This window comes from Aquarana catesbeiana, linkage group LG02 (assembly GCF_042186555.1).
Source record: "Aquarana catesbeiana isolate 2022-GZ linkage group LG02, ASM4218655v1, whole genome shotgun sequence".
Lineage (NCBI taxonomy): Eukaryota > Metazoa > Chordata > Amphibia > Anura > Ranidae > Aquarana > Aquarana catesbeiana.
This window is the reverse complement of record NC_133325.1, coordinates 575,726,437-575,870,615: the sequence shown is the minus strand read 5'-3', so window position 1 is coordinate 575,870,615 and position 144,179 is coordinate 575,726,437. Positions and strand designations below refer to the sequence as shown.

General features: G+C 44.3%; 1 protein-coding gene across 1 annotated transcript; it reads left to right on the top strand.

Annotated features, from left to right (window-relative positions):
- Positions 1 to 42,688: 42,688 nt before the first annotated feature.
- On the top strand, positions 42,689 to 108,753 carry LOC141128688 (uromodulin-like). Its single transcript, XM_073616122.1, has 11 exons — positions 42,689 to 42,794; positions 56,846 to 56,872; positions 64,155 to 64,334; positions 64,430 to 64,522; positions 73,621 to 73,841; positions 76,647 to 76,801; positions 87,098 to 87,343; positions 88,496 to 88,652; positions 100,842 to 100,905; positions 103,330 to 103,368; positions 107,513 to 108,753. The coding sequence occupies exons 1-11, from the start codon at positions 42,746 to 42,748 to the stop codon at positions 107,572 to 107,574; spliced, it is 1,293 nt and encodes a 430-aa protein (XP_073472223.1). The 5' UTR covers positions 42,689 to 42,745; the 3' UTR covers positions 107,575 to 108,753.
- The last annotated feature ends 35,426 nt before the right edge of the window (positions 108,754 to 144,179 follow it).

The window sequence follows — 144,179 nt, the reverse complement described above, 5'->3', positions numbered from 1 at the left end:
GATGTGTATACATTCAGTATTCTAACCTGTATGCTGTATAATTTTGTTTCTTATGCAAAATAAAAACCTTTCTGATTTAAAAAAATATAGCACTGGGGGAAACAATGTTAGCAGCACTTAGTGAGCTGCATGGAGGGTAAGAATTTTCTGGTCAATGTTTCCTTGCTATGAAAAGGTTTAGATGTGAGTTTTGCCCTTCATGTTTTGAATATGATAGAGGACCTTGATATATTTTTTTCAAGAAAAAGCCTCTGAATTATTTTTTTTTTCTAAAAACATTTTTCTGTTATGATTATTGTTTTTTTTTCTTCTCTTCTCTTAATTTTATTTTTTTTTTATTAATTTTTTGTTTTTCATTTTTTTTTAATTTTTAAAAAATGTTTTTTTAATTTTTAATTTTTTTAAAGAATTTTTAAATTTTTTAAAGAATTTTTATTTTTGTTATTTGTTTATTCATTTATTTTATTTCTGTTTTGGTTCGGGTGGAAAAATTATTATGTTTAGTCCACCTGAAAGGGGGGTAATTGGCTATGCCCTCAATTAGCAGCTGACTAGATGGTCGAGGGATATGTCCTCCAGATGGATACATTTTGTTTAAGACAAGAGTTGGTAGGAAGCCATTCTAGCTGAGGGAGTTCGTTTTTTCTCTTTGTTTTTATTTTCATTCAGGTGGAAAGAGTTCCAAAAGGTTTACGCTTTGTCCACCTGAAAGGGGAGTTAGTGCATAGGTCTTAAGATACAGATAAATGCATTGTTTTTTTAGCATTTAAAAGTAGAACTTTTGAAAAGCAACATTGACATTCTTTTTTAAAATTTTTCATCATACCATGAGGATCCATTTTAGAGTGGGTTCAGCCTAAAGAAGTCATGGTTGTTTGATGAGTTGGTTAGAGTTGTAGAAGCCAGGAATACTAAGTTCCTGGGTTCCAAGGAAGGAACTATAAGTAAATGTAGCAAGTGAGCAGATATTATGGATAAGAATTTGATTCTGCTCTTGTTTTTCACTTCCAGAATCCTGGTGGTGCGAGATTGGAGAGGTCTCTGGAACATGGATGACAGATGTTCATCTGGTTGGCAGTTTGTCTGTTCCATACCACACCGCAAATTTGTTCTGATAAACATCAGGATAGAAGGGACAAAACAAAAAGATTCAGTTTAATACCTGTTTTTTCTTATGGACAATTTAGTGCTAATGCTGAATCTGAAACACTGTGCCTATCAACAAAACTCCTCATGAATGCAAACGTGCTATTAATACATGTGCAATGGGTTGGATGTTTGGGAAGTAATATAACATATCCAGTCCGTCAGAACATGAAATGTAAAAATGTGGTTTATTTTATGGAGGGAGGAATTGAAAGAAGAAAAGGTTCTTAATGTATGACATGTATTGACGTAACCAATTAATATGGTGCAGGTACCCAGGAGGCTGGCACTTATACATAATAAGGTGTCGGTTGGCCAGACTAGAGGGTGACAGGTGACACATCAACGGAGTGAAAACTTTCTTGTAGGGGTGGTGTCTCAATCTTAGCAGTCCTGTAGAGAAGCTCTCGGTTACTGGACATGTGGGACACCAGAACTGGACATGGGGGATATACTCCTGGTTGATGTCTCACCTGAGAGGTTGAAACCCTGCACAGGTAATGCCAGTGACTACACACAGGAGCATGCTCTGTTAAATAAAGGGAACAAACGCTGGCTACCAGGGTACAGTATGCCTTCACCACATGGCGCTTCAGCATCTCACAGTGGTTGTTAAAAACCCATTGCCCTATATGTGCTGAGTATACACTGAATCAAGTGCGGTCATTGTACCAGTGGCTTACTCCCAGAGATGTGCAGACACAGGATGAGGTTCATGCAGGACGCTTATGTCTGAGGAGTAACCGAAAGAGGAAGGATGTATTCAGCACTATATTGGGGGGAATAGGAGCTGGGATGGGTGTTGTTAATGGAGTGGACATCGGTATTCTGAGGAACAAACTCACAGCCATAGCATAAGCGGGTCTTTGTTACTCAGAGAGATTGGTGGCATCCTTAACAGCATTCAACAAAGTCACGTAAATACCCAGGTTAAAGTGGCTCCAGATTTTCTCAACCGTGTTGAGAGGCTGGTAGAGAGTGTGATGGTACAGGACAGAAATTTGTCATGGGCTCTGGCGTGCACGCAGTGGCAGGCAGAATTATCGACCAGCATTAAGCTGATTGTACAGTCTCTGTATGAGGGGCAGTGGCCTGATTTTAGCATCAACGCTCAGTAAGACTTTGCCAAAACACATCGCTTACACTAATCCAAGGGGTGGTCGAATGCCTGGATGGGCTGTACTAGTTTGGTTTGTGAAAGGTGTTATGCTGTATGATCCCATACACAGAAGGGCAGACTCGGTCTGTATATTTGGTGGCATCAATGGGCTTACCGACTGGGGATTCTATCTTGTTGCATTTGTGGCTAAGTTACCCACATGTGATCAGAGAGTACGGAAGCTGGGGGCAGGTTGATATTTCCCTCTGTTGGAAGCATGACCTAGATGTCCTTTGTGTGCCAGGTCAATACACGGTGGTGAACGAGAAATATTGGGAAAATATTTCACTCTGTGTTCTGGATGGAGAGATCATTGCTGGGAAGGAAGCACCTGAGTATTATTTGGGACATAGACAAGTTTTGTTTCTTTGTCCTAAAGGATACCGATGTAACGTTCGTCATGGAACTAGGGTGTTCCTTGAACCTAACAGTAGGTAGAGGTGCATGATATACCCTGGGCATGGTCACGGAAATCCAGGCACAGGGATGGAATTGAGTGGGTTTTGCCAATGTTTCAGGTTTATATGTGTTAGACTCGATATTTATATAGAAGGGTCTCCCATTTATCTATGCAAGTTGAGGGACAAATTGAAAGTCTTACCAGTTAGAGGCTTTGCTGCCAATTCAGAGCCCTGAAATACCGTTGACATGCCAAAAGTGCGGTAGGAAAGACCATTGTGAGCAAGCCTGTCTTATCCCGACCCGTATTTACAGTAAAGGGTTATAGGAGGTTGGGAGCAGGATGCATAATTGGATGGGTCACATATATATGTATATATTTTATGGTATAGTGTGACATATGTGTATTTTAGGTTAGTAATATGGGTGAGTAAGGCCCTCCTCGAGACTCCGTATCTGAAAGCTGGTTGATATGTTGCTCTGAATATGTGCTGGTGAATGGTGAGTGAATGGACACCCCTTGCCTGTACTGCACCCCATCCTGAAGATATCGGAAAGGAGAAGATACAGAAGACACAGAATGGTGACATGGAAGCTGTCACGGAAGAGTGATGTTGGTGTGTCACCCAGTAACAAAGCGGCATGTGTTGGGAAGCACAACACGGTAAGACCTATATGGACTGTTCCATAGGAGCTGTTTCTGAAGCACAGGTTGAAAAATGCAACACAGTAAAACAGTTATGGACTGTTCCATAGGAGCTGTTCCTGTTGAAAAAAACGCAACACAGTAATACAGTTAAGGACTGTTCCATAGGTACTGGTTCGGAAACACAAGTTGGGAAGCGACACACGTTAAGACATTTATGGACTGTTCAAAAGGAGCCGTGTCTGAAGAAGGGTGTCATGCGCCCTTTAGGCGCAAAGTGGGATATGTTGGAATGTTGGAACATGAGTTAGTATCATATTTCTGGAGGTTTACTTTCTGGTTGATAAAGCCAGTTGGCCTAAGTTGGAACCAGTTACACATTAAAGCTTTGTAGCATATCAGAATAACAATGGCTTGGCTCAAGCCCACCTGCTGTGATATGTGTGATTACAAGCTTCAAAGAGAGCCACTGCTGCCAAGATGTCTATGAAGATTTGACCCAGGTCAGACAGTGGCGATTCAGGGACAAGCGCTGCCTCTTGTGGACAATACAGCATGCTTCCTGGAGAATGGATAGATATTAGGAATACCTCTTGGCAATATCAATTGGACGGAAGGCAAATGGGGGTGGCTACAAGTAGGCGTGTATGTTTGAGTAAAAAGAGCACGCACAGGCTCCCTGCCCCTTTTCCCTTTGGATCATGGCTTGGGCCTAAGCCTCATGGCTCTGGCCCTCTCTTGGTCATCTGAGCATAGCTGGAAGAAACAAAGCCTCACGGAGGGCCTTGTGATAAGTATCCTTGATGTTCTCGTATTATATGTTCTGACTGTAAGATTTGTAATATTGTAATATCTTTTAATACTTTCATGTTAGCTTTCTTATTTCCTTGGGAAATAAATAAGACTTTATTACTTGTAAACCGTGTGTTTGGTTTCATAGCTAACCTTGTATTATTGTGATATCAACAGCAACGTGTGGTCAGAGTTTAATATAGACTAACTATAGGGATAAGACAAATTATTATATAGAGGTACAATAATATTTATTGTATCATTTTTACTTCACCATGTATGAATTATATCAGTGCTCCGGTTGTCAAGCACTTAGCACTAAAACCTGCCAACCATTTACCAGCGACACAATGCAATTCATGGTGTAACTTAAAGGCTATCCTTGTCTTTGACAACATCAGAGCACAGAGGGAGCATTTTCCGGGCATTTATAAAGCTTGTTCTTCTATATTTCCATTATTCTACTTCTAATTCACAAGGTGTAGACAGCAGGGGGGAGCTGAGTGATATTATGAGTTGCATGGTGTTCCTGTTAAATGGCTTGCAGGTTCCAGTGCTGATTGCCGGAAACCAGAGCACAGACAGAACTCAGGCATGGTGCTATGCATTTATCAAGCCATATGTGTTATTCTCTGCCTCCCATAAGCTGCAAGTGAACTAAGAGAGTGGTTTCCTACCCAACCATTACCAAGCATAACCTAGTTGTAACAAGTATAACTACTAACCTTGCCAGTAACTAAAGGTAGGATGATCAGTCAGTCATCAATGTCAAAGTTGAAATAGACAGTTTTCCTTTGTGTGAAGTACAGTACAGTGATAGCACTGGGCCAGTAAAAGTTCCCTCTACTGGCTAATTTACAGTTCTAAATTTAAAGTAGAATAATAGAAATATAGAAGAACAAGATTTGCAAATACCTGAGAGTCTCATCAAAAAATACTTTAAAGCTGCTCTCCGAGGGGAGTGTACGGATGTGAACAGCGGCGGACGTGTGGGAGAGGAGCTCCAGGCATCCTGACATCAATTCTCTGCCATCTTTGCATCTCCTGGTCCAGTGAGCCAAGAAAATCACCCAGTCTGTCCCATCACATCCCCTGCCTTGCCCCGAGCCAGATATTGTGTGGAATCTCGGGCCGCCTGCGGTGATATCCAGGCAGCCATAGATCACACGCCACCATCTTCCGGGCCTAAGTCTCAGTGCGCCCTGACCCTCCTCCATCCTGCTCCCATCCTGAGCCCCGGGACCAAGAGACTGCCGTTAAGGCTATCCCCCTCACCTCCGTGCCTCCCGGCCCCGGTATAGAGGCCTATTAGGCAGAGGACACTTGTGGATTTGGCTGCGACCTAGTGACGGCCGCCATCTTGCCAGCCTTAATCCCCAGATTCCTCCTCATCCTCCGACCCGGAACCAGGGGCAGCCAGCCTTTCTCATCCTCCCTCACCTCCTTGCATCCCGGACCTGGTGTGGTGGGCCTTTTGGGTCACAACAGAGGGTGAATCTAGCCACGGCCTAGTGAGGCCTAGTGGTGGCCGCCATCTTGCCCATATCTGCCGGAGCCTTCTTTGCCTGTCCCTCATCCTGGGCACTGATGCACAGACTGCACTGCAGCCTCCTCTTGCCACATCCCTGTAGTGAGATAGGGGGAAGGGGGTCACAGCTAAGTCTCCGCTGTGGCCGTGGTGTACTGGGGCCTAGTCACAGCCACCATATTGGTACTCCCAATCTCACCCCAGGGCATCCGCGGACGCAGGCTGCTCCCCTCCCTGGTGACCTCTTTCAGTGAAGTGCGCGGGGCAGATGTCCACAAAGAAAAACCTCCAAGGCCGCCAAGCCGCATATCTCTCATCAGTCACAACTGCTCCCTTCGCTGCGGCCAGACGCCATCTTGATCGGGAGACTACAGGCCCTGCTGGCTGATTTGGAAATGGATCCTGGGGAAGTCCTGGTAGCCTCAATGTCACCCCCCTTGCCTCAAGATAGCACAACTATGATACTGGCTGCAATCGAACAGAGTAGGACCTCACTGCTGATGCGTATAGATCATCTCGCCGAAGAGTGCAACCTTATACGTAACGATCTGGAGAAAATAAGAGGGAGAATGATAGAATCTGAATCCCGAATATCTGCAACAGAAGATCTTACAGCCACCCACGTTACCTCCATTGCTGAGCTGCAACGCACAGTACAGACCCTTGTCGCAAAATCGGATGATTCTGAAAACCGGCTACGACGGAATAGAGTCCTCGGTCTGCCTGAAGGGGGTGAGGGGGAACACCCAACAGAATTTGCAGAGGAATTTTTAAAAAACCTACTGGGATTCACCGATGTCCCCCCTACCTACATGGATGAAAGAGCCCATCGGGTGCCCACGAGCCGAGCCATTCCTGGGAACATCCCTAGGCCCTTTTTGATCCGTTTTCTCAATTATCGTGACAGGGATAGGATCCTTTCTGAAGCCCAAAAACACCCTACGCTCAAACATGGCAATGCCTCTATTCTCCTTTTGCGTGATTTCCCAGCCGAGCTACAGAGAAAGAGGAAAACTTTCAATGACGTCCGTAAACGGCTTAGAGATAAAAACATACAGTACAGCACAGCATGCTCTACCCCAGCCGACTCCAGATCCAACATGCCGGGACAGTCTTCGATACTCCGGCTGAAGCTGCAGACTGGCTGACTGCTTTGGGATAAAGTTCTCCCATTTCTTGTCTACATTTGATGCACAAGGTTCCCACATCCTAACTTGTTTTTATCCTCCCAATATTGCTACAAGCACCAGTGTTACCTCAGAAGTAACTCTACGTTGAATACACGCACCCCCCCCACTAAGGCTTGCCTCTACAGAAAGCAACGGAAGTGGCTACCCCACGAATTTAACCACTTGACCACTGGGCACTTAAACCCCCTTCCTAACCAGACCAATTTTCAGCTTTCACACTTTGAATGACAATTACTCAGTCATACAATACTGTACCCATATTAAATTTTTGTCCTTTTTTTCACACAAATAGAGCTTTCTTTTGGTGGTATTTAATCACCGTTGGGTTTTTTATTTTTTGCGCTATAAAAGAAAAAAGACTGAAAATTTGGTAAAAAAATGAATTTTTTTTTGTTTCTGTTATAAAATTTAGCAAATTAGTAATTTTTCTTCGTAAATTTTGGCCAAATTTTGGCCAAAATTTATACTGCTACATATCTTTGGTAAAAATAAGTACAACTTGGTGTATATTATTTGGTCTTTGTGAATGTTAGAGAGTCCAAATGCCATGGTGCCAATATCTGAAAATTGATCACACCTGAAGTACTGACGGCCTAATTTCTTGAGACCCTAACATGCCAGAAAAGTACAAATACCCCCCAAATGACCCCTATTTGGAAAGAAGACATTCCAAGGTATTTAGAAAGATGCATGGTGAGTTTTTTTGAAATTGTCATCTTTTCCCACAATTCTTTGCAAAATCAAGATTTTTTTTTTTTTCTTTTTTTTTTTTTCACAAAATTGTCATATTAGAAGGTTATTTCTCACACACAGCATATGCATACCACAAATTACACCCCAAAACACATTCTGCTATTATTCCCGAGTATGGTGATACCACATGTGTGAGACTTTTACACAGCGTGGCCACATACAGAGGCCCAACATGCACGGAGCACCTCCAGGCATTCTGGAGCACCCAGGCCAATTCTTATATTTCTCTCCTACATGTAAAAATAATAATTTATTTGCTAGAAAATTACATAGAACCCCAAAACATTATATATATATTTTTTTTAGCAAAGACCCTAGAGAATACAATGGCGGTTGTTGCAACTTTTTATCTCGCACGGTATTTGCGCAGCAATTTTTCAAACGCGTTTTTTTTGGAAAAAAAACAGTTTTGTGCTTTAAAAAAAAATAAAACAGTAAAGTTAGCCCAATGTTTTTGCATAATGTGAAAGATGAAGTTACGCCGAGTAAATAGATACCTAACATGTCACCCTTCAAAATTGCACACTCTCGTGGAATGGTGCCAAACGTCGCTACTTAAAAATCTCCATAGGTGACGCTTTAAAATTTTTTACTGGTTACATGTTTTGAGTTACAGAGGAGGTCTAGGGCCAAAATTATTGCTCTCGCTCCAACGTTCGCAGTGATACCTCACATGTGTGGTTTGAACACCGTTTTCATATGTGGGCGGGACTTACATATGTGTTCGCTTCTGCATGCGAGCACACGGACATGGGGGCTTTAAACATTTTTTTTTTTTTTATTGTTTATTTTACTTTATTTATTTTAGTTTGACACTTTTTCCCCCCCAAAAAAATTTTTGATCACTTTTATTTCTATTACAAGGAATGTAAACATCCTTGTAATAGGAATATGGCATGACAGGTCCTCTTTACAGTGACATATGGGGTCAATAAGACCTCACATCTCACCTCTAGGCTGGGAAGCCTGAAATAAAAAAAAAAAAAAAAAGATCTTGGCTTCGATCGTAGCAGTGAGTCGGTAGAAGCACCGGAGGGTGGCGGGAAGGGGGGGGGCATCCCCTCTCGCCTCCCGTAAGAACGATCAAGCAGTGTAACAGCCACTATGATCATTCTTATGGTGTAGGAAATCGCCGGCTGAAAAAGCTGATATCTGAATGATGCCTGTAGCTGCACCCATCATTCAGATATCCCCGCTCAAAGTCAAGGACGTCATATGACTGTGGGTGGGAACTGGTTAAAAATTGCGGGGTATTGCAGAGTATTGCGGAGTAGTGCTGGGCATATTGCAGAGTATTGTGGGGTATATTGCAGAGTAGTGCCGTGTATATTGCAGAGTAGTGCCGTGTATAATGCAGAGTAGTGCCGTGTATAATGCAGAGTATTGCGGGGTATAATGCAGAGTATTGCGGGGTATAATGCAGAGTATTGCGGGGTATAATGCAGAGTATTGCGGGGTATAATGCTGAGTATTGCAGGGTATAATGCAGAGTATTTTGGGGTATTATGCAGAGTATTTTGGGGTATTATGCAGAGTATTGCGGGGTATAATGCAGAGTATTGCGGGGTATAATGCAGAGTATTGCAGGGTATAATGCAGAGTATTGCCGGGTATAATGCAGAGTATTTTGGGGTATTATGCAGAGTATTTTGGGGTATTATGCAGAGTATTTTGGGGTATTATGCAGAGTATTGCGGGGTATTATGCATATTGCGGGGTATTATGCAGAGTATTGCAGGGTATTATGCAGAGTATTGCGAGGTATATTGCAGGGATGGCTGAGCATGGAGGGATGGATGGATGTGACTGCAATTGTCACTGAGCACCGCTGTGGGCACTACACATACAGCCCACAGCGGTGCTGCCATCCGATCCCTCCCCCTCTCCCCTCGCACTGTACCGATCGGTACAGAGAGGGGCGGGAGGAACTGGCGTCATGACATGACGCCGGTCTGTTGACATGTGATCGCTCCGTCATTTGACGGAGCGATCACATGGTAAACGGCCGCGATAAGTGGCCGTTTACCGTGATCCGTGATGCAGAGGACCCGGCGGTCACGGAAGTTCTCGGGTGGCGCGCGAGAGCAGTTTTCTGGGAGGACGTCCCACGGACGTCCACCCAGAACTAGCCGACCGCGCTGCAGCCGTCTTTCGGCTATGGCCCGGTCGGCAAGTGGTTAAGCCACAGGCTGAACAAGCCTGTAGACTCTGAAAGAGCGCTGTGACTGTACTCTAGGGTCGTAACTCACTCCGTTCTATGCCCCTTGGATACTATTAGTCACTGACATAGACTGATTGCTCCTGCTAACCATATTTTCAACAGGTGTACCAATGTCTGAAATTACGCTGCTCTCTTGGAATGTACGGGGGCTTAATAACATGCACAAACCTCATATATTGTCTCTCCAGGAGACGCATTTGACTGGCAGCAAAGTCCTCGCCTTGCGCAGGGCTTGGGTCAGGCAAGCTTTCCATGCTACTTACTCCGCATATGCCCAAGGGGTAGCGATAGAACATGGACTGTTTTTATCAGAACCAAAATACAAGTCTTTATATACAGTTAAAGAGGAGGTTCCTACCTCCTGCTCATATTATTCTAACAATACAACTGTAACCAGAAACCTAATTAACATGCTAGTTTACTAAATCATTTACCCAGACTAGGTGACTCAGAGACATGACCTTTAGGACAGACTTGCCGTATTTTAGCTCAGAAGACACAATCAACATGATCATAAATAGAAACACAGAAAACCTCACAATAGCAGAGTTAATTAACACAAACAACAATGGGTGAAAGACTCTTAGAGCCCACACTAGCCTTATTTACAATAAACACATTATAGCAGACATCAGACAGGTGGCTGGAGTTGATGACATCAGCATCTTCTATGACCCCCAACATTATGAATCAGTCACTATTTATCTGTCATTCTATTACTGGAAATACACACGGTGTTGTGGGCATTGGTAAATGTCTACTTACCCCCCCTGTAGACTTCTCCATATTATATACTCTATATGAAAATCTTGTACCCTTCCAATCTGCTCATGTTTTAATAGGAGGGGACTTTAACTCTATTCTAGATGCCGTTCTTGACTCCTTTAACACACAACGGAAGGGGAACCCAGAATTCAGGCACTGGGCCGACACTTTCACCCTAACGGAACTTTGGAGATGGAGGCACGCCTCTGCCAAAGCCTTTTCACACCTGTCTTCAACTCATAAATCGAGCTCAAGGATTGACCTGGCATTTGGCATTCTGTCCTCTCAAAGCTATCCAAGAACTCCTATCGCCTGACAGGGCTCTCAGATCATTCCCCTTTGGAGATACGTCTCAATGTGGGCAAAAAGAGTGATCCTGGCACCTGGAAACTGGCTCCGCGGTGGATCAAAAATGAAAAAGTTGCAGAAAATGTTACTCCACTATTAGGCTCTTACTGGCCTGCCAATGACGATATGGCCTCAGTAGAAATGGTATGGGAAGCTTTTAAAGCGCCCACGTGGGGCTATAACATTTCAGCCATCAAAGCGGCAAGGGCTGACTATAAATTCTTGACTTCACAACTTGAAGACCGTGCATCTGAAGCGACTGACTGCTTTGCACGGAGTCCCTCAGCCAGAGGCCTATCTGCTATTGGCACAGGCGAGAAGAGAGGTAAACCTCCACTATACCACTTTAAAAGACAATGACTAAAATTTATTAGCTGGTAGAATTTTCGACAATAACGGCAGATTATTAGCTAATCAAGTTGCAGCCCCACGTTACCAGACGGTGGTATCTAAACTGCATACACCGGACGGGGAGATAATTGTGGGCATGGAAGCCATACTTCAGGAATTTGGGAACTTCTTCAGGGAATAGTATAGCCAAACTCCGCCTGTCTCTACTGAACTCATGGCAGAGGAAATTTGGAATCTCTCCCTTTCCTCTTTGGAGCAGGAGGATGTAGAGGCTCTGGATGCCCAGATCTCCACTCTAGAGATTGAGAAAGCGATTTCATCGCTTCCCCCCACTAAGACACCCGGACCAGACGTTCCACCGGGAGACTGATATAAGATGTACATGAAAAAGTTGGCCCGCAGACTACAAGCTCTCTACACACAATGTCTGGAGAAAGGGTCTCTCCCGCCTACCTTGTACCAGGCTCACGTAGTTCTCATCCCCAAACCTGGGAAGGACATTACCCTTTGTGCCTCATATAGGCCTATCTCACTTCTAAATTGTGACTTAAAAATCCTGGCCAAGATACTCGCTGCTAGATTGGTTAAAGTATTACCCTCCCTTGTCAACATAGACCAGACTAGGTTTATGCTTGGAAAATCCACAGACATAAATTTGAGACAAGTGTTGACACATTTGCAACTTCCCACAACCTCCTCCCAGACTAGGGTCTTGATAGGCTTGGATGTGGAGAAGGCTGTTGACACCGCCATTTGGGATTACATGCTTATAGTACTACAAGCCTTCGGATTCGGCCCCACCTTTTGTAAATGGATCACCATTTTGTATAAATCCCCAACGGCACAAATTAAACTAGGGGGCATGCTCTCAGAACAGTACGAGATACAACAGGGAACTAGGCAGGGATGCCCACTTTTCCCTTTTTTGTTAGCCCTGTTGATGGAGCCCCTAGCCACTGCCTTCCATCACTCTAATGCTGTGGTAGGCATACGAGTGGGCTCCATCATTGAAAAATTGGCTTTAGTGCTTTTCCTTAACGACCCTGGGCCCTCCCTCCAAGAGGCTCATAATATTTTTTCCCGTTTCACAATTCTATCTGGTCTGAAAGTCAACTGGGAAAAATCCCAACTCTTACCTATCGACTTAGCAGCTGACCAGACGGCAGACCCCTCACTGCCCCTGTCCTGGGCCACGACAATCCGTTACCTGGAGATCAATATCACCCCCAATGTGACGGACTTTATTGCCTTGAATCTCACTCCCCTATTATCAACTCTTAAATCCACACTAAGAGCTTGGGATAATCTGCCTCTATCTCTCATAGGCAGAATAAACCTATTCAAAATGAAGTGCCTTCCAATTTTTCTATATGTCATAAGACACACTCCAGTATGGATACCCAAATTTTTTTTACACAATTAGATGCCATCATCTCTTCATTCCTATGGAAGTCTAAAAACCCCAAGGTTTAGCAAATCGATTCTCCGTAGACGCTGGACGGAAGGGGGTCTGGCCTGTCCTGACCTACAAAAATATTTCTTCACAGCCCTACTTGTCCACGCACATAATTGGGTGATCTCTGATGATACAAATGCCTCGGTGGCCTCCGGGAACCTGTGACTCTCATACACTCTATGAAATCAATGATAAAACTGTGGCAGTTAGACTCCAATGTTAAACCCGAATTTCTCTGGGTAAGCCAAACCGGTTCTCGCCGGTTTTGCGGTCCTAGGGGAGCCATCTTTGGGGGACCGGTACGGGCCAACCGTAGGGTCTAGGAACACCAAACTTGGCCCACATGTAGTGCATCGTCTCCCCTACAAGTGTACCAAGTGGTACTAACCTCAATTGCCGAGGAATCATCAGGCCCCAAAGTTGACCGATTTTCCCATAGACTCCAATGTTAAACCCAAATTTTTCTGGGTAGCAAAACCGGTTTTACCGCCCTAGGGGTGCCGTCTTTGGGGGACCAAGTTTCCCATAGACTCCAATGTTATACGTGCGGTTTCTACCGGTTGACCTTTTGGGGTGCCACCGTCCCGCCATACGTTCCCTGGACCCCAAATTTGGCCAGTGAATACCTGAAGAGCATCCCCACAGCCTCCCGGTGTCGGTGCATTTTTAGAACCCATAGCATCGGAGAGCGCTGCGCACGTCTTTGCCGGTGTTCTGTGAAGCGGCTACCGGTCCGCGAAAGTTGAGGGGGGTCTCATTCGGTAGAAAAGGCCTGAAATATTCTAATGAGACCTCCCATAGCTTTCTTTTTTTCAGGCAAAAAAAGTGGGGACTTAATCTTTTTTTGAAGAAGAGTCCACCGGCATTAGCAGGGGGACTTGGTCGACTTTTGGGTCCGAACTACCACCGAAGGGTTATGGGTCCAGTGACCCTAGTTGAGTCCCCTCTTTTCTGGGGTGGTATTTTGGGCTCAATCGGAGAGAAACTTCCACACGGTTGCTCGCAGGAGGGTCAGTCTACTCGGATCTTGTGTCTAAAATCAACCGGTACTGACCTGCCAAATTTGGGGTCTCTAGCCCAAAGTATGGGGGAGATATGGACCTCCAAAGGTGACTGACCCATGGTGCCCACCAAGGCCGAGGGGGCAGCGAGTGACCGCTAGATCGGAAACGGTCCCTTGGTGCCCCATGGTCGGTATGAACTTTTCGCTTTACCGGCCCATATCTCCAGAACCATAGGTCACAGGAACACCAAATTTGGACCACATGTAGTGGAGAGTCTCCCATACAAGTGTGCCAAGTTCAAGTTTGGTTTTCCTAGTCCCAACGACCCGGGAGATATTCAGCCCACCAGAGAACCGAGACCCCCATAGACTCCAATGTTAAGGCCAAATTTAAGCCAAACCGGTTCTAGCCGGTTTTGTGGTCCTAGGGGTGCCGTCTTTGGGGGACTGGTATGGACCAACCCTAGGGTCTAGGAACACCAAACTTGAAACAAATGTAGTGCATCGTCTCCCCTATAAGTGTGCCATGTTTGATGGTCCTAACTCCAATAGCCGAGGAAATATTAGGCCCCAAAGTTGACCGAGTTTCCCATAGACTCCAATGTTAAATGTGCGGTTTCTCCCCGTTTAACTTTTTGGGGCGCCACCGGCCTGCCATACGTTCCCTGGACCCCAAATGTCGAGGGGGGTCTCATTCGGTATGAAAGGCCTGAAATATTTTAATGAGACCCCCATAGCTTTCTCTGGTGAACCGTGTCCGAGCTACACCGTTTCAAAGTGCCATTTTACCGGAAGGTTCCGGTTGGGTTACTGGACCCCAAGTCGGTGTGGAGGTACCCATAGGGTGTCTCTACAGCACCCCCAAGTTTGGTATTTTTGTGACCAATGGCCCGGGAGCACTGGTACTGTGAGGACGGTCAACATTGTGGCCCCGGTAACTCCCCAGTAAAAGGTCCCTGAACCTCCAAATTTGTATGAGGTATACCTGCACTATCTGGGAAGAAGGGGTGCAAGTTTGGTGTTGCTAGCACATTTGGTCGTTGAATGGTTGAGCGATAAGTGAGACTCCCCCTTTTTGGACCTGATTTCCCCATAGACTCCAATGTTAAATTTTTGGTCCTAGGGGTGCCATCTTTGGGGGACCGGTACTGGCCAACCGTTGGGTCTAGGAACACCAAATGTGGCCCACATGTAGTGCCCTATCCCCCCTACAAGTGTGCCAAGTTTGGTGGTCCTACCCCCCTATATTTGAATCCTCAGTATTCTAGCCCTAGTACCAAAGTTCCCTCTTGGGAAACTACACCTCTATCGAAGAAGAGTAGCACACTATCCTTTCATAATTCTCCAAATGGAGTGACTGAGCAGCGGTATTTTATTGTTTGCATCGTTGTGTTTTTTTTTTCTGTCGCTAATAGTATTGTTTAGGTAGATAACCTGTTAGGTACCGGTTTACGTGGTACTTTTTCGAGCCGGGGAATGCCCCAAGGCTCTGTTTTTTGTAACTCTGCTACCCCTTTTGAAAAACCAATAAAGAGGATTAAAAAAAAAAAAAAAAGCTGCTCTCCAGCCTTACCTTCATTTATGCACAGTTGTACAGGATCCTTTCCTCTACTGAAATAGCTTACTCTGATTTTACTGCACACTTTGAACTTTGAACTCCTAGTGTGCATTAAAAGCTGTAGCAAGTCAAAGAGAGCCCACCTAATTTCATGGCTGGGGGACATTCAGGATCATCTAGCCCTGACCTGCCCCTTTTATTTTTTAGATTTATTTTTTTTTCAATCATGGAGACTCAGCATCACACGTGGACACTGAATAGGGCAGTCTGAATGTCACATGCCTAGGAATGTCCACTCCTCTAGACTGACACATGCCCATGAAAGCATTTTGATATTTGTATAAGACAGCCCACTGCTTGTTTCAGGGCTAAGGGCCAGGGCTCTTGAAAGCAGGTACTAGAGACAGGGTGCTGTGAGGTTTTCAAGAACCTATGCACCTAAAAAAGTATGTAATGAAAATGGTAAAAGTTTGCAGAGGCAAAAACCGGGGAATGTAAAATTTAAAGCAGAATACAATTTAGCTTAAAGTGGATGTAAACATACTGTAGAGTATAAGATTTCCTATCATTTGAGCCCAGTCTTGCCACACAGAGTTAATCCATCTCTGAGCAATCCTCTTTTATTGTTCAGTGAGATAAAACTTGACAAACTGGCAAAAACTTTGTCAAATACTCCCCCTTGCTGTGAGTGACAGCCTAAGACACAGGCATGGTTTTTTAATTCCCACCCCCACTCCTTTCTTCAGCAGCTCTGCAAGGATTGGCTGTTCCACACCTCAGCATGATTTGGCATGCTGAAGTCATGTGGTTACTTTCCTGTCTTTTCACTGGATGTTAGAGATCATAGCAGAAGTTCAGTTAGAAATACACAGGAGAAAATGCATATTGACAAGGTGAGTGTAGAGGTGGGCGGGGAGTCTACTGACATCACGACTCCACCCACCGAGCTCCAGACAACAGACCCACCCACAGAATCTGCAGTTTTTCGGGTCTAATAACAGACAGAGGGGAGACATTTGACAGGTAAAGATACATGCAGGAGGCATGTATATCCTTATAGATAACCCCTATGGTAGTAGTTTAGAAAGGATGACATTGGGTTTACATCCACTTTAAGGGTAAAAATGGCAATGATGCTCAAAAAAAAAAAAAAATGTACACTCTACAGAATCTATTCATTCTTGTATCCCTCTTGACAAAAATGTGACATTGTTCCTGTAGGAATATTATGGAAGGTTTGTGAACTTTTCAATTTTTATATATTTTTTGTTTCCTCAGCACAATCACCATTCCTTCTGAAAATGGAATCAGCAGTTATACTTTAACATTGGCAGCTTACAGTGATAAAACATGCACTTTGCCATTACAGGGAAGTGATACCTTGATTGTTGGATCAATTTTATACCTAGGCATATTTTTCCCAGATTTAAATGGAGATGCATTTATATTAAGTGCAGAGAAATGTTTTGCCACTCCTACAAATGACTCTAACTCCAACCTCAATGTAATACTAGTAGATGGAGGATGAGTATAATTTATAATATGGAAGATGCAATGTATAGGTTTTTTTGTTTGTTTTTTTAATGTCACAGATGCCAATCCAACAATAAGGATAATAATTAGTGTACAATGTTGATTGGTTTCAGCACCTATGCTCACAAGTACCACAAATTCATCACCCAATCAACTATTCTGCCTGTCTGATTTATGGTACGACCTTAATTTAGCAGCTTCTGAACAGGACTAAGGTTCAGATTTGATACTACTGTGGGTTCAGATCAAACCCTTTTACCACACTCAGAGCAAAGTCTAGCAGACGGACCCAGTGATGACAAGAGGTATTGTTTGAAAACAAAACAATTTGCTTAATTTAAATTGAATCTTGATTGGGCGAAGTGTAGAGCAAAGGAAGGTATTTTATGTGTACATTAAACTTCAGATTTAATTTCACCTAACCAAGTGGTGCATTATACATCAATGAGTTTGAATCCTAATTTTTATCATTTGGCACATTTTACTACTGGCTTACTTTAGCCCTTTGTTTTTCTTTTTTAGTCTATTCTCTTTTTTAACCATAGTTTTATAATTTTCGTCTGTTTAAATATATGAAAAAGTTCAAGGAATATATGAGAAAGTTCCTAAATAGTTTTAAAGCTTTTTAAAAAGCAGATTCTTATCGTTAAAGTGAGTTATCATTTGGATTTTCCACATGAAAATACACCAAATATGCTTTTCACCACTTCAGCCCCGGAAGAATTTACTTAGACTTGATAAATACAATAGGAGATTCAAATGATGAAATGTAAAACAAAATATATAAAAGAAATGCCATTTTATTTTAGATCAAATCATTTTTTTATTTCTTTTATATACAAACATCATAAACAACGATAACAAAATTCAACCCAGCACGTATAGAGGGGGAATAACAAAAGAAAGAAAAAAAAAAAAAGGGGGGAAAAAAAAGAGAAAAAAAAACCCCTCACCCCTGGCCCCCATCCCTCTCTCCCCATCGCTCCCACATTTATCCCGACACCTCTCATCATACATCCAGAATATCAAACCATCTTCTCCATGTTTTTTCAAATTTCCCTAGATTGCCTCTATGTAAAAAGGTATATTTTTCCTTAATTATGGTTTACCTTACTTGCATTTTCCATTCTGCTACTGTAGGTAGATATGGTGACAACCATTTTTGTGCTATAAGCTTACGAGCCTGAAATAAACTTCTATTTATTGATACCAAGTATTCCCCCGGAGTTCTTAGTTCGTCCATGATACCCAGGAGACATCCCTGGTTCTATAGACATCTCAATCTCAAATACATTATTAATCATAGATACCACCCTGTACCAACAGCGCTGGAGTTTAGGGCATCTCCATATCATGTGTATTAAGTTGGCTGCCCTCCCTTTACATCTAGAGCATTGGTCTGTATCCCTCTGTTTCCATTTAAATAATTTCTCTGGTGTATAATGTACCCCATGTAGAATGAATAGTTGTGTTAAATTTTGTGTTGGAGATAGAGTGGCCAGAGGTATTGCAGACAGTGCCAATGCCCATTGTTCATCAGAAATTGGCCCTATATCGCCAACCCAAGCTGATCTTGCAGGTATATCCACAGCACCTTTTAGTTTTCTCATATAATATAGTATATAATTGTGATCTCAAACCCTTTTTTCTTTCCATCTTAATGAGCAAGGTTATTACCACTGATTTATTAAATTTCAATTCATGCGATCGACCCTGTGCTTTTAGTGCCTGCCTGAGCTGTAAAACTTGAAAAAAAATCTTTGGTTTGGGATATTATATTCATTTCTTAATTCACTAAAGTTTTTCATCTCATCTTCCTGAAATAGCTGTATCATGTACCTTAGTCCCTTCTGCCTCCAAATTTCAAACCCTTCCAGTTTCAACAATTCCGTATAGCTACTATTGTTCCATATTGGAGTATATGACATATATACCTTTATTCCAGTAATTCTCCTAATTTCCTGCCATACCTTATCAAATAAGATTCCCATAAAAAATCCTTTATCTGCCCATTGATTTCTCAACTCTAGTAGGGAAATTAATGGGTAGTCTTCATAAACTGATAGTAACAGCCTCTGTGTAGGATCAGAGTCTGATACTATTGTCCAACCATAAAAATGTAGTAATTGAGAGGCTAGAAAATAATTTTTGGGATGGGGGATCGCCAGTCCACCTTCTTCTTTGGTTAGCATCAATGTTGTTAACTTTATACGTGGTTGTTTTTTCCTCCAAATCAGCTTTCTAAATAGAGAGTCTATTTTACTAAACCAAGGTACTGTAATCCATATAGGTGAATTATTAAACACATAAAGTAGTTGCGGGGTCCAAATCATTTTAATAAGATTTGCTCTACCCATCACTGTCAGGGGTAACTTACACCAGCTATGGCTTTTATCCTTAAATTTTTTTAATAGAGGTTTCAAGTTCAAGTTAATATAGTCTTTTACATCCCAAGAGATCTCTATCCCCAGATATTTCACTGTGTCCTCAACTTGAATTTTGGAGGCTTGATTTAATAGGGGGGTTTTTAACTCATCTAGGGGTAGTAATATAGATTTATCCCAATTAATCTGGAAACCTGAAAATAGCCCAAATATGTAGACAAGGCTCATAAGTTCTGTTAATGAGTTTGAGGTGTCCCCCAGGAAAATAAGAGCATCATCTGCATAAAGGGCTATTTTATCCTCTCTTCCTGGCCCACGGAATCCTATTATATCTGTTGATTGTCTAATGGCAAGGGCAAGAGGCTCCACTGCTATAGCGAACAATAATGGGGACAGGGGGCAGCCCTGCCTTGTCCCTCTTGATAGGGTAAATGGACTGGATAGTGTATTATTAATTCTTACCCTTGCTTTAGTGTCCCTATATAATATTTTGACCCATTTTAGAAATCCCGGGCCTATACCAAATGCTTCCAATACAGCCCATAGGTATTCCCACTCCACCATATCAAAGCCTTTTTGGGCATCTAAACACAATATTGCTCTAGATTCCATATTTTCCATAGGTAAATTGCAAGTTCAAGAATAACCTGCGAATGATTGTTGATGCAGCTCTCTTTGTAATAAAACCCGTTTGATCCTCATGTATGAAACTGTTAATGTAATTTGATAACCTGTTTGCAAGAACCCTAGCCAGAATCTTGACTTTTGAGGTGAGGAGAGATATAGGGCGATAAGACTCTAGTAACATTGGGTCCTTTCCCTGTTTAGGAATCACTATTATTATCGTTTCCTGCATTGATTCTGGAAGTTTTTGTTTTTCAATGGAGTCGTTTAGTACCTCTAAAAGTTCTGGTAGCAGAATCTTACCAAATTTTTTATATATCTCTGTCGATAGTCCATTCATCCCTGGTGCTTTATTATTATGGGTTTGTGTAACTGCAAGTCTTAACCTTTCCAGGGATATAGGACTATCAAGAGATTCTCTATCCTCCATTTTAAGTTTTGGGAGAACCAATTTATTCAAAAATTGGTTGGCTTGGTTCATTGACTTCAACACCTTTTACTCATAAGGTGAGGTGTAGAAGTCAACAAACATCTTCTGGATGCTACCCGTATCATGCATCACCACTCCTTCCAGGTCTTTGACCGTTGCGACAGTTATCGGGCCCTCTGGTGCCCGAGCTATCAACGCCAACATACAACCCACCTGTTCCCCCATCTCATAATGTTTTTGCGTTTGAAAAAATCTGCTATTTTCTGCTTTAGTTAAGGCTAAAGTTTTATAAATTTCCTGGGCCTCCTGCAATGCTGACCGCTTTTCTTCTATCGAATCTGTAATGTAATCCTGCTCTGTTTGAGTTACCTTTTGCATTACTTCCTCCTCTCGCCTCCTAGATGAACTCTTAATTTTATGAATTTGTTTAATCATTATTCCCTGCATAAATGCCTTCATAGTATCCCAAACGACTAATAAAGATGTCGAGTTTTTATTTTTTTTTTTAATTCAATCAGCTGTAAATCTATCTTGTGTTCCTCCGTCATTAATAATAGCCATTGTGGATTCATTTTCCAAGGAAGAGAGAGTGTCTGTCCCTCAAACTGTATATTCATTATAAGTGGGGAATGATCTGAAAGCCCCCTAGGACCGTATTGAATTGCCTCTACCCAAGGGAGAAAGTTATCATTTCCCAGAGCCAGATCTATTCTTGACAAAGGGCCAAATGTGCTTGAGCAACATGAGTATTCTCTTCCTAATGGGTATCTAATTCTCCACAAATCTATTAACCACATCTCCTTCAGTTGTCCAGTAAGGATAAGCCGAACACCCCCCTGTTCGGTTCGCACCAGAACATGCGAACAGGAAAAAAGTTCGTTCGAACGCGCGAACACTGTTAAAGTCTATGGGACACGAACATGAATAATCAAAAGTGCTAATTTTAAAGGCTTATATGCAAGTTATTGTCATAAAAAGTGTTTGGGGACCTGGGTCCTGCCCCAGGGAACATGGATCAATGCAAAAAAAAGTTTTAAAAATGGCCGTTTTTTCAGGAGCAGTGATTTTAATAATGCTTAAAGTCAAACAATAAAAGTGTAATATCCCTTTAAATTTCGTAGCTGGGGGGTGTCTATAGTATGCCTGTAAAGGGGCGCATGTTTCCCGTGTTTAGGACAGTCTGACAGCAAAATGACGTCGAAGGAAAAAACCCATTTAAAACTACTCGCGGCTATTGCATTGCCGACAATACACATCGAAGTTCATTGATAAAAACGGCATGGGAATTCCCCACATGGGAACCCCGAACCAAAATTAAAAAAAAAAAAATGACGTGGGGGTCCCCCTAAATTCCATACCAGGCCCTTTAGGTCTGGTATGGATATTAAGGGGAACCCCGGCCAAAATTTTTTAAAAAAATGACGTGGGGTTCCCCCTAAATTCCATACCAGACCCTTCGGTCTGGTATGGATTTTAAGGGGAACCCCGCGCCAAAAAAAAAAAAAAAACGGCGTGGGGTCCCCCCAAAAATCCATACCAGACCCTTATCCGAGCACGCAACCTGGCAGGCCGCAGGAAAAGAGGGGGGGACGAGAGTGCTCCCCCCCCTCCTGAACCGTACCAGGCCACATGCCCTCAACATTGGGAGGGTGCTTTGGGGTAGCCCCCCAAAACACCTTGTCCCCATGTTGATGAGGACAAGGGCCTCATCCCCACAACCCTGGCCGGTGGTTGTGGGGGTCTGCGGGCGGGGGGCTTATCGGAATCTGGAAGCCCCCTTTAACAAGGGGACCCCCAGATCCCGGCCCCCCCTGTGTGAAATGGTAAGGGGGTACTTACCCCTACCTTTTCACTAAAAAACTGTCAAAAATGTTAAAAATGACAAGAGACAGTTTTTGACAATTCCTTTATTTAAATGCTTCTTCTTTCTTCTATCTTCCTTCATCTTCTTCTTCTGGTTCTTCTGGCTCTTCTGGTTCTTCCTCCAGCGTTCTCGTCCAGCATCTCCTCCGCGGCGTCTTCTATCCTCTTCTCCTCGGGCCGGGGGGAGGCTCCCGCTCTTCTCTTCGTTTTCTTCTCTTCTTCCTTCTTCTCTTCTTCTCTTCTCCTCTTCTTCATTTTCTTCTCCGGGCCGCTCCGCATCCATGCTGGCATGGAGGGAGGCTCCCACTGTGTGACAGCGTCTCCTATTCTGACGGTTCTTAAATAAGGTTTGTGGGGATGAGGCCCTTGTCCTCATCAACATGGGGACAAGGTGTTTTGGGGGGCTACCCCAAAGCACCCTCCCAATGTTGAGGGCATGTGGCCTGGTACAGTTCAGGAGGGGGGGCCGCACTCTCGTCCCCCCCTCTTTTCCTGCGGCCTGCCAGGTTGCGTGCTCGGATAAGGGTCTGTTATGGATTTTTAGGGGGACCCCACACTGTTTTTTTCTTTTTGGCGCGGGCTTCCCCTTAAAATCCATACCAGACCTGAAGGGCCTGGTATGGAATTTAGGGGGACCCCCCCACGTCATTTTTTTTTTTAAATTTTGGTTTGGGTTTCCCCTGTGGGAATCAATGAACTTCTATGTGTATTGTCGGCAATGCAATAGCCGCGAGTAGTTTAACCGCCTCCCGACCGCCGGCCGTCAATTGACGGCCAGGCGGCGCGGCTCTCGTTGCGGGAGGGCGTCATATGATGTCCTCCCATTTAAACAGGGAACGCGCGCGATCGTGCGCGCGCATCCCTGTTCCTTCGGTGGCGGCGTGTCACGGAGACACCGCTCGCCACCGTGGGGGGTGAACAGCCATTGGACATGGCTGTTTACCACGTGATCGGCCGTGATGAAGTCACGGCCGATCACAGATAGGTCCACCCCATTGTGCACGGCGCACGCGCGCGATCGCGAGCGCGCTGCGCGTGCACGTCGGTGACGGAGTGTTCCCGGGAACACTACTCATCACCGACGCCGGTAAACAACCATTGGCTGGCTGTTTACCCACGTGATCGGCTGTGATCCATTCACAGCCGATCATAAATGTAAACACAGAGCGGTAACTAGCTGTTACCAGCTCTTCTCTCCTCACACACCGTTTGCAGTGTGAGGAGAGAAGAGCCAGAAGCAGTGAGTTACCGATCTGTGTTCTGTAGTGTCTGCACCAACACCACACCTGTCCCATCGCCCCCCCCAATTGTCATCTGTCACCCAACAGTCACCAGTGTCACCCAATAAAGTGCACCTGTCACATAAGGGACTGCCATCAGTGACCGTCAGCGGTGCTCCTGTCACCCGTCACAAATCAGTGACCATCAGCGGTGCACCTGTCACTCGTCAGCCATCACCCGTCACCCATCAGTGACCGCCAGCCGTCACCCGTCACCCATCAGTGACCGCCAGCCGTCACCCATCAGTGACCGCCAGCCGTCACCCGTCACCCATCAGTGACCGCCAGCGGTGCTCCTGTCACCCGTCACAAATCCGTGACCATCAGCGGTGCACCTGTCACCCGTCAGCCATCACCCGTCACCCATCAGTGACCGCCACCCGTCACCCGTCACCCATCAGTGACCGCCAGCCATCACCCATCAGTGACCACCAGCCGTCACCCATCAGTGACCGCCAGCCGTCACCCATCACCCATCAGTGACCGCCAGCGGTGCTCCTGTCACCCGTCACAAATCAGTGACCATCAGCGGTGCACCTGTCACCCGCCAGCCATCACCCGTCACCCATCAGTGACCGCCAGCCGTCACCCGTCACCCATCAGTGACCGCCAGCCGTCACCCGTCACCCATCAGTGACCGCCAGCCGTCACCCATCAGTGACCGCCAGCCATTACCCGTCACCCATCAGTGACCGCCAGCGGTGCTCCTGTCACCCGTCAGCCATCACCCGTCACCCATCAGTGACCGCCAGCCATCACCCATCAGTGACCACCAGCCATCACCCGTTACCCATCACCTGTCACCCATCAGTGACCGTCAGCCATCACCGATCACCTGTCACCTTTTAGTGACCGTCACCCATCACCAGAAAGTGTCCGTGGCCTGTCACCCATCAGTGACCATCGCCTGTCACACCGTCATCACCGATCAGTGAACGTCAGCTGCCACCTATCGCACAGCCCATCAGTGACCGTCACCTGCCACCTGTCACACCGCGTCATGTCCAAAACAGTATACAGCAGTGAGGAGGCGTTCCAGATCCTCTCCATGACCGATGAGAGCAACGGGGAGTTCTCATCAGATTCCAATTTGGATTCTGATTCAAGTTCAGCATTTGAACCAAATAGTGAATCGACAAATGATTCGGAGGAAGAATGGGTCCCTCCCAAAAGGGCACTCTGGAAAACAGGATTATATTCCCAGGCCCAGTACCAGCGCTGCCACCACCAATAGGCCCCAGGAACAAATTCCCAGGCCCAGTACCAGCGCTGCCGCCAGCGTTAGGCCCCGGGAACAAATGCCCAGTACCAGCGCTGCCACCACCAATAGGCCCCAGGAACAAATTCCCAGGCCCAGTACCAGCACTGCCGCCAGCGTTAGGCCCCGGGAACAAATGCCCAGTACCAGCGCTGCCACCACCAATAGGCCCCAGGAACAAATTCCCAGGCCCAGTACCAGCGCTGCCACCAGCGTTAGGCCCTGGGAACAATTGCCCAGTACCAGCGCTGCCGCCGGCGATAGGCCCCAGGAACAAATGCCCAGACCCAGTACCAGTCCTGCCACATCACGCCTGAATACCAGCACAGGAAATTCCAATCCAACTACTGGAGTGTCACACCCCCCAAGAGCCAGGGCCTCTACATACATGCCAGATGGTCTTGCCAACCCAATATGGCTGCCTTCCAACTCGGCATCGCCAATTATTCCCCTGTTCACAGCACTGCCAGGTGTGCAGACCAACACCCAAAATTTCTCAGAGATTGATTTCTTTCATATGTTTTTGCCTGACACTATGCTGCAATTTATTGTGGACCAGACAAATTTGTATGCCCAGCAATATATTGCCAACAACCCCCAATCATCCTATGCCCGTCCTTTTGAGTGGAGAGATCTGAATTTGGAGGAGTTCAAAATGCTTATGGGCCTCACCCTAAACATGGGGATTACAAAAAAAAATGAAGGACATGCCTATTGGTCCACCCACCCCATCCACAATATGCCCATTTATTCTGCCCTAATGTCCAGGTCCCGATACAAGATGATAATGCGCTTCCTTCACTTCAGCGACAACACCCAGTGCCCTCCCCACAATCATCCAAATTACGACAAGTTATACAAGATTCGCCCACTGATAAATTTCTTTTCTCAACAATTTGCAGAACTCTATGTCCCCGATCAGAAAATTTGCGTCGATGAGTCCCTGGTACCCTTTTCAGGCCGGCTAGGAACAAAGCAGTATATTCCTAGCAAAAGGGCCAGATACGGAGTAAAGTTATACAAGCTATGTGAGAGAGCCACAGGATATTTGTATGCATTCCGCATATATGAAGGAAAAGATTCCCAGCTCCAGCCCCCTGAGTGCCCGGCCTACATGGGCACAACTGGAAAGATTGTATGGGACCTGGCATACCCACTTCTAAACAAAGGATATCACATTTACGTTGACAACTTTTACACCAGCCTGCCCCTTTTCAAACACTTATACATCGCAAAAACCCTGGCCTGTGGAACCTCCAGAAAAAATAGAAAGGGCTTCCCACAATCTTTAGTGAACAAAAAGCTGCGAAGGGGGGAAAGAGCATCATTGAGATGCAACGAAGTGCTGGCCTTGAGGTGGAAGGATAAGAGGGACGTGCACATGATGTCCACCATCCATGAAGACACTGCAATTGTGGTACAAAGAAGACAAGGTCCCATTGAAAAGCCAACATGTGTCCAAGATTATAATCTCTACATGGGGGGGGGGTAGATTTTAACGATCAAATGATTCAGCCCTATTTGTCAATCAGGAGGTCCCGATTCTGGTATAAGAAGGTAGCAATTTATCTCATCCATTTGGCCATTTACAATTCCTACGTAGTCTACACCAAATCCATTGAAAGCCCCGCCCCCTTCCTAAAATTCATAGAAGAAGTTGTCACGCCCCTCATCTATCACCAAAGACCCCCCCAAGAAGACCTTCGCTCTGAGGCTGTTTGCCGACTCCATGAGCGCCACTTCCTCTTCAGCATTCCACCATCTGAAGCAGGCCGAAGACGGCAAAAAAAATGTCGCGTGTGCACCAAAAGAGGATTTAGAAGAGATACCAGCTACCATTGTCCCCAGTGTCCCTCCCAACCTGGCCTTTGCATTGGTGAATGCTTCCAAATTTATCACACATCCATAAACTATTAGCCCATATTTTTAACCATTTCCCCATTTTCATCATCTGTGCTGACCATTTTCCATTCTTTCCCAAATAACCATGCCACTGCCTTCCATGTGAACTGACCCTGGCCTGTTTTTTGACTATGCCTCTGCCTACCGTTTGGACTGCTTTCATGTGAACTGACCCTGGCCTGTTTTGTGACTATGCCTCTGCCTACCGTTTGGACTGCCTCCACGTGAACTGACCCTGGCCTGTTTTATCAACTACTCTACTGCCTACCGCTTGGACTGCTTACATGTGAACCGACCCTGGCCTGTTTTATGGACTATGCTTTTGCCTACCGCTTGGACTGATCTGTTGCCCTGCTACTGTAGTACACAGGGGTCTCACATATGTGAGGGGCTCCAGAATTGTTTTTCCGGTTGGAGAAAACAATTATTTTTGTTTTCTCCGGGTTTCGGAATTAGGGTCTGGAGTCCGGAGGCTTCATAGAGATTTGGGTGGGTCGAAGCCTCTACCCCTGTGCCCCTGTGCACAGGTCTTACCTGATTGTGGCCCTCAGCCTGCTGCTGACTTACTGCCATCATGCCCATGCCTGTCGCGGTACAATAATGAGTGTCTGCAGTTAACAGTGTACCAGGACCAATATTATGGCTGTGCTGGCTGTCTCTGCCTGGACAATTTCTGTGGACTGTGCTGTGCCGACTATAGACAATATTCCTGCCTGCTGCCTGGATAGTTAATATTGCTGTCGCTAAGCACCTCCCTGCCTGCTGCCTGGACCAGTGCTCTCCTCTGTGGATACTACTAAAAGCACAGGTAATGCTTTTTTTTACCCTTTCTGCAATAGAATTTATTTTGGATTGTAATTCTTGGTATGTGCATGCTATGTGTTAGAAATATGAAGGGTTTTCAAAAATGATAGGTTGCCAGGAAATTATATATGTCATTTATGCTCCTAGAACGCCTGATGGTGCTACTTTGATGTTGGGCCTCTGTATGTGGCCAGGCTGTGTAAAAGGTGTGGTATCGCCATACTCAGGAGGAGTAGCAGAATGTATTTTGGGGTGTCATATTTGCTACGTACATGCTATGTGTTGGAAATATCTGATAAATAGACAACTTTGTGTAAAAAAAAAATGCGTTTTCATTTTTTTCCACATTTTCCAAAAACTTTTGGAAAAAAATGAACCGTTCAAAAGACTCATTATGCCTCATAGATTATACGTTGGGGTGTTTGCTTTCCAAAATGGGGTCATTTTGGGTGCAATTCCATTGTCCTGATGCTCCAGGGCCTTCAAAAATGCAATAGGTGGTTGAGAAATGAGATGTGTCATTTATGCTCGTAGATCACCTGATGGTGCTACTTCAATGTTGGGCCTTTGTATGTGGCCATGCTGTGTAAAAGTCTCACACATGTGGTATCGCTATACTCAGAAGGAGTAGCAGAATGTATTTTGGGGTGTCATCTTTGCTACGTACATGCTATGTGTTGGAAATATCTGATAAATGGACAACTTTGTGTAAAAAAAAAATGCGTTTTCATTTTTTCCCACATTTTCCAAAAACTTCTGGAAAAAAATGAACCGTTCAAAAGACTCAGTATGCCTCATAGATTATACGTTGGGGTGTTTGCTTTCCAAAATGGGGTCATTTTGGGGGCAATTCCATTGTCCTGGTGCTCCAGGGCCTTCAAAAATGCAATAGGTGGTTGAGAAATGAGATGTGTCATTTATGCTCGTAGATCGCCTGATGGTGCTACTTCAATGTTGGGCCTTTGTATGTGGCCACGCTGTGTAAAAGTCTCACACATGTGGTATCGCTATACTCAGGAGGAGTAGCAGAATGTATTTTGGGGTGTCATCTTTGCTACGTACATGCTATGTGTTGGAAATATCTGATAAATGGACAACTTTGTGTAAAAAAAAAATGCATTTTCATTTTTTTCCACATTTTCCAAAAACTTCTGGAAAAAAATGAACCGTTCAAAAGACTCATTATGCCTCATAGATTATACGTTGGGGTGTTTGCTTTCCAAAATGGGGTCATTTTGGGGGCAATTCCATTGTCCTGGTGCTCCAGGGCCTTCAAAAGTGTAATAGGTGGTTGAGAACTGAGATGTGTCATTTATGCTCGTAGAACGCATGGAGATGCTACTTCAATGTTGGGCCTTTGTATGTGGCCAGGCTGTGTAAAAGTCTCACACATGTGGTATCGCCATACTCAGGAGGAGTAGCAGAATGTATTTTGGGGTGTCATCTTTGCTACGTACATGCTATGTGTTGGAAATATCTGATAAATGGACAACTTTGTGTAAAAAAAAATGCGTTTTCATTTTTTTCCACATTTTCCAAAAACTTCTGGAAAAAAATGAACCGTTCAAAAGACTCATTATGCCTCATAGATTATACGTTGGGGTGTTTGCTTTCCAAAATGGGGTCAGTTTGGGGGCAATTCTATTGTCCTGGTGCTCCAGGGCCTTCAAAAGTGTAAATGGTGGTTGAGAAATGAGATGTGTCATTTAGGCTCGTAGAACGCATGAAGATGCTACTTCAATATTCGGCCTTTGTATGTGGCCAGGCTGTGTAAAAGTCTCACACATGTGGTATCGCCATACTCAGGAAGAGTAGCAGAATGTATTTTGGGGTGTAATTTGTTGTATGCATATGCTCTGAGAGAGAAATAACCTGTTAATATGACAATTTTGTAAAAAAAAAAAAAAAAAATCTTCATTTTGCAAAGAATTGTGGGAAAAAATTACAACTTAAAAAAAATCACCATGCTACTTACTTAATACCTTGGAATGTCTACTTTCTAAAAAGGGGTCATTTAGGGGGTATTTGTACTTTTCTGACTTGTTAGTGTACCAAGAAATGAGATAGACCATCACTACATCTGTGTGATCAGATGTGATCAATTTTCAGTGATTGGCACCATAGTTTGTAGACTCTATAACTTTCACAAAGATCAAATAATTTACACTAATTTGGGTTATTTTTACCAAAGCTATGTAGCAGTATAAATTTTGGCCAAAATTTATGAAGAAAAATTACTAATTTGCAAAATTTTATGACAGAAACAAAGAAAAAGGCATTTTTTTCACAAAATTTACGGTCTTTTTTATTTATAGCACAAAAAATAAAAAACCCACTAGTGATTAAATACCACCAAAAGAAAGCTCTATTTGTGTGAAAAAAAGGACGCAAATTTCATATGGGTACAGTGTTGCACGACTGAGTAATTGTCATTCAAAGTGTGAGAGCGCATTCACCAATAGACTGAGATGACGTGGGGGAGGAGGAGCTGACACCCAAGATGGCTGCTCGGTGAAATAGAGTGGCTGACACGCTGACATGCTGAATATAGCAGACGCTGAACACAGGTATCTTTGGGAGATTGTCTCAAGACACAACCAAAAGTTTACCATATCTCTGTATTACAACTTATCTGCCTGGATAACGGAGGGGTGACAGTAAAAACGAAGCGCAATCCTACCTGTGGAGTGCCGGCGAAGAAGCGAAGGCGGACCTGAGCGAGAGCGCGTGGCCGGACGGGTGCTTGGCGGGTCTGTACACACAGTCGGCAGATTCGACAGAGACGGCTCACTGGCAGAGACGCGCGCGCATGGTCGAAAGGCTCAACCCGGCAGGGATCAGGAGAAAGCAAAAGGACCGAGGGGTGCCCCCTCAACACGGCTTAGCGGTAAAACCTCCAGGTCAGAAAGCGGTTATCAGGAACCGGTAAGACAAAAAATACCTGTCTACAAACAAATGATATGTATGGACTTGCAAGAAATATGCAATAGGGGTATATAAAAAGAAGAAAATTTAGTCTCCCATATATATCTGGGAATAACGCAGACACGCATGTTATCTCATTGCATCTGACATACTAGAAGATACATAGACTTTTGAATCTGACAGGCTGGATTAGAGCATAGTGCTCAGAGGAATAGAAATACAAACATATAAATATAAAAGACACTAAAGGCAGAGATATTGAGCGGACCACCTATTTTTTTTTTTTTTGCTTTTTGCTTTCCCAAGAAAACATCACTGTATTGGGGATAGCTTTGGTAAAGAGAAACCATAAGGTGCAAAATATTGTTATAACGCATAACAGAGTATATATGGGTTGGTAACTTTTGGGCCATATAAAATATCCCGTAAAGAAAGAGGAAAAGAAAGGACAAGATAAAGCACAAAAGGGTATAAAAATAAAAACAGTATCTCCTTCAGTATGGCGCCCAAAAAAGGTAATAAAACGCCACAACCCCAGAAAAACAAAAAGGATAAAGAGGAAAATAAAAGTAAAAACCCCACTGGGACACAAACCACACAGACATCAGATATTAAGGAGATATTTCAACAACTTCAGCTGCAAGCTCCTCGAGCTCCACAAGGGATTAATACACCACAAGATATCTCAAATATAGCGGAAACATCAGGTATATCTAGTTCATCAGGGGAACTGCAACTGCAACACCCTAGAAACAGCTCACTACTAGATACAACAGGCTCAGCCAGTGATCCAAAGGACATGGAAAAAGAAAAATGGGATATGAGAAAATATATCCAATCCCTCCCAACCAGAGAGGATATGGATCAATACGTGCACAGATTGGAAAATTCATACAAAACGGAAATACAAGAGCTCAAAGAATCCATTAAAACCACACAGGAAAAAACCTCTAGACTAGACACAAAAATCTTAAAAGTAGAACAAGAATCAAAGAAGCTAAAGGAAAATGTGCATAAACAAGGAATACAGATAAATCAACTAATAGGCAATCTCGACGAGCAAGAGAACAGAAGCAGGAGATCCAATATTAGAATCAGAGGATTAAAAGAAGAGGTGGGCGGTAAAGAGTTAATATCTACACTACAAAAGATCTTTCAAGATCTGACTCAGGAGATAGAAATGAAAGATTTATTAATAGACCGGGCCCATAGAACAGCAGTAAATAGAAGAGTGGATCCCACTAGGCCGAGAGACATTATCTGTAAGATGCATTATGCCCATATAAAGGACAAGATCATGCAAGCTGCCTGACAAAATAACGGTATTCAGTATGAAGGGGCCCCATTGCAATTTTTCCAAGACTTATCCAAATATACACTGGACCGCAGAAGAGCATTAAAACCCCTAGTGGAACAACTGAGGAAAAATAATCTACAGTATAGATGGAAGTTTCCATTTCAACTACAGACACAAAAAGAGGGACTTAATATAGTTTTCAGGGACATGGAAGATTTACCACAGTTCGTATCAACTCTTAATCTACCGGAAATAGAACTACCGAATTGGCCCGTTTCATATATGCAGTTGTTCAGATAACTCTAAGAGAATATACATAATAAATGGGAGTGGAGAATGGGGGGGCTCTGGGTATGACGGGGAGGAGGGAGGGGATGGTGGCCCCCCCCTTTTTTTTTTTTCGTGACAATATGTGCACACTTAATAGATGATGAGATATAGAGGGGAGGAGGGATGTAATGGGGAACTGATGATAGTGGTATATGTAAACACATTGAAAAACAGATGGTAAACAGATACACTTTAAAACACATAATTATAACATAGAGTTAGATAGGGGGCGGAGTTCTCCCCCCCCCCCCCCTTTTTTTTTTTTTTTTTTTTTTTTTTTTTCTTTTTCCCTCACTATAAAGAGATTTGCAAACACAAATATACTAGATGTAAATAGGACATTGGTTCAAGATAATACACTTCTTTCTTGTATTGCGGACACTAAAGAAGAATTTTTTTTTTTTTTTTCTTCTGTAGTATTTTTTGCATTATGGCAGATTATGAGTATATAGAAATGTATTGATGGGTTATGCACTTCCAGTTTTGTGCACAGTGATGGGGTTGCGGAGGGGTTGGGGGGGAGGGTGGGATATAGATGTAAATTATGGCAATAGTTTGTATATTTATCAGCACTGTATTTAGGATCTCATGCACTTATTTTAATATAAGGATAGGCAAGGTTGCTTTTTTTTTTTTTTTTTCCCTCACTATAAATAGATTTGCAAACACAAATATACTAGATGTAAATAGGACATTGGTTCAAGATAATACACTTTTTTTTTTTTCTCACTAGAGCAGGTTTTGAGCACAAAATTTACAACCACTGTGTACACTCTCATTACACCAATTATTGTATATGAGATACTCTTCCTCTCCCAGATCCCCCATGGATCTGGGGTTTGGTGGGGGGAGGAGGTTTGGGTCCAAAAAGGAAGGGAAAAGGGAAGGAAATGTTTTTTTTTTTTTCCCCCCTCTATTAAAGGTACTTCACTATACACTGGACACGAAATGGAACCTTAGTTGGATGTTTTAATAATATTTCTTGTATTGTGGACACTAAAGAAGAAATTTTTTTTTTTTTTTTTTTTTTTTCTTCTGTAGTATTTTTTGCATTATGGCAGATTATGAGTATATAGAAATGTATTGTTGGGTTATGCACTCCCAGTTTTGTGCACAGTGATGGGGTTGCGGGGGGGTTGGGGGGGAGAGTGGGATATAGATGTAAATTATGGCAATAGTTTGTATATTTATCAGCAATGTATTTAGGATCTCATGCACTTATTTTGAGATAAGGATAGGCAAGGTTGCTTTTTTCCTCCTATTTTTTTTTTTTTTTGATATAGAGTCTTTTATAGACCATGAAGCTAATATCATTACCATGGTAGGGTATACCACGTATTTTATGGATAACGAAGGATGAGAGGAGGTTGGGATGGGGGGACAAGAAATTCCTTTTTTCTTTGTTTTTTTTTTTTTTTTTCCCTTTTTTTTTTTTTTTTGTCCAAATTTGTAAAAAAAGGAGGAATTTTTTTTTTTTTTTGTTTCTTGTCCCCCACTCCCTCCCATGCCTCGGGGTCTCCTTTCTTCCCCTCTCCTTCCCCCTCCCTCTTCCCTGCCGGTGGGTCAGGGGGGGGGCTGGGAGACAGAAGCATCCTTAAGTGGAATGATCCCCCCCAGACTCCAACACTCAGAGAGAAGATGCATAATATAAAGCATATATAAGAGTGTAATTTAAAAGGTCAGCGTGTCGCCACCGACCGAGTGGCAGTAACTGGACGTTAGGCTCCAATCTCCCTAAGTTGAGGGAGCTTACATAAAGTAAGATAGACTGTTTTTTTAGTCATTAGAGTACGAATCGGGGTGTGTGTGTGTGAGTAGATTACATCGATTTTTTTTTTTTTTTCTCGTCTTTTCCCCTTTTCTTTTTTCCTCCCTCTTTTTTCCTTTTCCTTTTTTTTTTTTTTTTTGTGTTCTCTCTTTTTGTTCGTTCATCTTGGAAATATAATGAATATATGCTCATATAATATTAGGGGCCTTAACTCGGCATCGAAAAGATCCCAGGTTCTATATTCTCTCCACAAACAAAAGGTTGGAATAGCCCTCTCTCAAGAGACGCATTTCCGGACAGATCACATACCTAACCTGCGTAACAAATATTATACTACATGGTTCCATGATTCCTATGGATATTCAAAGGCGAGAGGAGTATCTATTGCAATCCATAGAACAATCCCTTATCAAATACTGGAAGAATGGCGAAACAGGGACGGCAGAGCAATTCTACTGAAGCTCAACATATATGGTAAAAAGTATACGCTTATAAATCTATATTTACCCAATCAAAACCAGATTAAAATAGGACTACAACTGATTAGCCAACTGATGGAAAAAGCGGAAGGTATTATCATAATCGGGGGGGACTTCAATTTTGTTATGGATAAAAATATAGATACTACAGCGCCAAAGACAATACAGGTTAGTAAGGATAAGAAGAAATTTAAAGAAATGATGCAGAAATGCCAACTGGTGGATATATGGCGTCTTTTACATCCATCAGAGAAAAATTTTACCTTCTATTCTAAGGTTCATGGTTCATATCATCGACTAGACTATTTTTTAATAAATCAGAGAGGGGTAAACGCTATATTGACCGCAGAGATCGGTAGTACAATATGGTCCGACCATATGCCCGTTTTTGTGAAAATAGATACATATATAAGCGAGAATAGTAGGGGAAATTGGAGACTTAACGATAATTTATTATATGATGAGACATGTGTAAAGGAAATAAGAAAAGCAATAACGGACTTTGTAAATGATCATACGGGAGACAATACATCCCCGCCAATACAGTGGGAGGCACTGAAGTGTGTGATTCGAGGCCTATTTATAAAACACGGGGCTAGGCTGAAAAAAATGAAAAATAATAGAATAACTCAATTATTCAAAGAAATATCCCTAGGGGAAGACCAACATAAGCAAAACCTTACACGAGAAACACTAATAGAGGTAACAAAATTAAAAGCAGAATTACAAACATTATTAAATGAAAAAACACTTAATATTAGGGATAACAATCGTTCCCTATATTACCAACAAGGGAACAAGCCAGGCAAATTGTTAGCCAGAACCCTTAAAAATAGAGGTAAAACAACACCTATCATAAAGATAAAAACAGAGTCGGGAGAGACGAAATATGACCCAAAAGGGATTTTAAATGAGTTCCAGAGATTCTACACGAAATTATATAATATACCTAATCATTGGGCGGATAGAAACCCCAATAAATTTCAACAAGAGATACGGCAATATATAAAGGAAACGGCAATACCGGCTATAAACTCTTTTGAGGCAACACAGTTAGAGCAAGACTTCTCTATAATAGAAATACAAAGAGTGATTGATTCGCTAATACTCGGAAAAAGTCCAGGCCCAGACGGGTATACCCCACGTTTTTACAAAACATTTAAAACAGAGCTTATGCCTATAATGAAACGAACCTTTAATGCAGTATCTACAACAACACCTTTCGGATCACAAAGTATGCAGGCTTACATCACGTTAGTACCTAAACCAGACAAGGATCATACCTTGTGTGGAAACTACAGGCCAATATCGTTAACAAATATCGATCTCAGAATATACTCAAAAGTTATTGCCAATAGGCTCACCCCTATAATACCTGACCATATACACCTGGATCAGGTGGGCTTTGTAAAGGGTAGAGAGGCTAGGGACAATACCCTGAAAACTCTTACATTAATGGAATATGCACAGGGGGGCTCCATCCCATCCTGCCTACTCTCAATAGATGCTGAAAAAGCATTTGACAGGGTGGGATGGAGCTTCCTTAAAGAGACACTTATACAATGGGGAATAGGACCTATATTGTTAAATAAAATAATGGCACTATACCAGCACCCCACGGCAAAGATTCGGGCGAATAGTGGAATGTCGGAAGAAATACATATAGCAAATGGTACTAGACAAGGTTGCCCACTATCCCCAATACTATACATACTGGTCATGGAGCATTTATTAAATGCGATTCGGGCGAGTAAAGATATACAAGGGGTAAAAGTAGGAGATATGGAATACAAGATGTCTGTATACGCAGATGATATTTTGCTTTATGTTACAAACCCACTAATAACATTACCAAACCTGATAGCTGCATTTGACCGATTTGGGATCTTAAGTAACTTCAAGGTAAATTTTAATAAATCCGAGGCACTAAACATCAATATGTCAAGAACTATGATAGAATTGCTCAAAAAGGATTTTTCCTTTAGATGGCAAGAAAACTCTATCAAATACCTTGGTACATATATCCCCACAGATTTGAAAAAACTGGAGGTATATAATTATGTACCGATGGTACAAAAAATAACGAAAACACTCCAGCAATATGAAAAGGGCACTTTCTCCTGGATAGGCAGGATAAATATCGTAAAAATGGATATATTGCCCAAAGTATTATATATCCTACAAGCGATCCCCATATATCCTGCTACGGGCATTATGAAAAAACTGACCAGAGCGATTGGACAATTTGTTTGGGCGGGCAAAACACCTAGACTAAATAGAAAGCTACTAAATAAGTCTAAAAAAAATGGTGGTCTTGCCCTCCCGGACATAGCAAGTTATTTAAGGGCAATAATGATCACCAGAATCGTAGACTGGTTCCAAAATAGGAATAATAAACAGTGGGTAAAATTGGAAGAGGAGATCACAGGAATAAAATTGAAATCCCTACCATGGATTCAAAGAGAACAAAGATCGGTAGAGGGCGATATACCCTCCTTAGTAGTTTCAACAATGAAAACTTGGGATAATATGATTAAAAAGGGAGTAGGTTCTACGTTTAAAGGGCCTATGACCCCATTGTTTGATAACCCCGAATTTCCATTGGCACTAAAAGTAAAAACCTTTCTCAAATGGAAAAGACATGAAGATACAAGAATAATAGAAACCATGGTGGGGAACAATGTGCTCCCGTTGGGGATGATGGGAGAGGACCACAAAAATGAATGGATGGAACATGGTCTACTCCAAAGATATGTATCATCCCTGGTAAAAGAAACAGCAATGGATAGGCCCTTAACAGCCCTGGAAAAAATTTTTACTCAAGAAGAGAGACCCGTACATGTACTATCTAAGGTATATAAAATCTTGAATGACGAAAGCCAAGACCAGGTGATATCATATATTAAGAAATGGGAGGAGGAATTGGGGATAGAGATCCATAGGAAAAAATGGGAAAAAGCCATTGCAGTAACCCATAAATTATCCATATCCAGTAAGCATCAGGAAAGAAATTATAAAATTTTAGCTAGATGGTATAAGTGCCCGAAAGATTTACATAGGATGAACCCAACAAATGAAGAAGAATGCTGGAGATGTCAAGCTTCATCAGGGACTATGTCCCATATATGGTATTACTGTCCCAAAATCCTGCCATTCTGGCAAAAGATTTTTGAAATCTATAGGGCTATGACAGGAAATGAAATATATCCAGATATACTGATAACAGTATTATCTATGATACCTGGTTCAATAAAAAATATAAAAAGAGACTCATTAAAATATTTCTTAACTGCTGCACGTACTTGCATAGCGAGAAAATGGAAAAGTAGTATTACGCCCTCCATGATGGAATGGGAGTGTGAGATGGCGGAAATGCGGGCTCTAGAGGAGAGAAAAGTGCTAGAAGAGGGCTCAAATAAACAGATAAAACAGATACAAGCCATATGGGCTAGATGGGTAGACTATGGTGCCTCCTCACAACTGTTATGTGATGGATAGAAATATGTAGACCCCCGGGGACAGGAGACATTGTATTTCCAGATGACTCTTCCCCCCCCCCCCCTTTTTTTTTTTTTTCTCTCTTCTCTCTCTTTTCCTCTTTCTTCTTTTCCCCCTCCCCTTCACATGAATGGATGGGCAGGATGAACGGGTGGATGGTGGGATGATATAGGAGTTTTAATGTGGTTAATCCAAATAGTTAGTCAGTATGAGAATGGATGTAGATTTGAAGCGTATTGAAGATAAATACTTTTGATATGATTGTGTTTGTATGTTATGGTATAAAATGTAAAATGTTTTGGACAAATAAAGATATTAAAAAAAAAAAAAAAAGTGTGAGAGCGCTGAAAGCTGAAAATTGGTCTGGGCAGGAAGGGGGTGTAAGTGCACTGTATTGAGGTGGTTAAATGGGTTTTTTCCTTCGAAATGTCATTTTGCTGTCAGACTGTTCTAAACACGGGAAACATGCGCCCCTTTACAGGCATACTATAGACACCCCCCAGCTACGAAATTTAAAGGAATATTACACTTTTATTGTTTGACTTTAAGCATTATTAAAATCACTGCTCCTGAAAAAACGGCCGTTTTTAAAACTTTTTTTTGCATTGATCCATGTCCCCTGGGGCAGGACCCGGGTCCCCAAACACTTTTTATGACAATAACTTGCATATAAGCCTTTAAAATTAGCACTTTTGATTTCTCCCATAGACTTTTAAAGGGTGTTCCGCGGCATTCGAATTTGCCGCGAACACCCCAAATTGTTCGCTGTTCGGCGAACTCGCGAACAGCCAATGTTCGAGTCGAACATGAGTTCGAAGCTCATCCCTATTGTCCAGCAAACCTTGTTCTCTTCATTTTTTGTTTACATTTTTTTGGTGCTATACCTATCTTCCTCCTCATTCATTATGTTATTAAAATCTCCCATTACTAGGGTTGGCAAGTTTGGCCATTGTGCCATTTTCCCAAAAACATATTTCAACACTTCATCATTATAAGGGGTGGAATACAGGTATTCACAAACAAAAGGTTTTTGTCATTTAATAAGCACCTTAGCAAAATGTAACGACCTTCTGGGTCTAGAAAACTCTCTTTCCATGAGAACCGTACCGAGCGAGAGATCAGGATACTAACACCTCATGAATAAGTAGTATATACAGCATGGAATTGATACGGAAATCTTGAAATTTCAAAAAGCATTGTGTCCTCTTGCTCAAGGTGGGTCTTCTGCAAAAATATTATTTTGGGTTTGTAGAACTCAATTGACTCAAAAACTGCCTGTCTTTTCCTCCTGTCTCCCAACCCCCTCACATTCCATGACAACACTGTTATTTTCCTATTCATTATTTCAGTTCACCCAAAGGTATTGAACTAGAACTCCAGCAGACCAAACAAGATATCCATTCCCGACAGAATACTAGGAGTTAAAAAGAGGAGAGAGAAAGAGAGAGAGAGAGAGAGAGAGAGAGAGAGAGAGAGAGAGAGCGCTAGAGCACGGGGCCAAAAATAAATGAATAAACACAAAAACAAAAAGGAAAAAAAAGAGAAAAAAAAGGGAAGAAATGCCATTTTATACACACAGTTCAATATCAATTCCATGCATTTTTAGTTTCAGTCATTATATAAGCACCACATCTAAACCACAAAGAGAAAAATATGAAGCATTTCACTGTAATAGAAGGATAATTAATATTATAGAATTTCTTTCTGCAAGTAGAAAGTGGTGGCTTTCTTTGGCCTTAGGGTTCACAGAGCGAGGACTGAGGTCTGCTGAATCGGGGCCGAATGGGACGAATGTCAGTTTTTTTTACATCCCTGTTTGCTCAGTTTGTGCCCGGCGGACACAGGTGGATCCTTTTTTTTTTTTTTTTGACCTGGACAGACTCAGAGGTAGGTGGATGTAAACAGACACACGTCTGCTTACATGCACCTGTCCATAGAACTTCATGGATCTTCAAATCAGGTCCTCCTAAAAAACTGATAGGCGAACCTGATCAGAAAGCCCATGTGAAAGGGTCCTCATTGTACCACAATGGTGATTGGGTGCAGCTAGCACTTGCTGGTAATGAAAAGTTTAACAGTCTTATAGGAATGAAAACCAACTGAATGGATATTTATACACTGAGACTGATTTACAGAAGGAGTTGAGAATCTTCACACAATAAATTTTACTTCAGTTAACCAATTAGTGAAAATCTGATTCCTGATTACTTATTTGTACATGAACATCTGCACATGATTAGTTAATTGAAGTGAGTGAATACTAACACAAATTATTGTGTGAAAGTTCACAACTTCTTTAGTAAATCAGCCATTGTTGTTGGTGAAACTGATATATATATATATATATATATTATGTAATATATATATTAGATAAAATTATATATTTCAAAGTCAATGGTGTTGACTTTGTAACTGGGTAATGAATTTTCACAGGATCACAAAACAGTTTGTAGCACTGCCCCCGTAGGGGTTGCTGTGTATAGACTTTCCTGGGCTTTTCCCCTTCTTATCTTGCAGCCAGTTGCTAAGGGTTTTCACACAACCCCCCATACTCTCACTGGAACTAATTACAATTGAGGACAACTCTCATTTGGCCTCACAGGTTAGCTGTGGTAACAGACTTGCTGGTATACCATACAACACTTGTATGGGAAGAATAAGTCCTTTGCTTGCTCTGGCAGCAGGCTTGATGAAACGGTTTCTCTTCAGGACATTCAGAAGGATCCCCTTTCACTGACACCCGTCCTCTGACTCTAATAGCTGAAGGGATGGCCCTCACAGAACAGGCCCCAAGACACAGATCTGTACTCACTGTAGGCCAAAGCAGATCCTTTCTAGCATGTCTCCCTTCCAGTCAGCTCTGCAGGACATCTGGGTTGCAGCTATTCTCAGATTCAGGCCCCCAGGACAGACAACCAAGGCAGCATGGCAGCTTCTGCAGAGGAGGGGCAGCCACCCCCTCCATCTGGGACCCCGCTCTCTAGCCGAAGACCCAGAGCACATGTGCCCTTGGCATTTAAACAGTCACCCAGCATGCACCAAAGCACTTTCCTTTGCCAATAGCCAGGGCTGTAATAATGCCTGTGCCCTCATTTGTCAGGTTATCTTCCACTGTCCAATATGCCCCCTATTAGACCAATGTGAAACATTCAACATGAGCGGCACCTGAACACCATGAGCAGACCCTATCAATAGATTCTTGCTCCCTGGTAGGAAGACAGCATCTAAATTTACCTGACAATCTTCCTGATAAGTAGAAAGACCCAAAAACTATACTCTCTTACCTAGGACGGTGCTACATCTTATTAAAGGGTTAGTTTACCAAAAACTGCCTGTGCAGCTTTGACTAAAGTTGGATAATGCCCTTGCTATAGAGGAAGGCCATTTAAATAGTTCCTAAAGCCTGGCATCATCCCATTCTGCCTTTATGCTAGGACAATGCCAGAAGTTACTGCTCACCCCCACTATCACAGGAGTGAGTTCTTTAATACCCACACCCGTGGTCCACTATCTCCTAGATGTGTTAAGAGCTACTGCCATAGAGGAGATAGAGCGCATGTGAGGGGGTTTGAATTGGCTGGGAGTGTCTTAGCAATGCCCTAGCAACAAGGCAGGACAGGACGATGCTATTTCTGGGAGTTTTTCGAACGGTCTTCTGGAGGTATGTAAACAACCTACACCTATAGCAAGGGCATTATTTAAATTTGGTCATAGCTGCACAGTTTGTTTTTATTGGGCACCCTTTACAGTACCTGCATAGGCAGTTTTTGGTAAAGGTGAACTAACCCTTTAATTGAATGTAAAAAACATGTAAATACCCACCAAAATGGAAAACTACTTCTGTACAATAGTTATACACAAAGCTTACTAGCTCTTCAAGACCCCACAATTCAACAAACTGAGACACAGCAGCTTGGAGTGTTTATCACTCATCAGTGTAGGGAAGACTGTATATACTGTAGATTGCACACGTTGTTCTGTTCAATAATTATAGTTTAATTGTCTAACAAGAAAAAAACAATCCTTTTTGATGTACACAAGTATTAATCCATATTTAGCAATAGTAGGTAAAAAATTAATTATATTTAAATGAAGTATCTAAACATAATGTGTTTTTATGTGTTGCAAAATACCAGTCCTCAGATGAGATAGCTGTAATTGGTTTCATTTTTTTCAGGCTTGTTCCACCTAGTAACCCGCAAATAACAGGCTTCCTGTCCATTTGTTGTTATAATAGTTTCTCCATAGTATCTATGATAGTGGTTGTCACTCAGGCTGGACTTCAAACATCCACCTTTGTTCATTTCCAGCACATAGGGGATTGATGAGAGTAGTAGTTTACGCAAGGAATATAAGGATGTTTGTGTTGTGTTTTCAGCTCACAGAAAGCTACAATGGCACTTTGAGATCAACAAGTATCTTCTGTACCTGCTGAAAATGTTCTTAGAAAAAAAGGAATGCAGCCAGCACCACTAAGAACTGGTAAGCTGCAATATAATTTTTTGGTGTAGATATAATTTAACTGCTCACACTCAGGTTATTGCAGTCAGAATAATAGGACAATGTGTTATGATTGTTTGGTAATGTAGCTTATTGCATTCTGCAATGCTTTGTCATACACAGCTAAATATTATTAAAATTAGTTAATATACGCACATTGTTTTACATTTTGCAGGTTATGCTAGAAGTGTGACCTGGGGGTAAGGTAGTTCTGTCTTTGACGTGTGAACAGGGACACTTGATCTGATCAGTCACATTCCTTGTTAAAAATTGCATGCTGTGTACATTCTCATGAACTGTTGTGAAATGAACACCTGACTGTCATGAAGTGGGCACTAAACAAGTTAAAAAGGTAAGTCAGCCTTGGCCAATTAGGACAGCCCTAGGGTATTTGCATCAGATTACCTTTTGCAATCTCCGATTATTTGGCCTACTTTATCATTTGTTCCCACCCCCTTATCTATAAAGTCAGCTGTAAGTGAAGATTTCTACATTTTTGGTTTTTGGTCTGATAGGGTATTCAGCTCATATTCAGGACCAGATATACCAGCACAAATGAAGCTACTCTATTTTATTGCATTGGCTGTTCTTGTCGATTATGCAGGTAAGTTTCTGCAGATTGCAATAAATAAGTTAATACTAAATAATATCTACACTAGTACTGTATTTTTGAATATTACCAGCTTAACCCTCGGTATTTGTACAGATAATTTAGTTGCAGTATATCCCTCACTCATACAGAATCATTTTAATATTTAATATAAATTTGTCAGCTTTGCTGAAAGGATGTATTGAATTTCACCCTATTAAAGCACCACTAAAGCTATAGAATCTAGAGCTAACTGTCACTCTTCCTGTGCCTATGATTCAATTCAGTAGTTACAGCAGTGGGTCTCTTCTATATGTAAATTGGGTGCAAGAACTGGATGCAATAGGCACATTAGGCCAGTACTATAGGTGGAAAAGTTAAGAGGGGCCTGTCCCTGTATAATTATCAAGCAAAATTTGTCTATTTTTGTTTGTCTATTTTAAGAGGAAAATGCAGTCTTTTAAATAAAGCTAATTTTACATGAATTCATACTATTACACATTGTAACAATATTCTAAGACAGGTTAGGATCAATTATTTACAAAAAATATTCTGTGTAAAAAAGATCCTAGCAGAGGGATGTTGCTTTGGACACCTAAGGTTGTGTGCCTACAGACTCCAATATAATGGTTATGTGGTGATGTAAAGGACCAGTGATACTCCCACTCATTATTTACATTCCAAACATTTGCTCAATACCTCGATGGCTGTAAAATCCAGTCAATGGACCTGTTTTATTAAAAGAGAACCCAGCAAAGTAGATGTTCCCTTAGCTTAGTGAATAAATGGAAACTGCATTTACTCCAGCCATCCTACTATGGGGTTGATTTACTAAAGGCAAATAGTCTGTGCACTGCAAAAGATCTGAGAGGAACATGCAAGGAAAATAATATGTGAATAATATGATATGTGAAAAAAATGCATTTTTGCAGAGCAACTGCACTTGAAGTGGACAGTATATTTGCCTTTAGTAAATCAACCTCCCTGTGTAAGGAAAACCCTGTATTTTACTCCCTTTACCCATGATAGGGTATTCAAAGTGTGCTTTATTCACTAAGCTAAATGGACATCACTTCTTTAAATAGACATTCTCTATACCTTAGTAAATGACCACAAAAGAGCTATTTTTGGTATAAGGGAGGAATAGTCCTCCAGTGGGAAAACACTAGTCTGGATCTTTCAGGTTTCTTAAGGTTTTCTTCTTATATTGTTAATTTTTGCCTTTCAGTACAAGCCTGGCACTAAAACATTAAAAATGTGTAATCTCTACCACTTAACACATGAGAAAACACTTACAATGCCTTGAAGTATTCATACCCCTTGAAATTTCCCACATTTTGTCAGGTTACAACCAAAAACATGTATTTTATTGGGATTTTATGTGATAGACCAACACAAAGTGGCACATAATTGTGAAGTTAGAAGGAAAATGATAAAATGTTTTTTAAACATTTTTAAAAATAAATATGTGAAACGCGTGGCATCCATTTGTATTCAGCCCCCCTGAGTCAATACTTTGTAGAACCACCTTTTGCTGTAATTACAGCTGCAAGTCTTTTTGGGGATGTCTCTACCAGCTTTGCACATCTAGAGGGTGACATTTTTGCCCATTCTTCTTTGCAAAATAGCTCAAGCTCTGTCAGATTGGATGGAGAGTGTCTGTGAACAGCAATTTTCAAGGCTTGCCACAGATTCTCAATTTGATTTAGGTCTGGATTTTGACTGGGCCATTCTATACATGAATATACTTGATCTAAACCATTCCATTGTAACTCTGGCTGTATGTTTATGGTTGTTGTCCTGCTGAAAGGCAAACCTATGCCCCAGTCTCAAGTCTTTTGCAGACTAACAGGTTTTCATACCAAGATTGCCCTGTGTTTGGCTCCATCCATCTCCCCATGAACTCTGACCAGCTTCCCTGTCTCTGCTGAAGAAAAGCATCCCCACAACATGATGCTGTCACCACCATGTTTAACAGTGGGGATGGCGTGTTCAGGGTGATGTGCAGTGTTAGTTTTCTTCCACATGTAGCTTTCTGCTTTTAGGCCAAAAAGTTAAATTTTGGTCTCATCTGACCAGAACACCTTCTTACACATGTTTGCTGTGTCCCCCACATAAAGGGCCGGCCCTACCATGGGACCCGATGGTACCATTGTCCCAGGCGACACTTTTAGGGGGGCGGCAAATTGCCACCCACCAGCCAGCCCGTTCTGCCCATTTTGGATCCCACTGTGAGGGGCCCGGCACCGATGTGAAAGGAGCGTATGGGCAGAACAGGGGAACAGTCAGCGGGTGGGACAGTCGGCAGGTGAGCGGGCTTGCTTGCCAATCAGCGGGCCGGTGTCTTGTCGATAAATGCTCCTATCGAATAATGCCCACCTGGTACTGCGCATGTGCAGTGCTTGCGCAATAGCGAGCCGCCGAAAGCCTCCAAACATCCGAATTGATGATCAGCTGTAGACAGCTCCTGCGCACTATAGCCGACATAGTGCCAAATGCTCCTGATGCTCGTGCAAGTCTGCAAGGGGCAGACTTGTTCATGATGGGAGTGTGTGAAGGGTGGATGGCAACACAATAGGGCTATTTAGTAATGATGGGCAGTGCTGTTAAAATGGGGGCGGAATTTGTCATGACACTCAAACACATCTCCTAAACAAATATATCTCTGCTATTCTTCCTACATATGTTGCCCTTAACTCGTGTAGGAAGAATAGCAGAGATACATTTACTTAGGAGATGTGTTTCAGCTTTGTGACATATTCCGCCCCCATCTTAGCAACACTGCCCATCATTACATAATACGCCCCCTTCTGTTGCCATCCACCCCTCACACGCTCCCATCATGAACAAGAGCGCCCCTTGCAGACTTCCATGCGCATTGGGAGCTTTTTCCAATGTTCGGCGGCTTTTGGCTGGTCTGTACTGCGCAAGCGCAGTACAGGGCGGGCATTATTCAACAGGGGGCCTTTCTCCTCAGAACACTGGCGGGCGGGGGAGCAGAGAGATGACATCATCTCTCACCGCCTGCCCTGCATCACTGCAGTTCCGCCCTCACTGTGCACTGTGGTTAAATGTGTTCCCTGGGAGGTGTTTCTAACTGGGGGGGATGGGACTGACTGAAGGAGGAGAGAGATCTCTGTTCTTAATCACTAGGAACAGCAGCTCTGTCTCTCCTCCCCTGTCAGAATGGGGATCTGTCTGTTTACATTGACAGATCCCCGTTCTGGCTCTCTGTGGATCGATCACGGGTGGCCCACTGACATCGCGGCTGCCGCCACGCACAGGTCCTTTTATACTCCTATATACATGTATAGAGCCATGACAGGTCCTCTTTATACTCCTACATATATGTATAGAGCGATGATAGGTCCTTTTTATACTCCTATGCATGTATAGAGCCTAGACAGGTTCTCTTTCTACCCCTATATGCATGTATAGAGCCATGATCGGTCCTCTTTATACTCCTTTATACATGTATAGAGCCATGACAGGTCCTCTTTATTCTCCTATATACATGTATAGAGCCATGACAGGTCCTCTTTATACTCCGATACATGTATACAACCATGACGGGTCATCTTTATATTCCTACATACATGTATTGAGCCATGACACGTTCTTTTATACTCCTATATACACATGTATACAGCCCTGACAGGTCTTTTTATACTCCTACATACATGTATAGAGCTATGACAGGTCCTCTTTATACTCCTACATACATGTATAGAGCCATGACAGGTCCTCTTTATATTCCTACATACAGGTATTGAGCCATGACACGTCCTTTTACACTCCTATACACATGTATAGAGCCCTGACAGGTCATTGTTTACTCCTATATACAAGTATAGAGCCATAACCGGTCCTCTTTATACTTCTATATACATGTATAATGCCATGACCGGTCCTCTTTATACTCCTATACATGAATAGAGCCATAACAGGTCCTTTTTATATTCCTACATACATGTATTGAGCCATGACACGTCCTTTTACACTCCTATACACATGTATAGAGCCAAGACAAGTCCTCTTTATACTCCTACATACATGTATAGAGCGATGACAGACGGGTCCTCTTTATACTCCTATATATATAAACAACCATGAGAGGTCATCTTTATACTCCTTTACATGTATAGTGCCATGACAGGTCCTCTTTATACTTATATATACATGTATAGTGCCATGACAGGTCCTCTTTATACTCCTATACATGTAAACAACCATGACAGGTCCTCTTTATATTTATATATACATGTATAGAGCCATGACAGGTCCTCTTTATACTCCTATACATATAAACAACCATGACAGGTCCTCTTTATACTCCTTTACATGTATAGAGCCATGACAGGTCCTCTTTATACTTATATATACATGTATAGTGCCATGACAGGTCCTCTTTATACTCCTTTACATGTATAGAGCCACGGCAGGTCCTCTCTATACTTGTATATACACGTATAGTGCCATGACAGGTCCTCTTTATACTCCTTTACATGTATAGAGCCACGACAGATCCTCTCTATACTTAAATATACACATATAATGCCATGACAGGTCCTCTTTATACTCCTCTATACATGAATAGAGCCATAACAGGTCCTTTTTATACTCCTATACATGTAAACAACCATAACAGGTCCTCTTTATACTCCTATAGACATGTATAGAGCCATGACAGGTCCTCTTTATACTCCTATAGACATGTATAGAGCCATGACAGGTCCACTTTATACTCCTATAGACATGTATAGAGCCATGACAGGTCCACTTTAGTTATCCTGATATAAAATAATGGATGTGGGGGCATTTTGGTGGGCGTGTTTTTTTTTTTTTTTTTTGGGGGTGGGGGCAGCATTTAATTATTGGTACCAGGCAGCACAATGTCTTGGGCCGACCCTGCCCACATGGCTTCTTACAAACTGCAAACTGAACTTCTTATGGCTTTCTTTCAACAATGGCTTTCTTCTTGCCACTCTTCGATAAAGGGCAGATTTGTGGAGTGCACGACTTAATAGTTGTCCTGTGGACAGATTCTCCCACCTGAGCTGTGGATCTCTGCAGCTCCTCCAGAGTTACCATGGGCCTCTTGGTTGCTTCTCTAATTAATGCTCTCCTTGCCTGGCCTGTCAGTTTAGGTGGACGGCCATGTCTTGGTAGGTTTGCAGTTGTGCCATACTCTTTCCATTTTTGGATGATGGATTGAACAGTGCTCCATGAGATGTTCAAAGCTTGGGATATTTTTTATAATCTAACCCTGCTTTAAACTTCTCCACAACTTTCTCCCTGACCTGTCTGGTGTGTTCCTTGACCTTCATGATGCTGTTTGTTCACTAAGGTTCTCTAACAAACCTCTGAAGGCTTTGCAAAACAGCTGTATTCATACTGAGATTAAATTACACAGTGGTGGACTCTATTTACTAATTAGGTAACTTCTGAAGGCAATTGGTTCCACTAGATTTTAGTTAGGGGTATCAGAGTAAAGGGGGCTGAATACAAATGCACGCCACACTTTCCACATATTTATTTGTAAAAAAAAATGAAAACCATTTAGCATTTTCCTTTCACTTCACAATTATGTGCCACTTTGTGTTGGTCTATCACATAAAATCCCAATAAAATACATTTACGTTTTTGGCTGCAACATGACAAAATGTGGAAAATGTCAAGGGGTATGAATACTTTTTCAAAGCACCGTGAAAGTGGAAGTTCAGTCAAATACTAACTATATTTAAATCTACTCCCATCCCTATTCTAAGCCTATTCTATCTAAAGGAAAGATGTGCATACTTACCTATTCTAAGGGCACTCCAGTGCAGTCACATGATCAGGTGCCAGCGCCGCCTTCAGTGTAGAGGAGGGACAGCGGACTACGGATGCCCCATAGTAAGCCTATGGGTGACGTCATTGCCCAGGCTCTGCAGCCGTTGTGGGCGATCTCTCTTCTTCACTGAAGTCGGCACTGGGACCCAATCATATGACAGGCTCAGAGCACCCTCAGCATAGGTAAGTATACAGATCTATCATTTACAGGATACACAGAATAGGCTTAGAATGAGGGTGGAAGACGAATCAAGTATAGTTAGTGTTAGACTTCGCTTCCACTTTAAGCTGTCCATACACTGATTTCAGCTGGTTCCCGATAAAGCGGCAAAATTCAATCAGTGGTTGGCCCTGTCAGCCGCCTTCTACATGACATCCCTCAGAAGCTGGTTGGAAAACTGTCAGCAGAACAGCAATTGCATCCAAACAGATGTAGATGCTGTCCAGATATTTTGACAGCTGGTGGAACTGGCTGTGAAAATACTATGGCAGCCGCTGGAGCTTCATTCATGTGTGGATGGAGAAATCTGTTATGCCTCGTTTCCACTGAGCGGATCGGTTCGGGTCGGTACAGTTTGGAAGGCCTAGAATGGTCCGGCCTATTCAGGTGATCGTTTCCACTGCAAGCCGGACCAACAGGGGCCATACCTGGGTTTAGAAAAAATGCCTAGCATGGCATCACACGTCTGCCAATCAGTGGAATGTATTGTAGCTCCGCCCTAACCGAACCGTACCATTTTCTATGGCCCCACATCTGAAGCAGGACCCTGAATGGTGCGGTTCGGTTCGGTTGTATGGGCCGCTTTCATAATGGAAACACTCAAAATAGCGTACCGTACCAAACCGATCCACTCAGTGGAAACGAGGCATAATGTTTTTTCTTCAGCCTGCAGGTCGGCTTTAGAGTATAGAAGAAAATGTGGGAGATATTTTATTGAATTATGTACATGCAAAGGACCTGAAAGGCAGATTGTACACAGATTACATACCAATTCTAAATGAACTGTGATTGACTATATGTAGATCACAGGAAAACAAAAAAAACAATGCCAGATGTTATTTATTCAGATATTTTACAGTTCACATATACAGCTACAAATATACGAAATGTGTGTGTGTGTGTGTTAGTGCATATACTATATATATATTAGGGATGAGCCGAACACCCCCCGGTTCGGTTCGCACCAGAACCCGCGAACGGACCGAAAGTTCGCACGAACGTTAGAACCCCATTGACGTCTATGGGACTCGAACGTTCGAAATCAAAAGTGCTCATTTTAAAGGCTAATTTGCATGGTATTGTCCTAAAAAGGGTTTGGGGACCCGGGTCCTACCCCAGGGGACATGTATCAATGCAAAAAAAACTTTTAAAAACGGCCGTTTTTTCGGGAGCAGTGATTTTAATGATGCTTAAAGTAAAAAAAAAAAAGTGAAATATTCCTTTAAATATCGTACCTGGGGGGTGTCTATAGTATGCCTGTAAAGTGACGCGTGTTTCCCATGTTTAGAACAGTCCCTGCACCAAATGTCATTTTTAAAGGAAAAAATCTCATTTAAAACTGCTTGCGGGTTTAATGTCATGTCGGGTCATGGCAATATGGATGAAAATCAGTGAGACAAACGGCATGGGTACCCCCCAGTCCATTACCAGTCCCTTTGGGTCTTGTATGGATATTAAGGGGAACCCCGCACCCAAATTAAAATAAGGAAAGGTGTGGGGCCACCAGGCCCTATATACTCTGAACAGCAGTATACAGGCGGTGCAAACAAGACAGGGACTGTAGGTTTGTTGTTAAGTAGAATCTGTTTGTAATTTTGAACATTTTTAACGTGTTTAGCTCCAGCCAAAAAATCTTTTCTAAGCTTTTTGGAAAACATAGGGAAGGGTTATCACCCCTGTGACATTTGTTTTGCTGTCTTTCCTCCTCTTCAGAAGATTTCACCTCACTTTTTTGTCCCAATGAAAAATGTTTTTTGAAAATTTGGGTTTTTTTGTGGAACAAGGATTGGAAAGCATCAGTGGAAAGGAGAACTTGTTTTCCCATATTAACTCTTACAGGAGAGAATTTCCCTTCCTAGGGGTAGATTTCATCTCACTTCCTGTTGTCTCCTTCCGTTTACAAGTAGGAGTCGTTTGTAAGTTAGATGTTTGAAAGTAGGGTCCTGCCCTATATACTCAGCAGAAATTTGGGCCTTAGGTGTTGCTGTGGCCACAACACTGTAAGCCCTCACAGGGCCCTGCTGTGAAATATTAGATCAAGAATTGTAATTACATGCCCCTGTTGAACAGGAGCTGAAAAATTAGGCCTTAGGCACTGGTGCTGGTGCCACAACACTGCAACCCCTCACAGACACTCTAGTTGGAACGCAGGAACGAGCCCTGCTGCAAATTATTGCTTCAAAAATTGTAATTACACGCCCCTGTTAGACAGGGGCAGAAAAATTGGGCCTTAGGCACTGGTGCTGGTGCCACAACACTGCAACCCCTCACAGACACTCTAGTTGGAACGCAGGAACGAGCCCTGCTGCAAAGTATTGCATCAAAAATTGTAATTACACGCCCCTGTTAAACAGGGGCTGAAAAATTGTGCCTTAGGCACTGGTGGTGGCGCCCAGAACCAAAAATGTTCTTACAAGCTATCAGCGTGATGATTGAGGAGGAAGAGGATAATTACTCAGGGATAGTCACTCAGCATCAGCATAGGCAGTCTTTGAAGGGATCTGAGATTTCAAAAAAAATTATTCGGTTACATCAGCATCAGGTGCTTGGTAGCTGGTGGTGATCCAAGACTCATTCATTTTTATGAAGGTCAGCCGATCGACCGAGTCGGTGGACAGACGCACCCTGTGATCGGTTACCACGCCTCCAGCAGCACTGAATGTGCGTTCCGAAAGAACGCTGGATGCAGGACAGGCCAGTAGCTCAATTGCATACTGTGCAAGCTCTGGCCAGTGATCCATCCTCAAGACCCAGTAACCCAGAGGATTTTCGGTGGGAAAGGTGTCCAAGTCTGATCTTGCCCCTAGGTATTCCTGCACCATGTAAAACAGACGCTGGCGATGGTTGCTGGAACCGATCATACCTTGGGGCTGCGGACCAAAAAATTGTCTGAACGCATCGGTCAGACGGCCACCTTCTCCACCGCTCCTTCTTTGACTGACCGAAGCCTCAGCAACACGTTGTCCAGAAACAGGAGTTTGTAACCTCCCAGTCTCTGGGAACGCGTTGCACAGACCTTTCTGCAAGGCCTCCCGAAGATGTTTCATCCTCTGCTCCCTCTGCGATGGCAAGATAAGGTCCGCAACCTTACCCTTGTAACGTGGATCAAGGAGGGTTGCCAGCCAGTATTGGTCCTTCTCCTTGATACCACGAATACGAGGATCCTTACGCAGGCTTTGCAGGATCAGGGAGGCCATGCAGCGTAGGTTTGCTGAGGCATTCGGTCCGGAGTCCTCTGGGTCACTAAGAACGACATGGTCCGCAGCCACCTCCTCCCAGCCACGTACAAGTCCATGTGTTTCTTGGGACTGATCCCTTAAAGACTGCTGCTGATGCTGAGTGCCAGGCTCCACCTCCATACTGACACAATCTTCCTCCTCCTCCTCTTCCTCCTCGTCCTCTTCCTGTGTGATCGGCGGGCACGCAGGAACACTGTCTGGATAAAGGGGGCCTTGAGAGCTAAGGAAGTCCTCCTCTTCCTGCCTCTGTTCTGCCTCAAGTGCCCTGTCCATTATTCCACGCAGCGTGTGCTCCAACAGGTGGACAAGGGGGACAGTGTCACTGATGCATGCACTGTCACTGCTCACCATCCTCGTGGCCTCCTCGAATGGTGACAGGACAGTGCATGCATCCCTGATCATGGCCCACTGGCGTGGGGAAAAAAAACCAAGCTCCCCTGACCCTGTCCTGGTGCCATAGTCGCACAGGTACTCATTGATGGCCCTCTGCTGCGTGTGCAGCCGCTGCAGCATGGCCAACGTTGAGTTCCACCTGGTGGGCATGTCACAGATTAGGCGGTTCTTGGGCAGGTTAAACTCCTTTTGGAGGTCCGTCAGCCGAGCACTGGCATTATATGACCGGCGGAAATGCACACAGACTTTCCTGGCCTGCCTCAGGACATCCTGTAAGCCCGGGTACCTGCCCAAGAACCGCTGCACCACCAAGTTAAGGACGTGAGCCAAACAGGGCACATGGGTCATTTGTCCCTGTCGGAGGGCAGAGAGGAGGTTGGTGCCATTGTCGCAAACCACCATTCCTGCCTTAAGTTGGCGTGGCGTCAACCACCTCTGAACCTGCCCCTGCAGAGCTGACAGAACCTCTGCCCCAGTGTGGCTCCTGTCCCCCAAGCACACCAGCTCAAGCACCGCATGGCATCTTTTGGCCTGCGTACTTGCGTAGCCCCTTGAACGCCTACGGAGCACCGCTGGTTCCGAGGAAGAGGCCATGGAGGAAGAAGAAGAGGAGGGGGTGGAGGAGAGAGGTGTGTCACAATCAGCATTTTGGAGGCGTGGTGGCGGAACAACCTCCAACACTACTGCACCTTGTCCTGCATCCTTCCCAGCTGCCAGCAGAGTCACCCAATGCGCCGTGAAACTTAGGTAACGTCCCTGTCCATGCCTGCTGGACCATGAGTCAGCGGTAATATGCACCTTACCGCTGACCGCCCTGTCCAGTGAGGCATGGACATTGCCTTCCACATGCCGGTAGAGAGCCGGAATCGCCTTCCGTGAGAAAAAGTGGCGTTTGGGTACCTGCCACTGAGGAACCGCACATTCCACAAACTCACGGAAGGGGGCAGAGTCTACCAACTGAAAAGGCAGCAGTTGAAGTGCTAGCAATTTTGCCAAGCTAGCATTCAACCGCTGGGCATGTGGATGGCTGGGAGCAAACTTCTTTCGGCGGTGCAGCAGCTGGGGCAGGGAAATTTGCCTGGTACAATCTGACGTCGGTGTACCAAAAGCAGATTGCCCACAAGTACTTGGTTGTGACACACCTAATTCTACACCTTCATTCCTCTCACTGCAGGTCTCAGAGAGGACTGAAGGTCTAGTGGGGTTGGAAATCTCAGCTGATGAGGAGCAAGGAGAGATCCTCTTTGTTCTTTGGTGTGGGTCTTTTAGATACGCTTGCCAACGAACTGCATGGCAGGTCAACATATGTCTGGTCAAGCATGTGGTACCCAAGCGGGAGATATTTTGGCCACGCGAGATACGCTTGAGACATATGTTGCAAATAGCAGCGGTGCGATCTGATGCACTCGTCTCAAAAAAGGCCCACACCAAAGAACTTTTTGAATAACGCGCAGAGACTGCAGCGCCCTGCACATGTGGAGCTTTGGGGTGTGATGCAGTCAATGTGCTGCCCTTAGGCTGGCCCCTGGAGGGCATCCTGCCTCGTTGGTGATGTGCTGCCGCCTCCTCCTCCTCCTCCTCCTCCTCCTCTCTCCTATCAGGCACCCACGTTGAGTCAGTGACCTCATCATCCCCTCCCTCCTCATCACTGGAGCAAACCTGGCAGTATGCTGCAGCAGGGGGAGCATGACTGCCAGATTGCTGTCCTTCTTGGGCACCCCCTCTGTCCGCGCTCATGTTACTGCCTTCATCGAGCTCAGTATCGTCATCAGAGCCTTCCAAACGCTGGGCATCCTCCTGGAGCATGTACCCAACACTGTGGTCAAACAGTTCGAGGGAATCCTCATGAGGACATGGTGGAGCTAGGGAAGGAGTCACTGATGACATTGAGCTGAGGGAAGAGGCCGCTGCTTTGCCAGACAAAGCACCCTGGGCATGGGTGAGAGAGGATGAGGAGGATGAGGACGGCTTGGTCATCCACTCGACCAAGTCTTCCGCATGTTGCGGCTCAACATGGCCAGCTGCCGAAAAAAAGGCCAAGCGTGTCCCATGGCCACGTGCTGATGAGGATGCACCGTCTCCACGACCAGCACTAGACACAGAGCCTGCTTGCCCTCTCTTATTGGCTTGTGACTGTCTGCCTCTCCTTCTTGGCCTTCCAGACATACTAATGGCCTGTAGCTGCACTAAGCTGGGATAGAACACCTGTAATTTTCTTCAAGTAGCTTTATATACTGTAACCAGACAAGCCTGCCTGTCGGTAGGAAGATAACAGGAACGAATCTAGCTGTACACTGTGAGCAGGACGCACTGTACTAAATGTAAATAGTCTAGCTGCCTGACCGTGGTACTAATAGGATCAAATAGAACACCTGTAATTTTCTTCAGGTAGCTTTATATACTGTAACCAGACAAGCCTGCCTGTCAGTAGGAAGATAACAGGAACGGATCTAGCTGTACACTGTGAGCAGGACGCACTGTACTAAATGTAAATAGTCTAGCTGCCTGACCGTGGTACTAATAGGATCAAATAGAACACCTGTAATTTTCTTCAGGTAGCTTTATATACTGTAACCAGACAAGCCTGCCTGTCAGTAGGAAGATAACAGGAACGGATCTAGCTGAACACTGTGAGCAGGACGCACTGTACTAAATGTAAATAGTCTAGCTGCCTGACCGTGGTACTAATAGGATCAAATAGAACACCTGTAATTTTCTTCAGGTAGCTTTATATACTGTAACCAGACAAGCCTGCCGGTCAGTAGGAATTTAACAGGAACGGATCTAGCTGAACACTGTGAGCAGGACGCACTGCACTAAATGTAAATAGCAGGAACGGATCTAGCTGAACACTGTGAGCAGGACGCACTGCACTAAATGTAAATAGTCTAGAAGATAACAGGAACGGATCTAGCTGAACACTGTGAGCAGGACGCACTGCACTAAATGTAAATAGTCTAGAAGATAACAGGAACGGATCTAGCTGAACACTGTGAGCAGGACGCACTGGACTAAATGTAAATAGCAGGAACGGCTCTAGCTGAACACTGTGCGCAGGACGCACTGCACTAAATGTAAATAGCAGGAACGGATCTAGCTGAACACTGTGAGCAGGACGCACTGCACTAAATGTAAATAGCAGGAACGGATCTAGCTGAACACTGTGAGCAGGACGCACTGCACTAAATGTAAATAGCAGGAACGGATCTAGCTGAACACTGTGAGCAGGACGCACTGCACTAAATGTAAATAGCAGGAACGGATCTAGCTGAACACTGTGAGCAGGACGCACTGCACTAAATGTAAATTGCAGGAACGGATCTAGCTGAACACTGTGAGCAGGACGCACTGCACTAAATGTAAATAGTCTAGAAGATAACAGGAACGGATCTAGCTGAACACTGTGAGCAGGACGCACTGCACTAAATGTAAATAGCAGGAACGGATCTAGCTGAACACTGTGAGCAGGACGCACTGCACTAAATGTAAATTGCAGGAACGGATCTAGCTGAACACTGTGAGCAGGACGCACTGCACTAAATGTAAATAGTCTAGAAGATAACAGGAACGGATCTAGCTGAACACTGTGAGCAGGACGCACTGCACTAAATGTAAATAGCAGGAACGGATCTAGCTGAACACTGTGAGCAGGACGCACTGCATTAAATGTAAATAGTCTAGATAGAAGATAACAGGAACGGATCTAGCTAAACTGAATACAGTGTATATATATATATATATGCAACACCTGGGATGCATATATATACACAATACACTGTAAGTGCAGCTAACTGACTGACTGTTCTGCCTAATCTATCTAACTCAAATCAAATGACACTGTCTCTCTCTCTCTCTATCTCTCAGCACACCGGAACACACACTACACAGGGCCGCCGTGCAGGCGGCCTTATATAGTGTGGGGTGTGTACTAAATCCCCTGAGCCATAATTGGCCAAAGCCACCCTGGCTTTGGCCAATTACAGCTCTCTCTACTGACAGCGCTGTGATTGGCCAAGCATGCGGGTCATAGTGCATGCTTGGCCAATCATCAGCCAGCAATGCACTGCGATGCCGCAGTGAATTATGGGCCGTGACGCGCCACACGAATTTAGCGCGAACGGCCCATAACGTTCGCAATTCGGCGAACGATCGAACAGCCGATGTTCGAGTCGAACATGGGTTCGACTCGAACACGAAGCTCATCCCTAATATATATATATATATATATATATATATATATATATATATATATATATATATATATATATATATATATATATATATACACAAGCACACACACACACTTATTTATATATAGTTTATTGTATATATCACTTTAGAATACAGCCTTTGACTCTTCCTTCTTTTTTGCCAATTTCTAGGTGCTCAGTGCATAGATCCTACAAACTGTAAGTACACTCCATGTTTTAAAAATACAGGAAACTGCATGATAAGTCTTAACATTAAATGATTAAATATTACAAATTAGACACAGATTTTTAGATGATGATGTTTGACTGTTCATAGCCAGACTGTTAATAATAATCAGCATCAGCACTTATTCATCAACTCAATCACTTAGACAGGCTATAGATGGTGCAAATTTATTTTCTGCAACCACAGTCGATTCCCCATCAACACAATCAGTGTTTTGCTGGCGGAGGGGGAACAGACCCTGCAGGGAGAACACAGTGATGATTATAGTGGCTGGCAATAATCGCATTCTGAGAATCTGACATGCTGGTTATGCCCAAGTCGATCGATGGATGGATGGGTACATTCAGCCTGCCCATAAATAGTTTGAAACTCGGCCGGTTCAGCGGAGAACATTGAACCATCTATGGGCGGCTTAAAGCATTAAAGTACAAAATACTCAACACAAAAACAGAATTGCTTCACTAAAAAAGCGCAGCTCCTCCACTCTGGGAATCGCTAGATAGCTACATCTTCTCCCCAAATGTCTCAAATATGCATACAAAAAAAAACACTTTTACATCAGCGATTACCCCTATTCTCACCTGGCAATCATTATTTATCACTATTTCAATTTTGATTCCAACAATTCATGGCCGTCAAGGTCTTAGACAGCCAAATCAAGCAATCTCATATCCTAGAAAATGAACAACCAGAAATCAATACTCAATCTATAAAAGGATTGTAAAGTCTCATGGTTTTTCATTCTGTGCATTAAAGTGGAAGTCCAGGCAAAAATTAAAATGTTTCTATTAATTATATGTAAAATATCTTTATCTTTGACATTATTCATTTTCTGTATAGCTGATTAGAAAGTCTAATCAAAGCCAAACAATAAGCTTCTTCCTGTTCTTCAGGGACAACCTTCTTTCCTTATATGTGAATTCTGCATGGGGGGCCTCCGATTTCCTGAAAACGTTGTCCTTCTCTTCTACACAGCCATGCCTACTGTTCATTCTAACTGCCCCCATCCCTTCTCTCCTTCACAGATCTCCTCCTGTCTTCATAGCCTCTTTTTGGATAGCAGTTTTTCCTGAGAAAGAAGGGGGGGGGGGGGCAGGCAGGCTCTGGAAGTATGTTCTGTTTGTTAGAAACTGTAATATAGATTACAATGCAACATGCTGCAGATTTTCTACAATGTGCAACCACGTGGTTTCATGGCACTGTGATGGGCACCGTGTGCATGGTGTGGCACTGTGATGGGCACTGTGTGCATGGTGTGGCACTGTGATGGGCACTATGTGCATGGTGTGGGTGCCTGTACTATGATCATTGTAGATTGTGAGATGAGACCCGGGGGGTAGGGCTGAGGCCGGCATTCGTGTCTACCAGCGCCGCCGGGGGACCCCAGAAGTGGAGGATCGGGGTTACTCTTTGCAAAACGTACTGCACAGTGGAGGTAAATATATTATGTTTGTTATTTAAAAAAATAAAAAACGAAGCCTTACAATTAATTTAAGGACCGAGCTTCTTTCTGAGATTTGTTGTTTAAAAACAGTTTTTTTTTTGCTAGAAAATTGCTTAGAAAAAAATATATAATGTTTGGGGGTTCTAACACCCTAGAGAATAAAATGGCGGTCGTTGCAATACTTTCTTTCACACCGTATTTGCGCAGCAGTCTTACAGGCGCACTTTTTTTTAGAAAAAATACACTTTTTTGAATAAAAAAATAAGACAACAATAAAGTTAGTCCAATTTTTTTTTTATATTGTGAAAAATAATGTTACGCCGAGTAAATTGATACCCAACATGTCACGCTTCAAAATTACGCCCGCTCGTGAAATGGCAAACTTTTACCCTTAAAAATCTCCATAGGCGACGTTTAAAAAATTCTGCAGGTTGCATGTTTTGAGTTACAGAGGAGGTCTAGGGCTAGAATTATTGCTCTCGCTCTACCGATCGCGGCAATGCCTCACATGGGTGGTTTTAACATCATTTTTGTATGTGGGCGCTACTCACTCTCAGTAGCGCCCACATCTCGGTGGGACGGGGCACGTTTAAACTTTTTTTTCCTTACCTTTTATTTTTATGCTGTTCTTTAAAAAAAAATTGTGTCACTTTTATTCCTATTACAAGGGATGTAAACATCCCTTGTAATAGAAAAAAAGCATGACAGGACCTCTTAAATATGAGACCTGGGGTCAAAAAGACCTCAGATTTCATATTTACACTAAAATGCAAAAAGAATACAAATAAAAAAATTGTCATTTGAAAAAAAAAAAAAAGTCCCTTTAAAAGCTACATTTTGGCGTTGCTTCTCCCCTGCAATGATATGGAGACGGGTGGAGACCCATCTTCCCCTCACTCGTCTCCATAGCAAGCCAGCAAGATGATGCGATTGCCTCCGCCGCTACCGATGGCTCCGATAAGCGGCGGAGGGCACCGGAGCGCGGCGAGAGGGGGCCCCTCTCCCGCTGCCGATAAAAGTGATCTCGTGGTGAATCCGCCACAGAGACCACTTTTATGAAGAAGAGGATACCTGGGTTATGACGATATTCCTCTTCAAACTAGTGACGTAAGATGACGACGGGCGGTCCGTAAGTGGTTAATTGAACAAGCTGAAGTTTGAAGCTGATTGGCTACCATGCACTACTGCACCCAATTTTGCACTATCTAGCTTTAGTAAATCAATCCATTAGGCTCCATACACATCTCCGCGTATGGGGGCAACAATCGTTGTAAAAACACGCAAATAGTCTCCCAAAAGAAGCTCCTGTATTTCTTTTGGAAAACGGCATCCCGCGATTCTGTTCGCACGTTTTTACCACGTCTGTCGCCCGGGAAAATCATGCTGCATTTGAGGTGTTTTTAAAATTAACTGGCAACGCAATTCGGAACGTAGAGATGTGAACGGAGCCTTAAAGTTGTTGTAAACCCTTTTGACTACACGTAAGGCTATAATAAGCGCCGGTTCACATTAGAAGCGGCACGACTTGCAGGTCGCCTCACCGAGGCGACCTGCACAGGACTGCCGCGGCGACTTGCAAGACGACTTCTGTATAGAAGTCTATGCAAGTCGCCCCCAAAGTAGTACAGGAACCTTTCTTCTAAGTCGGAGTGACTTGCGTCGCTCCGATTAGAACGGTTCCATTGTACAGAACGGGAGGCGACTTGTCAGGCGGCTAGGTCACCTGACAAGTCGCCCCCGTGTGAACCGGCTCTCAGGCTTACCTGTAGCTACCGTGGATACCTCCTAAACCTGCAGCGTTTAGGAGATATCCACTGTATCAGTATGTGCCTACGTCATCGGCACACGCGCACTGAAGAAACGGACCGAGCGCGACGTTTCTTCAGCTGTTGTGCCGTTACCAGCTGTGTGCCGTAATCACGGCTCACGACATGTCCCCAGCCAGAGCAGTGTGGCGGGACCACTATGGGGGCTTCGATCTAAGGTAAGTATTTCATAATGAGCTGGTATGCTATGCATACCAGCTCATTATGCCTTTGTCCTGAGGGTTTTGTTTTTTTTCGTGGGTTTACAACCACTTTAATGTCTCCTTTGAAAGTGCAGATAAATCTCAGGTTCTTTTGTTTCTTTTTACCAAAGTGATACAATATATCATTTCTTTACCATATGCACCAATCCTCCATGTCACAAGTGCAGTGTCTGTAAGAGTACATTCAGACAGTTGAAAAGCAGTAGCCAGGGGCAGCTGCCAGCAAGAATCAGTAGATTCTTGCCTGTGGTTATAAATGCTTCCTTCCATCTGCAACTGTCGAATGTTTAGGCTTCATGCACACGAGACACCGGTGCAAACTCTGCTGAACACATGTTTTTAAAAGTTGAAACTGGCGTTTAGAAACGCCTGTTTTGCCGCGTTTTACCGCGTTTGTGTCTAGAAGCGCCTGTAGAGCAGAGAATGACATTTTGCGATCCAACTTTGGGGCCCGTATCTCAGGGCCACTTAGTGCTAGGAACCCAAAATTTGGTGTACTAACACAGTGGAACTAACTCTACATATCCAAAGCTGGGGTTCCTAGCACCAAGTGGCCCCGAGATACGGGGCCCCAAAGTCGGGTTGCAAAATGTCATTCTCTGCTGCAGAAAAGTGCTTGACATTTTGTGACCCGACTTTGGAGCCCTAAATTTGGATATGTTGTAGTGCTGGTTTCACTGTGTTTGCACACCAAATTTGGGGTTCTTAGCACCAAGTGGGCTCGAGATATGGGGCCTCAAAGTCGGGTCACAAAATGTCATTCTCTGCTGCAGTTTACCATCATATTTCTCTGTTTTCTGGTCCAAAAAATAGGGTTCCTTTAAAAACACTTATAAATGCAAAAGCGGCTAAACGCGTTACCGGCGTTTGGCGTCTGAAACGTGGAAAATTTTCGCGTCTGAACCCATTTTTTTTGCTTCTTGAAAAACGAGGTTAAACACAACTACCTAAAAACGCCAAAAAACAAGACTGTGTACATGGACACATAGGATAACACTGAGTTCAGGAGCAGTTGAAAAAAGTGTCCAACTGCCTCTGAATGCGCGTTTAACAGCGTCTGGTGTGCATGAGGCCTTACTCTGTACAAATCAATGGCTGGTGCCTCCACTGTTCACATGTAACCGCTCATCTGAGGGGGCAGGAAGGGGTAGTACAAATAATATTAGGATCAGTGGTCAGGGACCTAAAGTGACCCTGTCAGAACAGGGTCACTGCCAAAACATTTCATACCTGTAATTAAAGAGGCAGCCCATTTTTTGGGGAAAGTCAAAGGTGAGGGATAGGCTTAGTGTGAATCTGATAAGTGATAGGGGATTTCCCTGCGGGAGATGGACGGGAAGGTGTCGATCAGAGACCTCCTAACCTTAGGAGGGACAAGGCCGTTGCTTCTCCATCCGGCCGAACAGGAAGTGGGTCCAGAGACATGATTGGCCTGGAGTCCTAAGACTCCTTGGCCAATCGGGTCCCAGGACCTGCTTCCTGATTGGCCAGGAGGAGAATCAGGAAGACAATAGCAAATATTAATTTGCTATTGTCACACAACTGGGTGGGCTCAGGGAGCCCCGGCCTACCCTTTTCTGAAGCCAATTAGAGCCTCAGGCTCTAATCATGTGCTTTAATTAAAAAATATTGGAATCCATGCATCCAGATTAGGGGGGCAGCGCCCCTGCGCCCCTTGTGGATGGGCCGCCACTGGAAGTATGGGGAAAACAAATAAGCAGTACATTCTACCCTAATGCTTTCATGTCTTTTCATTTGTTAGGTACAGGCATTTGAACTATCGGGAAGTCGTCTGTGACAGTTCTTTCTCTGTTTAAAAGTTTAAAGGGGGTGGAAACATCTCCAGCAATACATTCCCTCTTTCAGTGCTTCCCTCTCTTGGACATGTGGCCATGCTTGGTGATCAGATACACACCCAGCTGCCAGCTAGAGCAAGCGCACTTTTCACGCGCCTCCATCTCCTGCAGTCTACTCACCTCCGGTAACTCTGCTGGTCTTGTGTTCTTGGCTGCGCTTTCCCTCCAGTTTGTATATTCTCCCCTCTGCAGCTTTCCTCTCCCTCTCCCATGGGCTTTGATCTCCAACTATCTCAGTCCATCCCCTGGGAATGTCAGCCAACATATGTCAAGCTCAGCGATCCTCTGACCCAATACGGGAAATGTTTCCTAAACATCCCACTGCGTTCATTTATAAGGAAAGACATGTAAATATCAGCCCCTGTTTGCTGTGACATTCTGTTTTGTGAATGAACACAATGTGATAGACGTGTGCAATACATTGCCTTGAGAATTTGTTTTTCGACAAAATTCGACAAATTCGTTAATGTTCGAATTAACGAAAACCTGTTTAACAAATTTTTCCGAAAACAAAAATTTCGGAAATTCAGAAGTCCAAAAGAAAATCAGAAAATTCAAAAGCCTGAAAATTCATAAATCATAAATAATAATTAAACTAAATAACAATAACTATTGCTAACTAATAAATTATAGGTATTGGAATTTCCTTTCAAATTTGGCTGTTAGTGAACGTAACGAATACAAATGTATCCAAAGTTACGAATTATCCAAAATAACAAATGCCGCATCTAAACAAATAGAACATAACAAATGAATAATAATAAATAATAAAAACTTTATTATTATTATTATTATTCATTATTATTAATTTGTTATGTTCCATTTGTTTAGATGCAGCATTCGTTATTTCAGATAATTCTTAACTTCAGATAAATTCGTATTTGTTACGTTCACTAACAGCCAAATTCTAAAGGAAATTACAATACCTATAATTTATTAGTTAGTTGTTATTAGTTAGTTAGTTATTATTTTGGATTTTTGGAGTTTTCGGATTTTCAAATTTTCGGATTTTTGAATTTTCGCATTTTCATCCTTATTTTAGAATTTTCGAGTGTTTGGACTTCCGAATTTTCGGATTTTCTCATGTTCGAATTTTTGAATTTTGGGATTTATTTGAAATAACGAATTTCGATCATAACGAATGACCTGAAAAACGAAAATGAACACATTTTTCAGCAGTGCACATGTGTACAATGTAATATATAGAGAGCATATCTTTTCAGTACATACCGGTAGCAGTGCTGTAGGGGAGAGGAAGGCTGAGAACTCCCTGCCCTCTAAATCTAAAGTGAGATATCTAATAAAAGCCAGTGTTGCATTTTACTTTGAAATGTATGCCTTGAATTGTAACTTTACCAGGAATGTAGAATGTAATATAAAGAGCGATGACTTCTACAGTCACTAAAGTCTGCTGCTACTATCAGAGGTTTGTGGTGTGAGCTGAGATCGGTCTGCCTACAACAGGGAGGAGGGAGGGAGGGGAGCAGCTCTGTGTGTTGTGTGAAGTCTCTGGAATGAGCAGAAAGCCGACATCATCAGAGAGAAGAGAAAGGAGGGGGGCGGATCCAGACTCTTATTGTCGGGATGACACTCCAGGAAAGTCTGTACCCCTCCTACAGGTAATAAACTCTATTTTAACAGAAAGGGTGCGCTTTTCAGAGGGCAGGAAAGATTTGTAGATACAAACAGCTCATAAGGATTAGGATTAAGCAAAATAAAAGGAAACTCATACTTCTCTTTTAATACTCCTGTTGAGAAAGAAGTTTTTTTTTCAACTGTTTGCAAAAGTTTATGGCCAGTTTTACAAATACTTTTTGCAGTTCTAAAGATATTGCAGATGTTTTTTAGTCATGTGACTTGATCTGAAAACTGACTAACTACAAAAGTTCCTGGTTTCTGACATCTTCTTTTTCTTCTCTTCCCAGCTACGTACAGGGATCTGACATTTTGTACCTCATGTTCTGGGAGCTGTACTCCTGACAATGGATGTTCATGTAGTGATCCCCTTCTGAACTGTGTCCCAACTCCAGGTATTGATTGCCCTAACCCTGTGTTATGCTGTCCAGATGGCCTATTCTACAATAAAAATCAGTCCTGTTGCTCAAGTAAGTATTTTCATATCAGTTCGGAGTGAACTTTCTGAGTCTGACCATTTAGGATTTGTCATTTATAAGATATTTTTCTGCTTTGTCTTCTGCAGCTTTTCCTTTCTGTGAGACAAAATGTGCTACAGATGAATATTGCAACTCATTAGGAGATTGTGAATGTAATACCACCTTGTACAGAAATCTGAGTAAGACTTTGTTTATTTTCTTTCCTTTGCAATGCCAATTTGGTCATTAGAGATAATGTACAGTATGTGCTTGGTGGGCATATATTATGGGTTTTTGTCAGTGTATGCTTTGCTCTGTCATGTTTTTGTTATTATATGTAGATAAATGTGTAGATTTGTCATTAGATGGCGCTCTTAGTGGATCAGTAGTTTTATTTGCTGATTAAAGTACACCAGACATGAGAATATTATGGGGACTGACACCGGTGATCATTTTCAAAGTGCTGGTTTCTGAATCTCTGACCTGGAACAAGCATGCAGGAAATTATAACTGGAGAAAAGTCAGAGATCCTGATATCTATATCTGTTCCTAGTTGCTGACTGAAGCCAAATCATCAACATGACAGCCAGGAAACCGGCATTTTAATCAGGCTAGTTCAGCAATGGCAGCCCATAGAACCCTTAACTGTGGATTAGGATATCAGCCACACAGGGAGAGCATTGTTTTCAACAAGTCATGGACTTATAATGTGAGAAGGACCAGGAAAGCACAACTATTTTGTGGCACTGCAAATAATAAAGTAGAATCAGTTTATGTCATGAGAAAATATGGCTGGGCATACATTAAAACACTATTATATACTGGTAGGATTATTTATAGCAAACTGCTCTTTTACAAAAAATTTGTAGATCCCTTTACAGTCAATGGCATTATCCCTAACAATGAAATTTAGTTTGTTAAAGTGGGAATAAACTTCCATCTCTGACCTGTACCTATAAGTAAGCCTATAATATGACTTACCTATAGGTACTGTAAATATCTCCTAAATGTGCATCGTTTAGGAGATATTTACTGTATATGCAACCGATGATGTCTTTGGTGCATGCTTTCTGAAGGAACGGCCCGGGTGGCTCCTGTGCCATAAACAGTGGCTCCTCCGCGCATGTGCTGGAGTGATATCATCCGGGCTCTGGCCAATCACACAGCTAGAGTCCGCAGATCCGGATAGAAGACGGGTGAAGATGGAAGCGGCCTCCAGCGGTTTCAGTGCATCTCTGGAATGCTTTGTTTTCAGGTACATTTCACATAATGTGCTAGTATGTGATGCATACTAGCACATTATGCCTTAAACTTTCAGGTAAAAAAAAAAAAAAACTTTTACCCAGCGGTTTACTACCGCTTTAAAGCACAGTGGGGTTGATTTACTAAGACTGGAGAGTGTAAATTCTGGTGTAGTTGTGCATAGAAACCAATCAGCTTCCAGATTATATTGTCAAAGCCTAATTGAACAAGCTAAAGTTAGAAGCTGATTGGCTACCCTGCACAGCTACACCAGATTTTGCACACTCCAGTTTTGGTAAATCAACCCCAGTGCATCCTTAATAATTGGCATTTACCTTTTTTCATTCTTGTTCCATCTCAGTGATGCTGATCTTCTGCAGCCTCTTTGCAGACACTTTATTTCTATATGCATGTACTCCAATGACCACTGCATTTCACAGGGTGGCTTTCCTTATGGTGACAACAGTGGTCTGTGCCTTCATAATGCGTGTTGATGTGTAATTTCTATCAGTAGCCCATGTGACAGGGTGACAATGCAGTATCACTACTGTTGTCACTCTATGACCAGCAGTGCCTGAACCAGGACTTTTATGGCAGGAGCACCAGGTGTTATTTAAATAAAAGCTGTAGATATGAGAATATTAAAAATGGCTTTTGAAATTACATGAAATTTGAATAATTGGGTTTGTATCCACTTTAAAACCAAAATCCATGCAGATGTAAAAGACACACATTACCAAGCCAGTAATGTTTAATAACAACTTCAGGACCGGCATATTGTACCCCATTCATTACCAGGCAAGTTTTCAGGATTGTGATACGGACAATTACTCACTTATGCAACACTGTACCCAAATGAATTTTATATCATATTTTTGAGACAGATAATGGAGGATTCAAAATAGGTCTAATGACACATTTCTGGCAGTATTTTCCTTAAGCATTTGTGTCGGTGTCGGTAACATTACAGATTTCTGCTGCAAATTCAGGTAGTTCCCACTATCGCTATGTTAAGAACCTGCCGCTGTGGCAGTGACCAATTGCCAGAGAATGACCGCCAGTTCTAAAATGAGGAAACTGGCGGTAATTAGCACCAGCTCTATAGAGGCACACGAGTACCATAGTGGGGCCTGTGCTATGAAACAGTCATGTATGTGACAACTTCCTGCACAGAGTTGTATCCCCAGTCTTGTTTAGCTCAAAGCTAAATGTAAACGGTAATATAGATGATGTCATTACTGAAATATTTGGGAAATGAATTGTCACTGGGTGGGCAGAACCTGAGGAAGTAGCTTTTCAGTTCCCCATCAGGCTCCACCCACCTCTACTACAAAAATCCTCAGCCATGCGCCTGTCAGTGTGATCGGGGAAGGAGGGAAGGGAAGGGAAGGGAAGGGAAGAAGGAAGGAAGGAAGGAAGGAAGGAAGGAAGGAAGGAGGGAAGGAAGGAAGGAAGGAAGGAAGGAAGGAAGGAAGGAAGGAAGGAAGGAAGGAAGGAAGGAAGGAAGGAAGGAATGAAGGAGGGAAGGAAGGAGGGAGGGAAGGAGGGAATGAAGGAAGGAATGAAGGAGGGAGGGAAGGAGGGAATGAAGGAGGGAGAGAAGGAGGGAATGAAGGAGGGAGAGAAGGAGGGAATGAAGGAGGGAATGAAGGAGGGAATGAAGGAGGGAATGAAGGAGGGAATGAAGGAGGGAATGAAGGAGGGAATGAAGGAGGGAATGAAGGAGGGAATGAAGGAGGGAATGAAGGAGGGAGGGAAGGAGGGAGGGAAGGAGGGAGGGAAGGAGGGAATGAAGGAGGGAGCGAAGGAGGGAATGAAGGAGGGAGCGAAGGAGGGAAGGAGGGAGGGAAGGAGGGAATGAAGGAGGGAAGGAAGGAGGGAATGAAGGAAGGAAGGAAGGAAGGAAGGAAGGAGGGAGGGAAGGAAGGAAGGAAGGAAGGAGGGAGGGAAGGAGGGAATGAAGGAGGGAGCGAAGGAGGGAAGGAGGGAGGGAAGGAGGGAATGAAGGAGGGAAGGAAGGAGGGAATGAAGGAAGGAAGGAGGGAGGGAAGGAAGGAAGGAAGGAGGGAGAGAAGGAGGGAGAGAAGGAGGGAATGAAGGAGGGAATGAAGGAAGGAATGAAGGAGGGAGCGAAGGAGGGAATGAAGGAGGGAAGGAAGGAGGGAGGGAAGGAGGGAATGAAGGAAGGAAGGAAGGAGGGAATGAAGGAGGGAGAGAAGGAGGGAATGAAGGAGGGAGCGAAGGAGGGAAGGAGGGAGGGAAGGAGGGAATGAAGGAGGGAAGGAAGGAGGGAATGAAGGAAGGAAGGAAGGAAGGAAGGAAGGAGGGAGGGAAGGAGGGAATGAAGGAGGGAAGGAAGGAGGGAATGAAGGAAGGAAGGAAGGAAGGAAGGAAGGAAGGAAGGAAGGAGGGAATGAAGGAGGGAGAGAAGGAGGGAATGAAGGAGGGAGGGAAGGAGGGAATGAAGGAGGGAATGAAGGAGGGAGAGAAGGAGGGAATGAAGGAGGGAGCGAAGGAGGGAATGAAGGAGGGAAGGAAGGAGGGAATGAAGGAAGGAAGGAAGGAAGGAAGGAGGGAAGAAAGGAGGGAGGGAAGGAGGGAATTAAGGAGGGAGAGAAGGAGGGAATGAAGGAGGGAGCGAAGGAGGGAAGGAGGGAGGGAAGGAAGGAAGGAAGGAGGGAAGGAAGGAAGGAAGGAAGGAAGGAAGGAAGGAAGGAAGGAAGGAAGGAGGGAGGGAAGGAGGGAATGAAGGAGGGAAGGAAGGAGGGAATGAAGGAAGGAAGGAAGGAAGGAAGGAAGGAAGGAAGGAAGGAGGGAATGAAGGAGGGAGAGAAGGAGGGAATGAAGGAGGGAGGGAAGGAGGGAATGAAGGAGGGAATGAAGGAGGGAGAGAAGGAGGGAATGAAGGAGGGAATGAAGGAGGGAGCGAAGGAGGGAATGAAGGAGGGAAGGAAGGAGGGAATGAAGGAAGGAAGGAAGGAAGGAAGGAGGGAAGAAAGGAGGGAGGGAAGGAGGGAGGGAAGGAGGGAATTAAGGAGGGAGAGAAGGAGGGAATGAAGGAGGGAGGGAATGAAGGAGGGAGAGAAGGAGGGAATGAAGGAGGGAAGGAAGGAGGGAGGGAAGGAGGGAAGGAAGGAGGGAATCAAGGAGGGAAGGGGGGAATGAAGGAGGGAATGAAGGAAGGAAGGAAGGAAGGAGGGAATGAAGGAGGGAATGAAGGAGGGAGAGAAGGAGGAAATGAAGGAGGGCGCGAAGGAGGGAATGAAGGAGGGAGCGAAGGAGGGAATGAAGGAGGGAGGGAAGGAGGGAATGAAGGAGGGAGGGAAGGAGGGAGGGAAGGAAGGAATGAAGGAGGGAAGGAGGGAGGGAAGGAGGGAATGAAGGAAGGAGAGAAGGAGGGAATGAAGGAGGGAGGGAAGGAGGGAGGAGAGGAGGGAATGAAGGAGGGAATGAAGTAAGGAAGGAGGGAGGGAAGGAGGGAATGAAGGAGGGAGAGAAGGAGGGAATGAAGGAGGGAATGAAGGAGGGAGGGAAGGAGGGAGGGAAGGAGGGAGGGAAGGAGGGAATGAAGGAAGGAGAGAAGGAGGGAATGAAGGAGGGAATGAAGGAGGGAGGGAAGGAGGGAGGAGAGGAGGGAATGAAGGAGGGAATGAAGTAAGGAAGGAGGGAGGGAAGGAGGGATGAAGGAGGGAGAGAAGGAGGGAATGAAGGAGGGAGGGAAGGAGGGAGGGAAGGAGGGAGGGAAGGAGGGAATGAAGGAGGGAGAGAAGGAGGGAGAGAAGGAGGGAGAGAAGGAGGGAATGAGGAGGGAGAGAAGGAGGGAGAAGGAGGGAATGAAGGAGGGAGCGAAGGAGGGAATGAAGGAGGGAGCGAAGGAGGGAATGAAGGAGGGAAGGAAGGAGGGAAGGAAGGAGGGAAGGAAGGAGGGAAGGAAGGAAGGAAGGAAGGAGGGAGGGAAGGAGGGAAGGAAGGAGGGAAGGAAGGAGGGAGGGAAGGAGGGAGAGAAGGAGGGAATGAAGGAGGGAGAGAAGGAGGGAATGAAGGAGGGAGGGAAGGAGGAAATGAAGGAGGGAGAGAAGGAGGGAATGAAGGAGGGAAGGAAGGAGGGAGGGAAGGAGGGAATGAAGGAGGGAATCAAGGAGGGAAGGAATGAGGGAGGGAAGGAGGGAATGGGGGAAGGAAGGAAGGAGGGAGGGAAGGAGGGAATGAAGGTGGAATGAAGGAGGGAGAGAAGGAGGGAATGAAGGAGGGAATGAAGGAGGGAATGAAGGAGGGAGAGAAGGAGGGAATGAAGGAGGGAAGGAATGAGGGAGGGAAGGAGGAAATGAAGGAGGGAATGGGGGAAGGAAGGAAGGAGGGGGAGGGATGAGGAGGGAATGAAGGAGGGAGAGAAGGAGGGAATGAAGGAGGGAATGAAGGAGGGAATGAAGGAGGGAGGAAGGAGGGAATGAAGGAGGTTGGAAGGGGGAGGGAGGGAAGGAGGGAATGAAGGAGGGAGAGAAGGAGGGAATGAAGGAGGGAGGGAAGGAGGGAAGGAAGAAGGGAGGGAAGGAGGGAATGAAGGAGGGAATCAAGGAGGGAAGGAAGGAGGGAGGGAAGGAGGGAATGAAGGAAGGAAGGAGGGAGGGAAGAGGAGGGAATGAAGGAGGGAGGGAAGGAGGGAATGAAGGAGGGAGAGAAGGAGGGAATGAAGGAGGGAGCGAAGGAGGGAATGAAAGAGGGAGCGAAGGAGGGAATGAAAGAGGGAGCGAAGGAGGGAAGGAAGGAGGGAAGGAAGGAGGGAATGAAGGAGGGAATGAAGGAAGGAAGGAAGGAAGGAAGGGAGGGAAGGAGGGAATTAAGGAGGGAGAGAAGGAGGGAATGAAGGAGGGAGGGAAGGAGGGAATGAAGGAGGGAGAGAAGGAGGGAATGAAGGAGGGAGAGAAGGAGGGAATGAAGGAGGGAAGGAAGGAGGGAGGGAATGAAGGAGGGAATCAAGGAGGGAAGGAAGGAGGGAAGGAAGGGGGGAATGAAGGAGGGAATGAAGGAAGGAAGGAAGGAAGGAGGGAGGGAAGGAGGGAATGAAGGAGGGAGGGAAGGAGGGAATGAAGGAGGGAGGGAAGGAGGGAATGAAGGAGGGAGAGAAGGAGGGAATGAAGGAGGGAGGGAAGGAGGGAGAGAAGGAGGGAATGAAGGAGGGCGCGAAGGAGGGAATGAAGGAGGGCGCGAAGGAGGGAATGAAGGAGGGAATGAAGGAGGGAGGGAAGGAGGGAGGGAAGGAGGGAATGAAGGAGGGAAGGAAGGAGGGAGGGAATGAAGGAGGGAATCAAGGAGGGAAGGAAGGAGGGAAGGAAGGGGGGAATGAAGGAGGGAATGAAGGAAGGAAGGAAGGAAGGAAGGAAGGAGGGAGGGAAGGAGGGAGGGAAGGAAGGAGGGAGGGAGGGAGGGAAGGAGGGAATGAAGGAGGGAGGGAAGGAGGGAGGGAGGGAAGGAAGGAGGGAAGGAGGGAGGGAAGGAAGGAGGGAGGGAAGGAGGGAGGGAAGGAAGGAAGGAGGGAGGGAAGGAGGGAGGGAAGGAAGGAATGAAGGAGGGAGGGAAGGAGTGAGCGAAGGAAGGAGGGAGGGAAGGAAGGAGGGAGGGAGGGAAGGAGGGAATGAAGGAGGGAGGGAAGGAGGGAGGGAGGGAAGGAAGGAGGGAAGGAGGGAGGGAAGGAAGGAGGGAGGGAAGGAGGGAGGGAAGGAAGGAAGGAGGGAGGGAAGGAAGGAAGGAGGGAGGGAAGGAAGGAAGGAGGGAGGGAAGGAAGGAAGGAGGGAGGGAAGGAAGGAAGGAGGGAGGGAAGGAGGGAGGGAAGGAAGGAATGAAGGAGGGAGGGAAGGAGTGAGCGAAGGAAGGAGGGAGGGAGGGAAGGAGGGAAGGAGTGAGGGAAGGAGTGAGGGAAGGAGGGAGGGAGGGAAGGAGGGAAGAAGGGAGGGAGGGACGGAAGTTGGGCACACACTGAGGAAGGAATGTCCAGTGTGAACGCTCCTTCCTCAGTGCAGACACTGACAGATCCTGTCATATACATGAATTGAGCACAAACACCAACACTATTAGTGCTACATCCCAACAGAATTCTATTGGATGTCTACGACACCTCTTATGAATTCCCTCATAAGCGTTTTCTTTTAGGTGAAAAGAGCAAAAACAATGAAAAAAAAATAAGTTAACCTGTCTTTTTTTTTTAAAGCATAGCAAATGTAAAATGGACACCCCGAAATTACCCCATTTTGGAAAGTAGACACCCCAAGGTGATCTGATTTTTTGCTAAATTTTTTGGGAGCTGAAGAAACATGCCAGTATTAAAGGGGTTAAAATATGGCACTTGGTATTGTACTAGGTACATTAAGTATACAGGTAATACAGACGGGGGTTAGGAGGTGAAGGGGTTAATGTGCAGGACAAGGGAGGTGAAGGGTTAACAAACAGGTCAGATCAGAGACAGGATGGGGCTGACATATACTGTAGAGGTTAATGAAATGTGTATATTTATTATTGCTAATTATTATTACTGTGTGATGATGTAACCCTTACATGTATTATTTACATGCAAGCAATATAAGAACATGAATATGACTTAGTATCGGCCTCCTTTTATTCCCTGTATAGGAGAGGTCAGATAGGAGAGGGAAATGCAGCACAAGAGTCAATCAGTTGTGTTGCAGGGAAAGGAACATGTTTAGCCTAGGTTTCCACTATTGCTACCTGAAAGTCGCACGATTTTGATGCGACTTGAAGAAATGTCTGTGTATTCTTGAGGTCTATGGACCTCAAGTCGCATCAAAGTCGGACCAAAGTAGTGCAGAGACTACTTTGAAGTCGCACAGATATAAACAGTACTCTTTGGAAATCATGGGGAACAACTTGTCATGTGACTTTGCAGTCCCAAGTCGCAGGACAAGTTGCACAAGTGGAAACGGAGCCTAAATGGAGTAGAGAGCAGAGTGACAGAGAGATGATCCCATGAGTCTGCTTTTTCTTTCATTGTCCAATCACAGATTGATGGAGTGACAGGACCTGTAAGTGAACTACTGTAGAGAAAAAATGAGTTTCCTGCTCTGCCAGACGGGTCTGTACTGTGTGACAGAGCTGTGAAAATCTCAAAACTGGATGGACAGTAGGGATGAGCTTGCCTTTATTCGAAATTGGATTCAAATAAAAATGGGTTGAATATTTTACCAGTGTTGAATAGAAAGTTGGCGTTGAGTGCAATTGAACTCTCGCTATTTATTACTATAATGTTGTCAGTCTGCATATACCTTACAGTAATAAACATGGGGCTCATTTACTTTTTTCCACAACTAAGTGCTGGTTAAAATACCTGTGCTGTGTGCCCATAGGAGAGTTGGAACGCGGCTCTCTCACACAAAGCATTGTTCTGTCTCTCCAGTGGTCTGACATCTCTTCTCCCAGAACACGGTTTATATAAACAATGCTACTCGGGGAGACAGAATGCAGTTGATTGGAGCAGTGTGGGGGAGGGGACACTGGAGAGCCGTGTATTGTGTGAGAGAACTGAGGTCTGACTCTCCTAGGTGCGGCCAGTACAAGATATTTACCTCTCGCTGTAACAATTTGAAAGAAAAAAGGAGCCCCGTCTGATCGGATCGCTCATCATATTTGAGGCAGCTGGGGTTATATAGTAAATACTTCTACATGACTATTTGCTGTACTCATATCTGTACTTTCCATTTACACCATATGTCAAGATGTGTACTCTGGTACCATTGAAATTATTATATGTTTTCATACACGGATAATACATTGCTTGTTTAATAAAAAATGTATTGAAATATAAATAAAGGAAAGCGATCCCCATATCTATTATTGTATATACAGCCTGGCTGCATCACAGTAACAGATTACAAGGGTTCAGTTGGGCTTATTTCTGTTTATTAGGGCACTGGGCCATATGGCTGAAAGTGTCTGTAAGTAGTAGTGACTAGTAAGATGAGGATCAATGTAGATCTATAAAAGAACAGTTTTTGTATACATTGCCCACTGATTGATTTATATTTCTTCTTTTACTGAACTTTCTCAGAACTTTCTGATTTCAACACTACAGTCACCTGTGAAAACAGAGCAATGACAGTCACAGTCAGTAAATGTAAGCTAGAAGCACTTGGTCTCGACTCTTCCACAATGCATCTGAGGGACTCATCAATAGATTGCAATACCCCATATTCAGACTCCATCAATGGGCTGAAAGGGACTTCTCTCCAGACCAAAGCAGAATCCAATTGGTGTGGAAACACAGTGACGGTAGAACACTATTGATTTATTTATTCATTCATTTTAACAACTCCTGTGTTAGATTTGTATGTACCTTACTTTTCTGGAAAAATTGACACTCAGCAATCTGTTTTCACTTTTTTTAAAGAGATATGCTAAAGCCCAACTCCAGACGAATATTTTTCATTTCATATAGGATAGACCACAGAAGAGATAGGGGACTCTGTCAACTTTTTTTTTTGAGAGAGAGATTTTTTTCTTCCCTCACTCCCTGTCATCAATTAAAACAGAAATCCGGACTGGTGACAATATGGAACTTCTGAAAAATGTTTTATCAATGTGTTTACCTTCCTGTCGATAGACAGTGAGAGAAGACCTTCTCATTGGGTCACTGTGGTTATTCTTGAAATGCAAGTCTGCTCTCCCCGAGAAAGCCCCCTAAGGTTTCCACTTACCAATCTATGATTCATGGAGATTTTATGTTTGGGGTCACTGGGTGCTACACAGATCTTTACAAAACTCTCCCGGCCAGGCCATACATGCGCAGTAGACTTCCTATTTAGCCTAGGTTCACTCCAGTGCAGCTGCAGCATGATGAGTCTTTCAGTGCAACATTGCGTGTTTTTGATGCATTTTTTCACGCTGATGCATTTTTAAATTTTTTTTGTAGGAAGAGGAGGTTGGATTTTATACACAAAACTCTGCCAAAAACGCACTAAGGCTAGGTTCAAATCTATGCATGTAAGGTTGATGCTTTTTTAAGTGTTTTTGTGGTGCATTTTTGATGCATTTTTTGGTAGGGGGAGAAGATTGGTTGTTAAACACAAAACCCTACCGAAAGCGATTTAAAAACACATATATGTTTTTGATGCAGTTCCATTAAAATCTATGGAACCAAAAATGCAACCTTCTGCATGTAAGAAAAGTTCCTGCATCTTTCCAAAAAAGAAAAACTGCAAAAATGTCAATGGGACTCATAGGAAAAAATGTTGAATGAATTGTGGTGTGTTTGTGTAGATCTGCAAATGTACTAAAACCCGCATAGATATGAACCTAGCCTAATAATGCCTGCACATGCAGTTTACATGCGCTCCCATTAAAGTCTATGGGGCAAAAAACTGCATAAAAGAAGTGCACCAGGCACTGACTGGGCAGCATAGAGAATGTAATTTACCTTATTGTGCAGTGCGGCATGACAATAAACACAGGAAAAACTTTATTTGAACGGGGGGGGGGGGGGGGATGTATTAAGGGAGCATTCACATTTGCAAATGCACCCACACTGCGATTAGATGCGAGAACCCCAGCGGGGGTTCCCAGGATTAGCTGTAAGTGGCAGCCCCATTGAAATCAATGGGAGGTTGCCGCCTCTCGCAGTTAATCACAGCCACTGACATGTAAGTGATCGGCTCTGGACGCAGGCTGCATCCTTATAGCTATGGGAAGCCTGTTCTTTGTTAAGCCTCGTACACACGCTTTGATTTTCGGACAAACGAACGTCTATTTTTTGTGGTATGCTAGTCTCATGTCGAAAGTAAAGAGGTTACCCACAATACCAATATTTTCATACAACTGAATACAACGTCAGAAGTGACGTAATGTGTTAAATAGTTTTATATGTATTCTTTAGTTTCTGAGCATGCATAGTCTTGCTCTTACGATTTTTTTTCGTACAAAAAGCATACTAATGAAACGAAAATTGGACGTTGAGTTCACATCCGACAAAAATGTTATAGGTGTCCGTTTATGAAGCAGTGATCAGCGGTGATCCCGAGGATTGCCGCTGATCACAGTCCATAAACAGTTTATGAAACAGAGATAATCGGGAGAGAACATGTTTGAACTTGTTCTCCCGCCGATTATCTCTACACACGGAGAATCCTCATTGAATGACACAGTAACGGCCAGTTTATGAAGCGGTGATCTCATCACTTCACTGGCGATCTGTGTCAGAATTCACACTCCTAGGTTCACCAGCTCAGAGGTGGTGAATCGGGGAGTGAAGAGGAAATCTGGGGGGATCTAAGGGGGAAGGAGGAAGATTATTAACTTCCTTATGCCTCGTTCAGACCCCCCAACACTGTAAGCATGTCCCCCTGTCATATTTATGTGTATACATATATATACATATAATGTGTATATATATATATATATATATATATATATATATATATATATATATATATATATATATATATATATATATATATATATAATATGTGTGTGTATATACATGTATATATAATGTGTGTGTGTGTATACATATGTATATAATGTAGGGGGACTCAATATTTTATTAACAGTAATCCACGCCGTCTGTCCGTGTATTGAGCGGTGATAATTTATCACTGCTTAATAAACGGACATCTCTGTATTTCTGGTGCTGTAATCTCGTAAAGTCTCACAAGATTCCAGTATCAGGGAACGTTCTCCACTGTTGGAAGCATTTGTAGATCTCTTCACTCCTCAGAAGGTGAAGCGATCTACAAAGCTTCATAAACTGGCACACAGAGGAGAAAGATCTTCACTGTGAATGCTGGAGAACGAAGCAGTGAATAGATTTCACTGCTTCATAAACGGACACCATAGTCTGCACATCCAGCTTTTGTCTGGGGAAAAAGCAAAATTGGCTGTCAAAAGCACAGTACTAACGATCTGAAAATCACCAGACAGCTCATCGTGCTAATTTTTCCATCCGATTTTCGTATCGTGTGTATGGGCCTTTAGACTCAACGATTGACAGATTTCATTTCCACTAGATAGTGAGTTTTGAAAGTAACCTGTCTCTATGATGAAGCTCTTTTTCCACTGCTAATTACTGGACTCTATCCACAGGGTGATGCCTCCAATATCAATATTTCCAACACCATTTACATTGGAATCCTGGATAAACCCATCATCACAAGAAATAATATCAGCTTTAACTTTACCTGTGTGTATAATCGGAATATGCAAACAAGTCTGAAACTGCCTGGAAATATTACACAACAGTAAGAAAAAATATAAGACATAGAGATTTTCTTGTGTAATATACAATCATATTTGTTCCTTCTCTTTCACTAACCTCTCATTTCCATTAACTATGATGTTTGTAGTAATTAAACATAAATGTTATGTACGCAGCACTGAATTTTGTGAATCTAAGGTGTTTTCCATATCCATATTTTGTATCTAATGGTGGTAAAGCAAACCTTAGCTTTTTTTTAGTCATGTTCAAGTGAATGCCAAGTAATCAGTAAGTGTAATTTATCAATGGATCCACCACAGGGATCACAGTTTTCTCCAAGACAATGCTTTAATCTGCTTTTCTCTCCAGAATGCCGGCACACCTCTGTTCAGGCATCACCCAGGGTCAGCACTTGCACTTTTGCACTGAGATGCTAGCTCTGGGATCAATCAACTTTCTTGAAAAACTATAATTGTGTCATAATCAGCAGAAGACTGCTACTTGGGGTTAGGGGGCTTTGCAGGATCAACAGAAAATAAAGACATGATCATAATTGAAAGCTAAAGGATAATCAAAAGCAGAAGTTCAGACACATTAAGCTGGCCAAACAATGACCAAAATTTGTTCGCTTCAGCAGGGACCAGCTCAGTTTTGATCAGTGTGTGACAATCCCTGTTCAACAGAAGTTGATGTGTAAGTTCATGTTTACAGAAAAAATAAAGAAAGTGAACTAACACCCTATACCCTCCCCACTGCCTGCATCCCCTCTGCACTCACCTCCATGGGGGATACAGTTTCCCCGACCACACAGCCTGGTGCAGCAGTCCTGGGGTTTGAAAAATGCTCTGTTCTTCCCTTTCAACACTGACCAATCAGAACCGCTCTGATCTGTCCCAGATTCCTTAGGGAAAGAAGAGGAAGAACAGAGCATTTTTCAAACCTCAGGATTGCTGTACTGGGCTGTGTGGACAGTGAAACTATATCACCCACGGAGGTAAGTGTAGCAGGGACAGGGGGGTGGGGAGTGTGTAGGGTGTTAGTTCACTTTTATGTTCTGTAAAGGTAAACTTACATTTTAAGTCCACTGTCAAAGTTTTTATTGCTGTCTGTGAACCCCAATGGTGAGATTTCCCTATACGTCCTGTGCTGGTGACAGGGTGTCATAAGAACAAAAAGTCATGGGAAAACTCCTCAATAGAAACAGACAGGAACAAAAATATTCTAGGGAAGGTTAGATCCTCTGACAGGCTTTATTGCTGTATGTATCTCTCTGTCCCACTGACACCTCTTTCTTTAGTTCCTGTCTAATGCCCCGTACACACGATCTGAATTTCCATCAGAAAAACCTTGGATGGTTTTTCCGACAGAATTCCGCTCAAGCTTGCCTTGCATACACACAGTCACACAAAAGTTCTCTGAACTTTCGACCGTCAAGAACGCGGTGACGTACAACATTACGACGAGCCGAGAAAATGAAGTTCAATGCTTCTGAGCATGCGCCGAATTGTTTCCGAGCATGCGTAGGAATTTTGCACGTCGGAATTTCTACAGACGATCGGAATTTCTGATAGGAACTTTTTCTGTCGGAAAAATAGAGAACATGCTCTCAATCTTTTACTGGCGGAAATTCCACCAGCAAAAGTCCGATGGAGCATACACATGGTCGGAATTTCCAACCAAAAGCTCACATCGGACTTTTGCTGGCAGAATTGCCGATCGTGTGTACGGGGCATAAGTATAATGCCCTGTACACACGATAGGATTTTCCAATGGAAAATGTGTGATAGGACCTTGTTGTCGGAAATTCCGACCATGTGTAGGTTCCATCACACATTTTCCATAGGAACTTCCAACACACAAAGTTTGAGAGCAGGCTATAAAATTTTCCGACAACAAAATCCAATCGGTTAAATTCCGATCGTGTGTATACAAATCTGACGCACAAAGTGCCACGCATGCTCAGAATAAATTAAGAGACGAAAGCTATTGGCTACTGCCGCGTTTACAGTCCTGACGTACGTGTTTTACGTCACTGTGCTCAGAACGATCGGATTTTCCGACAACTCTGTGTGACCGTGTGTATGCAAGACAAGTTTGAGCCAACATCCGTCGGAAAAAATCCATGGATTTTGTTGTCGGAATGTCCGACCGTGTGTACAGGGCATAAGAGTGACAGAAATCGAGGGGAAATATTACAATCATTTTGGAGTTTTTCTCGCAATTTTGGTGTCTTTTTTTTTTTTTTTTTTTTTACGGGGACATGCCCGGTTATGTGCATAGATAACTGTTTCAACCTCTTAAACTTTATATTGTATATTATACTGTGCTATATATATTATATATATATATTTAAAAATGTGCAGCACTGATCAAGTAAAAAAAAAATATATGTACAAGAACCCCAAGGGGTACAACTAAAATTATAGTGGGTATTCAATTCATGTGTATTTATAAAATAGTTTTTTGTAAAAGATCCGTATGTCAGTGTTACAAACACACAATGTTAAAGGGATATAACATTCATATGTACCATAATGATGAATGATTCAACTTTCTTGTATACAAATACAATTAAAAAAAACATTGAGCGTTTAGTCTATTATTATTATATTATTATACAGGATTTATATAGCGCCGACAGTTTACGCAGCACTTTACAACATGAGGGCAGACAGTACAAGTACAATACAATTCAATACAGGAGGAATCAGAGGGCCCTGCTCTTTAGAGCTTACAATCTAGGAGGGAGAGTCAAGTTATACAAGAGGGTAACCGCTGTGGGGGATGAGCTAATGGAGAAAATAGTGCAGTTGTTAGATGGAGGCAGGATAGGCTTCTCTGAAGAGGAAAGTTTTCAGGGATCGCCAAAAGGTGGATACATTTGGAGACAGTCTGACAGATTGGGGTAGGGAATTCCAGAGGATGGGCGAGGCTCGGGAGAAGTTCTGGAGGCAGATATGGGAGGAGGTGATGAGCGAGCTAGAGAGCAGGAGGTCTTGGGAGGAACGGAGACAGCGATTAGGTGGTATTATAAGACTAGGCTAGTGATGTAGCTGGGGGCAGAGTTGTGGATGGCTTCATAACTTATTGTTAGTATTCTGAATTTAATTCGTTGGGCGAGTGGTAGCCAATGGAGGGATTGGCAGAGGGGGGTAGCAGACACTGAGCGGTTTGTAAGGTGGATGAGTCTGGCAGCAGCATTCATGATGGACTGAAGGGGGGATAGCCTATTTAAAGGTAAGCCAATGAGGAGGGAGTTGCAGTAGTCGAGGCGAGAGATAACCAGGGAGTGAATCAGGAGCTTTGTGGTTTCATTGGTTAGAAAGTCTAAACAAACATTATCTGGGATGATATCTAACATTCATCATTATGGTACATATGAATGTTATAACCCTTTAACATTGTGTGTTTCTAACAATGACATACTGATCTTTTCCAAAAAAGTTATTTATATCTACACATGGATCGAAAAATACCCACTATAATTTTAGTAGTTCCCTTTAGTTAGGGTCCTAGTACATATACATTTTTTCACTTAAACAGCGCTGCACATTTTTTACACTGTTCTTTAGCACATAATTGCCTTTTGTGGTGCTAGCTGTTTTTGGTTTTATTGGGACACAAGCGCAGTATATATATATATATATATATATATATATATATATATATATATATATATATATATATATATATACACACATATATAGGAAGGCCGGTTTACCGGCCTGAAATTATGGGAGGAGCCCGGAGGGTATATAGCCAGACCATCCACAATGGTCTGTGTCAGTTCCAGTGCGCGGTAGCTCACATCACAGGGCTGACTCTTCCCAGCTCACCTCATGTTCGGCAGTCTGTGCATTCAATCGCAGGTGCACTCCGGCTTTTCATTCGTGGTCTTCGTCGGCGGTTCCCACTCACGGTCGCAGGTAGTATCCAAACTTTCGTGTCATGTGCAAAATCTTGCGGTTTATTATGCTTCTTATCCTGCACCCATTTCATGAAAAAACCTGCCCCGGAGTTGTTGTCGCTCATGTCCCGACATCATTCGGCACAGGCATAGTACATTCGTAAAGTTCCTTCTGACAAATATACGATTCATTCGTAGACCCAAGCCTCCAGTCACTGTCGGTCGTTCTCAATATCACTCGCAATAGGCTTCACTGGTCAAAAAATTCATGCTCCATGGGGTTGCCATCTCATTCATTAGGAGATCAGCATATATCGTTTGTATAGGTTTCTGTGGCTGATTGAGGTGTGGTTGAGCCCACCTGGTGCCTTCTCTGCACTTGATTAGCCTGGGGGGATGGGTGGTTGATAGGTGTTCAGTTTCACAGTAAGGGATGGCATACACTCTACAACCAATTTGTATCAGATACTCCTTACTACCGATTTATATCGGATTAATTTAATGTTTTACAAACTGATTCATATCAGATGCATTGCAGAGGCCGACTCTACCAACTCACTGCATGTCCTTCGAGATTGGTCGTAGGTTTTTATCAATTGTCCCACACTCACTGTCGCAGGTAGTGCTTTCCTGCTACCGAACCGTTACTTTATGTTCCCCTTCGTAAACCACCTACAACTTCGTAGGTCTTACTCGATTATGCGCACACATCCGTACTTACTGCCTTTCTCCGTTCCTCATTTGAGCCCCTTACGTCCACAACCAATCTGAATCTAGTCGCATAATCAGCGCAAAGATTCGGATCCTCTGCAAAACGAACTCCACCAACCGATCCGAGTCCAGTCGCAGCACCGGCTTAAAGATTCGGATCCTTGGCAATACAAACATCACCAACCGATCCAAGTCCAGTCGCAACACCGGCTCAATGATTCGGATCCTCAGCATACAAGCACTCACCAACAGTGTGCTTCTTTCATCCCACCGATCCGAGTCCAGTCGCAAACAGCGGCTCTGCGATTCGGATCTTCAGCATACAAGCACTCACCAGCAGTGTGCTTCTTTCATCCGACCGATCTGAGTCCAGTCGCAAAAGCGACTCAATGCTTCAAATCTTTAGCATACACAAGCACTCACCAGCAGTGTGCTTCTTTCATCCCACCGATCCAAGTCCAGTCGCAAACAGCGGCTCTGCGATTCGGATCCTCAGCATACAAGCACTCACCAACAGTGTGCTTCTTTCATCCCACCGATCCGAGTCCAGTCGCAAACAGCGGCTCTGCGATTCGGATCTTCAGCATACAAACACTCACCAGCAGTGTGCTTCTTTCATCCGACCGATCTGAGTCCAGTCGCAAAAGCGACTCAATGCTTCAAATCTTTAGCATACACAAGCACTCACCAGCAGTGTGCTTCTTTCATCCCACCGATTCGAGTCCAGTCGCAAACAGCGGCTCTGCGATTCGGATCTTCAGCATACAAGCACTCACCAACAGCATGCTTCTTTCATTCAAACCAATCCCAGCCCAGTCGCATACCGGCTCAGTGATCCAAGACCCCCGGCACAGCAAAAAACCCCACCGCACATTCCAAAAAAAAAAAAAACTCTTTTACTTTTTAAATCACCGCAAACATTTACGAAATGGCTTCATACAGCCATTCATCTTTCGTAGCAACACGGCTACTCATCGATTTCTCCAACCCTTCCCCCTTTCAGGTCAGTAGAGTTCTTCAGTTGATCCATCCTGCAACAGGTGTGGACAGTATCTTCCTCAGCTTCCCGGTCGACCCAAGTCTCAACCTCAAAAAACTAAAACTCCACTACTAGGACTTCAAGGCAGCGGACACCATGTCGCAGGCCAGCAGCGAGGACCTCGCCTCCACCCCGTCGTCACCTGGGGCAGACTCAGCAAACGACGACTTACAGTCTCTCAGAGCTTGGACCATCCCCAAGCTTACAGCTGAACTACGGCGCAGGGGAATACCTTTCCCTGCGACTGCTAGGAAAGCTGAGCTTTTCAGCTTGCTATTTCCTCCGCCAGCGGCAGCCCAATCGGGCACCCAGGCATCACTACAGTCAATCTCATCAGCAATCACTCAGCTGCACTCCTTGGTGACCACACTATCGGCAGCAGTCACTGATGTCCAGACAAGAGTGGGAACCCTGGAGGTACATCAAGCTGCACCCTCACCATCTACAGTAACCACCGCCACCCCCATGCCTCTCCTTACAGGTACGCCCGACATCTATACCTACGTCCTACCCGCACATCTCGTCCCAGCAGGCATCAGGAAGGACATTAACTTGGCATCCCTCCTCATCGCAGTACACGACCCAGACGAAAACAAGTCCTATGCGTGGGGAGACGTTTCCGTCGTCCTAAAGGCCAAAGACCATAGGCTTACCCGCAAACTCAATATTGCGGAGTTCGTACTAGCATTTGGCATGTTCAGAGACGTGCTATGCACGGTCAACCCCAACAGGAGAGAGGAGCTGGACCTATACCTACATGCAATAGTAGATCTAGGTTGTAAATATGGGGGATGCTCCTTTTTATGACTATCACAGGTCATTTTCAGCAAAAGCAGCAACTAGACTTTCCCAGTTTCAAGTAAAAACCAACTGGAGTACCATCGATACAGAGCTGTTCTGTCGCCATTTCGCTGGCCTACGTTCCCCACTCTGTACCAACTGCCAGTCGTCCACCCATACGGCCAACTGGTGCTCCGAGTCAGGTGGCAGACGCCCCCCCAACCCTCCCTTCTTTCCCAGCGTCACTCGTCACTCAACGGCATTTACTCAGCCGGCTCAGGCAGACAGATTAGGACGACCCATCCAGGCACTAGGGGGAGCAGCCATATGCAATAACTTCAACTTTGGGGGTTGTAACTTCCCCCACTGCAAACTACTTCATGTCTGTCTCACATGCCACAAAGCTCACCCCAGGTACGCTTGCGCTATGAAACAGCCTAAACCCGAATGACTAAGCCGAGTGCACGTCGGATGGCTCGCGTTTTACCTCGCCTCACACCCAACACCTTCACTGGCAGCCTTTCTCATCCGGGGATTCACGACAGGCTTTCACACCGGACTTATCACACTCCCAAACACAACTCACGAATGCAAAAAACCTGCTGTCAGCCGCTACCGACGAGGAAACCATCACCACCCTGCTGCAAACAGAACTAGACCGGGGATACATAATCGGCCCCTTTACACAATCACCTTTTTCTGTATGGAGAGTCAGCCCTATCGGCCTTGTGAAGGGCAAGTTTTCAAATAAACTTCGTTTAGTTTATGATTTGTCCGCGCCTCATTGTTCCCATATACCCAGTTTAAATTCCCTAATACCTTCAGAAGAGTTTACACTTAAATATTCAACGGTAGACTCAGCTATTCAATCCATCATTCTCGCAGGAGCAGGCGCCTGGTTGTCTAAAGCAGACATCTCGGACGCATTCAAATTGTTGCCAATTGATCCGTGCCTATGGCGGTGGCACGGAATCAAATGGAAAGGTCTATACTATTTCGCCACCAAGTTAACGTTCGGCTCCAAAAGCAGCCCGTGGCTATTCGACACTTTCGCTCAGTCTCTTTCCTGGATTCTCTCACAACATGCGTCCTGTCAGAAAGTGATCCACTACTTAGACGACTTCCTACTCATAGAGAAACCCAACGAGCCCCCAGTTGATCTAAACAGCCTCAGAACAATCTTTCATAATCTTAACGTACCTTTAGCGGATAAGAAGGTAGAAGGCCCGGCACAGATCGTCACCTTCATGGGTATCATACTCAACACTCACACCATGCAAGCCAGTCTGCCTCCCGACAAATTGACCCGCATCAGGACAGTCATCCACACATTTACTAATACGCAAGGCTGCACAAAAAAGCAACTGCAATCCCTCCTTGGCATGCTGAACTTCGCCATAAGGATCATCCCTCAAGGGCGATCCTTCGTCTCACGTCTCCTGGTGTTCCTTTCCCAGGTACAAGACCCCGACCTAATATTTAAACTAGACAAGGCAGCCGTAGCTGACCTAGCCAGGTGGGACGATTTTCTAACAAACTGGAACGGCATTTCGATGTTTATCCCATCAGCGTCTCCCACTTCACCCCAAATAATCACGGACGCCGCAGCCTCCACAGGTTTTGCAGCTATTTTTGGCCACCACTGGTTCGCAGCACCATGGCCGCCAGAAATACTCTCGATCCCCGGGTTCAGTCAATCCTCCTCGATGTTCGAGATTTACCCCATTGTTGCAGCAGCCCACGTCTGGGGCAACAACTGGGTAGGACAAACAGTGACATTTTCCACAGATAATCTAGCCACAGCCTCTATTATAAACAAAGGTCGCTCCAAGTCCTTGGCCATCATGTCCTTCCTACGCAGGCTGGTGCAACTCTCACTACAGCACCAATTTAATGTCCTCTGCGTTCATATCCCCGGTAAATGCAACACTTCGGCCGACGCGCTATCTCGCTTTAACTACACAACCTTCTTTTCGCAGGAACCTGGAGCCGACCCGACCATGTCTGCTATCCCACATTGGTCACAGCTAACCCTGGATTGAAGCGACATCTTCATGACGCCACTAGTCTGATTAACCAGTCACTATCTCACAATACCCTGAAAGGCTACCATGCTGCCTGGAAAAGCTATCACAGGTTTCTAGAGGCTAACCCCGGGGCTATACCAGGAGATCTCCATCATATCCTGGCCTTCATTTCATACTGCCACACTCAGCTGAAGTTATCCTACAACACTATTAGACTCTTCCTAGCTGGCATCCAGCATTTCACCTCTTTTCTAGATCCTAACAAACCATCTTTGTTCGCTACCCATGCGGTCAAGGCCATCCTCCGAGGCATCCACAAGCAGAAACCCCAAGTTAGCGGTAAACGCTTACCAGTCACCAGTGCCATGTTTCGAGACATGTCCACCATACTCTCACGCTCACCTTTCGGTTTTTGCCCAGCTTGGTCATCCAAGCTGCCATCTACCTGGCATTTTATGGCTTTCTACGACCCAGCGAATTCACAGTCAGCAGCACTAGTCATAGGGCCTTACGCAGACGCCACCTCACGCGTCACCACAGCCACTTCACGATACACCTCGAGGTATCCAAAACACAACAGTCCGGTCCAGGGGTTGACATCAAGCTCTTCAGAACGCACAACGCCTGGTGCCCCGTAGCCATCCTAGATAGTCTATTAGCCCATTTACTTGATCCCTCGCAGGACAGCCCATTGCTGCCGTTCCCGATCAGCCCGCTTAGTACCAACCAGTTCACTACTCACGTCAGGATCCTTCTGCGCAACTTAGGCCTTGACCCCAACCGTTATTCTGGACATTCTTTCCATATTGGAGCAGCATCAGCAGCCTCACGAAACGGAGTCCCGGACCACGTGATCAGGAAAATGGGAAGGTGGAAATCCACCTGCTTTGCTCGCTATATTCCCAATCCACAAGTAGAAATGTCACGAGCCTTTTGCAAGCTCGCTCTGTAAGAAGACCATAAACTTAAATAAAACATTACCTCCCTAAACCAAGTCTTTTTGCGCCCTTCTCTGGCATACCACCCAGCAGATCTGGGTTTACCATACAGCAGGCCAGGGCACACTTCAGGTCTATTTATGTTGTTAGTCTTGTAACGTGTTTATGTGTTTCATATCCATCAGGACGGAGGGCTCCGAATATAAATATATATATATATATATATATATATATATATATATATATATATATATGTATACACACAAATCACACTAAATACTTTCAAACCAGATCATTTTATTGCATCTTAAGGCTGGTTTCACACTGCCGCACTGCAGATAGATTTTCTATTAGGTTACATGTTGTTTGCTGTATTTTCTGACAGTACACCAAATGTCCTGCACACATCATCTTTGGTGTGCCTTCAGAAAACCCACAACCTATTAGAAAGTTTATGGGAAACCATGGGTTAACCGCATGAAAACCACAGGTACACCTGCGCTGTGGTTTGGGCGCAGAAACTGGCCTTAAGGTTTCTCTTGCCTTCCCAATGCATTAAAATGTAACTTTTTACATTAGTGGACATTAGTGTTTAAGCTCCCGTTCACATTGGTGCGATTTGACATGCGATTTGCTGGCAATAGAAGCGTCCCGATCGGTGCACCGATTTCCAGTAGTTCCTGCACTACTTTCGGCGACTTTGTGGGAGAGTTCAATAGATATTTGTGCATGAACCCGCACGGATGTCTTTCAAGTCGCTTCCCGAAGTCGGACTGAAATGCGGCTTTTAAATCATGCAAGTTCAGATGAACTCACACAATTTCAAAGTTGTGCTCAGTGTGAACAATTTCTGAAAGCTATTGCTACTTATTAGGAAATAAATTGTGATTTAAATTGTTATTGGTTTTGTTACCTGAACATGTATTTGTTTTCTTAGGACGGTATACCTGTCTGGAGTGAATGGGACTGGATCATATCCCGTTACCATGGCTGCTTATAAAGATTCATCATTTACAGACCCATATCAAAATAATGATGCAGTGGTTGTTGGAACAAACATCTATGTGGGAATATTTGTGACAGGCGCTGATGGAAATCAATATGTGGTCCGGATAGAGACATGTGTTGCAAGTCCTACAGATAATCGTAGTGATGTAAATGCTTTTTATCTTATAAAAGATGGGTAAGTCTACATTTCTAATGCAACCATAGAGGTGAATGAAAATGTAAAGACTTAGAACTTCACAGAGCACAGAGTACTAAATACAAAAGAAGAAGTTAAAACTAACCTTATGAATATCTTCCGTATTTAGCTGGAATCAGTATAAGTGTTCCCAGTAAAAGTGGCGCCTCGTACATCTGTCTCTGATTATCAGACAAATGATCTGTTTTTTTTTTTTTTTTGCATGCTAGTCTTGTATCAAAAATGAAGAGGTTACTAAAGTTCTGAAAATTCTCATATGACAGAATACAACTCGGGAAGTGATGTAATGTGTTGTATTGTAATGTATTTTTTTGTTTCTAATCCGATTTTCTGATTGCGTTTTAGTACACACAATCAGAAAATCAGGCGAAAAATACCGCTTTCGGAGCGATTGTACGATAATCTGAGCTTTAGTACACAGCTTTAGAGAGCCGATCTCGACAGTTCATCTAAAATTATCCAAAGGGACAAACCGAGACATTTCCGTTTAATCAGTACAGTTTTCGTGTAAAAAAAAAAAAAAAAAAAAAAAAAAAACTTTGGAAACAAAAGAATACAATACAACACATTACATCACTGGTCTAAAGCCTAGTGCTTTAGATGCTTTTAGACCAGTGTTATCTCCTCCACTTGTAGAAGCAACATTTTACAGAAAATCTTGGAGGAAAAGCCATTCATAAAATAGATCATTTTTGCCCTTGACTGCAGAACTGTTTTAGATTGCCAAAAACAAAATGCTTCACGTCCGGATTAGTGCGTTGTGGTGTCATCCATTCTGAATAATACCCCAAAGCAAGGAACTGATGGTGTGGTCACATTGTACTAACAGAAGGAAGGATTTAAAGGGGTATAGGTAAATAGGATCTGAGCCTGTGTGCTGTATACAAGGCACACCAATAAAGTGCTCCATGATTGTATATTTCTTTTAAAGTTAAATGTGGCAAACTCTATCAAAGGCAAAGAAATGAAATGGCTCACCTAGATCATTGCTGATTTAAAATCTAGGCAAAAATCAAAGCTTAATTATGAAAAGTAATATTTCATTTTCCTAAGTCATGCTAAAACCAACCAGTTTGGTCAGCAGTGTAACAAAAATATTCTTATATTTTTTTTTTTTTTTCTTATTTACAGCTGTATCCAGGGAACTGTTTCCACAACTGTGTTAGAAAATAGCAAAGCATTAGAAGCCAGTTTCAGCATAAGCTCATTTCAGTTTCAAAATCAGGCCAATGTAAACCTTTTCTGTGAAGTACGTTTGTGTGACAAGACCAGTGAAACATGTTCTGGGGTAAGTGATCAATACATTTTCTCTGATAAGAGGCTGATGTTGTTTTGCAGCAATGAGCATTGTGTAAGGTGCCCATGGGTATTAGATGACAGTCTGGATTGTCTACTGGCTAGGAGCAACATGCATACACTATTGCTGATGATAATTGTGGGAAGCACAGCTATTATACCCTCCTAAAAAGCCAGTGCTCTGTGTCTGCAGTTTGCCTTCCCATAGACGTACCATTCATGTTAAGAGATCAGCAGTTGCCACTTATGACAGGTTGTCAGATCTTCAATATCTGTGTATTTACATATTACTGTCCATGGCCATCTGAAAGTGATTTTGCCATGAGAGAAGTACGGGGGTTGCCATTGTTAGCCGCCTCCTGAAAATTCTAGCTGCCTGGCTCTATCTACTTAAAGCGGTATTAAAATCAAAACCAAAAATGGAATATATTGCAGCTTAGCAATCATTAGATTTCGTGGCTGCATTAGTTTTCTTTTTTTTAGGCTTTTTTCCCTCTGCTTTAACCTGGTGATCTGGCCAGCAACACACCTCCTGTATTAGAGTGACCCCACTCTGGATGAAGGAGCACAGGAGCACATTTGGACAGCAGCATTGTCAGTCTGGGGGGAGGGGAGTGTTAGATGTACTAGCCGTTTTAAATATACTAACAAACTGAAGCCAAACTCCGGCTAACACTTTATAAGCAGTCACAGCAGACTTTTTTTTTTTTTTACTCTTGGGATAAAGGTTTTACATGAGTAAATAAAAGCTAGTCATTGTAAGCACCCCTGCCAGTGGTAAATGGTTTCTCTCATCCCAGTAACTGGTACATCCGTGGGACAACTTGTTCTTTTGAAAAACAACAGACTTACTGCCAGATTACCAGATGACAAGAAAAAAAAGCACACGAAAATGATTACAGACATCACATCTAAGAATTGGTAAGCTGCAATGTTTGCTTTAACCACTTGCCGACCGCCTCACGACGATATACGTCGGCAGAATGGCACGGGCAGGCAGAATCACGTACCTGTACGTGATCTGCCTCCCGCGGGCGGTCCAATTAGACCCCCCCCCCCCGGTGCCCGAGGCGCCCGGCATTTCTTCGCGGGCGATGAGAAGTGAGGGGGAGGCCATCCATTCGTGGCCACCCCCTCCCGATCACTCCCGGCGAATGAAAATCCTTCCTCTGCCTCTGTAATGTAAACAGAGGGAGAGGAAGTGATGTCATCTCTCCTCGTGTCAGTCTTTTCGTTCCGGCACCGAGGAGAGAAGACATCAATGTAAGTTACACCAACACTACACTAACAGTAGAACACACTAGGCACACTTTTCACCCCCCGATCACCCCCCTGTACCCCCTGTCACACTGACACCAATAGCAGTTTTTTTTTTTTTGCATTGGTGTCAGTTTGTGACAGTTATAAGTGTTAGGGCAGTTAGGGTTAGCCCCCTTTAGGTCTGGGGTACCCCCCTTTAGGTCCAGGGTACCCCCCTAACCCCCCCTAATAAAGGTTAACCCCTTGATCACCCCCCCGTCGCCAGTGTCACTAAACGATTGTTTTTCTGATCGCTGTATTAGTGACACAGGTGACGCTAGTTAGGAAGGTAAGTATATAGGTTCGCTGTCAGTGTTTTATAGCGACAGGGACCCCCATATACTACCTACTAAAGGTTTTAACCCCCTGATTGCCCCCTAGTTAACCCTTTCACCAGCGATCACCGTATAAGTGTTACGGGTGACGCTGGTTAGTTAGTTTGTTTTTTATAGTTTTAGGGCACCCGCCGTTTATTACCTTATAAAGGTTTAACCCCCTAATTGCCCGGCGGTGATATAAGTTACGTTTTTAGGGTCAGATAAGGTCTGCGTCGCCCCAGGCAGCGTCAGTTTAGCGCCAGTACCGCTAACACCCACGCATGCAGCATACACCTCCCTTAGTGCTATAGTATCTGAACGGATCGATATCTGATCCGATCAGATCTATACTCCCCAGCAGTTTAGGGTTCCCATAAACGCAGTGTTAGCGGGATCAGCCCAGATACCTGCTAGCACCTGCGTTTTGCCCCTCGGCCCAGCCCTGCCCAGCCCACCCAAGTGCAGTATCGATTGATCACTGTCACTTACAAAACACTAAGCACACATAACTGCAGCGTTCGCAGAGTCAGGCCTGATCCCTGCGATCGCTAACAGTTTTTTGGTAGCGTTTTGAATCAGTCGCTAACAGTCAGGAGCTTTTTTGCCTGTGAGTCTCACTAGTGTACCACTAAATCTAGAGCCCAAAATGGCAAATCGAAGGTACACTAGTGAAGAGGCCTACACGTTTCTGAGCATGACAGATAGTGAAGAGGAAGTCACTCATCTGTCAGATTCAGGCTCAGAATACAATCCTATAGAGGACAGCGGCTCCATGACAGATAGCTCTGATGACGGAGTTGTGGTCCCTGCTAAGGTCAGGCGTACCAGACCCCAAATCTTCTTCTTCTGTTCTTGAAGTGCAAGAACCACAGGTCCCTCGTATGGAGCAGAGAAGTACTAGCGCCGCTATTCCTTCTGGTGAACTGGCAAGCACCAGCGGCCTAGTACACCCTGGTCGTATATCCAGCACTGCAGTATCACGTGGTGACATGGCGAGTCCCATAAGTGCAGTTCAAGCTGGTGAGGTGGCAAGCACTAGTAGTGTCCCGCTGCCACCAAGAAGACGAACACAGGCCCGTCGTGCCCATAGTGCCCTTCCTGCTGCATTCGCCAATCCGAATTGGGCACCCACCACTTCTGCAGCACCCGTACTTCCCCCATTCACTGGCCAACCTGGAATTCAGGTGAAAACAGTTGATTTTACGCCCCTGGATTTTTATTCGCTGTTTTTCACCGAAGATCTCTATAGATCTATTGTGGACCAAAGCAATTTATACGCTGGTCAACACATCGCCGCTAATCCCCAGTCCTCCCTTGCCAGAGATTGGAGACCAATTACGGTCTCCGAATTTAAGCTCTTTCTGGGCCATTCCCTCAACATGGGCATAAATAAAAAGAGTGAGTTGCGGTCATATTGGTCCACTGACCCAATTTACCATATGCCCGTGTTCTCTGCTTCCATTCCTTTTTGATCACCAGATTGGAGCATGTGGCACCGTGCGACCTAATCGCCGGGGCTTTCCCCAGCGGCTTGTGGATTCCCGTCTTAGGCTGGGGGAGAGAGCCTGCTTGCAGTGTAATAATTTGCTCGCTATGAAGTGGAGGGACAATAAGAATGTTTTCGTTTTTACCTCCCTTCATGCAGACATGACGGTCCAAATTACTACGGCGACTGGTGTTGTGGAGAAACCCCTCTGTGTCCACGAATATAACCAAAATATGGGAGGGGTGGACCTCAACGACCAGTTGCTGGTGCCGTACCTAGTTGCCCATAAGGCCAGACGCTGGTACAAAAAAGTGCCTGCTTATTTATTTCAATTGGCTTTGCTGAACGCTCATGTGCTATACAGAGCTTCAGGACTAACTGGATCCTTCCTTAAATTCCAAGAAGAGATCGTCAGAGCCCTTCTGTATCCAGACGGTGCTCCACCTCACCTTCCCCAACCAAATGCAGTAAGCCGGCTGCATGAGAGGCATTTTCCTTATGTCCTCTCGAGAACTCCTACCCAACGAGCCCCCCAAAGAAGATGTCGTGTCTGTAGCAAGCGCGGATTTAGGCGTGACACCCGGTATTATTGTCCCTCCTGTCCTGACAATCCTGGTCTATGCATTGGTGAATGTTTTGAACGCTACCATACACTAGTTGAGTTTTAGCGTAGGGTACAGCATTGCACAGACTAGGACACACTTTCACAGGGTCTCCCAAGATGCCATCGCATTTTGAGACCCAAACCTGGTACCAGTTACAAAAGTTAAAGTTACTAAAAAAAAGTGTAAAAAATAAATAAATAAATTAAAAAATTAAAAAAATATAAAAACACAAAAAATATAAAATAAAAAAACCAAAAATAGTTGTCGTTTTATTGTTCTCTCTCTCTATTCTCTCTCTATTCTGCTCTTTTTTACTGTATTCTATTCTGCAATGTTTTATTGTTATTATGTTTTACCATGTTTGCTTTTCAGATATGCAATTTTTTTATACTTTACTGTTTTTACTGTGTTTTGTTGGTAACCACTTTTTTTGTTTTCAGGTACGTCATTCAGCTGCAGAGCGGATTTATTTATCTTGACAGCAACAGCATTTGCTCCCACGATATATAAAGCCGTGACTCCAGCGCTGTCGGAGGTGATTTCACCACCACAGTTACATACTTCAGCATATATGCCGAAGCATTGGGGCAGTAGTGGGTGGAGGAGCAATTTTCTCCTGCCTTTTGTGGGAGGATGCCTCCATGCTTCGGCATATATATATTTTAGGCACAGGTTGCGTTAAATGTTTTATTTTTTACTATGTTTTTTTTGTATTTGCTTTGCAGGTATGGTAAGTCTTACTGTTATACTGTAATGTTACTTTGTTTTATTGTTAACCATCATTTTGCTTAGCAGGTACGCCATTCAGTTGCAGCACGGATTTATTTATCTTGACAGCAACAGCGTTTGCTCCCACGATACATAAAGCCGTGACTCCAGCGCTGTCGGAGGTGATTTCACCACCACAGTTACATACTTCAGCATATATGCCGAAGCGTGGGGGCAGCAGAGGGCAGAGGAGCGATTTGCTCCTAACTTTTGCGGGAGGATGCCCCCATGCTTCGGCATATATATACGGTGCATGTATGCCCATCATTAGAAGTGGGTGGATGAAGGGAGGTATTCTAATGGTGGGCATACCCACCGATCAATCTCTTTTTTTTTTCGTTCAGCCCACAGGCTGCATGAAAATTAAGTTTACAATATATGCCCAACAAGGACCAGCAACGTACTGGTATGTTGCTGGACTTTGAGTGGTTATACCAGAATGATGCCTGCAGGTTTAGGTATCATCTTGGTATAATTCTTTTCAGCCAACGGTCGGCTTTCATGTAAAAGCAATCCTAGCGGCTAATTAGCCTCTAGACTGCTTTTACAAGCAGTGGGAGGGAATTCCCCCCCCCCCCCCCACCATCTTCCATGTTTTTCTCTGGCTCTCCTGTCCCGACAGGGAACCTGAGAATGCAGCCGGTAATTCAGCCAGCTGACCATAGAGGTGATCAGAGACCAGAGTGGCTCCAAACATCTCTATGGCCTAAGAAACCGGAAGCTACGAGCATTTCATGATTTCTCCCGATGTAAACAGCGCCATTGGGAAATTGGGAAAGCATTTTATCACACCGATCTTGGTGTGGTCAGATGCTTTGAGGGCAGAGGAGAGATCTAGGGTCTAATAGATCCCATTTTTTTAAAAAAAAGAGTACCTGTCACTACCTATTGCTATCATAGGGGATATTTACATTCCCTGAGATCACAATAAAAATGATTAAAAAAAATAAAAATGAAAGGAACAGTTTAAAAATAAGATAAAAAAGCAAAAAAATAATAAAGAAAAAAAAAAAAAAAAGCACCCCTGCCCCCCCCCCCTGCTCTCGCGCAAAGGCGAATGCAAGCGTCGGTCTGGCGTCAAATGTAAACAGCAATTGCACCATGCATGTGATGTGTCACCGCGAACGTCAGATCGAGGGCAGTAAATCTAAAGTGGTAACCTGTAAAGGCTTTTAAAGGCTTTTAAAAATGTATTTAGTTTGTCGCCACTGCACGTTTGTGCGCAATTTTAAAGCATGTCATGTTTGGTATCCATGTACTCGGCTTAAGATCATCTTTTTTATTTCATCAAACATTTGGGCAATATAGTGTGTTTTAGTGCATTAAAATTGAAAAAAGTGTGTTTTTCCCAAAAAAATGCGTTTGAAAAATCGCTGCGCAAATACTGTGTGAAAAAAAAAAAATGAAACACCCACCATTTTAATCTGTAGGGCATTTGCTTTAAAAAGAATTATATAATGTTTGGGGGTTCAAAGTAATTTTCTTGCAAAAAAAAAATATTTTTTCATGTAAACAAAAAGTGTCAGAAAGGGCTTTGTCTTCAAGTGGTTAGAAGAGTGGGTGATGTGTGACATAAGCTTCTAAATGTTGTGCATAAAATGCCAGGACAGTTCAACCCCCCCAAATGACCCCATTTTGGAAAGTAGACACCCCAAGCTATTTGCTGAGAGGCATGTTGAGTCTATGGAATATTTTATATTGTGACACAAGTTGCGGGAAAAAGACAATTTTTTTTTTTTTTTTTTTTGCACAAAGTTGTCACTAAATGATATATTGCTCAAACATGCCATGGGAATATGTGAAATTGCACCCCAAAATACATTCTGTTGCTTCTCCTGAGTACGGGGATACCACATGTGTGAGACTTTTTGGGAGCCTAGCCACGTACGGGACCCCGAAAACCAAGCACCGCCTTCAGGCTTTCTAAGGGCGTAAATTTTTGATTTCACTCTTCATTGCCTATCACAGTTTCGGAGGCCATGGAATGCCCAGGTGGCACAAAACCCCTCCAAATGACCCCATTTTGGAAAGTAGACACCCCAAGCTATTTGCTGAGAGGTATAGTGAGTATTTTGCAGACCTCGCTTTTTGTCACAAGGTTTTGAAAATTAAAAAAAGAAAAAAAAATGTTTTTCTTGTCTTTATTCATTTTCAAAAACAAATGAGAGCTGCAAAATACTCACCATGCCTCTCAGCAAATAGCTTGGGGTGTCTACTTTCCAAAATGGGGTCATTTGGGGGGGTTTTGTGCTATCTTGGCATTTTATGGCCTTCAAAACTGTGATAGGTAGTGAGGAGTGAAATCAAAAATTTACGCCCTTAGAAATCCTGAAGGCAGTGCTTGGTTTTCGGGGCCCCGTATGCGGCTAGGCTCCCAAAAAGTCCCACACATGTGGTATCCCCGTACTCAGGAGAAGTAGCAGAATGTATTTTGGGGTGTAATTCCACATATGCCCATTGCATGTTTGAGCAATATATCATTTAGTGACAACTTTGTACAAATAAAAAAAAAAAAAATTGTCACTTTCCCGCAACTTGTGTCAAAATATAAAATATTCCAAGGACTCAACATGCCTCTCAGCAAATAGCTTGGGGTGTCTACTTTCCAAAATGGGGTAATTTGGCGGGGTTTTGTGCCCTCTTAGCATTTTATGGCCTTCAAAACTGTGATAGGTAGTGAGGAGTGAAATCAAAAATTTACGCCCTTAAAAATCCTGAAGGCGGTGCTTGGATTTCGGGGCCCCGTAAGCGGCTAGGCTCCCAAAAAGTCCCACACATGTGGTATCTCCATACTCAGGAGAAGCAGCTAATTGTATTTTGGGGTGCAATTCCAAATATGCCCATGGCCTGTGTGAGCAATATATCATTTAGTAACAACTTTTTGTATTTTATTTTTTTTTTTTTTTTTTTTTTGTCATTATTCAATCACTTGGGACAAAAAAAATTAATCTTCAATGGGCTCAACATGCCTCTCAGCAATTTCCTTGGGGTGTCTACTTTCCAAAATGGGGTCATTTGTGGGGGTTTTGTACTGCCCTGCCATTTTAGCACCTCAAGAAATGACATAGGCAGTCATAAATTAAAGGCTGTGTAAATTCCAGAAAATGTACCCTAGTTTGTAGGCGCTATAACTTTTGCGCAAACCAATAAATATACACTTATTGACATTTTTTTTTACCAAAGACATGTGGCCGAATACATTTTGGCCTAAATGTATGACTAAAATTGAGTTTATTGGATTTTTTTTTTATAACAAAAAGTAGAAAATATTTTTTTCAAAATTTTCGGTCTTTTTCCGTTTATAGCGCAAAAAATAAAAACGACGGAGGTGATCAAATACCATCAAAAGAAAGCTCTATTTGTGGGAAGAAAAGGACGCAAATTTCATTTGGGTGCAGCATTGCATAACTGCAATTAGCAGTTAAAGCGACGCAGTGCCAAATTGTAAAAAGTGCTCTGGTCAGGAAGGGGGTAAATCCTTCCGGGGCTGAAGTGGTTAACCTCCCTGGCGGTATGATTATTTCGGATTTTAGGTGCTGAAAGCGGTACCATTATTTTGCATGGAAATTTGGCGTTTTTATATTGTAGGTCTGTAAATCTTAACAATAACACACTTAAATCTGTCCAAACCAGAGTCTAGTAGATATCCCGGGTATGATAAAGTTTGAAACACAAAAACATAAATTATAATATAATAAATAAAAATAAATAATTAAAAAAAAAAAAATAGTAATAAAATAAATTTCCCCACAATTCACTATCGCTCAATTCTGCAAATGTTCTAATTTATTATCGCTGTTTTCTAGCTGGTCTAAAGCCACTTTTGACGTAAAGGGACACTTTTTGGTTGCTATGGACAATCTCCAGTTTCCAGGCAGAAAGAACAGTGTATATCATGTAAAATTGCATGCAGGGCATGGGACAAAGCACTGGGGACAAAAGGGATGTGAAATCATTTCATACAGTACAGATTGTATGTGTTATGATTTTGACATTTTTTGAATTTGCCGCCAGGCTCCGCCCCCGTGCGTCGCGCCGCTCGCAGGGAACGGACCCTGGCACGGAGAGGCTTCGGAGGAGGACGGAGCCCTCGGACACTGCGGGGGACATCGCAGGATCCCGGGGACAAGGTAAGTAACGCCACCCCAGGATCCTGCAATGCGATCCCGAGTGTGGCTCGGGGTTACCGCTAATGGTACTGAATTTTAACCCCGAGCCACACTCGGGAAAACCGCCAGGGAGGTTAAAGGGGTTGTAAACCCTCGTGTTTTTTCACCTTAATGCATCCTATGCATTAAGGTGAAGAAACTTCTGTCACTCAGCAGCCCCCCTAGCCCCCCGATTTACTCACCTGAGCCCGTTCGCTCCCTCGGCGGAGACGCGCTCTACCTCTCTGCCCGGGGTTCTCGGCTCTTGATTGGATAGATTGATAGCAGCGCAGCCATTGGCTTCCACTGCTGTCAATCAAATCCAATGACGCCGGGCTCCCAGGGGCAGGGCCGAGCGGCATTCTGTGTCCATGGACGCAAATGCTGGACTCAGGAGCAGGCCCGCACAGTAACCCCATGGGAGGCGCTTCACCTAGGGGGTTTCCAGATGCCAGGAGGGGCCGCGAGCGCCGCCAGGGGACCCCAGAAGACGAGGTTCAGGGCCACTCTGTGAAAAACGAACTGCACAGTGGAGGTAAGTATGATGTGTTTGTTATTTGAAAAAAAAAAAGACGGTTTAGTAAGCCTTTAAGTACTATTAAATAAACCTATATCCTGTAAGTTAGTGTCAGAAAAGTTGCAGCTCTCTCAGACAGCGAAAGAAAGCACTGGTTGCCAGGGAGAGAGGAATAAAGTAATTGTACTTTCCCCCTAGCCAAATGAGCATTTACCCATTAAATGCTTGGGGACCCTGCATGGGTAAATTATGCACAAAGCAGCCAAATACTCCTCTCGGGTGCCCTGCTGGCTCCTCCCCCCACTGAGTGCCCGCACAGCAAGCTGCTTGCTATGGGGGCACCCGTGAGTGCTCACCCCAAAGCTTGCTCTGTGTGTCCATAAGACACATAGATCTGGGCTTGGCCCCATCCCTGCTTCCTCGTCACTGAATCTGACAGCTGCAGGAGCCAATGGCTTCCGCTGCTGTATCTGAGCCAATGAGGAGTAAGAGAGCCTCGGCTCTCGTGCACAGTGTTGGATCGAGATCGGGCTCAGGTAGGTATTTAGGGGGGCTGCAGGAGGTGCTGCACGCAGAAGCTTTTTTATCTTATTGCATGGAATACAGTAATGTAAAAAAAGCTTCTGACTTTACAACCACTTTAGCAGCAGCCTGGAGTTGGGCTCTAAAAGCCTCTTTTCTTCTCCTTATGCTACTAGACATCCTCTACATACCTCAGATTAGCAGGTTACCTAGATTTGGAGCCATGGCCTATGTTGGGTAGTGTTGTGGTCCTTCTTCAAGCTGGCTGGGAAATGTGCATGTGCAACCGTATCTTCATAGGACTTATGGAGAAACCATTTACTTGGGAGCCTGCAGGGCAATTATTTTACCATTAGGGCCTATGGAAAAAAAGTAAGCATTCATGACTTATTATTCAGATCATTTTATTGCTTGGTTGACAAGTATTTCCATGCAGATGACAGACAGTTTCATTCATTTTGTTCAAGGGACAAGAACCTTAGTTCCCTTGTTTGTATAAACATACAGCATTTTATAATGACCTATGATGTGTGTAAGTATATATAAATGGAAGGACTGAACCAAAATACAGAATGAGGATCCTGTTATTGCACATGAGGAAAAGGGACCTCTGGGTTCAATAAGCAGGGGTCTGCACAGCAATTAAGTACAGCATATGGGTGTACAGTGTAAAATAAATCTATTGTTGTGGTGCTCAAGAGCCACAGCTGCAGTGTAATTTTGCCTACAGGAATGAAAAACAGAAAATGCCGTGTGCACAGCCGCCGGCACCGTCATGCAGTGCCGGGATAAGGTCATCTGGTGCCCAGGGCAAAGATGGAAAACTGCGCCCCCCCCCCCCCCCCCGCCGCTGTGAAAGCTGCAACGCCTACAGACGATGGGATCTATACTGGGAATTTGTTAAATACTAGTATTGGCGGCGATCAGTGTCTTAGGCGTGGTTCACACTGGGGAAACTTGTCACGCCCCATTTAGTTCAATGACACCGTTCTAATCAGAGCAACAGAACACAGCACGTCAGGGCACAGCACATCAGGGCACAGGTCACAGTACATCATTGTACAGAGCCCAGCACATCAGGGTACAGCACATCAGGGTACAGCACATCAGGGTACAGCACATCAGGGTACAGCACATCAGGTCACAGTACATCGGGGCACATCGGGGCACAAGGCACATCGGGGCACATAGCACATCAGGGCACGGGGCACATAGCACATCAGGGCACGGGGCACATCAGGGCACAGCACATCACGGTACAGGGTACAGGGCACATCAGGGCACGGAGCACATCAGGGCACGGAGCACATCGGGGCACATCAGGGCACGGGGCACATCAGGGCACGGGGCACATCAGGGCACGGAGCACATCAGGGCACGGGGGCATATGGCACATCAGGGCACATAATGGCACATGATGGGGCACATGGCACATTATGGGGCACATCATGGAGCACGTCAGGGCACATGATGGGGCACATGGCACATTATGGGGCACATCATGGAGCACGTCAGGGCACATGATGGGGCACATGGCACATTATGGGGCACATCATGGAGCACGTCAGGGCACATCATGGGGCACATTATAGGGCACATCATGGGGCACATTATAGGGCACGTCAGGGCACATTATGGGACACGTCAGGGCACATTATGGGACACGTCAGGGCACATTATGGGACACGTCAGGGCACATTATGGGACACGTCAGGGCACATTATGGGACACGTCAGGGCACATTATAGGGCACATCATAGGGCACATAGCACATTAAGTGTGGCACATTGTTTACTAGCCTGCATGCAGAGCAGCGCTGGAAGCATCTGTGATAAGTTCTCTCTCTCATGTCACGCTGCTCCCCGGCGACCCCTCCTCTCTTCTCTTCCATCCCAGATGATGTCACAAGCAAATAGGGAAGGACGAGAAGAGAGGAGGGGCCGCCGGGGAGCAGCATGACATGAGAGAGAGAACTTGTTACAGATGCTTCCTGCGCTGCTCTGCATGCATCTCGATCTACCCGTCTGGCGCCAGCTGTCGGCGATTGACGGGTAGATCCTCCAATGCAGGATAGAAACCCTGATAGGGAAGTGAGAGGCGGGGCGGGGCTGGTCTCAGGCTTGTGCCGGGTGCAGGAGTGCACTCGGCACATGTTAAAAATGATCAATTTTCGCGCGGCCGTGTTGTAAACTCTGCATAGGTAGCAGGAATTTTTACAACACCGGTTCACTGGCGCTTCTATTGCGCCCCTCTTCCTCCATTAAATGGATGCCGCCCAGGGCATCTGCCCCTTCCGCCCCCCCTTGTACCGGCCCTGCCATCATGTATTCACGCACATGTATGTTATGTTTTAAAAATCATGCCTATATGCATGTGTGAATAGATGCTGCTGCTGGCAATTACATGTGCTATAATAAAATAAAAATCTAGAAACTCATCATGATTTGCTATTTACAATTAAAATATCAGACATGTAAACCAGTCTAACAGCTTATGATTTTTTTGCTTGTTCTTCACAGTGCACCCGTGCTAAATCCTTCAATACACCTACTAATGAAGTCAAGATAGGACTAACCCTTGGTGGTATGTCACAACAACTATCATATACATATGCACAGAAATGTGTTTTTATTTGCCATAATATTATCATAAGACATAGTATTTTCATTTAGTAATCCAATTTTTTTATATTACCTGCACATATATGGGTGTTTTATCAGCAAAAGTGAAAATAACATTTATAGTAAAACTATTCCATAGTGTCTTCACCAAGGTCCATCTTTTAGCACTCAAAGTGCATTATGTATCAATGAGTTCTTATTACGAACTCTCTTTACTTTGCTTCAACTATCTATCAGAATAAGAATTGCCCTAAAGTTGTGAATATGTTTGAGACTGTAGAAAAATAAGTCCACTTAAGCCGAACGTAGACCATGTATGGGCAGGCTGAATGTACCCAAGTTGATCGATCGATCAAATTCAGTACAATCAGCCTGTCGGATTTGACATGCGATTATTGCTAGCGGCTATTATAGACACTAACAGTAATCACTGTGCTCTCCTGGCAGGGATTCCGCCATAGGCATGCGCAGGGGGTGTGCCAGGCACACCCTAATCACTGCATGCAATGGCAATTCCCCCTAGTTCCTGCGCCCCCCCCCCCCCCCCCCCTTGCCACAGTGCTGCTTCCTTCTTCCTCCCCCTCCAGCTGCTGTGGGAGATGTTTTAGAATGGAGAGTGGGGGAAGAGGCTAGTAACTATGTCATTTAATGGCCCTTCCTTTTCTAAATGAACATAGTGAACACACTCACTCACTGTGTTCATTCATAACTGAAGCATAGTAAACTGTGTTTACTATGCTTCAGTTTGTGAATGAACAGGAAGCCACTCAGCACAGAGCACTATCCCGTTCATTCACTGTCCAGTGCAGTTGAGGCCTCAGAGAAAGGGATGTGAGTTTGAGCTTTGTGGTGCACACCCTAATGCAATAAGCTGCGCACACCTATTGGCGCTGCCCCCGCCTGGGAAAACACAATGGCTCCATGGTAGGGGAATCGAGCGATATTTTTTCCTGCCACCAAAGAAAATTGCTCCATCTATGGCCCGCTTTAGGCTACGTTCATTCCTCTGTGTGTTTGATGCAGTATGTTTAAGGCACAATTTGAGTTTTAGATGCATTTGATATGTGTTACCATTCATCCCAATGGAAGGTGCATTTTTCTCAGGAAAACAAATCATGCAGCAAAAAAAAAAACTTTTCTCTTCACACCCTACCACGCAGTTGCAAAAAGCAGAGGTGTGATAGCATCCCTTATAAGAAGACATTAATATGCAAAGCCCAGAGGATTTTCCACTGTTTCCCCGCATCCAATTTGCATGACAGAAGAGTGTAAGCGGCTCTCAATGAAGGCGGTTCACACAGCTCCAGGGCAGCCGTGGGCTCCCCTTAAAAAATTTAGACCTGATTCGCACCTGAAATCGGTGAACAGGATTGCACCGGACCCCATGGTGTGAGCCGTGGTTGCAGCATATGTGAACCCAGGGCTCATTCGCACGTTCTGTGCACATTGGGTGCACTGGGTGTGCGATCTGCTGCAGGCGACAATATAATCCTAACGACACCCCAAACGCAGATTACAAATGCACTAACTGTCCTCCCCCCGCCCCATCCCTGAACACTTACCTGCCTCCTCTCATGATCCAGCACTGTCATGTCTGCAGCTCTTCATTTCCTCTTCACACAGGAGACTCAGGCAGCCGTGGGAGCCATTGGCTCCTGCTGTTGTCAGCCAAGTCCTGTGAGGAGGGAGTGGGGGCATAGCTGAGCCATACTGTGTGTGTGTCTATAGACGCACGCAGTCTACGCGGGTGCCCCCATGGCACAGGGCTTGCTATTGGGGAACCCGTGAAAAGAACGAGAGGACAGCATTGACAGGTGACACCAGCAAAGGAGGTAAGGCACCACTCTGTGCACTATCATTCCACAGAGCAGGTAGATATAAACTTTTTTTAACTTTAAGAAAAAAATAGCCTTTACAATTATGTTAACCCATTGGAGTTGGCGCCTTTAAGGGGTTTAGGATGCCGGGAGGCAGGGTTTATGATCATGTGACCAACATGAATAGCTGTCACGGCAGTCATATGATTGGAAAGTACTCTAAAGTACGGTTGGGAGCTTTCCGTTAACCGCCGGTAACTGTTCTGGGAGAGCACAGCTGTATTTGCACTGATGCACATAAATATGCGGCCCACCCATCGTGAGGCCGCATATTTAGACATTGCCTTGCAGGACTTTTTTTTTTTTTTTTTTTTTTTTTTTTTTTTTTTTAACCACCTGCGGTTTACTACTGCTTTAACAAAGGGGCTTTGTTTTGAAGACTAAAAAATACACTTTATTTAACTACATTGACTTATGCTGGTTTAGTATTCCACTTATTGGTTTTGATATTAAATATTAATCTACATTTCTTTAGCATTTCATTAATTATTATTTTGTATTTGATGCAGCTAATTTGGACTTTGTGGACAGTGCTGGAAAACATACAGGTAAGATTTACAGATGATGAAGATATATATGATAATGCAGCATAGAAAATTTAGCTGTCAATTTAGAAGTCTGACAAGGCTGTCCCTGCAGCTCTTCTGCCGCAAAGAATCTTTTAGTAACTACGGTGCTGTTGCCCAATTTATCTAGTCATTTATCATCTGAATTCTTAGAGAAAATGATAGAAGGGGTATTGCTGGGATCTACTTTTATTCCAGTAATTCTATATCAGCCCTTGCATTTCAGATATTTTAATATGACATAGCTTGTTATCTCATACAAAATTAACCTATAGAACAATAGTTGCTGAATACTGTAAGTCAGTGGTCATCAACCCTGTCCTTAGGACCCACTAACAGGCCAGGTTTGCAAGATAACTGGAATACATCACAGGCGATATGATTTGCTGCTCAGTGATTGCAGTATTCTAGTCTGCATCTCCCCAAGGTAAAACATAAAACCTGGCTGTTAGTGGGCACTGAGGACAGGGTTGATGACCACTGCTGTAAGTCATTATGCATTTTTCTAGGTGTTCACTTCCCCTTGATGTTTGGTCAGGAAGGATCAGCAAAACCATTTTCATCTCTAGCATTTATACTGGCTGAGGAAGCCAAACTGTTTTGCATATTAGGATGATATATGATGATACATGATAGGTGGCTTTCTTGCTTTAACTGCTTGAACCATTATAGAGGAACTCATGTAGCTCAGTCCCTTAAAGATGGACTCTGAGTTTTAAAAAAGAAATTATATTACAGAGGAGCCCCCTGTCCTGCAACAAATTGGGTAAAAGGGGGTTTTGGGACTTTAAATGAAGCACATGACGGATTAGTAATGTACCTCCATCCCTATAGCTGAAATAGAAAGAGAGGATTGGGACTTTATATGAGGAACATGACACATGAATTGATAAGGTCAAAACATAACGACATACTGTATTGGCGTATAACATGCACTTTTTCACCCTTAAAATCGGGTGCAAATAGCGTGTGCGTGTTATACACCAATACTTCAATTTTAGCTGACTCGGAGGGGACAGGGAGGGGGCGGGATGAGCGCCGTCAAATTACATACAGTGAGAATCTCTGTAATAGGAAGTCCCGTCTCCTGGGCCGCCATTGGACCAGTGTTTTGTCTATCATAGGAGATTCTCACTGTATGTAATCTGTCGGCACTCGTCCCACCCCCCTTCCTGTCCCCTCTAGGCTGCAGATGGACATCGATCAGGCTGCACTGATGGCAATGGTGAGGCTGCTGCATTGAAGGCAATGGTGAGGCTGCTGCATTGAAGGCAATGGTGAGGCTGCTGCATTGAAGGCAATGGTGAGGCTGCTGCATTGAAGGCAATGGTGAGGCTGCTGCATTGAAGGCAATGGTGAGGCTGCTGCATTGAAGGCAATGGTGAGGCTGCTGCATTGAAGGCAATGGTGAGGCTGCTGCATTGAAGGCAATGGTGAGGCTGCTGCATTGATGGCAATGGTGAGGCTGCTGCATTGATGGCAATGGTGAGGCTGCTGCATTGATGGCACTTGCGAGGCTGCAGATGGGCATTGACCCTTATTTTGCTTCAAAATTCCTTATTTAAAATTTAAGTTATTTTCCTGAAACTTCACTCTTAAAATAAATGTGCGTGTTTTACGCCTGTGTGTGTTATACACCAATAAATACGGTATTTATTTTAGTACAGAAACAGATAAAATAGCACATTGCAATTGATACGCACGTAGATATTTATAAGTGTGTGTGTGTGTGTGTGTGTATATGTATATGTATATGTGTGTGTGTGTGTGTGTGTGTGTGTGTGTGTGTATATGTGTATATGTGTATATATATATATATATATATATATATATATATATATATATATATATATATCTATATCTATATCTCTCTATATCTCTCTATATCTCTCTATATCTCTCTATATCTCTCTATATCTCTCTATATCTCTCTATATCTCTCTATATCTCTCTATATCTCTCTATCCATAACATGAGATATATTCGATTTCATGTATATACATACACAGATATCATCAAACTCCTGTACTGGGTTAAATGCTTTTTAAATCTAGGGGGTAGAGGAAAAAAGACTGTGATGTTTCCATATTCTTTTCACCTCCAACCACTGGCGCTCTTTTCTCTCCAATGCTCTGGGTTGTGGACAGGCACTCACCAGTCTTATATACAATACAGAACTATTGGTTCTGCACTGTATGTGATGTCAACAGTGGCGACCGCTGCCCAGAGTACCATAGAAAGGAGGCTTTGGAGGGCTGTTCACACATCATGGAAGAAGGATGCTAGAGGAAGGTACAAGGTAAGTATTATGCCGCATACACACGACCAGACTTTACAGCATACTTGGTCCTGCGGACCGGAGACCTTGGACAATTCGATCGTGTGTGGGCTGCAGCGGACTTTTTTCCCCAAAAGTTCGATGGACCTAGAAATGAAACATGTTTCAAATCTTTTTGACGGACTCGAGTCCGGTCGAAAAGTCCGCTCGTTTGTATGCTAGTCCGAAGTACAAAAACCGACGCTAGGGCAGCTATTGGCTACTGGCTATGAACTTCCTTGTTTTAGTCCTGTCGTACGTCATCACATACGAATCCGTCAGACTTTGGTTGATCGTGTGTAGGCAAGTCCGTTCGTTCGGAAAGTCCGTCAAAGTCTGCAGGACAAAGTCTGCCGTAAAGTCCGCTCGTGTGTACGCGGCATTACAGTTTATTTCTCAAGCCCTAGACCTAACCAGCAGTTAATCCTTGCAAAGCGGGGAGGCCCCATTGCAAGGGTTTTATTTTTTTCTGGTGCTTTTAAAGCAAAGCAGAACGCAGTGCAACAAAACAACTTGTATTCAAGACAATATTATTTCTTTCATAAAACAGCAATGTCCAGTCAACTTAAAATTCATTTAAAAAGCTTAAAAAATAAAACCAGAGAGAAATGTTGTAGTCAATTGTTGACCTCCAGAAAACCTTAGTATCTTGGCTGCCATGCTGACCCTCTGGCTTCACTGCTGTCTGAGTCAGCAAGCCAGAACAAGTATGTTCCAACTCAGTATATAAACCAGAGGATCAGCAGGGCAGCCAGAAACTAGCATTTTCAGATGGAGGCATTGGCAGCTCCTATTTTTCATTCATTGTCAATGTCCTTTTATAGAAGTATAAATAATTATTATTAAAAGAAGCAGTGTCTGCACCTTCCCAATCTGCTGTTTTGAAGCCCGTTTGGGGAATGGATTGGATGTTCTTGGAAACACATTAATTTTCTTATGGCTGTAACTAAATGAGGATATGAAGGAAATGTTCCCAATGAGGCCACCTGTTCTGGTGACAACTTATAGGGCCTTTCCCTCATTTTTTCTTATTGTTCTAAATAATTATTGAGTTGAAGGACCCCTACCAGTAGGACTAAAACACAAGTTTATATTTAATCAAAAATTCCCCCAGCCCTCCTCCCTATTGCCCCATAAATACAATCCGCTATGTTACACACAAACTACCCAAGCAGGTTTGTTTTTACCTCCTCCTGCAGCATGGGTACATTCAAGTCTATAAGACTTATGCCGCATACACACAAGTGGACTTTACGGCAGACTTTGCCCGGCGGACAGGATTTGGTTGGACAATTCGATCGTGTGTGGGCTCCAGCGGACTTTGTTTTCTCAAAAGTTGGACGGACTTAGATTTGAAACATAAAATTTAAATTAATCCGTCGAAATCAAGTCCGGTCGAAAAGTCCGCTCGTCTGTATGCTAGTTCGACGGACAAAAAGCCACGCTAGGGCAGCTATTGGCTACTGGCTATGAACTTCCTTGTTTTAGTCCGGTCGTATGTCATCACGTACGAATTCGACGGACTTTGGTGGATTGTGTGTAGGCAAGTCCGTTCATTCAGAAAGTCCGTCGTAAAGTCCGTAGAAAAGTCCGCCTAGCAAAGTCTGCCGTAAAGTCCGCTCGTGTGTACGCGGCATTAGTGTTTCCTACAGTCTTCCTGAAATGAAATAAAGATTATAGTATAGTTGACTTCTTTTCCCTCCAATAGAGAAGCCATGTATGAATACTAAAGACACATACAGTTTAAGATATGAAAGCATTTTCTATGTTTTTGGTAACCTAAAACATTTTGTTTTTTTTTCTCTCTAGCTGCATCCTGGGCTCTGCTGGCTGGAATTCAACTAGCTTTTGCATTTATTAAGTTCTTCTAAAGAAGATCTAAAACCATCTCTTTGTGGTCAGCCACGGCATATATATACTTGATTAAATCTTAAAGCAAATCAACTTGATTATTTATTTTCTGTACTGGACTGAGATATTGGACTCTGCTGTATTTATGCTCTTTGTATGGTATGTCTTGCTTTAATAAGGTGTCTGTCCATTCTAGTCTCTGAGCCAGGAGCTAAATATGTTGTCTTGTATTTAAACAAAAATAAAGATCTACAATCAGGATTAGAATGTGTTGGGTGTACATTCAGTAGATCTGTGAAGATATCATATAAAGCAGTGCAGCAGTATGGATACTGAATAGCGAAATTAATTATAGATCTAAACATCAATTTTGCAAGAATACATAGAAAAAGGGAAAACTGCGGGACTTTAAAGGTGTCAAAAAAATGAAAAATTGTTTTGTTTTATAAAAATATACTTTATTAATATCTATAATATTATTATCGTAAAAACTCCTTGTTTTTCTAATTTAATTCAAATACAGATACAGACATTACCGTTCTACATGTTTCGCTTCGAATGAGCTTCTTCAGGAGATTTTAGAGTGCTGTATGAATTGGTTGCTAAAAAATAAATAAGAAAACAACAAGATAGGAATAGTTACATAAAGTTTTAGATTGAACTATTGCATCTATAATGATAAGGGTATACAAAAGTACATTTTTCTTAAATTTAGCAACCTACTTTACAATCAATAAATATTTTTGAATATAGATCAAATTGAAACACAGATGGACCTACCAGGTATAGATGGATCAGGGTAAATTGCAAAAGCGGTGAGCTTCTAAATGTTCCAAACAAATACCTAATTTAAGGAATATAGAGTGACCACAGAGGGGACCTCAATTTTGCAAGTCTGTTGCAGCACCCTTGAGTGTCACCTGAAGGCTGGGAGGTTCTTACAAATGCAGTCCCTAAAATTCCACCCCACCATGTGTTATGATATGCAAATGAAGCAGGCGTCTGCAAACAGACATTATATAATTGAACAGTAAAACATTGGTTTGAGAGTAACTTGGTTTGAGAGCGTTTTGCAAGACAAGCAAAATATTTTTATACATTTTGATTTGATATACAAGAGATGTCTTGATATACAAGTAGCGTGATGTCACAACTGGGTATAAAAGAGAAGAGAGGCATCTCTAAGTGTAGCAATATGGTTACATTTAATTAAGGTACAACATTTAGCAACTCACATAGTTGATGATTAAAAGAGGCACATCTAAGTATGCAGTCATCCGGGGTAAAGCTGTCCATATAGACCATCCTCCACACCACCATCAAGGTCATCTCTTCCACGAGCCCTTCAAGCCTCGCTTTCAAATTACTCTACTGCAGGGTAGTCTTACCGGTCACGATTACAGACTGACAGCTGGTGAGAGCCAGCGGTGCGGAGGACAGTCTATGTGGACAGCTTTACCCCGGATGCCTGCATACTTAGATGTGCCTCTTTTAATCATCCACCATGTGAGTTGATAAATGTTGTATCTTCATTAAATGTACCTATATTGCTACACTTAGAGGCGTCTCTCTTCTCTTTTATACTCTGTAGCCCCTGCTGGATTTTGCTTCTAATCCCCTTGCGGAGGCTTCCATTTGTGAATGTGCAACCATAAAATGTCCAACCTATCACATTTCTATAATCATTTTATGCGGACTATAAACTGAAGGACTTATGAATAAATGGTTGTGGAACGAATCAACTGCATTTTCATTATTTCCTATGGGGAAATCCGCTTTGATATACAAGTGCTTTGGATTACAAGCATGTTTCCGGAACAAATTATGCTCGCAATCCAAGGTTTTACTGCATATGAATATATTATCACTAAATATTTTCATTACACAAAGTTAATAACGTTACCCCTGCCCTCAGGTTTAAAATAAGTGTGATTACTAAAGCAAATGAAAAACAGCAGGGATACATCCTTAAAGTGGTATAAACCTCAGACATGAAATATGTACAATGCATATCATTCTATAGTGTGTACTTGTCTCAATCAAGAGCACTACGTGTTACTTTTGTCTGCTGCTTTGTTCCTCTGCTATCAGCATGAGTCACTTCTGACAAGTTTTCCTGGCCCCAAGAGAAAAATGGTGACATGGGAGGGATCTCCAGCTGTTATACAGCCTCAGCTGTGTTCCTGTGTGTGTGTGTGTGGGGGGGGGGGGGGGTCTCTTCCCTCCAATCAGCTCTCAGAGCTCTCCTCACTGAGTTCTGCATAGTGTAAATTCAGCTCTCCATCCCCATTTTCTTAACTCTCACACAAGCTTTATAATTCAGCTTTTTGAACAGATTTAGAGAATCGAGTGCTGCAGATAAACAGGTACAATTTATGTAGGAGGATTTGTTTAATCTGTATCAGCTGAGGCCAGTCACTTCACTGGGTATATGTAAGGGTTTACAACCACTTTAAGATATGTTGACATCACAGATATTTATGTACATCTCAATGGCTATCTCTACCCGATTGTCCACTGATGTTGAATGTGTATGACGTGATCCTAGTATGTTGTACATATGCAGCTAATGCTGCCTTTATGCCTTCTGTTCCTATAACGTGTGCTACATCTTACCTTTTTAAATGAGTTAAAATAAAAGGTCGGCAGCTGAGAAAAGGATTTTTCTTACAACAAGAGTATTATGAGAAGGGAGAGAATATGGGCCACCTTTTTGCATTGTTAGCCAGGGAACAAAGAGACACGGCTTTCATTCTGGCCATTAGGTCGGGGACAGGGGAGACTCACACCCTTGGGGCGGTTATACTGCAGGTATTTCACCAATTTTACACAGATTTATACTCCTCTAGGGCTGCGGCCAGCTCCTCTGAGCTGGAGTCATTCCTACGGGACTGTGCCTTCCCTCAAGTCTCGGAGGCTGATAGGACTATGCTGAGTGCTCCAATCACCATGGCCAGAGGCCCTTCAGGGGGCTAAGAAACATAAATCTCACAAAGCGTATATAAGAGGGGTACTGATATCCATAGGGGCAGGGGTAAAAAAAAAAAGAGAAGAGAGGAGAGGGAAAGGCTTATCGAGGAAATTTTTGTACTAGAAGAGGACCACAAAAAATCAAAAGGCCAGAGCCAGGACAGCTTTCGTCAATTAGTTGCAAAAAGGGAAGTGTTAAGAGACAGGATGGAGCAAGATTCTAAAAGGGCCCTCAATAAATTAACAAAAGAGAGATACATGTGGGGAAATAAATCCAGTAAACATCTGGCGAGGATATTGAGAAAGAAAAGGGAATGGAATTACATCGAGAAAATACAAAATAAAAAAGGCAAAGTAGTAGGTACAAGCAAAGGAATAGCGGAAGAGTTTAGAAAATTTTTTGAAGCTCTATACTCTATTAGACAAAAGGGATTAGGAGAAAGCTCAAAGGTGGAGAAGGTGGAAGAATTCCTGAAGGAGGCTGGGGTGGCCGAGTTGTCTGAAGAGGAGAGAGATTTCCTTGACAGACCTATAGAGGAGGAGGAAATATATTCTGCTCTAAAGAATGTCCCCAAGGGAAAAAGTCCCGGCCCCGATGGATATACTTCATTATATCTGGAAACATGTAAACATACTCTGGTACCCAGATTAAGCCATTACTGGAATGAATTGGGTCCTAATTGCTCAATGGAGGGAGAGGCCCTGGCAGCGTCTATTACATTGATTTTTAAAGAAGGCAAAAATAGGGAGCTTTGCTCTAGCTATAGACCCATTTCATTATTGAATGCCGATGTGAAGTTATATGCCAAAGTTCTGGCTGGTAGACTAAGGGACAGAATGACCACTCTGGTGCATCCAGATCAGGTGGGTTTTGTACCGGGAAGGCAGAGTAGGGACAATGGAGTGCGATCAGTACTCCTGGTGGAGTCCACCAAACAAGGGGGGCCCCCAGTTCTACTCCTGTCAATGGACGCAGAAAAAGCGTTTGACAGGGTAGACTGGGGGTGTATGATCAAAACTCTAGAAACAATGGGGATAGGCCCAAGATTTATTTCTTGGGTTAAAATATTCTACACCAGTCCCTCTGCATTTGTAAGGGTGAATGGAGTTTCCTATGATCCTTTCCGGATGGAGAATGGAACTAGGCAGGGGTGTCCACTATCCCCCCTCCTATTCATCCTTACCTTGGAACCCTTATTATCTACCATTCGTAATAATCCAGACTGTAGCGGGGTGAGGATAGGATCAGAGGAACACAAACTCGCGGCTTTCGCCGACGATGTGATGTTCTTCACCACAAACCCCAAGATTACGATCCCAAATATACTACAGGTCCTTAAAAGGTTTGGGGAGATTTCAAATTTCAAAATCAACCTTGGCAAGTCCGAGGTGCTCAATGTGAATGTGGGCATACAAGAGGAAAAGAACCTCGTAAGGGTGTTTCCCTTCCCTTGGAGAAAGGCGATCAACTATTTGGGGATTAAGTTATCAAATACCCTGAAGGAAATGTATTTAAACAATTACATTCCTTTGTTGGATGAAATTAGACGAGAAGTAAGAGGTCTGGTCTCACGTCCCCTTTCATGGTTTGGACGTATCAATGCAGGGAAAATGATTATAACGCCTAAAATACTGTATACGTTCCAGATGCTCCCTATCCCGCTCCCCCAGTCATATTTTAGGGCCTTAAGGGGCCTGATTTCAAGGTTTGTCTGGGGTGGCAAAAAAACACGAATTGCTCGATCAGTCCTGAGTAGGAGGAAAGAAAAAGGGGGGCTTGCTCTCCCAGACTTCAATAAATATTACAAATCGGTGGTACTTGCACGAATAATAGAATGGTCAAAGGGGGCTTTGGATAGGAGGTGGGTAAATATAGAACACAGCTGGAGTAGTAGAGATTTAAGTCACATTATCTGGAACCCTCCCAAGTTTAGAGCACTGAGCACAGAGACTGCGACACTAACACATAATTCTTTAAAGTTTTTGGACCAGGTCCACACCCAGAATAAGTGGACTTATAATTCACCTTTGATATATTTTTGATAGAGAATATTTTTTTTTGAACCAGGGAGGAGAGAGGTGTGAGGGAATTGGATTAAAAGGGATAGCACACAATTAAAAGATGTAATTAGAGAAGGGAAAATATGCACGTATTCTGATTTAAAAGACAGGTCTGAGAATTTCTCGATTGATCCATGGAGGTACCTCCAGCTGTCTTTTTTTATTGGGAAATTGACGAAACCACTCAGAAGTGAGGAAGAGTACAGACCCCTTGAGCAGCTCTGTGAGAGGGAGCAATAGAGGGGCCTTGTCTCTCAAATCTATAAGATTCTGAGTGAGAGGGAGGGGCTGGAGGTGCCCCCATATATCAAGATATGGGAAAGGGAGTTAGGGTCACGGTGTAGTAATTTCACATTAGGAAAGATTCTGAAGATGTTACATAAATCAGCAGTAGATAGTAAGAGGACAGAGATAAATTTTTAAATGCCTAGCAAGGTGGTATGCCACCCCAGACAAAATAAGCAAGTTTGACCCGGCAAAATCGGAGGAATATTGGAGGGGGTGTGGTGCTGTGGGAACAATGGCACATATCTGGTGGAAGTGTGCCGTCATTAAAACATTCTGAGAAAAAATTATAAAACTAACTAAAGTTATTACGGGCAAAACCTTGTTAGAAGATCCATGGGTTTGTTTATTTCACGGTACCGAAGAGCCCATTAAGCAATACCAAAAATCCATTGTACCCATTTTGCTGGACGTGGCCAAGAAGCAGATTGCGAGGAATTGGCTGGATCCAGTAAGCCCAAACATTCAAGATTGGCTTTTCTGTATAAATGAAATATACAACGTGGAGTGTTTGGATAGTGAGGGAGCTGAGCCAGACAAGGGGGAGGTACGGGCTGATAAATGGGCAGTATGGCGGAATTATAAAAGCTCTTGGAGCTATCTGGAGGAGATTATAAGGTAGGACTGATGGGGAGGGGATTTAGGATAGGCCAGTTAGAACAGGAGTGCCTTATTAGCATTACTATGACCATCTACAGGCGGGGGGATAGGGAGGGATCGGGGGGGGTGGAGGGGGGGTGGAAATGTAAGTGGGTATGTAATGAAATGATTCTGTAAGAAGTGTTTATGTAGACTCTCTGTTGGATGAGGGTTATTTATTTTTTGTTTTAGAAAATTTAAATAAATAAATAATTTAAAAAAACAAAAAAAAAAAAAAAAAAAACATAAATCTCCGGGATCGGACGGCTTACCCGCTGAAGTTTATTTGCGCTATAGTGGCGTGCTCCTTCCACAGCTGCTGCAGGCTTTTTCTGCGGCGGAGGAGGAGGGGTGTCTACCGAATAGTATGCAAGAGGTCATCATAGTTGTGATACCCAAACCGGAGAAGGACAAGCTCCTACCAGATTCATACAAACCCATATCCCTCTTGAATTTGGATGTCAAACTCCTGGCGTGGGTACTGGCGAACAGACTGTTCAAAGTGATTGGGGGACTCGTGCACAAATACCAATCCGGGTTTATACCTACTAGGTCTACAGCCAATAATATAAGACACCTCTTCATGAACCTACAAATCTCAGTGGACAATCCTGGAGGGAGGGCAATTCTGTCTCTGGATGCCGCTAAGGCTTTTGACAGTGTGGAGTGGCCCTACCTCTGGGAGATCCTAGCTTGTTTTGGCCTGGGTGAAAGGTTTGTTAACTGGGTGAAGATCCTCTACTTGGCCCCCCCGGACGAGACTTTGCATTAACAATACTCAATCACAGTGATTTGCATAACATAGGGGCACTCGGCAGGGGTGCCCGCTGTTTGCCCTTGCGGTGGAACCTTTGGCTATACTAATCCGTGGATCCTCTGAGATAGTGGGTTTCCATAGAGGCCTCTTGGAGGAAAGGACTTCTCTTTACGCCGATGGTGCCCTACTTTATCTCAGAGATACAAATACCTCTCTGCGGGCGCTGATGGCGGGTCTTCTTAGAAAAGTGTGGGGGGCAGTCCAGGAGGCACTGAAGGTTGAGGGCCCCTTAGGATTCACCCCTCTGTGGGATACCCAGTACTCAATACACTAGAGGGATTCACCCTATGAAAACGTAAGGGGATTTGGTTTTTCTCACAGGTATATGTAGGAAGTGTATTGAAATCTTTTGCACAACTCTACTTAGAATTTATACTCCCCACTAGAAGTTTCTTTCAGTATTTACAATTCCAACACGCCCTACAGGCTCAGGGTCAGGTGACCTCACTGTCGATGATCTTCTCCCCACTTCTAAGGGAACTATTTTGTGCGACCACCAGAAAAGGACAGATTTCCACAATCTATTCAGCATTGTTGCTCTCCACTCAGGACCACGCTTCCTTGAAATGTAGAGCTAAATGGGCCACAGACATCGGAGAGATTGATGGTGATCAATGGGACATGGCTTTGGAATCAATCCCTATTGTCTCCATTTCGGCCTCCCATAGGTTATCGCAGCTGTTTATTCTGCATAGAACCTATAGGATGCCAACGAAACTGTGTGCAATTTGGCTTAAGGGATACACCCCTATGCCCAAAATGTATAGAAAGAAAAAGACAGTGTTTTGATGCGCAAGTGTTTAACCAAAGTGCTAAAAGTTTCCTTTAACGGTTATGGAACGGTGCAGTGCAACATATATGACTGTGTTTGAAGATATGCTCTGTTTATTCCGGACAGATTGTGACTGTATGCAGCCTTATTACAATTTGATTTGTATTTGTATGATTACTTGCTGCATCAACAAATAAAAAAGTTTTGATTAAAAAAAAAAGTTAAAATAAAAGATGATGAATGTGACTGGCTCACTAACCAATTAAATCTACATGCACCAAAACACCAAAAACCAGTATTCTTTGCTATTATGAGAAAAGAGGCAGCATATGTACAGACATTTATCATTGGAATTTATATTTAAGCATTTATTGAAATCTTGTATGGCAGCTAGTGCTTGCAGTTTTTTTTTTTTTTTTTGGAAAAAGGGAAGGATTAGAACCACCATGAGTTTTTTTTTTTCTTTTTTTGCCGTCTGTGTTCCTGCTGTGAATGTGTTCTGGTGGTCTTTGTCAGAAAGACAGAAAGTGATGGAAAATCAAATATTTTACAGTTGTTACCAAAACATTAAATGAGGGTGAATTTTCAAAATGAAGACATTGTTCTGGTGACAGTGTAATTCCCTTAACTTCTTAGAGAATAACTCTCATTCCCTTTTGCATCTCCAGGACAGGAAGTATGGGAAAATCTTCCCAGCTGGATCCATAAGCTTTAATTACTATGCAGGGAAAGTTGCACAAACACCTTCATTATATATGCTTTTTGTATACAGAATATATACAGTGAACCTACTTTAAAGAAAAAAGTGATTGTAAATGTAAATTTAAAAAAATAATAAACTGGTTTATATTTACCTGTTCTGTGCAATAGAATTACACAGAGTGGCCTCAAACCTCTTCTCAGATCCCCTACCGGCATTTCTGGCTTCTCCTCTATGGTGATTGCCCCCATAGAAAGCCACTTCCTAACGGGGCACTCATATGAGCTCACTCCTGAGCCTCTGTATCATCACTGGCTTTGACCACAGCAGGAGCCAATGGCTCCTGCTGCCTCGACAAAGCCTGTGAGACCCGGAAGTGAGGGGAGAAGAGATGCAGACATGCACAGCGTTGGATCGAATGAGGGCTCAGGTAGATGTAAGGGGGTGAGGGGGGATACTAATACCTAAACATTTTTTAGCTTAATGCAAGGAATTCATTGCGCTTGATCAGGACTGGTTATACTATATATATATATATATATATATATATATATATATATATGAGTCGCCTCCCACCAGGCGGCATTCTTTTTTTGTTCCTCAAATGCTCAACTGGTTATAGCTATGAATCAAAGAAGATTTTTATTTTTGCCCTCACCTTGCCGGATTCATCTGGCCAGCCGTACAGGTTCAGCCTTTTTCCTGTGATGAAGCCCCTCTGTTCAGTTGTAAAACTTCCATACGAGGGAGACCCCCCCCCTGGTCCTGATACTGGTCTCTGGATGCAGGTAAAACCGTTGTGCCTTGTGGTTGGTTGGGACTGATCCAGTCTCTCCTCCCTGGTGAGTTGTGGCACCACACACACATTTTTTGTTAGTCTGCCTTTGGGTATGTTGGTCTCCCTTGCAAAGATGTTGGAATGTTGTTGTCAGGGCTGCCCCCTTCCAAGATGGCCCCTTGTCTGCTTCCTGTGGCTGGACTGCACTTTCAGTCAGCAGGGAGCAGCAAGGTGATGTTGGGGTAACTGCTGGCCTGCTGTAGTAGTGGCTGGGAGCCCCAGGAGGCTGCCTGGGAATGGATTGGTGGCCACCTGTTCAGGAATTGAGCCTCTCCCATCCCCCCTTAGAGTCAGTCACGGTGGGGTGCTGCACAGAGCAGGTAAGCTTTCCATGTACTGTCATGGTGTGTCTGAATCATTATGCTGTTAATTGGGGATCAGCTGAACACCTCCCAGTTGGGTTTGCATCAGAACATTCGAACGGACCGAAAGTTCGCACGAACTTCCAAACTTGTTAAAATCTATGGGACTCGAACGTGAGAAATCAAAAGTGCGAATTTTAAAGGCTAATATGCAAGTTATTGTCCTAAAAAGGGTTTGGGGACCCGGGTCCTTCCCCAGGGAACATATATCAATGCAAAAAAAAGTTTTAAAAACGGCCGTTTTTTCGGGAGCAGTGATTTTAATGATGCTTAAAGTGAAAAAATAAAAGTGAAATATTCCTTTAAATATCGTGCCTGGGGGGTGTCTATAGTATGCCTGTAAAGTGTTTAGAACAGTCCCTGCTCAAAAAGACATTTCTAAAGGTAAAAAAGTCATTTAAAACTGCTTGCGGCTTTAATGTCATGTCTGGTCTCGGCAATATGGATGAAAATCATTGAGAACCCCCCCAGCCCATTACCAGCCCCTTTGGGTCTTGTATGGATATTAAGGGGAACCCCGTACCCAAATAAAAAAAGGAAAGGCCTGGGGCCCCCAGGCCCTATGTACTCTGAACAGCAGTATACAGGCGGTGCAAACAAGACAGAGACTGTAGGTTTGTTCTTGTACATTTTTTACGTGTAGCCACAATTGGATTTTGAAAATTTGGGGTTTTTAGTGAAACTAGGAACTCTTACAGGAGAGAATTTCCCTTCCTAGGGGTAGATTTCCTCTCACTTCCTGTTGTTTCTTTCCGTTTGCAAGTAGGAGTCGTTTGTAAGTTGGATGTTTGAGAGAAAGGGCCTGCCCTATATACTCTGCAGAAATTTGGGCCTTAGGTGTTGGTGTTGCCATAACACTGTAAGCCCTCACAGTTACTCTTGGTGGGCGCAGGAACGGGCCCTGCTGTGATATATTAGATCAAGAGTTGTAATTACATGCCCCTGTTAAACAGGGGCTGAAAAATCGGGCCTAAGGCACTGGTGCCACAACACTGCAACCCCACACAGATACTCTAGTTGGAGTGCAGGAATGAGCCCTGCTGCAAAGTATTGCAGCAAAAATTTTAATTACACGCCCCTGTTAAACAGGGGCTGAAAAATTGGGCCTTAGCCACTGGTGGCGGTGCCCAGAACCAAAAATGTTACATCAGCATCAGGTGTTTGGTAGCTGGTGATCCAAGATTGATTCATTTTTATGAAGGTTAGCCGATCGACCGATTCAGTGGACAGGCGCACCCTGTGATCGGTTACAAAGCCTCCAGCAGCACTGAATGTGCGTTCCGAAAGAATGCTGGATGCAGGACAGGCCAGTAGCTCAATTGCATACTGTGCAAACTCTGGCCAGTGATCCATCCTCAAGACCCAGTAACCCAGAGGATTTTCGGTGGGAGAGGTGTCCAAGTCAGATCTTGCCCCTAGGTATTCCTGCACCATGTGAATCAGATGCTGGCGATGGTTGCTGGAACCAATCATACCTTGGGGCTGCGGACTAAAAATTGTCTGAACGCATCGGTCAGACAGCCACCTTCTCCACCGCTCCTTCTGTGACTGACTGAAGCCTCAGCAACACGTTGTCTAGGAGGACCAGGAAATTGTAACCTCCCAGGCTCTGGAAACGCGTTGCACAAACCTTTCTGCAAGGCCTCCCGAAGATGTTTCATCCTCTGCTCCCTCTGCGACGGCAAGATAAGGTCCGCAACCTTACCCTTGTAACGTGGATCAAGGAGGGTTGCCAGCCAGTAATGATCCCTCTCCTTGATACCATGAATACGAGGATCCTTCCGCAGGCTTTGCAGGATCAGGGAGGCCATGCAGCGTAGGTTTGCTGAGGCATTTGGTCTGGAGTCCTCTGGGTCACTAAGGATGACATGATCCGCAGCCAGCTCCTCCCAGCCACGTACAAGTCCATGGGTTTCTTCGGAAAGTAAATGATCCCTTGAAGACTGCTGCTGATGCTGAGTGCTAGGCCCCATCTCCATGCTGACACAATCCTCCTCCTCCTCTTCCTGTGTGATCGGTGGGCATGCAGGAACACTGTCTGGATAAAGGGGGCCTTGAGAGGTAAGGAAGTCCTCCTCTTCCTGCCTCTGTTCTGCTCAAGTGCCCTGTCCATTATTCCACGCAGCGTGTGCTCCAACAGGTGGACAAGAGGGATAGTCTCACTGATGCATGCACTGTCACCATCCTCGTGGCCTCCTCAAATGGTGACAGGACAGTGCATGCATCCCTGATCATGGCCCACTGACGTGGGGAAAAAAAAAAAGCTCCCCTGACCCTGTCCTGGTGCCATAGTCGCATAGGTACTCATTGATGGCTCTCTGCTGCATGTGCAGCCACTGCAGCATGGTTAACGTTGAGTTCCTCCAGGTGGGCATGTCACAGATGAGGCGGTTCTTGGGCAGGTGAAATTCCTTTTGGAGGTCAGCCAGCCGAGCAGTGGCATTATATGACCAGCGGAAATGCACACAGACTTTCCTGGCCTGCCTCAGGACATCCTGTAAGCCTGGGTACCTGCCCAAGAACCGCTGTACTACCAACTTAAAGACGTGAGCCAAACAGGGCACATGGGTCAGTTGTCCCTGTCGAAGGGCAGAGAGAAGGTTGGTGCCATTGTCGTAAACCACCATTCCTGGCTTAAGCTGGCGTGGCATCAACCACCTCTTAACCTGCCCCTGCAGAGCTGACAGAATCTCTGCCCCGGTGTGGCTCCTGTCCCCCAAGCACACCAGCTCAATCACCTCATGGCATCTTTTTGCCTGCGTGCTTGCGTAGCCCCTTGAACGCCTACGGAGCACCGCTGGTTCCGAGGACAAATCAGCACAGGAAGAGGCCATGGAGGAAGAAGAAGATGAGGGGGTGGAGGAGAGAGGTGTGGCAGAATTACCACTAGTAGAATTTTGGAGGTGTGGTGGCGGAACAACCTCCAACACTACTGCACCCTGTCCTGCATCCTTCCCAGCTGCCAGAAGAATCACCCAGTGCGCGGTGAAAGATAGGTAACGTCCCTGTCCATGCCTGCTGGACCATGAGTCAGCGGTAATATGCACCTTACCGCTGACCGCCCTGTCCAGCGAGGCATGGACATTGCCTTCCACATGCCGGTAGAGAGCCGGAATCGCCTTCCGTGAAAAAAAGTGGCGTTTGGGAACCTGCCACTGAGGTGCCGCACATTCCACAAACTCAGAGAAGGGGGCAGCAGTTGAAGTGCTAGCAATTTAGCCAAGCTAACATTCAACCGGTGGGCATGTGGATGGCTGGGAGCGAACTTCCTTAGCCGGTGGAGCAACTGGGGTAGGGAAATCTGCCTGCTAGAATCGGACGTTGGTGTACCGATAGCAGATTTCTCGCAAGTACTTGGCAGTGGCACACCTAATTCTACACCTTCATTCCTCTCAGTGCAGGTTTCTGAGAGGACTGAAGGTATAGTGGGGTTGGAGATCCCAGCTGATGAGGAGGAGCAAGGAGAGGTCCGCCTTGTTCTTTGGTGTGGGTCTTTTAGGTAATGTTGCCAACGGGCTGCATGGGAGCTTGACATATGTCTGATTAAGCATGTGGTGCCCAAGCGCTTGCTGTCTAGTCCACGCTTGATACGCTTCAGACATATGTTGCAAATAGCAACAGGGCGATCTACTGCACACGTCTCTCAAAAAAGGCCCAAACCGAAGAACTTTTGGAATAACGCGTGGAGTCACCAGCACCCTGAACTTGCGGAGCTCTGCTGTGTGATGCAGTCGGTTGGCTGCCCTTAAGCTGGCCCCTGGAGGGCATCCTGCCTCATTGGAGATGTGCCTCCTCCTCCTCTCTCCTATCAGGCACCCATGTACAGTGAGCTCATCATCCCCTCCCTCCTCGTCACTGGAACCAACCTGGCAGTATGCTGCAGCTGGGGGAACATGACTGCCAGTTTGTTGTCCTTCTTGGGCAACCCCTCTCTCTGGGCTCACGTTACTGCCTTCCTCAAGCTGGGTACCATCATTGAAGCCTTCAAAACGTTGCGCATCCTCCTACAGCATGTACCCGACACTGTGGTCGAACAGTTCGGGTGACTCCTCCGGTGGGGCTAGGGAAGGAGTAACTGATGAGTCCAAGGCACCTGCATTGGCAGCCAAGGTAGCCTGGGTGACAGAGGATGAGGAGGATGAGGAGGATGAGGACAGCTTAGTCATCCACTCTACCAACTCTTCGGCATGTTGTAGCTCAACACGGCCAGCTGCCGAGAAAAAGGACAAGCATGCCCCACGGCCATGTGCTGATGAGGATGCACCGTGTCCACGACCAGCACCGTTGCCTCTAGACACAGAGCCTGCTTGCCCTCTTTTATTGGCCTGTGACTGTCTGCCTCTCCTTGTTGGCCTTCCAGACATACTGTCTTTGATGTATTGGAATAGGTACACAAGAAATGGCCTGCAGTGAGATGTACCTGCACAAAGCTGGGATGTATATATAGATTATATTGCAGCTAGCTGAATCGCCTGCCTGCCTGTAGTATTATTAGAAAGAGAACACCAGCAATTCTCTGCAGTTAGCTTTAGTTGCACACTGTGCCCAGTATACAGTACAGTAATATACTGCAGCTAACTGAATCAACTGCCTGACTGAGGTATTATTAGAAAGCAAACACCAGCAATTGTCTGCAGTTAGCTTTAGTTGCACACTGTGCACAGGATACAGTACACTGACTGAAAACACTGCAGCTGCCTGCCTGTAAGTATATTAGGAAGAGAACACCAGCAATTGGCTGCAGTTAGCTTTAGTTGCACACTGTGCGCAGGATACAGTACACTCACTGAAAATACAGCAGCTGCCTGCCTGAGGTATTATTAGAAAGAGAACACCAGCAATTGTCTGCAGTTAGCTTTAGTTGCACACTGCACATGATACAGTACACTGACTGAAAATACTGCAACTGCCTGCCTGTAAGTATATTAGGAAGAGAACACCAGCAATTGGCTGCAGTTAGCTTTAGTTGCACAATGTGCGCAGGATACAGTACACTGACTGAAAATACTGCAGCTGCCTGCCTGTAAGTATATTAGGAAGAGAATAACAGGAACGGATCTGGCTAAACTGACGTGGCTCCCAAACAAAGTTGACGTCCTTTTTTCCCACAAATAGAGCTTTCTTTTGGTGGTATTCGATCGCCTCTGCGATTTTTATTTTTTGCGCTATAAACAAAATAAGAGTGACAATTTTGAAAAAAATGCATTATTTTTTACATTTTGCTATAATAAATATCCCCCAAAAATATATAAAAAAAAAACATTTTTTTCCTCAGTTTAGGCCGATCGTATTCTTCTACATATTTTTGGTAAAAAAAAAAATCGCAATAAGCGTTTATTAATTGGTTTGCGCAAACGTTATAGCGTTTACTAAATAGGGGATAGTTTTATGGCATTTTTATTAATATTTTTTTTTTTTACTAGTAATGGCGGCGATCAGCGATTTTTATTGTGACTGCGACGTTATGGCGGACATGTCGGACATTTTTGACACATTTTTGGGACCATTATCATTTATACAGCGATCAGTGCGATTAAAAATGCACTGATTCTTGTGTAAACGACACTGGCAGTGAAGGGGTTAACCACTAGGGGGCGGGGAGGGGTTAAGTGTGTCCTAGGGGAGTGATTACTAACTGTAGGGGGATGGTGTGACGTCACTGATCGCTGCTCCGATGACAGGGAGCAGAGATCCAGTGACACTTGTCACTAGGCAGAACGGGGAGATGCTGTTTACATCAGCATCTCCCCGTTCATCCTCTCCATGAGGCGATCGCGGGTATCCCCGCGGCGATCGAGTCCGCGGGGACCCGCGACCCGACTCACGGAGCTCCCGGCCGGCGCGCGCCACCGGCGGTGCACACGCAATGGCACGGCGGGGAATTCAAATGGATGTACAGGTACGCCCATTTGCCCAGCCGTGCCATTCTGCCGACGTGCATCGGCGTGCGCCGGTCGGGAACCGGTTAATGATTGCTATGCATTAACCTATTATGTCTAAATGCTAGCATGAAAAAAAATCAGTGTTCTGCATAAGTTACAGTGCTTTAAGTAATCAGTTTATTACACTACTATCTGTAATTGCTCCTGTCTAAGGGTTTAACCCTTGCTCACAGCATACAAATCCATTTGCTGCTTCAATGTCTGCAAATGGGTCTGTGGATGGCCACTGAAATTGTATTAAGGCTATGTCCTAGCCAGTACTTCCAGGTATTTATTATGACCACAAACCTGCAGCTCATATCTTGAGCCATAAGCTTACCCAGAGACCACCCACGATCAATAAGGTGAGGGTCAGGTAGGTATGCTATGATAAAAAATAAAAAGAGTGCGTGGGCAGTATTGATTGTTAAACTCTCCAAGCCCTTAAATACCTGCACCACTCCCCAAAGGAAAAGTGGCAACTTGTTCTTCCAACAGTGACAGGTCTTGTTGGCTCTAAAAACTGCCATACATTCAAAGTGCTGCCAGAAAGGGCAGACTAAAGAAAATCACAATAAGGACCATTCTGGGCAGAATGGGGAGTGTGGTTACATAGCTACATAGTAGGTGAGGTTGAAAAAAGGCACAAGTTCATCAAGTCCAACCTATATGTGTGATTATATGCCAGTATTACATTGAATATCCCTGTATGTTGTGATCATTCAGGTGCTTATCTAATAGTTTCTTGAAACTATTGATGCCCCCCGCTGAGACCACAGCCTGTGGAAGGGAATTCCACATCCTTACCGCTCTTACACTAAAGAACCCTCTACGTACTTTAAGGTTAAGCCTCTTTTCTTCTAATTTTAATGAGTGGCCATGGGTCTTGTTAAACTCTTCTGCGAAAAAGTTTTGTTCCTATTGTGGGGTCACCAGTATGGTATTTGGATATTGAAATCATATCCCCTCTCAAGCGTCTCTTCTCCAGAGAGAATAAGTTCAGTGCTCGCAACCTTTCCTCATAACTAAGATCCTCCAGACCCTTTATTAGCTTTGTTACCCTTCTTTGTACTCGCTCCAATTCCAGTACATCCTGAGGACTGGTGCACAGAATTGGACAGCATACTCTAGGTGCGGCCGGACCAGTGTCTTGTAGAGCGGGAGAATTATCGTTTTATCTCTGGAGTTGATCCCCTTTTTAATGCATGCCCATATTCTGTTTGCTTTGTTAGCAGCAGCTTGGCATTGCATGCCATTGCTGAACCTATCATCTACTAGGACCCCCAGGTCCTTTTCCATCCTAGATTCCCCCAGAGGTTCTCCCCCCCAGTGTATAGATTGCATTCATATTTTTGCCACCCAAATGCATTATTTTACATTTTTCTACATTGAATCTCATTTGTCATGTAGTTGCCCGCCCCATTAATTTGTTCAGATCTTTTTGCAAAGTTTCCACATCCTGTGGAGAAGTTATTGCCCTGCTTAGCTTAGCATCATCTGCAAATACAGAGATTGAACTGTTTACCCCATCCTCCAGGTCGTTTATGAACAAATTAAACAGGATTGGTCCCAGCACAGAACCCTGGGGGACCCTACTACCCACCCCTGAGCATTCCGAGTACTCCCGATTTATCACCACCCTCTGAACTCGCCCTTGTAGCCAGTTTTTAATCCATGTACTCACCCTATGGTCCATGCCAACGGACCTTATTTTGTACAGTGGACGTTTATGGGGAACTGTGTCAAATGCTTTTGCAAAATCCAGATACACCACGTCTACGGGCCTTCCTTTATCTAGCTGGCAACTCACCTCCTCATAAAAGGTTATTAGATTGGTTTGGCAAAAACGATTCTTCTTGAATCCATGCTGATTACTGCTAATGATACCATTCTCATTACTAAAATCTTGTATATAGTCCCTTATCATCCCCTCCAAGAGTTTACATACTATTGATGTTAGGCTAACTGTTCTGTAATTCCCAGGGATTAATTTTGGGCCCTTTTTAAATATTGGTGCTACATTGGCTTTTCTCCAATCAGCTGGTACCATTCCAGTCAGTAGACTGTAAAAATTAGGAACAACGGTCTGGCAATCACTTGACTGAGTTCCCTAAGTACCCTCGGGTACAAGCCATTTGGTCCTGGTGATTTATTAATGTTAAGTTTCTCAGGTCTAATTTTAATTCTGTCCTCTGTTAACTATGGAGGTGCTTCCTGTGATGTGTCATGAGGATAAACACTTCAGATTTGGTCACTGAAGCCCCCTGATTCCCTCGCCATCTCCCCATCGTTTGTAACCAGATGTCCTTCCTCATTCTTTATGGGGCCAATATGATCTGTCCTCCCTTTTTTACTGTTTACATACTTAAAGAATTTCTTGGGATTTTTTTTGCTCTCCTCCGCTATGTGTCTTTCATGTTCTATCTTAGCCGTCCTTATTGCACCCTTATATTTCTTGTTGCATTCTTTATAAAGTCTGAATGCTGATGATGATCCCTCAACCTTGTATTTTTTGAAGGCCTTCTCCTTTGCTTTTATATGCATTTTTACATTGGAGTTAAGCCATCCAGGACTTTTGTTCGCTCTTTTAAATTTATTACCCAATGGAATGCATTGGCTAATGTCCTTATTTAATATTCTTTTAAAGCAAACCCATCTCTCCTCCGTGTTCTTTGTTCCTAAGATTTTATCCCAATTTATGCCTTATAGCAAGGTTCGTAGTTTAGGGAAGTTGGCTCTTTTGAAATTCAGTGTCTTTGTATTCCCTTTATGTTTCCCATTTGTGTGATTTATACTGAAACCAAATGACCTGTGATCGCTGTTACCTAAATTGCCCCGTATTTTCCACATCTGTGATCAGGTCTGTATTGTTGGTAATCAATAGATCCAGTAATGCTTATTTTTAGTTGGTGCGTCTACCATCTGACCCATAAAATTGTCCTGCAGGACATTAAGGAACTGGCGAGCCATAGATGAATGCACACTTCCCTCCGCCCAGTCTATGTCTCGATAATTAAAATCCCCCATTATGATAACACTTCCCATCCATGCTGCTAATCCAAATTGTGATAGGAGATCTGTCTCCACTTCCTCCCTTAGGTTAGGGGGCCTATAGCATACTCCCAGTATTATTTTCCCCTTAGCTTCATCCCTTTGGAGCTCTACCCATAGGGATTCCACCTCCTTCCTAGCTCCCTTAGTAATGTCATCTCTCACATTCACTTGTACATTATTCTTGATATATAGGCACACCCCTCCCCCTTTTTTACCTTCTCTATCCTTGCGATAAAGGATATACCCTTGAACGTTTGCCAGCCAATCATGAGAGCTGTTGAACCAGGTCCCTGAAATTCCCACAAAATGCAAATCCTCCTCGTACAACAGTATCTCTAATACATCCATCTTGTCCGCCAGGCTCCTGGCATTGGTGAACATGCCACGTAGTTTAGACCAGTCGCATATTATCCTCGTATTGGGTGTTCCGAGATTGCAACTAGGACTTGCTACTATGCTTACCTTGGGTTTTTTTGCTTTGGTCAACCTACCACTAATGCCCCCAATACTGCCCTCTGGAATATGTTCCACGCTGACTATCTCTACTTCTGGACCCCCCCCCCATCACCTAGTTTAAAAACATCTCTAACTTTTTGGCCATCTTCATTCCCAGCTGATCTGTACTCTCCTCATTTAGGTGCAGTCTGTCCCTTCTATAGTACCGATTATCGACTGAGAAGTCGGCCCAGTCCTCCAGGAAACCAAACCCCTCCTTACTACACCAGGTCTTCAGCCACTTGTTTACTTTCCTAATCTCCCTCTGCCTTTCTAGTGTGGCTCGATGTACCGGTAGTATTTCTGAGAATACTACCTTGGAGGTCCTTTTCCTCAATTTAGCTAACTCCCTAAAATCGTTCTTTAGGACACTCCATCTGCCTCTGACTTTGTCATTGGTGCCAACGTGCACCATGACAGCTGGGTCTTCCCCAGCCCCTCCCAGTAATCTGTCCACTAGATTTGTGACGTGCTGAACCCGAGCGCCCGGTAGACAACATACTGTTCGGCGCTTCAGGTCTTTGTTACAGATTGCCCTCTCTATCCTTCTAAGAATTGAGTCCCCTACCACGAGAATCTGTCTTTCCTTTCCCTTCGCTTCCCCCCCACTCTCACTGGAGGAGTTCTTCCCCTGGCAGCTAGAAGAGTCCCTCAGCTCCAGCAGTGCTGGTCCCTGACTGGTTACACCAGTGTCACTCAATGGAGCGTACTTATTGGGATGCTCCAGCCCTGGATCGGCCTTCCCCCTCTACCTTTCCTGACTGTCACTGTCTACTCTTTGCTAGTGCCTGCACCTCTTTGTCTCCACCCACCTCTGTGCTGGCCCCTGACGGCACCTGCCATGTACATTCCTGGCTCTCCTTTAGTATGGAGGGACTTCTCAGTGCTGACAGTTGCTTCCCCAGATTCAGAACCTGGGCTTCCAGGGAAACAATGCGCTTACATTTTGCACAGCATTATTCACCGTCGATCGGATGATCAAGGAACGCATACATGCCGCAAAATGTACAAAGAGTCACCTCTCCACACCCGCCGGGCATTGTACCTATTAAATTTAATGAGGATTGGGGATTATATCTTGTCCAAATTACCTAACAACTAGCTTCCTGACACTAATACTCAAGACAATACACAGGTATTAGCAGACCTACGTCCACTCGCAGACCTACGTCCACTTGCAGACCACTTGCAGACCTACGTGCACTCGCAGACCAACGTGCACTCGCAGACCTACGAGCTACATGCACTCGCAGACCTGTCGCAGACCTACTGACGGTTAACTGATGTGCCCGCCAATATACTATACCAAGTTACATATCAAGCGGCAGTAAACACAAAGGCAGATGTGTTCATTCAAGTGCACACTGACTGGGTAGATCTCTAGTTGCTAACGCTCAGGTACAAAGCTAATCAAACATTTGAGTTTGTTTAAAGGGTACCTCCTGCCTCAGAAACATCAGGCCAATGGAGCATTCATCAGATTGGCCAGATGTGTCTTCATGCTAACAGAGGATGCAAGATCCCCTCTGTAAAGCCCAACTTTTACTGCAGAGGCAGTTAGCCAAGCCAACTAATCTTCATCAGAATACCCAGAAGTGCCAGCGGATGATGCAATAGCCTTCGCAGAGGCATGGGAACAGCAATATGGATTTGGAAATGAAGGTTTATACTACCATTAGGGAATATGGTGTGGCCTGCGTTGGGGTTCACTTCAGTAGCCAAGGCTATTTGGTTCTCAGCAGACGAGTTGAAGGCAAACTTGGCCAGTAATATGCCTCTGTGGTGCTTGATCCATGAGTGAAATTGGAGTGACCAGCGAGGCAGTACAACCACTATGGAGGCAGCAGGCTGTTCCTCCTCCTATTCTGTGAGGGTAGTCAAGCCCTATGGCTTAACCCACTGACTGCGTATACCTTTTCTAAGTCGAATGGAATGTGATTTAGGATTGAATCAGTGATGTCCAGATCAGGGACTAATCCCTTAGGCTAGTCACCTAGGCCCAGAACAAAGAGTGGTGACAGGGCATGAGAAGAGCTAGAGAAGAGATTGTAAAATCCATAATCGCCCAAGCCCAAGTCTGCTCCTCTCGAGGAGCAGCAAAGTTCCTTTTCACTCAAATGTGCCCAGTAGGTGGTATATTGCAGAAATTAAGGCAAAATTTAGGCAGGAGGCTTAGAATCAGCGGGGCCTGTGCAGCATTTGTCTTTGTGATGTGATCTGTCTGCAACAAAACCTTCGGACAGCAACAAAAGATTCCTGGTGTGCTGGCGAGTTGTACTTTGTGCAGTAAAAAAGTCAATAGAATTTCTTTCCACTCTTCCAACCCCTCTAATTACCATTATGATTTTTTAGAGCTATCAAGGCTTTAAGCAAATGTTACCAAATCGTGTCCAACAGGAACCATTTGTCCGTTGTTCTTAGTCACAAAGCATATTTAGGCAAGATATGGAACGAAGGATCAAGATCCAAAAAAAAAAAAAGTCATATGGAGTCCATTGAGAACAAATCACTCAAACCATCAGATAAAACAGCTACAGTTTCTCTAGATCTAGCTTATGTATACATACGCACTTCGGTACGCCCAGGCTTCTGAGAGTTTCACTTTGGGTTCATTCAACAACCTTTTGACCTTTCCACATACTCAAGACACTTTTCCAGAACGTTGCTTCCAGTAGTGACCATCTTTCAGAGGCAAGGGCTGCGGATTCCTTATGCGAACAACAGCTGTGGGTGGCTCAACATCCTCCAGGTCCTGGTAAACCCTGATTCAGAGGGAAGGCCATCTAATCTCATTATAATAATGACATTTTAGACGTTCAGAAGAATACTGTAGAGTTGTCCTCATGGAGGGTGACAGTATTGGGTTTTATGTAGAGGCAAGTCCTAGCTCTATTCCATCGGTTTGTATCCCATGGTCTCAAATGGTCGAGACGTAGTCTGCAGTAATCCATGCATTCAGTTGGACACACTGGAAGATTGAGAACATCATAAACTAGCCTTCTAAGGTAATGAAAAATGTGCTTCCTATTCCAGGGAAGATTACCCCACATATGGGGCTAATCCTGTTGATGGTGGTGAAGGATAGTTAATCTTATCAACTTCCAGGCATACGAATCGTCAAGGTCTATTCACTTTCTTAGTATTCACCTCAGTGACCTAGCTCAAGGTCAATGACATAGGCCAATGGAGGACGAAGTGTCTAATATCAGGGGTACAGTGATTTCCAAATGGGGAAGTCGTTTGGGCAACACACCCTAGGAGGCCTCAGTTATGCTCTAAACAGACGGCAATAGGTAATGTCCTATCATCATGGCAAGTGGTATCTCCCATTTAGGTTTGCCAACAGTAAAACCTGTCTCATCTCATCACTCTGTGTTCTGGCTTCCCAGAACTTTGTGTCAGATACAGTAAAATACGAAGCATTGGATGTCAAGGGTGAGTCCCTAGACCAACAAGCGTTTCAATGAATCTCAACTTGGCAGTAAACTTAATGGTCAGGAAGGGCAGTTATTCCTGCAAGAGGAGCTTTCCAGAAGTGGAAGCAGTGAATCTACTAACATCCAGCTGGGTCGGCAGGTTAGCCTATATAGCCACCAGACTCTGTGATCTCCAAGCTCCTCATCAAGATCATAGTACATAGTTAGGTAGGTTGAGAAAAGACACAAGTCCATCTAGTTCAACCAGGATCTGTAGTCATACAGCTGGGATAAGGGCAATAATGATCCGGTGGACTTACAGGTCATGGTGTCCTTAAAGGTACAGTCTTTGGCCCAAGATCCTCCTATTCTATTCTTCCTGAGATCCCAGACCTTATACAGCGGAGCCAAGTGTATCCAAATTCAGCCATGTTGGATCTAGCATCTGGGAGACCGAGTTAGGAAGGCTCATCGAGAGGTCTCACCACTATTATTTGAAACCTTGTGGAAACCAGGGGAACCTGCGGCAAACTTTAGGTATACTAGAACACAGGGAAATCTCACAGAATTTAAGGATAGAATCCTCTGCTCCCAGCTGCAAAGATTAGGATGTCTGCAAGTAATATAAGATAAGGGATTGAGCAGTCTTGGTCAGGTCCTCAATTTCTGAGATCCAGTGACCGCCGCACATCTGGGGGAACCAATTCCAAAAGGCCGGTACAGATCGTTCTTTCCCCTTAGAACTTGCAGTGCAACTAGTGTTGGGAAGGTTGTCCCACTCCTCCATTCTTCTGAACAAGACTACCTCAATAGGTTCAGTGACACTAAAGCAGTATTTCTTAAGGATATCACGTCTGGGAGAATTATTTCAGCGATCCAAGCGGTAAACTATCTCATTACCACCATAATCAAACAAAACAGCTCTGGTTTCTTCCTGTCCACCGCCAGACAAGGGTCTGCATCCTTGCTTCTGCGTCAAGACATCACCCTTCCGGCATGTCCAAACTGAGATGCCTGCGTCACCACAAACTGAAGTAATGGACTGTGTGGAAGAAATACATGGAAGTGGCCCTTCTCTAGAAGGTCAGACAGTGGCCTCTTCAGGCCTGGCATTATCAGAAGAAGACTTTTCACTGTCCAATAAGACAATGGCATTATCTCGGGTCAGAGTAGCCTAAGGGGCTCATAGGATGAAGATAAATTCATCAATCTAGTGCAGAGCTCACTTTATCAGATGGGTGGCGTGCTCATGGGTAAAATTCAGAGGTCCTGGTGTGTGTATATAACAATCTGTTAGTCAGGGCAGCCACCAAGAAACCAAAAGCGGGTTCCAATAAGCTGAGATAAAAACAAGGAAAAGGGTGCCACTGAGTATATATCATAAAACAATTTATTTAAACAACAGTATCCACTCACATGAAAGAAAGAGGAGTTGCATTCGGGTCCGTAGTCTGGGCTGAGGAGATGGTGTAGGACTAAAGGTCACAGCAGATCCTGTATGTTTGGTAGTCCATCAAATCCAGGCAGGAAGGGGTGGAGATGGCTGAGCACAACGCAATGCAGTCTCCTACAGTGCTCCCAGCAACTGTCTATCACAGTCCGGTTGAAGAAAAGAAATCCATCTAATGTTGATAGGGGTTCCAGCGGAGGGAGGATGGACATCAGAATGGATGGCCAAGCCGCACTGTGCCTCCACAGTGTTCGTACTGCCTCTATGGTGTGGAGGGAGACACGGCCCGTGTATCCGGATCGAAAACGAGGCTTGGAGAGCAAACACAGGATGGCGCGGAGCCATGACGTCATACACATGCGACGCATTTCAGAACTGGCTGGCTATAGGTGGAGGAAATAGCCACATTCCTTTCTCAAGCATAGGGAATTCAAGCACAGGGGAGACTATTATAGGCAGAACAGGGAGCAGGGCCAGAGCATACATGGAGAAACGGGGGGGGGGGGGGAGGGAGAAAAAGGGCCAGTGAGGATATGGAGAAAGCCAGTAATATGCAGGCACAATATTAGCAGTGCAAATTAATTTATCAGATATAAGCCACTATGCAACTAATACTATTAAAAAAGAGGAGTATGAATCATTATCATGGAAAATAAATAATTAATTAGTTAATTAATCAGTTAGATTTGACAATCAAAAATAAATAAAAAAATATGTATATAAATAAAAAATGGCACATTAGTAAGTAAACCTAGTAAAAAACAATCAATATAATGTGATAAGATTTTATGTGTAGGGATAAATCTAAATATCTAAATGATAAATGAAACCATTGTAGGTTAAGAGAGGGGGGAGGGGAGGGGACTAGAGACCAATGTTAAATACATAAACATGGGATAAATGAATTGTGACCATGAATGGGTGATGAGGTTTGGTGGAAAGATATGTGTATATGGCAACCAGGGGAAAGAAGGTGGGGGGGGGAGAGGACAGATCAATCGTTAGAGGGGAAGAACAGAGGGTGGGGAAAGGAGAAGAGGGGCGGAGGGGGAAAAAGGGAGGAGGGGAAGGGGGAAGAGACAGAAAGGGCAGATCAATCATAAGGGGGAGGAACAACGGGGTGGGAAGGGGAAGAGAGAAGGGGGGAAAAAAGGGGGGAGAGGTGAGGGGAAGGAGGGGAGGGGGAGGAGGGGAAAGGAGAGCGAGTGGGGGGGGGGGGATAGGGGAAAGGAAAAAAGTGGGGTCACGGGTCAATGGTCATAGAAACTGGGCGTGACGTCACGCTACCCTCCAGAGTTACCAATACTTACTGAAAACACGAGGAGCGAACCCGCCACCCCCATATATTAAAAAGAGAGATAAAAATAAAGAAACCTGCGATAAAATGACAAAGATATGTATGTAAATATAAATGGGTAAAGAGTAATGATATCATCAAAATACATAATATTAGCAATAATGAAAGATATAGTGTAGAGCATAAGAAATATATAGTACTGTGGCTATTTCTATCCCTTCATTGAGGCCGCCAGGCGAGAGAACATCAAGACAATATATCTAAAATATCCCTCTAGCGCACAATTTTTTTTAAATGTTCGGCCTTGGTCAATGATTTCAGGATTTGCTCAATGACCCAGACTTCAACACCAACGGTAGATTTTTTTGTGGTGCTCAGCAAAGTGGCGAGGGACACTATGCATATCTTTGCCACCCTCAATGAGTTGTCGATGTTGGCCCAATCGTTGCCTAAGAGGGCAAATGGTTCGTCCAACGTAAATCAACCCACAAGGGCACGTGAGGCCATATACAACAAACTCAGATGAGCAATTGTAGAAGTGATCTAGCGAGTATGTTTTACCCTTGGAATGAAAGGACTTTTTGCCATGTTGGACAAACGGACAGGTTTTGCAACGAGTCTTTTTGCATTGGTACATGCCCACCAGGGGTATGAGGGTGGTGGGGTTGGAATGGTTTGATCAGAAGGGAGTGGCAAAGATATGCATAGTGTCTCTCGCCACTTTGCTGAGCACCACAAAAAATCTACCATTGGTCTTGAAAGTCTGGGTCATTGAGCAAATCCCAAAATTAATGACCGAAACCGAACGTTTAAAAAAATTGTGCGCTAGAGAGACATTTTGGATATATTGTCTTGATGTTCTTTCGCCTGGCGGCCTTAACCACTTGCTTACTGGGCACTTAAACCCCCCTCCTGTCCAGACCAATTTTCAGCTTTCAGCGCTGTCGCACTTTGAATGACAATTGCGCGGTCATACAACACGGTACCCAAATGAAATTTTTATCATTTTTTTCCCACAAATAGAGCTTTATTTTGATGGTATTTGATCACCTCTACGGTTTTTATTTTTTGTTAAAAAAATTGAAAAAGACAGAATTTAAAAAAAAAAAATTATATTTTTTTTTATATTTTGTTATCAATTTTTGCAAACAGTTAATTTTTTCCCTTCGTTGATGTACGCTGATGAGGCGGCACTGATGGGCACCGATAGGTGGCAGTGATGGGCACTGATGGGTGGCGGTTATGGGCACTGATGGGTGGTGGTTATGGGCACTGATGGGTGGCAGTGTTGGGCACTGATTGGGCACTGATTGATGGCAGCACTGCTAGGTGGCACTAATAGGTGGCACTTGTGGGCATTGATAGGTGGCACTTGTGGGCATTGATAGGTGGCACTTGTGGGCTTTAATAGGTGGCCCTTGTGGGCACTGTGGGCAATGACTGATGGCACTTGGAGACACAGATGAGGCATCTGTGCCTCCTTCCTCTTCGGGACTGATGTCCCTTTGACATAAGCCGGTGATCGGGTTTTTTTTCCTCCTCACGCTGTCAGCGTGAGGAGAAAACGAAACCAATCACCGAGCTTTTGTTTACATCATGTGACCAGCTGTCATTGGCTGACAGCTGATCACATGGTAAGGGGCCGGGACCGGCCCCTTACTCGGATCTGTGATCATCCGAGTCTCCGTGACTCGGTGATCACAGCGCGCACACCGCGCGCCCTGCAGGGTGCGCGCGGTGCGCGTGCATAGGGGAGGACGTCATATGACGTCCTCCCGGAGATTGAGGTCCGCGCTGTAGCCGTCATTCGGCTATGGCCCGGACCTCAAGTGGTTAATGAAGGGATACAAATAGCCACAGTACTATAGTTTCGTATGCTCTACACTATATCTTTCATTATTGCTAATATTATATTTTGATGATATCATTACTCTTTACCCATTTATATTTACATACATATCTGTCATATGTCTGTTTCTTTATTTTTATCTCTCTTTTTAATATATGGAGGTGGCGGGTTCGCTCCTCGTGTTTTCAGTAAGTATTGGTAACTCTGGAGGTAGCGTGACGTCACGCCCAGTTTCTTTGGCCATTGACCCATGACCCCACTTTTTTTTCCCCTTCCCCTCCCCCCCTCGCTCTCCTTTGCCCTCCCCCCTTTCTCTCTTCCCCTTCCCACCCTGTGTTCCTCCCCCTTATGATTGATCTGCCCTTTCTCTCTCTTCCTCCCTCCCTTTCTACCCCCTCCCCATCCTCTGTTCTTCCCCTCGAACAATTGATCTGTCCTCTCTTCCCCCCCACTTTCCCCCGGTTGCCTAATATGTGAATGTGTGTATATAGATATATACAGTGGCAGTGGCGGAACTACCGCCATAGCGACCCATGCGGGCGCTATGGGGCCCGCAGCCGAGTGGGGCCTGGTGAGTGGCGTTGCAAGGCTGTGCGGGCCGCACCGGGTGACACCCGCGGCCCGCCAGAGGGGTGACACCCTTGGGTAGCGGCAGTCGGACCACTAACACCGCTCGCTGCCCTGATTAGCTGTGCCTCGCACTGCTGTGTCCCTCAGTGGAGCGGACTGAAGCCACCTCCCCTCCTCTCTGTTTACATCCACAGAGGAGGAGGAGCTGGCGCTCGAGGGACACACACCGTTGTGTGTATCTGGAGAGTGGAGACTGTCAGCGCGGTTCTGAGGTATGTAAGGGGGGGGCGTCTGCCCTACTGAGGGGGGGTCTGCACTAGGGGGGTGTCTGCACTGCTGGGGGGTCTGTAATGCTGGGGGTCTGCACTAGGGGGCTGTCTGTACTAAGGGGGGGTGTCTGCACTGCTGGGGGGTGTCTGTACTGAGGGGGGTCTGCACTGAGGAGGGGGTGTCTGCACTGAGGGGGGTCTGTAATGCTGGGGGGGTCTGCACTGGGGGGTGTCTGTACTGAGGGGGGTGGTCTGCACTGGGGGGTTGTCTGTACTGTTGGGGGGGTCCTGCACTGAGGGGGGGTCTTTAATGCAGGGGGGTCTGCACTAGGGGGGTGTCTGTACTAAGGGGGGTGTCTGCACTGCTGGGGGGTGTCTGAACTGAGGGGGGTCTGCACTGGGGGGTCTGTAATGCTGGGGGGTCTGCACCGGGGGGTGTCTGTACTGAGGGGGGTGGTCTGCACTGAGGGGGTGTCTGTACTGATGGGGGGGTCCTGCACTGAGGGGGGGTCTGTAACGCTGGGGGGTCTGCACTAGGGGGGTGTCTGTACTAAATGGGGGGTGTCTGCACTGCTGGGGGGGTCTGCAGTGAGGGGGGGTCTGCACTGAGGGGGGTCTGTAATGCTGGGTGTGTCTGTACTGAGGGGGGTGTCTGTACTGCTGGGGGGTGTCTGCACTGAGGGGGGTCTGTAATGCGGGGGGAGTCTGTACGAAGGGGGGTGTCTGCACTGCTGGGGTGTCTGTACTGCTGGGGGGTCTGCACTGAGGTAGGGGGTGTCTGTACAGTATACTGCATATTATGTTGTTCGAAATTAATATAAGCTGGGTACTGTGCTACATGGGTGTGGTAATCTGTTGTTCAATGGCATTAGTTCATTTTCTGGGTGGGGGGGCCCACGGAACATTTTGCTATAGGGCCCTGTGATTTCTAGTTACGCCCCTGTACAGTATACATATCTTTCCACCAAACCTTGTCACCCATTCATGGTCACAATTAATTTATCCCACGTTTATGCATTTAACATTGGTCTCTAGTCCCCTTCCCTCCCCCTCTCTTAACCTACAATGGTTTTATTTATCATTTTGATATTTAGATTTATCCCTACACATAAAGTCTTATCACATTATATTGATCGTTTTTTACTAGGTTTACTTAACTTATGTGCCGTTTTTTATTTATATACATACTTTATTTATTTTTGATTGTCAAATCTGACTGATTAATTAATTAATTATTTATTTTCCATGATAATGATTCATACTCCTCTTTTTTAATGGTATTAGTTGCATAGTGGCTTATAACTGAAAAATTAATTTGCACTGTTTTTATTGATCCATCATAGTATTTTTATATGTATTTCTTTTCCATATATACCATGTATCAATCTCCCTAGTATTGTGCCTGCATATTACTGTCTTTCTCCATGTCCTCACTGGCCCTTTTTCTCCCTCTCCCCCCCATTTCTGCATGTATGCTCTGGCTCCGCCCCCTGTTCTGCCTATAATAGTCTCCCCTGTGCTTGAATTCCTTATGCTTGAGAAAGGAATGCGGCTATTTCCTCCACCTATAGCCAGCCAGTTCTGAAACGCGTTGCATGTGTATAATGTCATGGCTCGGCGCCGTCCTGTGTTTGCTCTCCAAGCCTCGTTTTTGATCCGGATACACGGCCGTGTCTCCCTCCACACCATAGGGCCAGTACGAATGCTGTGGAGGCAAAGCGCGGCTCGGCCATCCGTCGTGACGTCCATCCTCCCCCCACTGGAACCCCTATCAACATTAGATGGATTTCTTTTCTTCCACCGGACTGTGATAGGCATTTGTTGGGAGCACTGCAGGAGACTGCATTGCGCTGTGCTCAGCCATCTAGCATGGACCGGCATCCATGGCAGCGTGGTCAGTTTACTCTAAGGTGGAGGGCACAGGCAGGATCAACCAGGTAAAACAGAACATCAGCAGGGAGAAATGTATTAATAATATGACAGATCACATTTAAACACATTAAAGTGGCAGTGCAATTTTTTTTTTTTTTTTTTTTTAGGTTTACAAACACTTTAAGTAAATTATAGGAAGTTACTTCAAAAGATGACTGCTTCCTTATTAGAATCAATGTAGAGGGTCCAGGGGCGGACTAATAACTCATGGGGCCCCCGAGCAATAGGAGATAATGGGGACCCCAGGCAATCAGAGATTATGGGGCCACACAGTATACACACACGGTATACAATCACACAGTATACACATACATGTACACACAGTATACACAGACAGGTGTAAAAAAAACACAGATTTATACATACTGTCCCTGGTTTTACTGAAGCTGGCAACCCTGATGGGGCCCCATAGTGGCCCAGGGCCCTCGGGCAGTGCCCGAGTCGCTCAATGGTCAGTCCGCCCCTGAGAGGGTCTCTTTACCTCTATTCCCCATTAATAGGGTAAATATGTGGTTACAGTGATCCTAGAATTATTGGAAGTCAGGGCATCACAATGAGTTCCTACTGGAGCAAAGCATTCGGTACATTGCAAGAGGCACAGAATAACAAATGACCAGTTTTGGACCGTGTGTTACATGGAAAGAGGTATTTAACTTCTACACTGAGATTTAAAGGAAACCTAAATACACAAAGACCAGTCTCTGCTTTTTGACACCACTAACTGGAACAATAAACTGGGGTTTATAAGGTCTCATATGGGGCTGAGATGGTAACAAACAGAGAGAGAATTCTGGTGCAGCAAACATGAGCACACTGACTATCCCCTATTTTTTATGCATCTGCATCATTTTTCACGTGCAGGAGTGACAGCTGCTCCAATGAGTGAAACATAACTATTGGTGCAACATTTTGTCCTATTTGTGTTGTTTCTGTGTCAAATTTAAAGCAGAACTATACTCACCTTGAATCAATGCACCGCCCCCCTGCTGGTTGCTGGCATCTCAGATTTGCCATCTCCGAACTTGCGCAGCTTACTATACAGGGGTGGACAGGCAGGTACATAGTTTTAATGCAGAAGAGACAAAGCATGTCTCTTTTGCATTAAAAATGTTCATTCTCTAGTCTAAAGTTCCACTTTAACTCAGCTGTACGTCAAATTTAAATGCACATTTCTGTGTACAAAAAGGTACCATTCCTGACCTGGCAGAGATCTATATGTCTGTTATCACAGTGTAATGTGATGAAAACAGTCTTTCAAAGGCATTTTTCCTTCGTTTTATAAACTGTTTATTGGATCTGTTCATTGCAAAAGACTGCAAATCTTTTTAATGTTTGTAACTTATTTTATAAACACTATTAAGTATTAGGCCGTGTACAAACGATCGGAAATTCTGTCAGAAAAAACTTTTCAGATAGAATTCCGCTCAAGCTTGCCTTGCATACACACGATCACAAAAAAGTTCTCTGAACTTTCGACCATCAAGAACGCGGTGACGTACAACACTACGACGAGCCGAGAAATGCTTCCATCCATGCTTGCATCAAATTGTTTCCGAGCATGCATGATTTTTTGCACGTCCGAATTGCATACAGACGAACGCAATTTCGGATAGGAACTTTTCCTGACTGAAAAATAGAGAACCTGCTCTCAATCTTTTGCTGGTTGGAATTCCGCCAGCAAAAGACCGATGGAGCATACACACGGTCGCATTTTCCAACAAAAAGCTCCTATCGGAGTTTTGCTGGTGGCATTTCCAATCGTGTGGCATTAGTGTAGCATTATTCTTTTCACTCTCTGTGGCTACTGAGGTATGGTGGCACCACCTGTATAGTATTTAGGAGCAGAGTCTTCATAATCTGTGTGATCAGGACAGGATTCCTCTCTAGTGCCTCCACTCAATTGGGACTTGTGAATAGCAAGTGAAATCCCAAGTGAGAAATGTATCATCCACAAAGACAGTAATACACACAGCATTGTATTTGAAAGTCCATGTATTGAAGAAATAACATTCAGTGTACTATCCAACATAAGGTATTTTCCAATGAGGAACATGAAATCATTAAAGGAGAGGTCCAACCTGAGCTTGTTTGGCTGGGCTTCTCCTATGGGTCACATAATTGCAATTCGTTTTGCACTCCTGTGACCGACCCGTTTTCAGCGGAGAGCGGTCTGAAGTCCGCTCTCCATTGACGTCACGGGAATCAGTCCAGGCAGCTCTTCATCACGACTTAGGAAGTCCGGATCTGCCAGCTGCCTGGACTGATGGCAGTCTCAGCATCTCAACGAGCCGCTGAGACAGCTGCTCCCCGCCCCTCCACAGCTCAGCGCTCCAATGAGCATGGAGGAGCAGAGCAGGAGAGCTGCTGACTGACAGGCAGCAGCTCTCCGCTTGGGGAGGTGAGAGAACCGAGCCATCGGCAATGTTTGGTGGCTCGGTTCTCAGTGAAGAGGCAGCAGGGGACAGATGCAGCATCGGTCTGATGCTGCATTCACCTAGGTAAGTATGAATCTACAAAAAAAATAAATAAACATACTTCTCTTTAAACAGTCTCTATGCATGTCTCAGTGAGGGGAAGCTGCAGCAAACTTATGCTCTCTTAGCAGGAATCCACTGTTCTCTCTCCCACATGTGCTCTTTCTTCCTCCCACTTACCCAAGAATCCTTGCCATACCTCTGCTCTTCTTGATGACCTCACCCTTGGTGAAAGAGTGAGAGAGAGAGTGGGAGAGAGAGCGCGAGCATAGCAGCCATATTGGAAAAAGGCAAAACAAACATTGTATAACAGGAGTATACATTTAGCAAATGGGCAAAGAAATTATCACATCTCTACACTCTCCGCCTGTTGAAAACCCTTCCGACACAGCAAGGATATACACATAAAACATAGGAAAAATTAACATTGTTGTCGCCTTCTGCAGACCACTTCTCCAGAAGCAATCTATTACAGAGACAAGCTGCAAAGAAAATATGCTTAGTAACAAATAGGCATCTTGCTAACCAGTCTAGAATGAGCTGCAAACATGTCCATCAGAACATGAGGTTGTACATAAGTTCTGTACAGCATAGCAGGGTCTTCCCAAGGTGTCATAAGTAAACATTGGTGGAGGTCGTTAAACATGATCTCCTCTCCTTAAGCCCTCAGGCATTAGTCCAGATAACTGCATTAGTGGAACTGTAGGCACAAAGTTGTGGGCTGTTCATTCAAAAACAGGAGTAGCTGGGTTCAGACCTCCCCTCTGAGGGAGACTCCCATCAGTAATTGGTGAAGGGACCTGTACAGAAGACTCTGATGGAGGTGTAAACCAGTCACTGTCATCACTCTGGTCTCCACTGTCTGCACAATGCACATCATTAGAATCTGTAGCAATATCAGATTGTCTCCTCATCAGCAGTAGCAACTTGTGGTACTTACTGGAAGCAAGTGATTTTTATGCCAGGCTTTGATCCGACCCTCAGGTCCTCGAATCCTGTAGACTGGAATTCTAGGCAGTTTTTCTATAACTTCAAACAACTCATTTCTCCAGCAATCAACTAATTTATGTTTGGCTGAGGGTCCCAAATTGCAGAGAAGCACTTTATCACCAGGTTGCAAGTCTTTGTAATGAACTTTGGTATCAAAACGCCTATTATTGGCAGCATTTATTTTTGCACCGTTTTCCTCAGCCATTCGATAGGCCTCTTTAAACTCTGTTTAAGTCGTGTCACATACTGGTAGTAATTTCTTTGTTCCACTCCATCAGTAGACACACCCAACTGAATGTCAATAGGGAGACGGGCTTCTCTCCCAAACATGAGAAAATAAGGAGAGAAACAAGTTGATTCATGTCTGGTACAATTGTAAGCATGTACCATAGCTCCAACATGTTGGCTCCAGGTTTGCTTAGCACTGTTAGGGAGGGTACCCAACATGTTCAACAAGGTGTGTTTGAAACATTCAGGGAGAGCATCACCCTCTGGATGACAAGGTGTGGTGCAGTTCTTGTCGATTTTAAGCAATGTTAACAGCTCTTTAATTAGGTAACTTTCAAAGTCCCACCCCTGGTCAGAGTGAAGTCGATCTGGCAATCTATAATGAACAAAAAACTTCTCCCGTACCGCTTTAGTAGGGATGAGCTTCGAGTTCGAGTCGAACTCATGTTCGACTCGAACATTGGCTGTTCGCAAGTTCGCCGAACAGCGAACAATTTGGGGTGTTCGTGGCAAATTCGAATGCTGCGGAACACCCTTTAAAAGTCTATGGGAGAAATCAAAAGTGCTAATTTTAAAGGCTAATATGCAAGTTATTGTCATAAAAAGTGTTTGGGGACCTGGGTCCTGCCCCAGGGGACATGGATCAATGCAAAAAAAAGTTTTAAAAACGGCCGTTTTTTCAGGAGCAGTGATTTTAATAATGCTTAAAGTCAAACAATAAAAGTGTAATATCCCTTTAAATTTCGTACCTGGGGGTTGTCTATAGTGTGCCTGTAAAGGGGCGCATGTTTCCTGTGTTTAGAACAGTCTGACAGCAAAATGACATTTTGAAGGAAAAAACTCATTTAAAACTACCCGCGGCTATTGCATTGCCGACAATACACATAGAAGTTCATTGATAAAAACGGCATGGGAATTCCCCAAAGGGGAACCCCGAACCAAAATTAAAAAAAAAAAATGACGTGGGAGTCCTCCTAAATTCCATACCAGGCCCTTCAGGTCTGGTATGGATATTAAGGGGAACCCCGGCCAAAATTAAAAAAAAAAAATGACGTGGGGTTCCCCCTAAATTCCATACCAGACCCTTCAGGTCTGGTATGGATTTTAAGGGGAACCCCGCGCCAAAAAAAAAAAAAACGGCGTGGGGTCCCCCCAAGAATCCATACCAGACCCTTATCCGAGCACGCAACCTGGCAGGCCGCAGGAAAAGAGGGGGGGACGAGAGTGCGGCCCCCCTCCCTCCTGAACCGTACCAGGCCACATGCCCTCAACATTGGGAGGGTGCTTTGGGGTAGCCCCCCAAAACACCTTGTCCCCATGTTGATGAGGACAAGGGCCTCATCCCCACAACCCTGGCCGGTGGTTGTGGGGGTCTGCGGGCGGGGGGCTTATCGGAATCTGGAAGCCCCCTTTAACAAGGTGACCCCCAGATCCCGGCCCCCCCCTGTGTGAAATGGTCCTACCATTTCACGAAAAAAGTGTCAAAAATGTTAAAAATGACAAGAGACAGTTTTTGACAATTCCTTTATTTAAATGCTTCTTCTTTCTTCTATCTTATCTTCCTTCATCTTCTGGTTCTTCTGGCTCTTCTGGTTCTTCCTCCCGCGTTCTCGTCCAGCATCTCCTCCGCGGCGTCTTCTATCTTCTTCTCCTCGGGCCGCTCCGCACCCATGGCATGGGGGGGAGGCTCCCGCTCTTCTCTTCTTCTTTTCCTCTCTTCTTCTCTTCTTCATTTTCTTCTCCGGGCCGCTCCGCAATCCATGCTGGCATGGAGGGAGGCTCCCGCTGTGTGACGGCGCTCCTCGTCTGACAGTTCTTAAATAACGGGGGGCGGGGCCACCCGGTGACCCAGCCCCCCTCTGACGCACAGTGACTTGACGGGACTTCCCTGTGGCATTCCCCGTGACGTCACAGGGAAGTCCCGTCAAGTCACCGTGCGTCAGAGGGGGGGCGGGGTCACCGGGTGGCCCCGCCCCCCGTTATTTAAGAACTGTCAGACGAGGAGCGCCGTCACACAGCGGGAGCCTCCCTCCATGCCAGCATGGATTGCGGAGCGGCCCGGAGAAGAAAATGAAGAAGAGAAGAAGAGAAGAAAAGAAGAAGAGAAGAGCGGGAGCCTCCCCCCCATGCCATGGGTGCGGAGCGGCCCGAGGAGAAGAAGATAGAAGACGCCGCGGAGGAGATGCTGGACGAGAACGCCGGAGGAAGAACCAGAAGAACCAGAAGAACCAGAAGATGAAGGAAGATAGAAGAAAGAAGAAGCATTTAAATAAAGGAATTGTCAAAAACTGTCTCTTGTCATTTTTAACATTTTTGACACTTTTTTCGTGAAATGGTAGGAGTACCCCCTTACCATTTCACACAGGGGGGGGCCGGGATCTGGGGGTCACCTTGTTAAAGGGGGCTTCCAGATTCCGATAAGCCCCTCGCCCGCAGACCCCCACAACCACCGGCCAGGGTTGTGGGGATGAGGCCCTTGTCCTCATCAACATGGGGACAAGGTGTTTTGGGGGGCTACCCCAAAGCACCCTCCCAGTGTTGAGGGCATGTGGCCTGGTACGGTTCAGGAGGGAGGGGGGGCCGCACTCTCGTCCCCCCCTCTTTTCCTGCGGCCTGCCAGGTTGCGTGCTCGGATAAGGGTCTGGTATGGATTTTTGGGGGGACCCCACGCCGTTTTTTTTTTTTTTTTTGGCGCGGGGTTCCCCTTAAAATCCATACCAGACCTGAAGGGTCTGGTATGGAATTTAGGGGGAACCCCACGTCATTTTTTTTTTTAAATTTTGGCCGGGGTTCCCCTTAATATCCATACCAGACCTGAAGGGCCTGGTATGGAATTTAGGAGGACTCCCACGTCATTTTTTTTTTTAAATTTTGGTTCGGGGTTCCCCTTTGGGGAATTCCCATGCCGTTTTTATCAATGAACTTCTATGTGTATTGTCGGCAATGCAATAGCCGCGGGTAGTTTTAAATGAGTTTTTTCCTTCAAAATGTCATTTTGCTGTCAGACTGTTCTAAACACAGGAAACATGCGCCCCTTTACAGGCATACTATAGACACCCCCCAGGTACGAAATTTAAAGGGATATTACACTTTTATTGTTTGACTTTAAGCATTATTAAAATCACTGCTCCTGAAAAAACGGCCGTTTTTAAAACTTTTTTTTGCATTGATCCATGTCCCCTGGGGCAGGACCCAGGTCCCCAAACACTTTTTATGACAATAACTTGCATATAAGC

Bases quoted from the DNA above. Each gene is read 5' to 3' on its own strand.
- LOC141128688 (XM_073616122.1), top strand. From the start codon at position 42,746: ATGAAGCTACTCTATTTTATTGCATTGGCTGTTCTTGTCGATTATGCA. The intron at 64,335-64,429 runs GTAAGTATTTTC...TGTCTTCTGCAG, and splicing joins AAATCAGTCCTGTTGCTCAA to CTTTTCCTTTCTGTGAGACA. The intron at 87,344-88,495 runs GTAAGTCTACAT...TCTTATTTACAG, and splicing joins TTTTATCTTATAAAAGATGG to CTGTATCCAGGGAACTGTTT.